This window comes from Tamandua tetradactyla, chromosome 10, assembly GCF_023851605.1.
Source record: "Tamandua tetradactyla isolate mTamTet1 chromosome 10, mTamTet1.pri, whole genome shotgun sequence".
Lineage (NCBI taxonomy): Eukaryota > Metazoa > Chordata > Mammalia > Pilosa > Myrmecophagidae > Tamandua > Tamandua tetradactyla.
In genome coordinates, this window is record NC_135336.1 from 58,529,603 (window position 1) to 58,648,355 (window position 118,753).

The window sequence follows — 118,753 nt, forward strand, 5'->3', positions numbered from 1 at the left end:
ACTACAGCACATAACTGAAAAAAAAGTTAAATTATTTAGAGAAAAGGTAAATTTTTTCCATCTGCTAAAATGATTGGATTTTTTGCATTAAGAATGTCATTCAAGTCTTCTAAAATGAGAACTTTGAGTTCACATTAAGCAACTCTACAATATTTAATCTTTTTTTAAACAATATCGTGAGATACATTTGTAAAACATCCAATTATCCAGATTGAGATAAAAGTAAATAAGAAACTCGAGAGGAACAAGAACACTATTATTTCCCATCTGCAAAGTACAGATATAATATCGCTAAGTAAAATAAAAACATTAGCTGGTTTCTAAGGCACACCATTAGCTATTACACCTAAAGTGGGATTTATTGTTGATGAATTGCATTAAACTTTCAGAACATTTGCCTCAAATTGGGTAGAAACAGGGAAGAAACACTTAAGAGGCAGTCTGCAGTCAAGACAGGTATTTTCAAACAAAATGTCTGTCTTCACACCTGAAATCACTTAGACATTACTGATGTAGAATTTGGAAGTTTCTGTATAGAAGATTTTTTAGGATGACGTATGGTGCTCAGTGCTTTAGAGGTAAACTCAGTTCTCTTTTGTTCAACAATGCCTCATTTCCACTACATAAACCTTGGTCTCCAGTTCCACTATCCAATGTCTGCTTTCCATTAAATCCTATTTCATTGGTACCACATAAACTGATTACATTACAAAAGGCCTCGAGATCACTTGGCTCAAATGTAATGGACGGTTTCTGTAATGCTCCAGGAGCAAGGGAACCCTCTCCAATAATTCTCAGGTTGATAAATTTGATTTTCCAGGTATTCTCCACAAAAGGGCAGCGGATGAGTCCAAAAATCTGCTCAAAAATTCCCAAACAAGTGTTCCCTCGGTGGACAGTCCCAGCAACTCCAACCATAACTAACCCATGGGGAGAAGAAGCACACTTCAATCCATGAGAATCTAGATTGGGGCTGAGAAAAAGAAATTCTTCTTTCACTAGTGACAGTAAACGAAGGCTCACAATTTCTGCTCCATGGTAGTCTATCACATTTTGTTCTGATGTATTGTAATAAAATCTAAGTTTGACATCATGCCAGAAGTGCTGTGGCCCCCATTCATCTTGAGGCGGTCCCAGAAAAGGATTCTGGGAATTAAGAAGTTCAAAGAACCAATGACAGAATTCTTCTCCTAATCGATGAAAATCAATTTTTTCAGCTTTTTTATCTTCTTTCTCCTGCTGATTAAAACAAAATATAAACAAAACCAAAGTTAGCTCTATTTTTATATCTAGCATATTTCATAACTAAGTTATTTAGGGAATTAAAACTGGGTGTTACCCCATTAAACTCATTATGCAGAGTAAAAACTTTTTTTCAGAAAAAGAAAAATAGTTTTAGAATTTCCCAGTGTAACAGATGAAAATTTCGTTAAGAAAGTAAGGTTTAACAAATTCTCTTAAAATATCAGCACTGACGGTCAAGAATGATTTATAGAACCATTTTCTCGATTGTGGCAATGATTTCACATATGCATATATCTGTCAAAACTCATCAAACTACACATTAAATGGGTGCTGTTTATTGCATATAAATTATACTTCAATAAAGCTGATAATAAATAAGCACTTCCACTGTCTCTAAATGATTCTCTAATGTTTTTGAAATAGATTATTTTTTATGACTGAGGTCAGCTTTATACTATTATTTCTTTCTTTTCAAAGGAAATGTTATTCCAAAATTATACTTGATAGGCTGGATCTTACTCATCCATAAAGTCCAAAGCACAATTCCTCACTGATTAACTGAGCATCTGCTAATGACTATACCAGGCATTGTGCTTGGTACTTCAAGTGCTATTTTCTGCTATTTTCATAAGCCTTTTGACAGAGATATTGTCACCATGCCCATTTTATAGATGAGGAAACCAAGCCTCAGAAGGGTCAAGTTACTTGCCTAGTCATATACTTAGTACATAGCAGATCCTAACTTGAAGCTACATCGATATGATTTCAAAGTCAACGCTATGCTCTTAAGTACATCAAGAATGAAAGTCCATTGAGGATCCTTTCCTACTGTGGAAGCAAAGCTCTCTTACTGTAAAAACCTCATTAATTGAAAGCCATGTGGTATGTAGTTTAAAAATCTGAAAATTACGGAATGGTGCATTCAATCAGCATTCAAGTATTCACTGAACATCTAAAATGTGCAGTGGAGACACAATGAAAAAAGAAAACAGCCAATGTCAACTACAGGAAATTACAATAGCATTTTTTCTAGTTAAAAGTCATAAGTAAAAATTGATAGCTTCTTTCATGGAATATTTACAGTTTTATACCAAAGAAATTATTAAAGATGAGAAAGTGTTCAAAATAGCATTCTTCTGAAGTGCAAAAAATTACAAAAAAATAGAGCCTAAATTAAAATTAAATTGATCCTGCAGATTATTTACACTTTCTAAAAATCCAACAGTCCTCATTTGACGAGAATGAGGAAAAACAAAAACATTTTACTTCCTCACATTCAACAGAATATTTTATATACATTATTAAATGTCAGAAGTATCTTGTATCTTAATACTTCACTACTGTTTCTTCTTTTAGAAGAATGCAAAAGAAAAGAAGTAAAGCTGTAATTATAAAACATCAGTAAAATACTATTTACCATGTTCCCTAGGACCTGGTATTATCTAATGAGTTTCACACAGAACAATGGTTCAGGATATAACTAAAAGATCTATTTACTTGTTGAAAGAGTTGAATATCTTCTGTCTTTGTAACTGACTCTGGTGATTCTTTCAATTTCAGTTTTGATTGCTTTTTCCAATAATCTTTTGCATACTGAATAAGATTGTGTTTTTCAGTAGCTGGAGGTATAATAACCCCTTGAGCTGCCAAGTACTTAAATATGACTTCTCGGTGGACTTTTTTACGCTTCAAAAGTTCTTCAACACTTTGACTGTAAACTAATATTGCATGAATGGCATCTAGAAGAAAATAGTGAAGATTAATAGAAAATCATGAGTCACTCATAAATACCTTAAAGGTCAGCAGAAACCTTGTCAAAGCTCAGCAGAAACGCTATCAAATAACATTTCTAAACTTCTATAACAGTACTTCTGCTTTTCCATGAGACAGTTATTTTAAAACACCAAGAGGTGGGCTGTCAAATTTTTTACAATTTCTTCATGCTTTAAATTTCCCTACCCGAAATTCCCTCTTCCTTTTACTTCTCCAAAGAAAATGAAATCTTAGAATTTTCTTTTAAAGAACCGTGTTTTAAGAAAAAATCTGAGCCAGAAAAATGATTCTTTCCTAATAAGGACAACAGGACCAAATTCACATAAACACCAAAAACTAAGTAAGATTACAATATTTTAGGTGTACAAGAAATTTCCTACAGATACTGAAAGTTGAGGATAAGTGAGGTGTCAACAATCACACTTCTATGATGTGGCAGAACCAGACTAGTATTCTCCTTTTTTTTTTTTTAAATGCTATATTAAACATAGACCAAAGAACATTTTTTAACACAAGTGAGGCATACAAAATGGCAATATACTCACCACCTGGCTTAAGACATAGGACATTACTAGTATTTTTGAGGTTTCCATTTCACCCCTTCCTCATGCTATTACACTTCTCACTCACTTTGCAGGTAGCTACTATTCTACGTGTTTCTCATTCCCTTATTTTTCTTCACTATTACACCATATAAATATCTAGTGCTAAACAATATATTTAGTTTACTATCTTTTGAATATTTTATAAATTGAATTCTTCAAGATCTAGTATGTTGCAATCAGCTTTTCACTTAATGCTATTTTTGAGATTTTTCTATGTGGATATATATAGCCCTGGTTACTTCATTTACACTGCTGCACAATAGCATCACATGAACATAGCACAATGTATTTATTCTTCTTTAACAAATCTTTTTCCTGTGTGTCCTATTAAAACACTTCCTTTGTAAGCTCTCAATCAAGACTTCCAGCGAATGGAGAGGAAAGAAGCATGAACATCACCTGAGAGCTTGTAAGAAATGCAGAATCTCCGGGTCCACCCCAAAACTACCAAATCAGAATCTGCAATTTATTAGGATCTTTAAAGGATTCATAGGCACAACTACAGTTAGCCTAGGAGTAAAGTAAGCAAATCTTCAACATTTGAAGAGAATGTCTAAATTGTTTTCCAAAGTGGTAGTTTTAATTGACATACTGCCTGCCAGCAGTTATCAAAGAGTTATTTCACCTGATCACCAACACATGAATTTTATACTTTTAATATTTTGTCAATCTGGTACATGGGAAAAGACACCCTGTGTGCTTTGGTTTCCTATTCCTGCTTTCTAAAAAGACTGAGCAGTTTTTTTGGCTATATTTTTCTTCTCTAAGAATGTCTCTTCAAATCATTTAAACATCTTTGCACAGGGAAGTTTGGTTTTTCTTTATTTACTTTTAGGTTCACTATAAAAGTATCTAGCATTTTTCTCTGTTACAATTTTAAATTCACTCACCATGATTGTGATTAGCATGTAAAAATACATAAATGCTGAAGAACCACTTCTAAAACTATTTACAGTCTAAATTGATAGCAATTTCTTTTAAATGCTCAACATTCAAGTTAAAAGTAGGAAAAAGTTTTGAAAGGCAGAATCTTTTGAAGGTACTTAAGTCATATACTAATACTGGAATTACTAAATTTTAAAGTAAAATTTAGCAATTTAAAAATAAAACTAGCCATGTGATACACAAAATGAAACATTTAAGCTTTTCTTCTACATTTTTATGACTTAACTCTTGGACTCTACCGGAATGCCTACTTAGTTCTATAGTAATGTATTTCTAGGGCATAAAATACTCTAAAAAAAATTTGGAACAAAAGGAGACATGGAATCAAACTGCTTGTTATTTTATTACAGAGCCTGTTTTACCAAGGAGTCTCCTGTATATCTCCTGAAGGAAAGGAAGTCTGAGCAACATCTGACACTTTTAAGCCAATCCAAAGGTGAACAGGGGAAAAACCCCTGAGTTTTCTGTAAATTTTCAAAAATGAATTAGCTAGAATCCTTAAAACAAGTGTTCGTCCATAACATTCAATAAATAAAACTTGGAAGCACCGTCGTCAGTACCACCTCCCAAAGACCCTGCACCGCGGCCCGCCCGAGTTGGCGTTGCATTGGCAGAACCCAAAATTTCCGAAGATTTCACCGGAATACAGTCGGGGTAAGAATGAGGCCTGGGGACTGGCGGCCGCCACCGACAGAAAGGTCCGACCCTACCTTGGCGGTCCTCAGGCTGCACCAGGCGGTTGGTGATAGTGTCGCATAGGGCCATGATCTCGTCGTTGTCCAGGAGGCCGAGCATATTGCGACAGCCCTCCATCTCTGGCTGGCTGAGCCCCGGCATCTCGACCTCAAAATAAGGGGAAGAGGAGGACGCCAATAACGTCGCCCCTCCAGCCCAGGAGGCCGGCGCCTAGGCAACACTCGCCGGAAGTGCCTTCTTTGGTGTTCGCTGCCGAAGGGCCTCCGGTATTCCAGACCCCTGGGCGGAAGTGATCGACAAAGAGGTCAGTAAGGGAACGCGGTACTCCGACTTGTCGTTCCGGGGTGGCCCGACAGACTTGACTGAGCGGATCCCACTAATCTCCTTTTTGGGGAAGCGCCGTGTTCATATCGAGAACATCTGCCTTTCGCAGGGACGCTGGCTTCAGAAAGAGGATGACTAAAGTCTTCAGGAGCTTCTCCTCTAAAATAGGGCCTTGGAAGGCTGCGCAGGTACCTGGAAAGAGAACGGCGATACAGACGCACGGCGAGCTCCCGTCATGCCCTGGGGCCGGCCAATGGAGGCAGCTCTCACCCGCCGGTGAGTCCAGCCCCCGGGAGTGCTTGAATATCCTCTGCGGCTACTTTTGAAGGGCGTGAGGCGTGGGGGTGGTAGTTTGATATTCTTAAATTACGTAGTGTTTAGTTTTTTTAAAAATATGTAATTAGTCTGCTTAATATTATACTATAAAAGTTTTTGTGTTTTTGTAAAGATAGTCATCTATCCTTGCCCACGCCTACCCAGCTGAAATTCCTCCCAGACACGCCGGCGTTGCGTTTTTCAGCATTTTCGCGGGTTTTGGCCTTCGGAGAGCCGGTATCGTGCGCAACTTAAGGTTAGGGGCTCGGGAAGCCAGGTTGCCGGGGTTTTCTCCTTCTTTTATTTATTATTACCACAGGTAAATGCTTACCTTTTAGTCCTTCAGTTTCCTATCTCGAAATGGATCTAACCTCATAAGGCTGTTGTGGGTCAGGGGTGGGGATGGGGGGTGGTGAAGGAACCGTGTTGCCTAGAAAGAGCTCAGTAATGTTATTATTGCTGTTAGTATGACAGCCCACATTCATGTGGGGGAAACAGTTATGCTCCGCTGGACCAAGCCCAGCTGAGGATTCAGACTTAGAAACATTGTCACTTGCCTTTATCTCCTTCATTTTAGTCATATTTTAGATTTAACATTTAATTAGGGTATTGATATTTAGTAGGTGAAATGTACATAACTACATATCCAGGTGAGCAAATTTAACATTTTGTATTTAACCAGCTAAATGCCAATCATAAAATATACTATAAATAAAGTCTTTTAGAAACACATCCAAAACATGGATAACCTAATTTGCCAGTGGATGTTATCTGAGGTGCCACTTACTCAACAGATACTATTTCACATTTTTCAGTAAGTATTCATGAGTGCCAACTGTGCTAGATATTGTACGTTCAAGCAAATGGCACAGACCCCTCCTTGAAGGAGTTTTTGTGTTCCAAGTAAATCAATGACAAGACAATGATAAGTGCTCATATATGCTGGTGTAGTACCACATGCAAGACATTCCCAACTTTGTCTTTCCTTCATTAATTCCCTTATTTTAAAAAGCTATATATTTTTATTAAACACCTACTACTTGCCAGGCACCGTTCTTTTTGCAGAGGATGGTCAAAAGACCCTGCGCTTTGGAGTGTGCATTCTACTGAGAGGAGACATGTGCTGGGAGATGCTCTGGAGAAAAATAAATCAGGAGTGGAATCCAGGAGATACTGCTGTCTTATACAGGTTCTCAGGAAAGGTTTCTCTTATAAGTGACGTTGAAGGAATGATATGAAGAAAGTTGTGAGAGAGTGAATCACTGAGGAAGAGTATTAAGGAAGAAGCAACAAAGTTGCAGTCCTGAGGAAAGAGGGATTGTGCTTGGCATGGAGGTAACAGACCAGCTAGCTAGAACAGCTTGAGCAAGAAGGGGGCAGTGAGCAATGAAGTTAGATTTGCAATCAAGACTGATCTGGAGCATGGTTTCTCAACCACAGCACTATGTCATTTTGAGCTAGATAATTCTTTGTTAAGGGGGCTGCTCCATGCATGTAGAATGTTCAAGAGCAGGCCTGGCTACCCACTAGATATTAGTAGCCCCTCCTCCCCCTAGTGGTAGCAATCAAACATGTCTCTGGACAAAGCCAAATTTCCCTGTAAGTGGGGAGGGAGGGGATTACCCCCATTGAGAACCACTGATTTAAATTGTGGGGTTTTTTTTTTTTTTTTTGTATCCTGTATGGTGGGAGTCACATTTCATTCTTTTTCCATATGACTATCTGGTTACTGCAGCACCTTTTGTTGAATTTTTTTTTTTTTTTTGCGGGGGTGGGGGGTTGGGGGGGAGAGGGAGTACATGGGCTACCCTTGCACCCCATAACCACTGATTTAAAGCATACATGCCCAAAAGTGCTAAGATGATAAAAATTTCTATATGTCAGATACGGCAACCATTAACTACATGTTACTGAGCACTAGTAGCTAGTGCTACTGAGGATCTGAATTTTTAATTTTACTTAAATTTTAAACACATTTAAATAGTTACACGTGGCTAGTGGTTTTTGTATTGTACAGGGCAGATCTAAACCCTTCTAGACCATTGCAAAGACTTTTGGCTTTTATCTTTTACCTCTTGGACTTACTCTCTCAGTCCTTGACTCTAGTCTAATCACATTGGTTCCCTTGCTTTTGTTCCTTGAACTTATCAAAGCCATTGCTCTTGATGTTCTGCCTGGCATATTTTCCCCTCAGGTATCTGAATAACTCTTTCCCTGACTTCATTCATGTCTCTGCTCGTCACCTTGTCATCTTATTTAAAATCACCAACAACAACCATGCCTGCCTATAAATGCCCTACACGTTTTACTTTTTCTCCATAGTGCTGATACTGTATATGTTGTTTGCCATCCCTCAATAGAATGTGAGCTCTGTGAAGGATTTGCTCTGCTTCTTTTTTATTGCCTGTTACTGAGCCTAGCACTTAGTGGGTAAACAATGATGAAAACTTTTCATGCAGTTTAGGATTTCACAGCTTTATTAAGCATGATTTGAGCAGCATCCCCTTCCAAAAGTAGAAGGAAGCTCCCTCAGAGGGTGGAAAGAAGTTCACGCGGGGCGAATGCAGAAGCCAGTGAAGAGATGTTCTGATTGGCTGACGTTAAGTTTCCATTTTACTTAGGGGTGTTCTTACAAAGTTGGGGAGCAGGTGATTGCTTAGGAATGAGGAAGGTAGCTGGTGATAGCTGATCGTCTGTATTTAAGTTTTGTTTTGTTTTCTAGTCAAGCCAGGCAAAAAGTAGGTTAGGCTTTTGGTTTGCTGGTGTGGAACTTAACATAGTGCCTCCATATTGGGCCTACTAGGTTTTGTGATAAATATTTGTTGAATAAATGAGTTGTAAAGCATGGGAGTATTTTTAAGATGACTTGTTTTAAACAGGATCACTTTAGCTGTTGGTTTGAAGGACATACTAAAGGATGGTAGTGGTGATGGGGGTGGGGGGCAAGAGTGGAAGCAGGGAGTCCAAGTAAATTACTGCAGTAATCCAAGTGAAAGATGTTGGCTTGATCTATGTTAACAGTTGAGAACATGATAAAGGGTCAGGAATAACTACAAATTTTTGGTTTGGGCAACTCAGGAGTATGGAGGTGCCATTTACTGAGAGGAGGAAGACTGGGAGAAGTAGGTTACAGGAGGGATATCAGGAGTTTAAAGCGTTGTGGAGAAAGTGTGATGCCCAAGGATTAAATCAAAGAGGGAGCATAGGGGAGGGAACAGAGTGAAGAATTACAAAGTAAAGGGAGCAGTCATGAAAACGGCATGGTATAAGACAGCATTGTATAAAACAGCACTGATGAGAACAACTGGGGTTTTAACTATGGCTAGAGTCAAAGACAGGATTGGAGCCACAACATGATGATAAATGTAGCAGCACTGTAATAGGAGGGCTCAGCACCACACCCTTCCAAGAACCTTCCAAGAACAGCTATTCCTCTTTAAGAGATAGGAAACCTAAACTCAGTCGGGTGTACCTAGTTGCTTAGGCTGCCAAACTGGGATTTTAATACAACTAATTGCCCCCCTCCCCCACTTTTTCCATTAAATCATGTTCTGATAGTTTCACTTATTGAATACTTTGTGAGCAAAATAGGGGAAAGTTCCCTAATGAGTGCCTAGGGTATTAGATCCTCTAAAATATTAATTTGCCCAAAAATAGTTATTTTAATACCTATTTAATAGGGGACTAAGCATTATGAAAGTTGCTACAATGAACAATGCATATATTTGGTCCCTTTCCTAAAGGGAATGCCCTTTAAACATCCTAGAAACTAAGAGTTTGAAGAGGCTCTCAATTTAAGGGTGAAGAGTTTTAGGAAAATCTTGTTGCTTTAGATCAGTGGTTATCAGAATCAACTGGAGGACTTGTTAGACAGCTCGGTCTCAGCCCACAGAGATTATTACTCAGAAAGTCTTGATTAGGGCCCAAATTTAGCATATTAAGTTCCCAGGTTAATACTGATTCTGCTGATCCATGGACCACAGTGTAAGAAATACTGCTAGTAGTGATTACCACTAGTGGATAATGAAACATCAACCAGAGATGTCTGTAGACTTCATCCTTTATTTCTGCGATCACTGCTCCTCAGAAAATCTGACCCTATTTGGATAATAGATGCTACATATGTATTGCATGGCTGAATGGAAACATGGTTTTAGCAGACATTTGATTTTTCTTAACGATTCAACCTCTTATTTATTAACTGAGTGACTTGTTATTTAATCTTTTTGAGCTTTGACCTCTAAAAAGTGCTATTCATATGTACCTTTGAGTTCTTAAAAAATGAGAGAGCACATAGAAAGTAGCTGGTATCCAGTAGTTTAGAAAAACAGAAATCATTTCTTCCCCACTGTGCTGCACTCATAAATATGGCGTGAACCTTTCTCCCATTTTTTAATTTTTGTTCCATGTACTATCAGACTGCCTCTATTTCAAATCTTGAAACTATTGTCCCTGTTGTCAGTTAATTCTTGAAGTCAATATGAATCTTATGCCATAAAAAGCAACTTAATTTGGTTATCTTGGAAGCATGCTTAATAATACTTGATTCCTTCCCAGAATTCCTCAGTTTCAGAAAAGGAAAATTTTAAATTTAGAGAACTCTAATAACTCTAAATACTTTAATACATTTATTGGTATGAATAAATTTAATAGCCTAAAATTGTAAGACCACACACCATAGGCTGAAAACTCTAGATCTCAGCTTTTTAATGCTTCAGTAACTTTCTCAGTGTTTATCAAAGCACCCAAAGAATGTCTATTCATTAATTTGCAGTGGTATTAGCATAAAAAGAGGTTCTGTTATCTACTGCAGCCCCCATATTTTTTTTCCATTTGCAGATTGTAGCAAATAGGGTAGGGGGTTTCCTTTATTAGTGAAACAGAAAAGTAGAAGCTCTCTGCCCAAGGACATCTTTGGCTAGGTTCTTAATTGACTTAGATATTTTCCCCATGGAAATGCTTTTATAGGAATTAATTTTCATAGTCATGTACATTCTAAATTTCAGTGTGTCTTCACAGCCTTTCTTTTTTCTTTCAATTCCTTGGGAGGCTCTTTACCTTTAAATCATGTTCTGATAGTTTCACTTATTGAATATTTTGTGAGCAAAATAGGGGAAAGTTCCCTAATGAATGCCTAGGGTATTAGATCCTCTAAAATATTCATTTGCCCCAAAGTAGTTATTTTAATACCTATTTAATAGGGGACTAAGCATTATGAAAGGTTGCTAGGAATTACCAACCAGAGAAATTCATCTGCTGTATAGTTCTTGGAGAATTTTGACATGTGTTCTGATCCACCTACTGTTTGCAGAAAGTCCTATTATCACAGATAACCACTTACCGGAAATGACGTTTGTAACCAGAATTTGATTATCTAGTATTTCTGTGTATGGACATTAAATAATGTTGAAAAATATCCATTTTGTATCTTTATATAAACTTTTAGTTTTCTTATTTTTTCTGTTCTTTGAAAAAGTCAATCGAAGATGAACTAAAATACACAATTCTCTTATAATAAGACATGACAGAAACTTCTTATCTAATATATACCTTAAGTAAGTCTAATTCCTTTTGAAAGCACTCTGCTACATAAAACTGAACACTTTATTACCAACAAGGACAATGTTTTATTGAACAAATCTATGTACAGTACAAAAATTTCTTGAAATGAAACACTATTGTTGATTTATTGCAGTTCAATGGCTCAGTTTTAATTTGTACTCTTATAAAATGCAAAGTAAAATAATTTAACTTTCAACAAGGAAGCACAAATTTTCTTTCTTGCTGAATCTGTAATATCTTTCACATATTAACAATTCCAAAATGCATATGCAGCATTTAGTCATTCTGAAAAGGTGGTTTACAGTACCAAATAAATTAAAAAATAAACACTGTCATCCCTTTAGGTTTTTCATCCATACAACAGCATTAAACTAAAATGAAAGGAGTACGCTGAACCTTTGATGTGATTTGGAAAAAAGCCCACAAGTTTAATATTATAAAGTATCTATTCAAATTATATAATTGTTGGATTTTAAAAAAATGAATATGGCTAAAGCCCAAAGTACCAGTGTCCTTGCCCACAGAGATGCTGCTTTACTACTTCCATAATGTCTGAGCAGCAGAAATTCAGATTTATTTCTTGACCTTACTGAAACATAGCAGAAAGATAATATTTAATTTTTGAAGGGAATTTTTATTTAAAAGCAGGTGTGAAACTTGTTCCATGTAAGATAAGCACATCCTTAAAATAGGAAGAGTATAAAAGAAGCAAAGAATAAGAGAATCAGAGCAATGAGAAGAAACCTTCCTTTTCTTCTGAAACCCAAATTAGAACTGCTGGAAGTTTTATGTACCCTATAAAAGCAAAATGATTTAGTTTGTGTTTGCTGAGACATATGATAGTAAAATGTACACATTTTTCCAAGAGATTATTTGAGAAATATATTAAAGAGGTTGAAACTGTGGTTAAATAAAATTTTATAAGACATTCTTTAGTTATGTATAAACCAATCTGATCTTTCAGAAACAGTTTTCTTCTCAACATAAAAGCAGAAATAAAACCTCAAATTAACCTTAGAAGACAAATTTAAAAAAGTAGAATATGTTTAAAAGCATCTTAGAATGAACTGCAGAATTAATGAAACTGTAACAATTTGTGGGTAGATTTATATTAATGGTTACAAACTTATTTTAAAAAAAGCAGAAATTATATTTTGGAAAAAAAACTTCACTGTCCAAATAAGTCAGTTTCCAAACAGACTTTTTATTACATGGTATACCTTTAGGTTGAATTGAAACACAACTCAATTATTACATTTTTAGTATCAAGAAGTATGGAAAACAACTTGTTTTGTTGTTCTTTACCCTAAAGAAAGCATTAAAATATCTGATTGAGTTTTTGTTTACGTATCTATTATTTAAATACAAATTCCACAGCCTAATATAGGCTACATAACAAAACAAACCAAAATTTGATTGGAATGGACTTCTGACCATCATTGCATAGTAGTGGTGTCCCATGATAAATAAACTAATAAAACTGAGAAATTTTGTTATGGAATTCCTAATTTAATCAAGCCTGACTACTACCTTAGAAGAAGTATCTCACTTCCTTAGTAGCCTTATTCAAGCAGCCTTAATATCCTAAACCTTATTAATACTAGGGTCTGATGAGATTATTTGCTTTGAACAAAAAATTAATCAGTTGGAATAACTGGAATATTTAGTTGATATTACATTAGTAGCTCCATTTTAAAGATTTGCTTTTGTATTTTTGTTCTTTTCATTCCCATTTAAGATTAACAAAGTATTAGGTAAAAGGAGGCATTTAAGCTCCTCTTTCTTGGACAAGTCGAAAACATCTAATTTGAGAGGGCATTTTAAAACACTGTTTTAGCGATTTACTGACAGATTAATATCTTCCTTGGGAAAATTAGCAGTCACCCAGGGAAATAATGCATCAGTATATCACTTATTGTGTTCTTGCCGTGCAAATCTGTGTGTAAATACTTCCGTTTACATATAAAATTACTATTCATACTAAACTCATAATTATCAAACAAAAAAGCATAAGTAGTTATGGCTTATTTTGTAGTTAACTCTCCTAAATGAATAAAACCAATCAATTCTTGACCTGATTCTTAGCTGATATAAATTTTTTAAAGCCAGTTATCTTTATAGGACTGAGCTTAGATAACTCACAATAACATCAAAAGGACCTTACTATGAATCATCAAGCAATGCCCTAATACTATTCTATATACAAACAGAAATATCCCAGTGTGCTTATACCATTATTCACATTGAAGAATTTGCAATTCAGTGTTTTCCTTCAACTATAAAGCCTTTAATGGTCTTAGATTTCCCCTATCTCTCCCTAAAGTATTGATGGTACTTTATTTAACTGACACTTATGCCTTTTAAATATAATTAATTTGTATCACAAAAAGTGGAAGGTTCTATCAAGAGCTTATTAGCAAAACATTGTTTTGTTTTGAATTTTAGTTTTCAATGCTGACATACCATTCACTGAACTTTGTTTGACCTGTCTAATCACCTGGAAACAAATTATAATCTTTAATGGGTAACGTCTCAGTTTCTAAATTATACCACATAACAGCAATGGTTCCTTAAACCACACCTGACCAGAAGGGAGGTCATAAGCTGATTATGCGTGAGAAGAAAAATCCTATTTGTAGAATACTTTAAAAGTTGTTTATCATACTTTAAAAAAAAAGGTGGGGTGGGGGGAGTGTTAAATCTTCCCTTTCTGTAAGGCCATAGGTGGTTTTTCTTTCTGTCTAGTCATCTAAACATGTTTCTCACTAAGCGGAACTGAACATGCTGCTATTAATCATATATTTTTTTTAAATGTGGTTTTCTGGATAACTGGTACTTTGGGAATTTTGTAATAACCATTTAAGAATCGAAAATAGCACATCTCCTCTGTGAGTGCATTCTAGAAAATGTGCTTTGTCCTTATCTTTTGTAATCCGAGACCACTGTAAAATTAAGGCCATCAGGGAAATAAAAAACTGATGAAGTATTTTCTTGTAGTGCTTTTTTCACACTACTGCTTGATAGATCTTTCTGAAACATTTTTATCAGGCACCTGTAAAATAGAACATGTTTGTTAATTAAAATAAACATAGATGTTCAACTGGAATTCCAAGTCAGATGTCTATTTAATTTATACCCTTCCTCATTCAAAGGATATTGACATTAGTAGCCTGACAAGCTCATCTATTGCTGATTATTTTCTTTTTAAAATTATTTCCTGCTTCTTTTCTACTTATGTGTTTGTAACAGAGGCAAAACTTCATTTTCCATCATAATTATTCTAGACTGTTTACCACTTGAAGTGGGGAATTAGAAAATATAAAAATAAAAAACACTTAATACAGTAGAAAGAATATGATCAAGAAATATGAAAGACCGTGTTCAAGTTCTGGCTTTCATAAGCTCATAGGTCTGTGCTTATGCAAATAACTTAGTTTTTGTGCATTCTAGTTCCCTGATCTATAAAACAGAAATAGTAATATCCCCTCATAATCATCGTAAGGATTAAAAGAAAAATTAAGGATTTGTTATATAAACGTTAATTTTTTAACTCTCAAAGATCTATTAGAGTTAATTCTATGGCATTTTCTATTTCTACAGATATATCTACTGAAAAGGAAGAAAACTTACTTTCATCATCTGAATCAAATCCAAAGAGTGTCTGACATTTCTTTTGTGCAAGGTGAGCTTCAAGTGCTTCTGCATTACAGTAGGTGGTCAGACATTTGCCACATCTTAATCTTTTCACTGATTTTTTACAAACATTATCTTGTTCAGAACAGGCATCTACTCTGTCAGTCAGAAATTTTCTGCGTTTTGGCATTCTAAGGTACTGTTCATCAAGGTAGCTGGGAGGCAATGGTCTGACATATGGCTTTGTTAAAATTAAGCCATATGAAGTGTGTTCACTTGTCAGATTTGGTTTGGAAGGTGCCTGAGATACTGGCAGGGTATTGTGTTCTTGTGGTACAACAATCGGTAAAATGGAACCATTTTCTGTCCTGGTTCTATTTGTATCAATTTTCAAAGCAGGATCTGATGAAACTAAAGGTCTCTGCTCTAGTTCACTGTGTCCGTTGACTAACTGATCACTAATACTACAATTTTCAGAATTTGGCTCTGTGTCAGGCATCTTTTGGTCTATCAAGCTTATATCTGAAACAGCATCATCAGAATGTTCATTTCCATTCTGAACTAAATTGTCTGTTTTCTTTTCCATATTTTCTATACACATCTTTGGTTTTGTAGAATCCTTCCTTGATATGTTAGAAGAAACTGGCAGACTAATAATCTGTTTCTCATTACTAGATGAGTTTTTTTCCTGATGATTAGAGTTTGAGTCTGTAAGAACATCCCAAAGAATTGCTTTACTTGGTTCTGCAGATGATTCGGGTGTTTTACTTAAATAGTGCTGCGCTTCATGCTCATAGAGCAGAGGGAGATCTTCAAAAAGCTCATGACATTCTGGAAAATTACACTGAGCTTGAAATATCCTATGACTTTTTGTATGCTGAGCAAGCTGGAAAGGCAGTTTAAATGACTCACTGCAATTAAAATGCAAACAAAAGTAAACATTTGGGTAGCTGTGTCTATTGAGGTGATCTATAAAATGTTGAGAATCTTCAAATTGCCTTTGACAAAATTCACATTTCCCTTTGCTCCACTTCATTACTGTTTGTCGCACATTTAAATCAGTTGGATGTACAGTCCTTGCATGTTTATTTAGAAATCCAATTCTTTTAAATATCCTAACACACCCAAGAGCAGGACACTTAAAGTTTCCTTCTTGATCTGTTGCGTATATGTCTTTTGCATGACACACAGATCCATTGATTTTATGAAGAATTGATGTTTCTTGATTCAAGTCATAATCATCTTCCTCATAGTTACCTTCTTCCTCCTCCTCATCGTCACATTCAGGTAAAGGCTCTGGGACATTATTTAAAGGAGTATTAGTACTGCCATTTTCAATAATGTTTTCAACATATTCTGGTGTATTAGTACTGCCATTTTCAATAATGTTTTCAACATATTCTGGTGTATTAGTACTGCCATTTTCAATAATGTTTTCAACATATTCTGGTGCATTTATAGGAATTTCAATGAATTGAACCACATGCTCAGCAATGATTTCTTTGTTGCTATCACTGGAAGCAGTAAGAGTCTCAACTTCTAAATCCTTATTATCAGAATTTCCATTTTCAAATGAAATGGAAGAATCAGAACAATTTATTTCTTCCAAAACAGGAATTTCCTGATCTTCCTGTTGAGCAGCAGCAATTTGTTGTCTCTGTATTTTCTTAACATGATTCTTTAAATGTTTCTGCATAAGTCCTCTGTTTCTAAATTTCCTACCACATATTACACATGAAAAACTACCTTTTTTCTGATGAGCCTGAGCATGCCTTACAATGTGGCCACCTAGAAATTCTTTGTTACATAGCACACAACGATGTCTTGGGACATTGTGATCTACTTTAGAAGGATTTAGACCTGTGAGGTTTTTCTTTGTATTAACTTGACCTTTAGACTGCACTCCAGATAGATCATCGAGATCAAACTCTCGAATGCTCTGATAAGTAAGAGAGTGGAGCCCTTCATCTAAACCTTGCTGTTCCATCTTTTTAAGATTACCTATAGAATTTTCCAGTGTACTTTCATTTAAAAATCCAACTGCTGATTTATCTCTCAGTAATGCTATACAGTTTTTCTTAATCATTACAAAGTTCCAAAATTCTGGATCAAAAAACAATCCCTTTTTCAAAATTGGAAGTAATTCAAAACGAACACGATTTTGAACACTACTTGTGCCTTCATTATATTCTTCATCTGGACATTTGTAAAGCCGTTCAACAGTGTGATAAGCTTCTAAGGAACGCTCTAGAAAAAATATTGAGAGTGCACAAATCCTGAGGATCTCCAAATCATTTGGCAAAAAATGTGCAATCGTTTTATAAATTAGACATTTAGTTTTGGGATCATCATGAAGGTCTAGTTGCAGAGCACAACCGCATATTTCAACACAAATTTGCAAGCCTTCTTCTTCAACCTATAGAAAGAAAATTATTACTACTAAATACCTTTTTAAAAAATGAAATTATTATACTAACGGGTTTATCTTTTTAAAATACAATTCTGAAATAAAAAGCTAAATAAACACAGCATTTCAAATGTGCAGTTTTCCTCAGCAGATACAATTATTAACTCCTCTTGAATATATAAAAACCATCATACAGAATATTTCACAGACTTATGGTGTTTAAAGACGGCAGTTTTTATATAGGTATCAATCTCATTCTCTGGCAGAAGGGTTAAATTATATTAAGCACATCAATGTTTCAATGTAAAAAAAATAATTATTTTTTTTTTTTAAAGAAGTGCTTATGGAAACTCCTTCACAAAGATGCACTAAATAATTTTACTTATTTATCCAAGTAAGAGCTGGTTTGAGGGGGGGAGTGTAGCCCTCATGAAGAAGGGTAATTGCAATCTTTCCAGGTCTAACAAGGTATCAAAATAATGAGTATAGTGGAAGTTGGCTGAAAATTATTCAGGCTTTGAAACTTTTATTGTCAATTGCATCAGCTTTTATTTGGGGAATATATTGTACATCCTTCTTAGTTCAAACTATAATGTCTCAAGTGGTTTGGAATAATTGAATGCTTGTTGGATAGGGAGGAGATACAATAGTAATCTGTTTTTAAAATATATATATATATATGTATCATACTACTTGCATATATATTATAGATTAGAGAGGAACCCTATCTTTCCAGCCATCCGTCCTCTTAGTCCATTGTCTTGTACAGCCATTCTTAACTATTTACAGTTCCATAGGGAGACCTTAACTTATACACATCATACACTCACTTTATCTAGTTGGTAAGTTGCTATTGATCTCCTCCTATACATTCTTTGACAGTCAATTCTACTGTGAAAGTTTTTTTCCTCATTCATTTTAGTCCCCACCCTGGGGTAGTTAAACACTCCCTATTCTTTCCACTGAGAATAACTTATTCCTGTCTCTAAAAAGTACTTACATATTATTTTATAACTATCTGTATATGTAGCACTACCCCCACGCCCTCCTATGATTCCTAAGTGACAGGGACAGTGTCTCATTTTCTGTTAGCAAACAACTTGGAACATAGCAAAGCTTTGAATAAATATTTGCAGAATAAATACTATCACATCTAGTCCATTGACTTATTTTCCCCTATAAATCAATCATCTCCAGCCTGGAATCTTTTTAGTGTTATTTATTTATTTATTTGGCATGGGCAGGCTCCAGGAAATGAACCCAGGTCTCTGGCATAGCAGGCAAGAATTCTGCCACTGAGCCACTTTGCACTGCCCCAGCCTGGAATATTTTTAGTTCTCATTATCTATTTTTCATGCTTGTCTAAATTTTCTATATATAGCAAATTCAGAATCCACAGATTCAAAACGAAATTCATTCTCTGTCTTGCTCCAGAATTCTATTTCTTGACTCATGAAATTATATGTACCAGCTGCCAAAGTTTAAAATTCTTAGAATCATCATAAAAGGCAACAGCTACTTCCTTACCTGAAATCCTTTAAAGATCCCAGGATATTTATGAGCAGAAATTCCAGCTTTTAGAGTAGCACTGAAGTCCCTTAAAGATCTACTAACCCCACCTATCCTCCACTCCAGTCTCCAGTAGTCTCATCTCCCACCCACTTCCCCAGTATTTCTCTGCTACTCTAATGCCACTGGGAAGTTGTGAGAAACAAATAATAAAGTCAAGCAAAAGTTTTCTCTAAACTACAAATGTGTTATCCTCATCCATCATTCAAAACCTAACTTAAAGTGTCTTCCACTGTGAAGCCTTCTCAGATATGGCAACTATGTCTCCTGAACTCAGCACTATAACTAGGCCTTTTTCACAACACCGAATGATCTATTCCATTAGATAAAAACATTTTTAATAGACAATTATGCATCATTTTTAATATTTATCTTTGCATTAGCTGTCTTACAATGTTTCTTAATTTGACCAGACATGTGAACATAAGCCCTATGATTCAGCTGAACCTCACTTATGTGGAAAACTTTGTACAACAACATCATCAACTTTCAGTGCAACTGAGCATCATGTAAAAAAGGAAAAATACAGATACATCTGTAGGTGATTCGGATGCATATCAAATGTTGAGAATTACTATTTTATAGCATAGTTTTGTGTTTACTCCCTATTTTTTGGTAGGAGGGAGAAGTTAACTTTGACAATGTATTTAAATGACATTTCATTATTTAATAATGATGCTGTTAATGCAGTTAGCAAAATAAACAGGATATAGAAAAAACAAACCTTTAGGTACAATGCTGATATGATCACTACATGGTCATATATCTAATAGGGATGTACTGAATGTGATAAATGTATAAATACCTAATAAAAAATTAAATATATTGTTAAGTTACTCACATAAATATTCAGTTAAGTAGAGCTACCCAAAGTGTTAGGTGGCTTTGTCTTCCTTGTCTTTGTATTCAAGGTTCCATTAATATTTGGGGGGGAAAGTTAAAAAGGTTTTATATAGTATATATTTTTATGTCTATGTAAGATGCATATATACAATTAAACTCACTTGAAAGGGGCCCAAGAAAAACTTAATTCAAGACTTTTAAAAAACAGCTACTGGGATTTTATAAATTATTTCAAATAAATACTTGAAAAACTTGTGCTTAAGTTTCAAAAAGCAAGACATTTAAAAAATCATGCCTCAGAAGTCATTGTTGCTTAGATATATATACATCCTTTGAAGTATACCGAAAGTTTACATGGGGGGTAGGGGAGAGGATGAAAAATATGAAGAATTTGGCCTTAAAATCCTTCTTCTCATCAATTTTATAATAAAATAAATTGGATAAATATATCCTATTTACCTCATCTTTAATGATTTTCATGAAAGGAAATATGACTCTCACATTAGTTGCTGTTCTTAAAAGTTGGTAGCATTGATCTACAAAAACTTGTTTTGAAGGATTAGACTTAAGCTGTAGTTTACTCCATATGAAAATCAACTCCCTGTAAATGAGAAAAAAAGAGAAATATCAAAAATACAGTTTATTCAAATAGACATTAGTTCCCTTTCTCTGGTTCTACAGTGCCCTGACTGGGACTTATATAAAGAGGATGTAAGTGGGTATTATATAAACCTTCAAGTTACTTCTGCTATCCAGCACAAGACTAACAGAAGTTAGGAGAAAAAGAGAGCAGAAGCTGTAATTTTGCAGAAGTAACAAATGAATTCCAATCACATGCTGATGTACTACATATCTCTACCTAGTATTTGATCAAAATGGAAATTTTAATCTCAATGTACCAATATTGATTTTATTTAAAAGCAAAACAAAACGAACTCTGGCTTTAATTAATTCTCACTTGCAAATTTAGAAACTATGTTGTAGAGTTTCTACAAAAGATGACATGGTTTGTATTTTTCATTTTCAGTATTAAGATACCACAAGTAGTAAAGATTAAAGAGTGTAGTTCTACAAAAATCTCTAGAATCTGAAATTTTATGTTTAAGATAATCTGTTCTACCACTAAGCTGTAATACCTGTAAACAAACTATGGACCATTTAAAGTATTTCATAGGTTCTTCATTTCTGGATGAGGTTATATTATATGAACAAATCTAGGACAATGGGTTTTGAGGCAAAGACAAATCATAAGATATAAGTGATCTATCTGGACATTGCATTTTAGCAAATTAGAATTCTTTAAAACGTCAAAAAAGTTAAGCAAAGCATTATACTCTAAATTTATTAACTGATGAAAATGATTTTTTTTTTAAAAAAAAAGAGTGATTTACTAAGTATGTACTCTGAGCCTAGCACATACAGGTATTAAAGGTAAGAAGAGCTTGATTACCAACATGACGGCACACATTTTGTCTACTTAGAAGGCAATATAGAAAGCACAAGACAGAAAATAACTACAAGTAACATATAAGAAGTAAAACGCAAACTCCACCTCCATTTCATTCTAGCTGTGTTTGTTCCTTAAATTTCACCTAAACCCCACCTTAACCCACTTAAAACTAATCATATTCTTGCAAAAATGAATTCCCTGTTTTTTCAATTAATAACTAACATTCCTCTAACTTGTTTGGTTCTAACCTGTTTATCTTTCACAGTCTTTCTACTTGTGTTATATTTTTGCTCACAGTCATTCTATCTTTTCTTAATGCTACTTTAGTTTAGGTCCTTTAAGTTTACAAATCTCCTTCTACAGCAGTTGTTAAACTTACATGCTTCCAGTGCCCCAGATCATTTCATTGAGTACAGTATGCTGTACATTATCAATAGCAACAAAAAACATGGGTTCTGGAGTCTGAAGGATCAGGATTTCAATCCTGGATATTCTTTTAGGTTGGTCTCCTCACTCCAGTTAATGTACTTCATTTGTTCTCACTTCTGTTTAGATCCCTCTGCTTGGAAAGTCTTTTGAAGTCCATATCAAGTACCTCTTCTTCATTAAAGCCTTACATGAATACCCTAAAGTGATACTTCAGAATAGATCTCATTGATTTCATGCCTGACGTAAACTAATGCCTTGCTTATAATGGCGCAGGTCCTGTTTTCCCAACTATTTATACACTATAAATCCCCTCCATGAAATTACTGTAAAGTGGAGGTGGTAGCAAGAACATGGGGTTGGGAATCAGAGGAACCTAAATTGGAGAGGCACTCCCCAGCTCACAGTGAGCCAGCTACCCTTCTCTCTGAACAGCCAGATTCACAGGGTCATGTCTCCTATGTGACTCCCCCATCCTCCTCTCTACCCTTTGCAGGACATTCACTGGATTGGGAAACTGTCCCCAGCCAGGCTTGTCAGAATCCTTAAAATATTCTCAACTCTAATCTGTGAAGTTTGGGATTGTTGGTGTTACTGCTAGTCTGCAGCAGAAAGATATTGAAGCCAACTGGCTAAAAAAAGAAACAGTGATTTTGAAAACACTCTTAACACCCTCAGTATCACTACTAGCAGTTATTTTGGAAGCCCCTGTCCTTCCTGTAATTCATGTGATACCCCAGTATCCCTACAAATGATTCTACCTTTTTTTCTAAACTAGTTAGACACAGGATGCTGTTGCTTGCAAACTGGCTAGTATAAACTCCAAATTCCATTTTATACTAGCTATTTGACTTTTATCTCTTTTATCCTGTTTTTTTTTATAAGTAAAGTGGGGATTATTCTTATGCAACATCTTAACAGTGAAAAGATAAGTGAAAGCACCTATGTGAAATATCTGGTATATACTGGGTATTTTAATAGTCACTAGTATCCTCCTAAATGCTGAAAGTAAGTAGAGGAAGCCTCTTGAGGAAATGAGTTTTGAGAATATCTCAAGAGAAACTGTAGACATGAAATAACATAAAAGATGGTGGTAAACATTCTAAATAAAAGGTATTATACAAACAAAGGAATGTGGATAGAAGAAGGGAACAGGTGAGCTGTGTTTAAGACATGGCATAACTCTTCAATAGGCTTCAAGAAAGAAAATGCTAGTTGGAAGTCATGGGAGAGATGTTCACTTAATATTATGCAAACAATTATTTAAAATAACAGGAAATTTCCAGGAAAATGGAGGCATAGGGAGGAAGCTGCAAAACCTACAACTCTCCCCAAAGCAGCCAGCAGACAACAGAAACTCTCCAATCAACTGTTCAGGGCTCCAGAGACCAGGACAGTTCTGTATAATATCCAGGGAAGTGTAGGATGAAGAGACTGAGAATCAGTGGTCAGAGACTCTGAATAATTCCATCTGCAGCTCCTGGTGCCCATCCCCTACCCTCAAGAGAAGCAACAACAGGTGGTTGGATCCCTGCCTGGAGGGCTGCTGGAGGCTGGACAGCAACGGGAGTCCTGTGGCCAAAGTTCAGAGGGAGATACAGGTCAATACTGAGTCAGATATTGGCTGCCAAATACAGACTGTGGGATCCTACAGTTCTAGGCCTTCCTTGTCAGACGCCAGTGGGGACTATTGTTTTTTACCACGTCAGAGGCCAAAATGGCATAGGGTCATAATTATAGGGCTCAGGGTAAAAGGTTGCCAAAGAACACTGTGCTGGGCAGGTGAGAAAGTGCAGCTTAGTGATGTAGAAGGGGAAAAAAATACTTTTTGAAGTCTTTTCTGACCTCTTCCAGGGTACTTTAGATCTGGTCTGTGCCCCCTCCATGATTTGGCCCGGTTTTGGATGGGAAATACTGATGAAACAACTGTCAAAGAAGAGCTTTAACATAAACCCAATCAACAACAAAATCCAAGACAAGAGAGAAACCAACCTTTAGTATAAATCCATATAATAAGATGCCCAGATACCAGCAAAAAATCATGAGCTAAACTAAGACTCAAAAATAATATGACCCAGACAAAGGAACAAATTTAAAAATCAGAGGATATACCGAATTTGGAACTAATCAAAGATGTTCAAACAGATCTCCTAAATCAATGCAAGGAGATGGCTAAAGAGGTAAAGGATATTAACATTGGGTGATATAAAGAATGTGAAAGCATACAAATAAAAATATCAGGTCTTATGGGGATGAAGGACACAATAGATGAAATTAAAAATACATTAAAGACACAACAGCAGCTTTGAAGAGGCAGGAAAAAGGATTAGCTAGCTAGAAGATAAAGCATCTGAATTCAAACAGACAAAACAGATAAAGCAAACACTAAAGATTTGAATGGTATCTCAGGGAAATGATTGATAATATGAAGCCCCCAAATATCTGTGTCACAGATGTCCCAGAAAGAGAAGAAGAGAGAAAAAGTACAGACAGAATATCTGAGGAAATAACAGCTGAAAAGTTGCCAGCTCTTATAATAAAGACATTAATATGCAGATCCAAGAAGCATAGTGGATTCCAAACAGAATAAATCCAAATAGACCCACTCCAAGACACAAACAAATCAGATTGTCAAATACCTAAGATAAAGAGAAACTTCTGAAAAAAGCAAGTTTCACCACATACAAGGGAAGCCAAATGAGACCAAGTGTCAATTTCTCATGAGAAATGATGGAGACAAGAAGGCAATGGTACAATATATTTAAAAATACTGAAAGAGAAAAATTGCAAGCCAAGATTACTTTATCCAGCAAAGCTGTCCTTCAAAAATGAAGAGGAGTTTAAAATATTCACAGATAAAAAAACTGAGAGAGTTCATTAACAAGAGACCTGTCCTGTAAGAAATACTAAAGGGAGTTCCGCATGCTGAAAAGACAGGAGAGGCCTGGAGGAGAGTACAGAAATGAAGATTATTAGTAAGAGTAACTGAAAGGATAAAAAGAAAAATAAGATATGGCAAATAAAACCCAAAGGATAAAATGGCTGTAGAAAGTACTGCCTTTACAGTAATAATATGTTAATGGGTTAACCACCTCAATCAAATGACACAGATTGGCAGAATGGGTAAAAAAAAAATATATGGTTCATCTATATGCACTTTACAGGAGACTCATTTTTAGTCCCTAAGATAAACAGGTTGAAAGTGAAAGACTGGAAAAAGATATTCTATGCAAGCAGTAACCAAAAAAATAAAAATACTGGGGTAACAACACTAATATCAGACAAAACAGACCTGAAATGCAAAACTGTTAGAAGAGAATAAGAAGGATATTATATATTAATAAAAGGAACAATTCACCAAGAAGAAGTAACAATAATAAATATCTATGCACATAAACAAGGTGCCCCAAAGTATATGAGACAAATACTGGCAAAAGTGAAAGGAGTAATAGACATCCCTACAGTAACAATGAGTGACTCAACACACCACTCTTATCAACAGATAGAACATCTGCACAGAGAATCAATAGGGAAACAGAGAACCCAAATAATATGATAAATGAACTAGAACTAACAGACATATGTAGAACATTGAACCACAAAACAGGATATACATTCTTCTCAAGTGCCCATGGATCATTCTTTAGGACAGACCACATGCTGACCCAAAACAGAGCTTAACAAATTTTAAAAGACTGAAATTAAACAAAGCACTTTTTCTAATCATAATGGAATGAAGCTGGAAATCAATAACAGCTGAAGAACTAGAATATACTAAGAACCACTGATTGTACACTTTAGATGGACTGTATGGTATGCAAATAAATTGTGCTAGAAAAAAAAATTTTTAAATAAAAGATTTTTTAAAATACTAGAAATTTATTTATTCTCCAGTTTGTTCCAAAATTATTTTTCTTAATACTTTTATTGTGCTCTTTATGCACATACAATCCATCCAAAGTATACAATCAATGCTTCACAATATCATCACATAGTTGTGTATTCATCACCATGATTACTTTTAGAACATTTGCATCACTCCAGAAAAAGAAAAAGAAAGAGTAAAACCATATATCCTATACCCCTTACCTCCCCATCAATGACCACTAGTATTGCAATCTACCCCAATTTTTTTATATCCCTTGTCCCCCATTCCTATAACTAATTTATTTTTTTATTTATCCATATCCCGGCAAAAATTAATTTGAGATGCTTTATAAACATTCTTTGGATACAGTATGATTTATTTTTTTTATTTTTTTTATTTTGGGCACAGAAAACTTATTTTTCCCTTTGTCTCTATTAAGTCAAGGGAAAATTCAGTAAACAAAATGTATATCCAAAAACCTAGTAAGTTTGCCAGGAGAGGGCTACCAATATGGATTTCAGTTTTGTAATAGGAAAAGGGGAAATCTTAGGGTATGGTTAAGAAGTTTCATTTCAAGTTGAATTTACAAAGTGGCCTCTCATGTTTTACTAACTGGGTTTGGCAGGTTAAAACAAAACACTGAAAATCAATGAAAGTCTTTTTTGAGAAGAAGGCAGTGTTTAGTGTTTCCTAAGCTGCTCAAGGCTAATACCATGAAATGGGTTGTGTTAAACAATGGGAATATTTTGCTCATGGTTTTGAGGACAGAAAAGTGTTGAAATCAAGGCATCATTAAGGTGATGCTTATTTCCTGAAGACAGGTTGCTGGTGATGGTTGACTCCTCTGTCAAATGTCAAGCCACATGGCAGCATTTGCTAGTCTGTCCCTTCTGTTCTGGGTTCAGCTTCTTGCCTACTGTGGCTTAACTCACTCATGTTAGAATTTCATTCTCTTATAAAAGACTCTAGTAATAGAATTAAGAACCATCATGAATGACGTGGTTCACACCTTAACTGAAGTAGCCTCAACAGTAGATCCTACTAACATAGGAATGAATTACATTTAAGAACATGTTTTTCTGGGGTACATTCATCTTCAAACCACCACACTCTACCGTATGGACCCCAGAAAAGATACATTCTTTCTACATTCAAAATACATTCATTCCATCACAATATCCCAAAAGCCTTAAGTCATTTCAGAAACTATGCTTAATACAAAGTCTCATCAAAGTCTCTCCTGAGACACAATTTCCCTCTGTGGACCCATGAAATCTAAAGAACAAGTTACTGCTTCCAATATACAATGGAGGGATAGACATAAGATAAACATTTCCATTCCCATAGAGAGAAAATGGAGAAAAACAAGTTATAGGTTTCAAACAATTCTGAAACCCTGCAGGGCAAATTCCATTATTTCAAGCCCTAAGAGTCATATAATGGAATTACATTTTGTCCTCTAAGTCTAATGAAGTGGCAGCCCCACCCCTTCCACCCTACATACATAGTGGCCATACTCTACAGGAACACTGGGCTGAAGGCTCCACCCTCTCCAAGCATTAGAGTGGCAGCCAGACTCTCCACAACCCCCATGGCAAAAGCTCCACCCCCTTAGAACACTGGGATGGCAGCATTCTTCCAGAACAATGGGGTGTAGGGAGCCCACCCTTCTAGGCACCCAGAAAGACTCACCCTTTTCACACATATGGATGGACCATTCTTTTGGTCCGAGATGTCATTGGTTCAGACTGCAGCCTCCATGATTCTGCCCTTGAAGTGATTTTTCCTTCAATCTGTACCTTTTTTTTACCTTTTATTCCAGACTGACAGTGGATCTGTTCATATAGATCTTGCAAAACACTTCTAAGTTTTGCACATAGTACACAGGGGCTCCAAACTGTCAGACAGTGGGACTTTCCACAGATCCTTCCTGGGTAACTGTATCTCCAGTCCTGACTTCTACTGAAACGGCTGACTGGTTCCAAATTCAATTAAGCCCTTAGATGGAGTACTATTCTCTGGGGTCTCAGTTTCCAGAAACTCAGAATTTTCTACAGTCTTGTCAGAGCATTGTAAGCCTTTTCTTTCAAGTGCTTCACAATTCTTCCACCCTCTAACCATTCCCCAAATCCAAAGCTATTTCAACATTTTTGGTATTTGCAATAGTAGCAGTCACTCTCCTGATACCAAAACCTGTTTCAGTTTTCTAGACTGTTCAAAACCAATACTGTCAAACGGGTTGGGGTTAAACAGTGGGAATATATTTGCTCATGGTTTTGAGGACAGAAAAATGTCCATATCAAAGCATCATCAAGGCGATGTTTTCTTCCTGAAGACTGGCTGCTGGTGATCCTTGGTTTTTCTGTCACATGGCAAGCCACATGGCAGCACCTACTGGTCTCTCCCTTCTCTTCTCGTTTCAGCTTCTTGCCTCCTATGGCTTTCTTTCTCTCATGTCTGAATTTCATTCTTTTATAAAGGACTAACAGTAACAGAATTAAGACCCACCTTGATGAGGTGTTTCACACCTTAACTAAAGTAGCCTCATCAGAACATCCTACTTACACTGGGTTTATATCCATAGGAATGGATAAGATTTAAGAATATGTTTTTCTGAGGTACATACAGCTTCAGACCACCACAGGCAGGCTTAACGAATTTTACATTCTCTTTTAGTCAAACAGGGTCTTTTAGAAAACAACACAGTTCATATCTAGTGTACAAACATGTTTTCCCAGGTAGCTAAGAAAGGTCTCTAGAGTTATCCAATCGTTGTGAATAGATTGTAAAAGAGTCTACTATGATCTGTACAACCAAGGTTTTTTCAAACCTGAACCATTTATAGTAAGTAATGTTTAATAGCAGAGGCTGTGCAGGCTGCCTGGGTTTTAACCCTGGCCTCCACCATTTATCAGTTGAAGGACCTGGGCATAATATAGCCCATCTACTCCCTATATATTGTTGGAGTAAATGAAATAATGCATGTATAAAACACAGAATAAAGGAATTCAGAAAATATTAGCAATTGCTATTACTATTATTATTATTTTTAGTAGCAGTAATGGTGAAAGAGAAATGGGGTTAGGAGCTTGCCCCACTGATTTGAAATGAAAAGCAAAACCCTACTTGTGGGAAAAGGTTCTGTTGCCAGAGAAGGATGATGAATGACCACTGGCTCATAGGGAAAGACCCATGATGGAACAGAGACCAAAGACCTTTGAAAAGAAGAAAATAATTCTGCTCTTCAAGTTATGGTGAATATCAGCTTTTAGAAGAAAAAGGACTCAAGGACATATAAATATAGAAGAAAGAAAGAAGAATAAGAGAGCAGGCCAAAAGAACCAGCATACTCAAAAAGGATAGGAAAAAAACAGGTTAAGGGCTCCTTCCTGGACAGGCAGCTAGAATAACACACCTAGTTTCTATTCATAGAAGATGGCTGTGGCCTGGAGCAGGAACATAGGCACTATTCTATTTTTAAGGTTCCCCTCTAAAGAGCAGAAATTGTCTGGCAAAGAAAAGAGAGTAAGAATAAAATACATTTTCTTGTGTAGTTTTATTTTCTACCAATTCCAGTTTACTTATAAGTATATAAAAATGAAAAAAACTAAACATGCTCTGTTTAAGTGCTGTAATATATAGCAAAGGGGCAGAAAACATTTCTCTATCTGTAGGAAAAGATCTACTATAATGCCACACTATAATCCCTTTCAGGAAAACTGCAGTATTAAAAAATGCTAATACTTTGAGAACTATTTAAAGTGTAAGCTGTACTATCACTTCCTAAATCCCTCCTCCAGTTGTAATTCCAATATCAGTGGTGGGTGTGCTTTTGAATAAAATGTAGCATTATCTAACTTAAACTATACTACCTTAGAAGACAAGTTTATTTTTTTCTAGACCCTACTCTACTAATAATTTGACTCTGAATCTGAAGATTTTAATCTATGAAACAAGAATAATGAATGAATTTATCTTTAAATCTTCCTTCCAAGTATGAGGCTATTATTTTCAATATCACTTTAAAATTCAAAAGCATTGATAGAGTGGGTCACGGTGGTTCAGCAGGCAAGAACGCTTGCCTGCCATGCCCGAGGACCCGGGTTCGATTCCCAGTGCCTGCCCATGTAAAAAAAAACAAAAAAACAAAAAAAGCACTGATAAAAAAATGTTTATAGCCCATTATTATTTCAGATTATGGTTGTCAATTAAAACCCAGTTTTCCCTTAAGACTTAATCCTTAAGAATTAATGGAGAAGACAGACAATAAAGACTGAAATGTATAATCTAGGCATGCCTAGATTATATAATGATAGTGACTAAATGTACAAATTTAAAATGTTTTTGCATGAGGAAGAACAAAGGAATGTCAATACTGTAGAGTGTTGAAAATAGATTGTAATTAATATTTCAAAACTTTAACTTATATGTGAACTAAAGAAAAAAATGTTTATTTGGTACAAAATTTATATTTTGACAAGTGCATTTCCTAATATAACTTATGTGCACAACTTAATTGAACACCGTAAGTACATGGAACCTTGAGTAGGGCATGAGATTTTATAGGTTTGTCCAGAGTGATGCCTCAATAAATCCAAGAGTGATTTGAACAGTGAGTAAAAAAGTATTTGCATGGAAAGTCCCCTTGAGGGAATGGTGTGAAAGGGGGAAAATTCAACTTCCCCAAGTGGAGAATTCCTGGTTTCCTCACAAGCAACAGGGACAACCAAAGCAATAGGTTGACCCCCCAATCTTGGGATTTGTTCATATGAAACTCAGCCCTGCAAAGGATAGGCTAAGCCTACTTAAAATTAGGCCTAAGAGTTACCCCAAGAGAACCTCTTTTGTTGCTAAGATGTGGCCTCTCTCAACACAACAAGCAAACTTGCTGCCCTACCCCCTCTCTACATGGGACATGACTCTTAGGGGTGTGGACCTTCCTGGCAACCTGGGACAGAAATCCTAGAATGAGCTGGGACTCAGCATCAAGGGATTGAGAAAACCTTCTCGACCAAAACGGGCAAGAGCAAAATGAGACAAATTTAAGTGTCAATGGCTGAGAAATTCTACACAGAGTCAGGAGATTATCCCGGAGGTTATTCTTACACATTAAATAGGTATCACCCTTTTTTAGTTAAGGTGTAATGGAGAGGCTGGAGGAAACTGCCTGAAAATGTAGAGCTGTGCTCCAATAGCCATGTTTCTTGAAGATGACTGTATAATGATATAGCTTTCGCAGTGTGACTGTGTGATTGTGAAAACCTTGTGTCTGATGCCCCTCATTTACCTTATTGACAGACGAGAAAACATATGGATTAAAAATATATAAATAGGGGGAACAAATGTTAAATTTAGTAGATTGAAATGCTAGTGATCAATGAAAGGGAAGGGTAAAGGGTATGGTACATATGAATTTTTTTCTGTTTTCTTTTTCTGAATTGATGCAGATGTTCTAAGAAATGATCATGATGATAAATATACAACTGTGTGATGATATTGTGAATTACTGATTATATATGTAGGATGGAATGATCATATCATAAGAATGTTTGTGTTTGTATGTTGGTATGTTTAATATGTAAAATAAATTTAAAAAAAAGAACTATGAGACAATAAATGTTTTCTGTTTAAGCCAAAAAAAAAGAATTAATGGAATGTCAGTGATAGGTGTTGTGTAATTATGTGTGTTGCTCATAATTTTACCTAACAGCACCTGAAGGGTAGATATTTAAAACTTTCTCATACCACTTTCTAAATTACATGGTTGCTTATAAACCTGCTGCTTCATATATCCTACCAACAATTATCTTATTTTTAAAAATATTTTAAAGAATTAACACTCTAAATTAAAAAAAATTAATTTCAAACAGTTGTTTCTTTATAATACGCACACCTTAAACATGTATACTAGTCAGATGGTACATGATCATTTTCCTTTTAGTATTTCTAGCTTCTAGAACCTACTATTGTTCCTTGCACAGTTAAAAAAAAATATATATATATATATATATAGTGACTATTGTTTTGTATAAATTTTAAAAAATATTTAAAGTTCACACTCTGCTAATCAATTCTTCTGGTTGCCCATCATACCACCTCAATTTTTGTATTAAGAACACTTACCAGATACAGTACATATCCCCATTCTGGAGCTGTGGAATAAGAAAGGATTCACAGAGTTGCAAAGCTAACATAGTCTTGCCTTCTTTTTCAGTGTTACAGATGATATCAATTCCACTCTTACAATCAGTTTGCAATAAATACTATAAAAGGAAAAGAAAAATCAGAAAAAGCTAGTCGCAATAAATGTTTAGAACAGACCCTCAGAAGGAAGTAATTAGATTTCTGGTTTGTTTACAAAAACAATGAATTGTATAGACATATTTTCATAGTTTCACAGTATAGCACCTATAGTTCATACTGACTCCTTTTAATCTCATTTAATGTCCCCAGCCTGTAGGTAAGTAGGGGAGATGGCCATATCAAGAAAAGATTAATTCTTCCATCTTAAAAAAAAAATTCAGAATAACAAACATGAGCATTTAATTTCTTAGCACTTTATTTAAAAGGCAAAAATCTCAAGTTTTTATCTGATTTCTCAGTCACACCAAAAGCTCAACAACAAATGTTAAGGGTACAATTTAATTTCTTCATTTGTTAAATTAGTTTATGTCTAATTCAACAAGAATTTAAAGAATAGCCCCCAAAAGAAAAAACCTAGATGGTAATGTAATCTTAAAACTTACAAGAATATTGTAAAAGGAATTTAAGAGCAAGAATGAATGATATTTTCTTTCATGTGAGGTTAAAATGGTATTAGGTAAAAACAGTCTCAAACAATACCTCCCGGAATAGTTGATCTTCTACAGGTGACATAAACAGACATGTGAAGAGTGCTTGATAGAAGTATAAATCTTTACTGATTTCTGGGTGATTTATACAAGACTTAATGAGAGCCATTGCTTCTGGTATGCGTTCACATGCAATTAGGTATCTGGCACGCAGTTCAAAGAATAGTGGATTTTCAGAACTTAAATATTTGTTCACTATATTAAAAAGAAAACAGACTATATTACTCTCAAGAAAAGATCCCCTCAAACTTTGCTGTTTGGAACTTTATCATTTATATGGTATCAGATTAGATTAGCTAATTATAATAATTAAATAAAATTTTCCTTAGTAAGAGTTTTTTGAAAAGAATATTCTGTTATATGGTTGGAAAAAGAAAATAAAAACTACATCAAAAAAGTGCTCAAGAAATATTTTATTTCTTATTATAAAAAGTCTAAGTCAAAAATAATAAAATGTTTTAAAAGCTGAATTTTTCTTCTACTTCCTTTCACTAGTATGTTAAAATGTTTTAAATAACATGGGGTCTGAAATTCCTTTCTAGTCTAAAATTGTATAGTTTGTCTTACTGCCGAGTATTTTCATTACTGTAAGATTAAAAGACTGAATCCTAATTTGTCATATTAAACCACTTAAATTCAGATTATAAAGAAAGTATATCAGAATTAATGAAAAGTTGAATCACAAAAGAAATATATTTTATTATTCTTCAGAAGAAAATTAAGTTTAAACAGTACCAAATAGGACTGCTTCATATGCTCATATAGCATTAAGAATTATTACTAATTAATACTTATTTTTACCAGTTTAAAAATATATAAACATCTTTACATAAGTTTATTTAGACCTAACAACAACCTTATGACAGGTATTATAATACTTATTTTATGGATCAAAAAACTGTCTCAGAGAGGTCAAATGACTTGCCCAAGGACACAGAATTAGTAAGTGGCAGAGCATGAATGGAATCTGTATTTTATGATTTTGAATCCAACAGTTTTATTAATTACTTGTATATGTTTATTAAGTAGCTTCTAAAATGTTTATAAGTGATATTTTATTTGGGATTAAACATTTGCCTAGCAATTCTGTTTGTATTATATGATAAGCAAACACTGCTTTATATATTTGCTATAGATAAACTTCAGCCTGGTTTTATCCTAATTATCACTAACTAGTCACCCATATTAATGAGGCTCTAGATTTTCCAAAGTGAACTATGCAAATGTAAATATGAAAGGAGTATTTTTTATTTTAATATGATTTTTAGCCTAATGGGCCACCAGCCTCAGGCCAACCCACTTTAACAAATTTGTTCTAACTCTTACTTAAGAAGCTAAAAGGTCCCCCAAAAGCCCAAGCTTTTCTTCTCGCCTATCCTCACTTCTTTTGAGTGTATCTTAGTGTAGCTCCTATCCCTTTGTGCTGCCAAATGGCCATTTTCCCAGTATCCTGATGGCTTATTACAGTCTGTCATCTTTGCCTCCATATATCTGGCTCTTTATAATTTTCCTCAGTAATTCAACTCTACTGCCTCAGTTCCAGGTTCTTCCCTTTTTACCTTCTTAATCCCTTTTAGAGACCCAGCCTCCCTTATGTCCTCTGGATACTCCATACAACTGCCATGTCTCTCAGCCTTCTTCTAGTCTTGTCCCAACTCTTTGCACTACTTCTGGTCCTATTTCTTTCTTCACCTTGTTTCATTTATGGTATAGTCCTCCAAACTTGTATCTGGTGCCTGCTTGCTCTGAAGCCCAGAATCACAGCCCTTCTCCACTCACATCTACTCACAGTTCACCTGTGGACAAATAAAAAGATCCTCACCTACAAACCACTCTCTTTGGTGTCAAGTGTCTCTCTCATCAGACCAAGGTATAAGTGGTTGTAGGACTGGGAGGTCTTAACTTTTCCCTCTGACTGTCTCACAACTGTATGTAAGCTCTCCCTGCGCTTTCAAATGTTCTCCACATTTTGGTGATCATCCACTACTACTGAGCTTTACCTTTTAAGTTTTGGTAGTTCTAAGTTGTTCTGGGACTCGGGAATAATATGGGAAACATTTTTAAAAAGAACTGCCTAGAAGCAGTTGGCGGAGCCTCCTCCAAGCAAAAGGAAATTTTGACCCCCTAGAGGCTACTATAGATCTGGGTTTGACAGTACATAATATCAAAGTATGGAGGTTGAAACTTCTATTAATGAATGAAGTTTGAAAATACTGTTCTAGATTAAATGGAATTAAAATGTATTTATTCATTCAATTAGTTACTCATTCACTCATGTATTCATCTTATGGTCATTCATTCATTCAACAGATAGAGTAAGTGCCTACCCTGAACCAGGCACTGGACTAAGTGTAGGATATGCAGCAGTGGTAACCAAAATTGAAGTATTCCCTCACATATCTAAGGGAGAATTCATGTGCTTTTATGAAAAGCAGGGTTTTTTGTTCTGTTTAAAAAGAAAAACATGGTCCTATTTCAGAGATGTGGAAAATATAATTGAAGTAACAAAATCAAACTCCCAATATGTAACATCTGGAAAGTATATGTGTTGACACTCTAAATTTCCATTAATTAGAAATAAACGTCCTTAATCTGACAGCAAAAAATCACTCTTCGGCCCAGTTAGTATAACAAATTAAACACACTTCATGTGAAAGTACATTACTCCATTATTCAGTATTATAAAATAAAATTTTAAAAAATCACTATTACTGCTCTAGTTAGAAAATGAAATTATATTTGCTTCTCAAAAATACTGGTTTTAATTTTGAATCTCCTGAAGTACCTATCTCCTGAGATGCTGGCTGGGCTTTAAGAAGAGCTTGCAACACTGGATCTTCCCATGGGCCACCATCTCTAATGATTCGAGTCACCAGTTCCAGATTCACATTTCCATATCTGCGGAGGTGATTCTGGCATTCCTAGGAGAGAAAAATCATTTTGGCTTTGTGAATTTAAAGGGGTTAAAAACTAAACTTGATCATCATTGTCAACAAAATGACTGATGGTCAGTGAGGCAGCTAGTAAGTTATGAAAGAGAACGGGTTACAATTGTAACCTAAGTAGGGCGTCAGAACCCTATTAGTACACAAATAGGCTTTAATGCCAAAGGTTACACAGTGTGGACATAACTGGATTTACAAAATCCCATCATATCAGGGATAAAGTGTAACCTAAGGGGGAAAAAAAACTTAAGGGATACATCATTTCTAGGAAAAGAACCAGGTTGCAAAAACAAACTTAAATGTTCAGTTAAATTTACACAAAGGCTCATAAAGTTCCTTTAACTACATCAGACAAGAGCCTGACAAGAAGAAGAGTGCAGTGACTCCTTGCTCAGTATACAGATTCTGGTCTTGGCAGGTAGACACAAGCTCCCCTGCCCTGATCCCAAATGTATAATCTTAGTTGTAGAAAAAGGACAGAGATGATAATTCTAGGTAGTCTTGGAATGAAGAAATGAAAAGCTGAAAAGATAAATCTAACCTATAACATGAACACTTTGCATAAGGTTTAAGAAAAACATATATTGGTAACTTGGGCAGTTGTGATAATTGGTCTATGCATCTTCTGGTTTATTTTTAAGATGTCTGAAGTGTTTTTAGAGAATCTGCTGTCTTAGAGTTGTGATTATAGTATGAAATAGGTTAACAGATTTGTAAACAGTTATCTAATATTTAGGAGAACTTGGTTTCCTGAATTTATAAGTCTGATTTATTAAATTTAGATATTCAAGAATTGTTTGGATTTCACTTTTTTGAGTTAGGTATTCATTTTTTAAATGTTAAGGGAATTTATTTGACAATTTTAAAAGATAAAAGATAATTGTACATTGATAGCCTAGTGAAGATATGAAGAGATTTCTTAAGTAAACACAAATTGTATAAGTTGAACTTGAAATCTTAAGGAAAAACTAGATTTTGAAATTGATAATCTTAAAAATGTGAATGTTAACTGAATATCAAAATACAAATAATTGCCAGAGTTTCGCTCTGTGCTTAAAAAATCCCTCAGCTATCACAAATATATAGCATTTATAAAGTAAAGCTTCAGGATAAAAAGTATTATCTTTATAACATTTTCCTTATCAAATGAATCAATGGACTACATATGCAAAGTGGGGGAATAAACAGTCTTTCATTAAATTTTCTTATTCTTCCATCATTTGAATGTCCCAGCTTAGACTACTAATAGTGATTACTATATGCCACTTTGTATTCCTTGTCAGAATTCATAATCTAAACAAGGAAGTTCTATTTGTTTTATAAAAGAACAAGGTGGTAGAAGAAATCAAATTTCAGAATAAAGAATGATTACGTCAAAAAATAGCCAAAGCATTACGAAAAGAAGTTTCTTCTAAAAGTTAATTAGGGGGTTCCCAAGCAAGCAAACAAAAACTCTATAAACAATGGGCAAGTTACTTAACCTCTCTGTGCTATTTCAGTTAACTCCTCTGGAAAATGAAAACTAACAACACCTAATTCATAGGATTGTTGTGAGGATAAAATAATATACCATATTATTAGAAAGTGCTTGAGACAGTGGTAGGCACATAGTAAGCACTCAATAAATGTTCACTATTATTCTAGTGTTTTTTTAAACATTTTGAATAAACATTTTATTTTAGGACACGCAATGCCTTAGCATAAAATTAATTTCTAAATATCCACATGTGAGAATGGTATAGCATTCATAACTATAAGGAATAAAGTTATTGATCAGCCATGATTTTTTAAATATATCTGGCACATACTAAGCATCTATTGGCAATACCTTCATTGTTGAAAATGGTCATCAACTTCAAACCTCAAGGTAAATAAACTCCAAAATTATTCTAAATATACATATTGCTGGCCCTAAAATTCAACTACTGTAAGATGACTTTTGGTCCAATCAAAGAAAAAATATGTATTTTCTTATCACTAGTGGGCCTAGGTCTGCCTAGATTCCATCTTTCTAGCTATCTAAGTATAGGTGAGGGACCAATCACATAGTTCACAAACTGAACTGGTGAACTTGGTCCTGGACTTAGGCCTGAGCCAGGATACAGTGAAGCAGGTCTACTGTCTATTTCCTAAACTTGGATGAAGATAAAGAACACATGGACCTCTCATTAAAAACTAAATTTCTGGGTCCAAATTCACACCCACTGAATCAGACTTTTTAGGGGAAAGCCCTGGTAATCTGTATATTTAACAACCCCTACAGGCAACTTTGGGTAACTTTATTGACTGCACCTCCCCTACTCCTAATAAGGGTCTATATTATAAATTATATACATGTACTCCTGTCAGTTCTCATATTAAAAATCAACTTCATTTTTCTAAGATAAAAACTGATTATAAATGGAAGTGCTAGTATTTTTTACATGTGCACTTCTTGGATCAAATATACCATATTTTGGAGACCACTGCTATGGGAAATAGATTTCATTCTGGGCTATTTTAAACAGCAGAGCATAAAAGAGAACAAATAGTTCAAAAAAGTGCCTTGGTTTCTCCTTCCCTAAATAATATGATGGTTTTTGTTTGGATGTTATTCAATTTAAAAGCCTCTAAAATGAATAAAGAAGCCCTTTCACTTCAGAATTCACAACTAATCTCTCCTCGAGTATATACATACAGTATTCTTTTAGGATGTTTACTTAAATGATGTTTAAAATTGGACTTGTATCTTAATCCTTTATTAAGTCATCAGTAAAGGATTATTGATACCCACTGCCTTGTGCTAAATATATCCCCTCAGATACTCGCCATCCAACCTTATGTCTTTTCCATAGGTGGAAAGGAAACAACCCCCTACCCCTCACTCTTCTTTCAGGACCCACTGTGGAGTGGGTTTAATGTTCTGCACCAGATGGAAAAACGTCTATTTCCTGAGCTGGTTCCCATTTTACGGAGGCCACTATATGTGTCTGTGAAGCTCTTCTGGCCATTTCACACAGGTTGATCTGAAACCTTCAGCAACTTCCAACAGTATGAATGTTTCAGTGCCTCAACCAGGTATTAGAGAGCTCTGTAATCAGCGCCTATCTAACTATTCTGACCTTGTTCACCTCCTGCACATCATGAATCTTTTTGCCTGCCTGGTCTCTTCCGTGTCTTTCAAACTCACCTTGTATTTTCCCACCTATGCCTTTTGTCATGTCATGCACTTTCTCCTAGAACTTCCTGTAAATCTATTTGAATCCTATCTTGCCTGTCCCACTTTCCCCAAGAAGCCTCCACTAGCTACCTCAATTCATAAGAAACACAGTTCTTTCTCTTGCAGTTTTGCAAATCTACTGCATTCTTCCGGTACTTATAAGAGGGTCCTGCACTACCAGTCATCTTAACTACTGATGTCTTACTTAACAGATAGTTGAGGACAAATAGAGGAAAACAATAGGTTGTTTTCCTTCAGAGCTAGGAAAGGAAAGGTGTTCCAGAGAAGATATATTCTCAGTAATAAAATAATTTATTTAATTAAAATAGGGTTTATGGAATCTGTGTCAAGATTTCAGAATAAAGTCATGCTGTACCACATCAAATTCTTTCAAAAGCAAGCTACTGCAGCAAGTAGAAGCAAAAATGTAAAAGGTCTTCGATGTAGTAAATTTTATAAAAACAAAGCCTTTAAAATACAGTAAATTTTTTACTATATTTTGAAATGAGATGAGAATGATCATGGTACTTTTATTATCACATTTTCACTGGTTATCTTATGGCAAAGCTCTGCAAAGAGTTGTAAAATGTAAAGTATCACAAATTTTTTCTTTTTAAAAAGGCAGTTATCCCAAACTTGCTATCCTTTTCTGTGATAAGTTTTTGAGGGGCATTTACCTAATGTTTTTAGGAAAAATAAAATTCTGTATCTGCTCATTTAAAGTAAAGGGCACAATGTAAAAATGAAAAAGTTATTGCTTTCCAAAGAAAGTCCTTATGGAAAAAATCATTTAAAATTAAGTTTGGAAGCACATCATTACATGACTGCTAATGCAAATAATAATAATGTGTCACCTATAATGCTCATATATTTTTTAAAAACTTCCTATTTAAAACTTTTTATAATGAGCATTCAATGAGTTTTGAATTGATTTTAAAAAAATGATTAGTATTCAAGGAAATGCTTTTTGGTCTCAGGAACAACAGAAACTCAGTACTGAAATTTCAACAATACCTTCTGCATAATTAGAAGGCAAAATTGAGTATTATAATTTAGAAAATTCTTCCATTTGGATCTACCAAAGGTATATTTTTCACCTATGACAGATATTAAAACCATGCATTAAAATAAACTGAACTTACATCCAGACTTTGAATCACTGTATGAAAGTGTTAAAAATTTTCAAAAATAAATAAGCATATTCAATCATACTGCTTTCAAAAATTCTTATGCTGCTAAAAACGTTACTTTTATCCTTTAAAAATGTATTTTATGTTTCATAATGTACATAATATTAGTACAGATTCATAAATAATAAATATATACATATTGGAGTTATGTTCTTAAACTTTTAAAATAAAATTGTATGGCATTAGATTAGAGGTCTGGTGACTCCTAGTCTAAGGTACTATTTGTTTTTATGTTTGTATCAGGGACAAATATAAAACTCATCTTCTTCCTCTAATGATCCTAATGTCATGTCAATTTTCTTTAACATCTCTTGATCTGCTTTATAGCTATTTCCATGGCTACCACTCTAATCTAGGCCTCCATCAGCTGTCACTTAGTTAAACAAATTAAAGTTTCTTCATCCCCGTTCCCTCCCTTTCCCCCAGTAAGTAAGTCTTCAAAGGCTTTCAAGTAACCATGCAGCCCTTAAAACAGTGATACAAATAAAATATTTCTTTAAACCTCTTCTTTTGTCATATACATTATGACACATACATGTTTATATCATTACATATAATAAATTCGGGAATATACACCATACTGGAAAGGATGCTGGGTTGGGAATAAGACTTAGGCCCCTTCATTCTGCTTCTGTAAATCTCAACTCAACTTCCGGAGAAGATGGCGGCTTAGTAAGACGCGCGGATCTTAGTTTCTCCTCCAGGACAGCTACTAGGGGAGTAGAAACGATACAGAACAAATCCCAAAGCCACGACAGAGATAAAAAAGACAGCGTACCCCATCCTGGAACGGCTGGCTGGCTGAGAGAACCCGCTCTGGTGAGATCACCGAGAGGCGCGGGCTTCACCGGGCGGGGCGGCAAGCGGCCGGAGTCACTCCCTTCCCCCTCCCCGGGCCGGCTAGGAGAATTGGACAGGCGGTCCCCTCAAACCGCGGCGGCTGGCGCCCACACCACGCGCGGCCCCCTGGACCAACTGAGAGATTTGGATCGGAAATCCCCAGGCCGCGGAGAACGGCGACGGGGGGGGCCCTTCCAAACCCGTGACCCCCGGGAACGTGCACTCTCCTGGGCGGGCCGCTGCGGCTGGCGCCCTCCCGCCAAGCTTGGCGCCCCGGGCCGACTAGGAAATTCGGACGGGCGCTTTCCCGGGCTGAGGCAGCCAGCGACCCTCCCTGCGTTCGGACCCCGGGCCGGCTGGCACTCTTCCAAGCCGCTTCGGCTAGCGAACCTCCCGGATGGCGAGAGTTTTCCAAAGTTAAAGGACCCCACAGCACCTTTTACTGGTCAGACCCGCAGACAAACGTGTGCCACAAGCGCCACCTACTGGGCAGGATAAGAAAAACAGAACCCAGAGATTTCACAGAAAAATCTTAAAACCTTGTTGGGTCCGACACCCAGGGAAATCTGACTAAATGCCCAGACGCCAGCAGCAAAAGATAACTGTCCACGCTCAGAAGATTGAGAATATGGCCCAGTCAAAGGAACAAACCAATAGTTCAAATGAGATACAAGAGCTGAGACAACTAATGCTGAATATATGAACAGAAATGGAAAACCTCTTCAAAAATGAAATCGATAAATTGAGGGAGGACATGAAGAGGACATGGGCTGAACATAAAGAAGAAATAGAAAAACTGAAAAAATAAATCACAGAACTTATGGAAGTGAAGGATAAAGTAGAAAAGATGGAAAAAACAATGGATACCTACAATGATAGATTTAAAGAGACAGAAGATAGAATTAGTGATTTGGAGGATGGAACATCTGAATTCCAAAAAGAAACAGAAACTATCGGGAAAAGAATGGAAAAATTTGAACAGGGTATCAGGGAACTCAAGGACAATATGAACCGCACAAATATACGTGTTGTGGGTGTCCCAGAAGGAGAAGAGAAGGGAAAAGGAGGAGAAAAACTAATGGAAGAAATTATCACTGAAAATTTCCCAACTCTTATGAAAGACCTAAAATTACAAATCCAAGAAGTGCAGCGCACCCCAAAGAGATTAGACCGAAATAGGCGTTCTCCAAGACACTTACTAGTTAGAATGTCAGAGGTCAAAGAGAAAGAGAGGATCTTGAAAGCAGCAGGAGAAAAACAATCCATCACATACAAGGGAAACCCAATAAGACTATGTGTAGATTTCTCAGCAGAAACCATGGAAGCTAGAAGACAGTGGGATGATATATTTAAATTACTAAAAGAGAAAAAATGCCAACCAAGACTCCTATATCCAGCAAAATTATCCTTCAAAAATGAGGGAGAAATTAAAACATTCTCAGTCAAAAAGTCACTGAGAGAATTTGTGACCAAGAGACCAGCTCTGCAAGAAATACTAAAGGGAGCACTAGAGTCAGATACAAAAACACAGAAGAGAGAGGTATGGAGAAGAGTGTAGAAAGAAGGAAAATCAGATATGATATATATAATACAAAAGGCAAAATGTTAGAGGAAAATATTATCCAAACAGTAATAACACTAAATGTCAATGGACTGAATTCCCCAATCAAAAGACATAGATTGGCAGAATGGATTAAAAAACAGGATCCTCTATATGCTGTCTACAGGAAACGCATCTTAGACCCAAAGATAAACAGAGGTTGAAAGTGAAAGGTTGGGAAAAGATATTTCATGCAAATAACAACCAGAAAAGAGCAGGAGTGGCTATACTAATATCCAACAAATTAGACTTCAAATGTAAAGCAGTTAAAAGAGACAAAGAAGGACACTATATACTAATAAAAGGAACAATTAAACACGAAGACATAACAATCATAAATATTTACGCACCGAACCGGAATGCCCCAAAATACATGAGGAATACACTGCAAACACTGAAAAGGGAAATAGACTCATATACCATAATAGTTGGAGACTTCAATTCACCACTCTCATCAATGGACAGAACATCTAGACAGAGGATCAATAAAGAAATAGAGAATCTGAATATTACTATAAATGAGCTAGACTTAACAGACATTTATAGGACATTACATCCCACAACAGCAGGATACACCTTTTTCTCAAGTGCTCATGGATCATTCTCAAAGATAGACCATATGCTGGGTCACAAATCAAATCTTAACAAATTTAAAAAGATTGAAATCATACACAACACTTTCTCGGATCATAAAGGAATGAAGTTGGAAATCAATAATAGGCGGAGTGCCAGAAAATTCACAAATACGTGGAGGCTCAACAACACACTCCTAAACAACGACTGGGTCAAAGAAGAAATTGCTAGAGAAATTAGCAAATACCTCGAGGCGAATGAAAATGAAAACACAACATATCAAAACTTATGGGACGCAGCAAAGGCAGTGCTAAGAGGGAAATTTATTGCCCTAAATGCCTATATCAGAAAAGAAGGAAAGGCAAAAATTCAGGAATTAACTATCCATTTGGAAGAACTGGAGAAAGAACAGCAAACTAATCCCAAAGCAAGCAAAAGGAAAGAAATAACAAAGATGAGAGCAGAAATAAATGAAATTGAAAACATGAAAACAATAGAGAAAATCAATAAGGCCAGAAGTTGGTTCTATGAGAAAATCAATAAGATTGATGGGCCCTTAGCAAGATTGACAAAAAGAAGAAGAGAGAGGATGCAAATAAATAAGATCAGAAATGGAAGAGGAGACATAACCACTGACCTCACAGAAATAAAGGAGGTAATAACAGGATACTATGAACAACTTTACGCTAATAAATACAACAATTTAGAGGAAATGGACGGGTTCCTGGAAAGACATGAACAACCAACTTTGACTCAAGAAGACATAGATGACCTCAACAAACCAATCACAAGTAAAGAAATTGAATCAGTCATTCAAAAGCTTCCTAAAAAGAAAAGTCCAGGACCAGATGGCTTCACATCTGAATTCTATCAAACATTCCAGAAAGAATTAGTACCAACTCTCCTCAAACTCTTCAAAAAAATCGAAGCGGAGGGAAAACTACCTAATTCATTCTATGAAGCCAACATCACCCTCATACCAAAACCAGGCAAAGATATTACAAAAATAGAAAACTACAGGCCAATCTCTCTAATGAATATAGATGCAAAAATCCTCAATAAAATTCTAGCAAATCGTATCCAACAACACATTAAAAGAATTATACATCATGACCAAGTAGGATTCATCCCAGGTATGCAAGGATGGTTCAACATAAGAAAATCAATTAATGTAATACACCATATCAACAAATCAAAGCAGAAAAATCACATGATCATCTCAATTGATGCAGAGAAGGCATTTGACAAGATTCAACATCCTTTCCTGTTGAAAACACTTCAAAAGATAGGAATACAAGGGAACTTCCTTAAAATGATAGAGGGAATATATGAAAAACCCACAGCTAATATCATCCTCAATGGGGAAAAATTGAAAACTTTCCCCCTAAGATCAGGAACAAGACAAGGATGTCCACTATCACCACTATTATTCAACACTGTGTTGGAGGTTCTAGCCAGAGCAATTAGACAAGAAAAAGAAATACAAGGCATCAAAATTGGAAAGGAAGAAGTAAAACTATCACTGTTTGCAGACGATATGATACTACACGTCGAAAACCCGGAAAAATCCACAACAAAACTACTAGAGCTAATAAATGAGTACAGCAAAGTAGCAGGTTACAAGATCAACATTCAAAAATCTGTAGCATTTCTATACACTAGCAATGAACAAGCGGAGGGGGAAATCAAGAAACGAATCCCATTTACAACTGCAACTAAAAGAATAAAATACCTAGGAATAAATTTAACTAAAGAGACAAAAAACCTATATAAAGAAAACTACAAAAAACTGCTAAAAGAAATCACAGAAGACCTAAATAGATGGAAGGGCATACCGTGTTCATGGATTGGAAGACTAAATATAGTTAAGATGTCAATCCTACCTAAATGATTTACAGATTCAATGCAATACCAATCAAAATCCCAACAACTTATTTTTCAGAAATAGAAAAACCAATAAGCAAATTTATCTGGAAGGGCAGGGTGCTCCGAATTGCTAAAAACATCTTGAGGAAAAAAAACAAAGCTGGAGGTCTTGCATTGCCTGATTTTAAGGCATATTATGAAGCCACAGTGGTCAAAACAGCATGGTATTGGCAAAAAGATAGATATATCGACCAATGGAATCGAATAGAGTGCTCAGATATAGACCTTCTCATCTATGGACATTTGATCTTTGATAAGGCAGTCAAGCCAACTCACCTGGGACAGAACAGTCTCTTCAACAAATGGTGCCTAGAGAACTGGATATCCATATGCAAAAGAATGAAAGAAGACCCATATCTCACACCCTACACAAAAGTTAACTCAAAATGGATCAAAGATCTAAACATTAGGTCTAAGACCATAAAACAGTTAGAGGAAAATGTAGGGAGATATCTTATGAATCTTACAATTGGAGGCAGTTTTATGGACCTTAAACCTAAAGCAAGAGCACTGAAGAAGGAAATAAATAAATGGGAACTCCTCAAAATTAAACACTTTTGTGCATCAAAGAACTTCATCAAGAAAGGAGAAAGACAGCCTACACAATGGGAATCAATATTTGGAAACGACATATCAGATAAAGGTCTAGTATCCAGAATTTATAAAGAGATTGTTCAACTCAACAACAAAAAGACAGCCAACCCAATTACAAAATGGGAAAAAGACTTGAATAGACACCTCTCAGAGGAGGACATACAAATGGCCAAAAGGCACATGAAGAGATGCTCAGTGTCCCTGGCCATTAGAGAAATGCAAATCAAAACCACAATGAGATATCATCTCACACCCACCAGAATGGCCATTATCAACAAAACAGAAAATGACAAGTGCTGGAGAGGATGCAGTGAAAGAGGCACACTTATCCACTGTTGGTGGGAATGTCAAATGGTGCAACCACTGTGGAAGGCAGTTTGGCGGTTCCTCAAAAAGCTGAATATAGAATTGCCATACGACCCAGCAATACCATTGCTGGGAATCTACTCAAAGGAATTAAGGGCAAAAACTCAAACAGACATTTGCACACCAATGTTTATAGCAGCGTTATTTACAATTGCAAAGAGATGGAAACAGCCAAAATGTCCATCAACAGACGAGTGGCTAAACAAGCTGTGGTATATACATACGATGGAATATTATGCAGCTTTAAGGCAGGATAAACTTATGAAGCATGTAATAACATGGATGGACCTAGAGAACATTATGCTGAGTGAGTCTAGCCAAAAACTAAAAGACAAATACTGTATGGTCTCAATGATGTGAATCGACACTCGAGAATAAACTTGGAATATGTCATTGGTAACAGAGTTCAGCAGGAGTTAGAAACAGGGTAAGATAATGGGTAATTGGAGCTGATGGGATACAGACTGTGCAATAGGACTAGATACAAAAACTCAAAAATGGACAGCACAATAACACCTAATTGTAAAGTGATCATGTTAAAACACTGAATGAAGCTGCATCCGAGCTATAGGTTTTTGTTTTGTTTTGTTTTGTTTTGTTCTTACTATTATTACTTTTATTTTTTTTCTCTATATTAACATTCTATATCTTTTTCGGTTATATTGCTAGTTCTTCTAAACCGATGCAAATGTACTAAGAAACGATGATCATGCATCTATGTGATGATGTTAAGACTAAGTGCATATGTAGAATGGTATGATTTCTAAAAAAAAAATGGACAGCACAATACTACCTAATTGTAATGTAATTATGTTAAAACACTGAATGAAGCTGCATCTGAGCTATAGTTGTGTTTTTTTTCCTATATATTTTTGTATTTTTTATTTTTATTTTTATTTTTTCTCTATATTATCATTTTATTTCTTTTTCTGATTACTTGCTATTTCTTTTTCTAAATCGATGCATATGTACTAAGAAATGATGATCATACATCTATGTGATGATATTAAGAATTACTGATTGCATATGTAGAATGGAATGATTTCTAAATGTTCTGTTAGTTAATTTTTTTTAATTAATAAAAAAAAAAAATCTCCTCAACTCTACTGGAGCTTATTTTTCTGATCTTTAAAATAAAGGAAATGGATTAAAAACTTTCTAAGGTGACTCCCAGTCTCAAAATTTTAAAACCATGAATGCCTAGCAAGTTATACATACCTTTGATTTTTTTAAATAACTAGAGCTCTATATATGTATATGACTCATTGGAGAGGCCCTTTTGGGGCCTTTTAAAAAACATACATATAAATAGTTGTTTCCTATTAATAAAACTGATTACATTTTCATCAATTTTATTTCAAGGGGAAGTCAATCATAACTACACTAAAATCATCAAATGGGAGCATAGTCAAATTTAAAATCAGCTGGTTGTTGCCATGCTAATGTAAGCATAACTCTACCATTAACACTAAACAAGTAATGGAAATAGTGAATAACATGGCCACCAGAGAAGCACTACTGTTAGAGTTCTAATCTGTTAGAACACAGGCCCTGACGCAGACTTAAGGTTTATGCAAGATATGAGCACAGGTTTTTCACATTCAAAAGTAGATATACAATTTTATTCAGTAAAAAAAACACTGAAGTCAATAAAGAAAACAGGTCACAGTTCTGGCTAATTCTACAAACTGGGAGTTAGTTAATCTCTAATACTTCTGAATGAATTAATCTGGTCCTCAATTTTATCATTTATTAAGAAATGAGATTAGATTTAGTGCTCTGTAAAGTTCTTTATAGTTTAAATTTTCTATGATGTTAATATTTTCATACACTGTTTCAAATACTAATATGCTAATAATTCTAGTCATTATGTATTAGGATTCCACTGACTCAGTTTTCAGTAAACAATTAATGTCTCAGTAACCCTGATGTGCTTTCAGAACTAGTTTCAAAGTGGTAATCCTAACACTGATTTTGAAGGCAATTACAATGACATGCCCGTGTTTGACGACAGTGGATTCCAAGATGCTCAGAAAAAGGGGACTTCTTTGTTTATGGTTGGACACTTAGTGTATTTAACGATCGACGCACAATACTTACCCTTTCTTGAGGTGACTGCTATTCTATGTGTTAGTTACTGGCTTTTCCTAAAATATGCAATTTACTGAATCTAACTGCCCTGTATTTTGGAGGCATGTTCTTGGCCCCTTGAACTTAACTGTCTCAAGTTTATCTATTATAAATTTTATGCTTGAAATAACTCTATCATTTATAGCTCCTTAGAGTAATCACACAAGTTCAACAGCTGAATCGAAGTGTCCATCTTTCTCAAAGAGAAGATTAAAAAAACACAAAGTGAAAATATTTCTGAAGTAGTGAGTCACAAAAATATACAAATGGAATAATATCAAAATTTACTCATTTCAAAGCAAGATTAACCTATGGAATACAATCCTTACAAAATATGATTTAAGAATCTGATACATTAATCCTTTTCATGCTCAATACATGGTATACTGTCAAGTATGTTTGTTTATGAACAGTGCAGTCTCTTCCCTTAACTTCTCTCAATTTCCCTTTTTCCTACACATTGTCAAAGTAGAATACACAAGTAAATACTTGTTGTGTTCAAACTATAAATACATGTATTGATGTTTGTCCCCCATCTCAGTGTATACAGTGATAACCAAAGGACTATTAGGTAAATATTTCCATCAACATGTTCAATTGCATTTTCTTTTTTTTAACATCCAGTAAGAATGATTCATCCTAAAAGGAATTTTTAAAAAGAGAGAAAAGGCTAGACATCAGATAGAAATGATTGTGGACTTACTCATCCTTCATTTGTGCTGGCAAAAATTTAATCAATATGAAAGGACTAAGACAACTAAGCGTTGGAGACACAGGGATGAAAGTCAGTCTCTGCCAGCCAGATGTAACAGTCTAGTAAAGAAACACTATTAAATCACAGATAGAATGTAGGTGTTGGGGTTAAGGGTTAGTGCTTTGATAATGATGGGAGAAAATCATATACAGTCCATATGGAGTTGAGCAAAGATAGCAGAGAACTTCTGTTTGAGGAGAAAATATGGTAATACAATGTTAAAACTGCTCCTCACAAAATGACTTGTTATGAAGCTGATGTGTTTGTTTTCTTTAAAAGTCTTATAGCCAGTACTACAGAGGTTATTTTGAATACCAAGACCAGAACCTTGCCAAATTAAATTTTGGGACATGTACTCTAAGTATTTTAGGGAGGGACCACAGTCAAGATTTTAAGAAGGTTTTAGGAGAAAGTTAACAATTCTAAATTTCTTCTTAGCTAAAAATAAAATCTGGTAGTTTGCTGGTTTGTGTGACTACACACGCTAAACTTCTTGGGAGAAAGCAACACTTGCCCCAGTGAAAGAGGGTGGGCATAACACTTAAATAAGACTCCTCTCTTTTGGATCTATTACTTGTGATTATTTTTTGCTCTTCTCCTACAATACTCTTGCAGATAGCCTTGGGCTCCCTCCTGTTTCAGAGGTAGTATCCCCCTACCTATTCGTACTCTCTTCCCCAGCTTACCCCAAAGAAGACCAAGACAGATTAAAAATTTGGTGGAGCGCCAGGGAAAGAAAGCTTAATGAAGGCCTACCTCTAGTTTGAACAGAAACTGTCTGTGACTTAAATATACAGACTGCACTTAGCTTTAATGTGCTTCACAGATACTGTTTTTTACAAATTGAATATTTATGGCAATCCTATGTCAAGTAAGTCTATCAGCACCATTCTTCCAACAGCATGTGCTCACTTTGTGTCATGTTTTTATTAAGGTATGCACATTGTTCTTCTTAGACATAATGCTATTTCACACTTAATAGACTACAGTATAGTTTAAACTATACTGTATATAACTTTTATATGCACTGGAAAAACAGAAAAATTGTGTGACTCGCTTTACTGGAGTAGTCTGGAACTGAACCCACAATCTCTCTGAGGTATGCCTGTAAAAAAGGGATGGAGATAAGGAGCTGTCTTTTAAGATCAAGGTAGAACTCATTAAAAAACTTGCAGACCTCTAGCAAGTAAGGCTTTTAGATTACTGTTTGGGACTTTGATCACTATCCCACGGTCTCTTTTTTTTAAATAAAAACTAGTTTGTAACATCTATTTCCCCTTAATTTATAAATAATATATGTTCTTGGTTAAAAAGACAAAAAGGTTATGAAAATAAAGATACAGACCTCTGAATCTGACCATATATTGGGCACTTATAAATCGGAAGTTTGAAAGACACTTAAAACTCAAAAGTGTCTAGAATGAAACTTTTTTCTTTGCTGTATCCTGCTCTTCCCCCTGCAATCACTACCCTAATGAATAGCATTACTTTAGGGAGTTACTTAAACTTAGATGTCCATAATCATACATAACTCTTCCCTATCTTCATCTCCATCCAATCAAGAGATTTTAGTAATCAGAGAATTTAGTTCCAGATTACAGTGTGTGCTTTTTTAAAAAAAAAACATGTTTTTTCTTTTTCCAGAATTGGTGCTGACATATATAGAATTTTCAGAATAACTATATTAACAACTGTTTACTAGTATTTACTTATTTCTACAACTCAATCCTATTTCTTTTATTCTGTTAACAACCCAACCTTATTCATAAGTGCTCTGATCATTTCTGAATCATCTGGGATACTTTTTGAGTATTTCTTTTCCTGATAAAAGACAAGTAATCGATTTGTTTAGCAAATATTTCGGCAAGCATTTCTCTTGCTCTCTCTCGTCAACTATAGAGTTTGGCTGCTATATTATCCAATCATAATTTTTTCCCTTAAAAAACTCCACAGACATTGTTTACATACTGGCATTTGTTACTGTGGAGGAAAAGTTCATCACCAGCCTGATTTTATTCTTCCCTTTGTGGGAATCCTGTTTGTTCTACATTGGCTTGCATTTGTAGAAACTTTTTTTTTCAATCCTCCAAATTGAAAACTGCTTTTAACTTGCTTTTTATTACTCTTACATGGTACCTATATTCTTCCTCATCTTAGAAGAACTGAACTGTCCCCTTATTTACTACACTATTATTTCTTCCTTTTATGTTGTTTTTCTTTAATTGCTTTAGGAGTTATTAGATCTATCTTTTTTTTCTCATTACTTATCTCTTTTTCTTATGGGTCAAAAAATAATTTCTGGAGCTTGTTGCCTTCACTGATTTGTTTTTTACTGGAGTTAATACATTATTAATTGCCTCCAATGCATTTTTTTTTTTTTTTTTTTGCATGGACAGACACCGGGAATCGAACCTGGGTCTCCGGCATGGCAGGTAAGAACTCTGCCTGTTGAGCCAACGTGGCCCGCTCCAATGCATTTTAAATTTAGTAGTTTTATATAAATACAATATGTTATCTCAATTCATTGTTTGGGGTTGTGCTTTCTCCACAATTTCACTTCCAGTTTCATGGAAGAAACCTTGAACTCAATCTCAACAAGAACATAACAAATGCTTTTTTTTCCTTTTTTTCCAACTATCTTATCTTTCCATGTAATTGTTGGTCATCTTACAATGTGGAAAAGAGTGCTATTATGTCAGAGGGTGAATAGAGCCCTGCTGAATCCTTCAAGCCCAAACAAACAGAAACGGGAAAAGTCTACATTTACTACAGTTTAACTGTTACATCAGTGGCCCATAAGGGAGTAAGAAGGATGGTGTAGTGGGAAATACCCACACCTTTTGACAAAACTTTCTTATTTCCACATTTAGTTTGGGTCATGTCCCCATACTCTAAATGGAAGAACTACTATCATGCAGAGGCACACTGGATTCCTGTTTCATGGACTTGGCTGCACACCTGATGCACATCTGAGAAGCACTAAAAAAGCATGTACTGGCCATTCACCAAATGTCCTATTATCTACTTCCTCCAGCCCTTGTTGTTATAAGATATTGGGAAGAGGGAGTGAAGTATTACTGGATATCACTGGAAAGTATCTCTCTCAAATACTTTCAAATACTTCCCAATTTTATCACATTCAGTCAATCAAGTATTGTCTGGCCCACCCATCAAGTCTATTTCATCACTGAGTACTTGGCATAAGAACCTCTTTCTAGTTTCTAGCATTCATAAAGAATTGTTTCCTCATTTTACATTGTTTTTGACATTTCCTGGAGAATCTAGATGACTTAATTGAATTAAAGGATATTGGGAAACCAGAATCTGAATTCAACTACAGGTTATAGCACAGTTCACCAAATGAACAGCTTAAAAACAGTACTGGGGCAGGTGCCTCATATAAGAAATATGTGTCACTTTCTTACATTGAAAGAAAAATGGTCAGAAGCCAAGGGCTAAGAAAGAAAGATTTTAGAATCTATGAATCGAACTTCTGGCTCTAGAATGAAGTCTCCTTTTGTAGCAAGGCAGAAGAAAAATTGTAGTCAGTGGATAAGAAGACTTAAAAAATTTCTACCTGAATGGCTTAGATTTTAAGGAGATCAGAAATTCATGGAATATATTTAAGAGCTTCTGTAAACACAGAAATCCAAGCAGTTTAACTCCCGAGCCTCCACCCTTTACTAGTAAGGTTTGTACTGCCTGCCTTAAAGAGTATTATTTGGCTAGGAATGATACCAAATATTTTTCTGATTTAGCTCTCACAATGACCCTGTGCAGCAGGTCAATTTTTGTCCAAAATGGATACTAAAATTATGTAACCTGCCTAAGATAATAACTAGTGAGTGGCAAACTGAGACACTCACAGCTGAAAATGAGGGGAAAAAGAAGGATGTGAACTCAAATCCATTCAAGAATGCTGGTCCCTTGCCACTCAAAGTGTAGTCCAGGGACCAGCACCATCAGCATTATGGGAATTTGTAAGAAATGCAAACTGTCAGGCCTCACCCCAGAACTACTGAATTATAATTTACATTTTAACAAGATGCCCAGGTGAATTTTATGTACGTTAAAGTATGAACAGCAATGTGTCTATGCTGCTTATGAAACAGGAGAAACAGCATCATCTTAAACTGGTTAAAGGTGAAATCTGTATGAAAGATGGATAGAAATAAACCACTTAGGGAAAGAGGTTTTCAAAACATGACATTGGGATTCTCATTAGATCATCAAAGGTCAGTCAAAATCTTGGAGCATTCCAAAGCCAAGCAAATACACGATTTCAGCGCGGTATATAGGATGGACTACACACTGGCCCTTCCTGGGTTCCCCAAGAGCAGAGATATGGGAAGTATCAAAAGCAGCAGTTAAACTAAATGGAGGAGGATTATCCAGGTAAAGCTGAAATAGGAACAAAAGGTGAAAATGTACCTATAAGGCAGAAGGTACAGGCTCAAAGAATTTTAAATGAGGAGGAAACCACAATAACAAAATGGCAGAAATAGATTAGAGATATTAAATTTAAAAAAAAAAAAAAAAGACAGAATCTGGCCACGATTACAGACATTCAGATTATAGAATAGGAAGTAGAAAAGGGTATAAAACCATCAGCTCTCCCTTGAGGAATTGGTTATTTTGATAACTGTAGGAAACCCTGTTTGCAAGAGAAAAAATAGATGTACCCTTCATAAATGTTATGTTTTCACACATTTACAAAGAAGACAAATACTGTCTCTCATATATTCCAAACACTTCAGTGATACCCTGACAGCACTCGACTGACATCTCTGTAAGGCATTCTTTGACCATCCTATTTAAAACTAAAATCTCCTTCCCCAAGTCCACCATGCTAGCACTCCCTATCTCTTTATTTTTCTTTGTAGCATTTGTCACTTTCTAAAATACTCTGATACAGTTTTGATTTCTGCCCCTACAAGTTCTATTATAGCAGGGTTTTTCTGTTTTGTTTACTATGGTTTTCACAGAGATTACTGTCTAGCACTTGTGGGGGTACACAATAAATATCTGCTGAGAAAAATTCAAGAATGAATTTCCAAGAACACAGGTGTCAAAGGGAAACTGGAATGGATAATTAGTAAGTTTCAAATACATGAATATAGACTTGAATTAGAATGTAAACTCCATGAGAATAAATATTTGCATTTCTTTTGCTGAACGTAAGAATGGATGAAGTGGAATGTTCAATATAATGTAATCTTACTGATTCTAAGATGCATACTTTTTCCCTATTTTTACACCTCTGTGATGAGAATGTATCTTATATTAAATGCCCTCTCTTAGAATTCATATTGGCTAGATGGTGATCATGATGTACTTGTCATTGTGCATGACATCAAAAGGAATAGCATGTAAACCTACAGAAAGTTATCTCAGTGGCTCAGAAGAAAACCCCAGAGATACAAGCCCTCTTAACCTTTGGGAACCAAATGTTAGTAGGAAGGGTGTGGGAAATTAAACTAATTTAGCAACAGTCTTGTAGCAGGAATTAAAAGTTGGCTAGTTCAGTATAACCATAAAACTAACTTAAAACCCAACATCAAAACTTTCATTTCTTTAATGAATTCTTTTAGGAACTGCTGTATCACCAATACTTATGATGGCATTAAAGACAAAATGATGTAGAGAAACAGACATCAATGACTGAGTGGAAAAGCAATTCCAAAGTGAAATTCTGAATGTGAAAAAATTTTAGATATACCTCAGCCAATTAATTTTGCTTATAATTTTCCTTTTTAATGTATACAAAAGAGTGAATATCTTAAAAATCTAATTGAGCCTAAAAACTCTTTCAATAAATATGAAATATAAATTCTGGGTGAGAGAAGCACTGCATAATATTTCTGTACTTTGCTGACCTCTTTCCTCAAGGTGGACAGCAATACTACTCCTGGTTAACTACAGTTGTTCTGTCATAGCCACAGGAATAAAAATGTTGTCTGAATACTTTACCCCTAGGAGAAGCTCAAGGAATACCTTACTTTACGTCACTGTAGAGAACAAGTGCAAGTAAGATAATACCAATGCATATTAGTAAGCCACAGTTCTAGGTATAGCTTACCATGTAAATGGTAAAAAGATCAAATGTTCTTGCATCTACAGGAGAGAAACTTTATCTTTGGCCATTCCTTTCTGGATTTACTCTTTTCTTTCATATTCCAGCTGCAACAAACATCTTCTGCCTCCTAGCTTGGGAAGGCTATTGAGAGATGAGAAAATCAGGATCTAGCCAAGGGAAAAAGTGGTATGGGACAGATAGCGTATTTCTACTCTAGATAAGAATCTTCTTTCACCAGGGCTAAGATCTATATGGGGTACTGGACCAAAGCCTACAGCAACAGAAAGTGAGTATTTGCCCAGAATGTGCTTAGGAATCTACGTAAGTGGTGGCAGCAGGCTCTGGTCAGGAAAATGTGGATTTGGGGTCCTGGCTATGAACTGCTTAGAAATGTGGCTAAAATTAATTTAAAGATTTTTTTTCTGCTAGTTTAATAGGCTCCTAAGCACTGTCACTTTAACAACCATAGTACTTACAAGCTATAAAAAACCAATACACTATTTTTAAGGAGAGACTAAAGATCTCTTTTAAATGTAGACAAAATGTAAAGTAGTAAACTGTTTTACCTGGAATGATCCAAGAATATCCTTTAAGGGCTCTTCATAAAACTCATCTCTTCCAAAGAACAGCAGCAACTCAAAGAAACTCCTAGAAAGAATAAGTGAATGATAACTTTCATTGCTTCTTTGAGTTTTTGCCCCCACTTAAAAGATTCTCAAGAGATAATACCTAAGGAAAGCAAGTAGGAAATATTTGATTTTTTTAAAAAACCTGTATGGCTCATTTAGGATTCATTCAGAAAATATTATGCTTTCAGCAAAAATTTAAAAGAAGCATTTATCTATAAGGAAAATACAAACAAATGCACTGCAGTTCTGGAACTACAGAGTGAAATAATTACACCAATATTCATGCCTACCAGAGTTCATAATGCACTAAAATTCAATGGTATATACAATGGCAAAGATTATTTCTGTGTCAGGGACAATCTAAATTGGACACATAATCCAGCCTCACCCTGTTACCATGAGACCCAAAGGAAAATCTAAAATCTAATATTCTTCATAAGAACACAGGGATGAATAAAATTGGCCAAAAATATCAGAAAGTTATAGAATCACCACAAAACCATCAGCTGACATTTATATGATGGCATATACAACCAACTATATGTAACAAATAACCATGGGTCCTCACACTCTAGCCTTACCTTGATTATCCCACTCATAATAAGACTGACCAAATTCAGTGGTTCTTCCTTTTAAATGAATTATTTGGAAAGTACTGTTACTAAATACTTTTTGTGCTTTTAATAATGCCGAAGTTCACAGAGGCAGAAATATAAATTATTTCCTAATCACAAGCATGGAAAGTTATAAAATTATTTAATATTATGTAGCAATAATAAAATGTAGCATAAATGTGAAGTTTTAATTAACCTAGCAGATACTCAGCCAGAAATACCTTAAGTTGTATTTTTATAAGCAATTTTGCCTTTAATTAAAATAAATCACTAAGACAAAATTTATATGTGAGCATAACTGTAAGAATATACAGTTTTAAAAAATACAGCACAAAAAAGATCTTTCTAAGCTTTAAGGACAGTAAATAGACCCCTAAAACTGATATTTTATTAATTCGACTACTTAAAAAGTTTTGAGTATCACTATGCTAAAACAACATAATACAAGTCAAAAGCATAATGGTACACTGAGAAAGAATTTTTGCTGATCTCCATAATTAAAAAGCTTCTACAAGTAATTAAAGAAAAAAAGTCAATGACAAAATAGAAAACTGGGTGAAAAGAGTATTTCACAGAAAGAATGCAAGTAGATTTTTTTTCAAATATGAAAAGATGCTCTACCTTACTCATAATTAATTAAATTGAAAATTATAAAAATGAAATACCATTTATCTTATCACATTTACAAAGATAAAAGGTTGAAGTATTCTCTGAAATCTGAATAGACACTAATATCTTGTTGGAGGGACTATAAACGGTATTATCTATTTCAACAGCAATATTATCAAAATTTAACATGTACATACCATTTGACCTAGCAATTCCACTAATAGAAAATTTTCCCACCAAATATACACACATAAGCTCAAAGACATATATATATATATATATAAGGATATGTATCACAGGGCCTGTCACAGCAAAAGACTAGAAGGAAGTATCCTAAATGTCCACCACAGGGACTGGCTACATTAATTACATCAATGAGATGTAATTCGAGTATTACTGGGAATACAGTACATTTATATGAATAGATAAAGGAAATTATTTCAACATATTAAGCAAAGAAAGATACACAGATATAGACATTGCACTATCATTTGTATAAAGGGTGAGAGGAGGTAGAGGGCACAGGCACACCATTGCATAAAGTTTGTATACTGTCACACTAACAAGAGGTATATCCCAACAAACTGGTAAAAGTGGCTGCTTCTTAAAAGGGAGCTAGGAACTAGAGGTCAGGGATAAAAAGGAGTTATTTTTCATTATTAACTCTTTTGCATTTATTTATTTTACTATCATCTGCCCCATCAAACATATCTTTGGTGTCTTCTCTATCCATATTTAAAAAGCACTGATTCACATCTATTTCATCTTTAACCTTCTTATAGATGCTTCTTAGTCTTGCTAATCTACCACCTGTTTGAAATCCATGTTCAACACGTCTAACATTATCTTCCTAAAATACCAAAGTGATTCCAGTATATACAGACTTCACAAAGTGCTGTTTGAACTACATATAGAGTAAAGACCTTCTGCTGACACACCTGTTATGTATGGATAAAACATCATTTTAAAAATTGTAACTGGTTGCCAATATTTTAAAACTGTGGTATTTCAGATTAAATCTAGATTTCTCTGTTGCTCTTGAAAAAACAGGAAATCTTTGTAATACAGGTCTTGCATTTTTGCATGGCAAAGTAAGCTGAGTGGCTACTGCCTTCAAATGGCGTGAATCCACTTCCTCCCATGTGCCACAGTCTCCATTCAACTTTATTTCTCTAACATATTGCCTGTTTGACTTATTATTTACATTCCCTCCCTTTTCTCTTTAGGTATTTAAGAACACTGAAGAGACAATCCAAATCCCTTTTCATGACATAAGAACCTTTATATATAGCTATATCCTATAATACAAATTCCATGCTCCAATCACAGCAAACATCTTCCGGTTTCCTAAAACTCTTCATGTTCTTTCTGGTCTTTGAATCTCCTGCTCCCTGAAGACCTACTTAACAGTTTCACCAAGGAACATGGCCTAAAAGCTCTCTTCCTTCTCTGCATACAATAGTAACTGATTCTTCTTCTGTACTATCACAGTATTATACTTTGCATGCATTTCTATTATAACATGTCAAAACATGGGGGAGTTAAGACTGCACTAGGCAAAAGAGGGTGATAATATTGACTGATAGAAAAAGTAACAGTATTGAAGGAGGAAAACATACAAAGTTGGTTAGCAGAAGTAAATTTTTCTATGATAATAAATTTAGAAATGAGTATTCACATCAACATGATTTGTAGAGAAGCAAACAAAATATGGAAGAGACCAAAGAATTACATGTTTGTATTATGTGCCCATGGAAGAGGGAGCTCCCACCCCAAAAGAGACTTGTGCATATCCCACTACCAGTAACCTCATAAACAAGTCCCAACTACATGATAATGATATTTAAATGAAAAAAACTACAGGCAAAATGAATAGAAAGTAAACAAAGCCAAAACATCATGGTCTAGTTTGTTCTCACTTAGTGGAAGGTTTAGGGAAGTCAACAAATATTTATGCAGTAAAGGAAAAAAGACTGAAATCACTAGGGGAATAACATGAATTATATGTAGAAATTTTAAACCGGTTCTATTTCCTCTTGACTAGTTGAAACCAGTATACAGGATCAACTAAATGTTTAGAGATCAAATTGACAAGGCCATCCTGTACTCATGGAAGAAAACTCTACAGAACGCAGGGTAAATGAGTGAAAAATAGGAAAAAGAGAAGAGCCAAAAATTTAAGTAGTAGTCTAAAGCAGGCTGGCAAGCTACTACTCACAGTTCAAATCCAACTCAACACCTGACTTGTAGAACCCAGAAAATAAGAATGATTTGCACATTTTTAAATGGTAAAATTTTTAAAAAAGAGTAATATTTCCAGTACATGAAAATTAGATGAAATTAAAATATCAGTGTCAATAAAGGATTATTGTAACACAGCCACACCCATTTGTTTACATATTGTGTATAGCTGCTTTCACAGAACAACAGCAGAACTGAACAGTTGCAACATAGACCTTATGGGCTGGCCTTTTACTAAAAGATTTGTGGACCACTTGATTAAATTTCAGCTCTACCACCTACTAGCTGTGTGACCCTGGGCAAGTTACTTAACATCTCTATGCCTTAGTTTATTTATTTACAAAATAGGAATAATAATAGTAGCTACTTTCTAGATTATCTGTGAGAATTAAATGCATTAATATATATAATAATATAGTCCTAACATAATTATTACTAGCACTGTCATCCATGTTTCATCAATATTGTAAGAGGAAATACAATCTGTTCAAAGATCTTTTCTCAGTTGTGCATGTCATTTTTTATAGAAATATAAGATACCAACTTTTCTTCACTTCAAGTATGAAGATTTTTTAAATATCCAACTAAATTAATCAGAAAGCCCCATTCCAGAATATTTACTTTATCATAGTATTTATACTGCTTTTTAATATGTTTAATGTAATATGTATACACTAATTGCTTCATAATAACCTTAGTCCAAATTTTGGGTTACCCACAGAACATTTACCTAAATTGAAATTTATTCTAGAATTACCTAAACAAAATGCTTTAAAAATAGTATCTCTTTTGAATTAAAAAAAATCATTTAATCATAATTATTTGTCTTTCATCAACTAGTATATTCCATATTAACTATACAAGTTAAATAGCCAGAGTACTGCTGTAATTCCTATTTATGAAACAAACTATATTCTTTAATTTGGATGCTTGGAATTCAGCCACATTTTCCAGTATATTACAAATAGTAATAAGGTCCCAGACTTCCTTAAAATACATAGACACACATACATGTATTGTTTGGTAGTTATAACCAAAATTACTACTCTATTTGGATCTTTATAAGGTATCAGAAATTTTCACACCAAAACACAAGAACATATATTTGTGCACTCACCTACCATAGAAAAAACTCGACTAAATTATGATACTTAACTATCCAAATAAAAGAAGCCCACTTACCAATTTAAGTCAAAGTAAATTAGGTATACTCTGTATGAATCAAATAATAATGGAACAGAATTTTATTAAGATAGGCAGTTTTCCTTACAATTGAAATGTAGTGAGATGGGTGGGAAAAGTATTGGTATAGCTCTCTGAACTCTCAGTCAAGGCAAAATCCAGCTATTTGTTTTTATATGGAGAGTCATTAAAGGTACCTACTCTGTATACTGTGGACAATACAATGTAAAATTTCTTTACTTTCATCAATCAGTGTACATAATGAGCAAAAAGAAGGAATCTATTCCTTCTTCAGTAGAAACATTTTACTGAAAAAACTATTCTGAAGATAAATGCATTGATATGCTTAAGTACATCAAAGTAAATGTTCTTTTTTCACATTAAGTAGCACTGAGTAGAAATTTCTGTATGATACCAAAGATTTGGAGTTAATGAATATTGAAGAAATTCTTAAAAATTGAGTATTTTAAATGAAGCATGTGTTGGGTAGAAAAAGAAAAAAAATCTACCTTGAAAATGCTTAACTGTAGTTTGTGATATAAATTCATTGATACCTATGTGGTCCCAAAATTCTTAAGCCAAGAATTTATTTACCTTAATATTGATCTGGGCTGGTAGTGTTCCCAAGCACTTAGCAAAAACAAATGCAAATCCTTTCTGAAGAGCCCACCTTCAAACCAGGCCTTAATCCCCACAAATTTTATTCCCCCAAAATTCAAATTCACAATGAAAACTAAAATAATAATAATAATAATAAAAACAGCACCATGAGCAACAGCCAACAGAAACAGTCCACCAGGACTTCATATATCAAAAATAAAACCCAGAATACAAAATTTGAGTATAACATAGTCCAAAGAATGAGAAAGCATTGAAAATATAAAGAGAAAGAAAGATACTATTAAAAATGATGAATAGGGTGGGCAATGGTGGCTCAGTGGCAGAGTTCTTGCCTGCCATGCTGGAGACCTGGGTTTGATTCCCAGTGCCTGCCCATGTAAAAAAAGAAAAAAATGACTAATAAGCTTCAAAAAACACCTAGAAATAAGAAAATCACTGAAGTTAAAAGTTAATGGATAGATAGATTTCATGACATATTAGAGACCACTGAAGAGAAAATTGGTGAACTAAAAGATGTGAAACAATTATCCAGAATGCAATAAAGAGAGACAAAGAAATGGAAAGTACAAGCAAAAGCTAAGACAGGGAATAGAGCATAACAAGTCTAACTGCAGTTTCAAAAGAAAAAGGAAATGGGGCAAAGACAACAACTGTTTAAGAAATGTATGCAATTAATAAATAAGATACCAATCCACTGATTCAGAGAGCCCAGATAATTGCAATCAGGAAAAATGAAGAGATCTATACCCTATTAATCAAAGTAAACTATAAAATACAAAAGCAGTATAACTACCCATCATCCACATGCTCCACGCAACTACCCACATATTGTCCACGTACCAGCCCCTGCACATCTGCACAACTCCCCCATCCACCTCCTGCTGTGTCCTACCTGTGTCCTCTACACCATACCCTGCTTCTGCACTCCAAGGCCTGCATGAGCTGCACCTCACCCCCATGGCCCCATTCCACAACTCCACAACCCCATGCCCCATACCCTACACTCACAGGCACCAGCATAGTGTCCCCATGTATATTCCTGAACCACAACACATCACTGCACTGTTGTACACCACCCCACGTCCTGCACCCTGCTTTACACCTATCATGCAAATACAAAGCTTTAGACTACTGAAGGAAATCAACCTCCAAGGTAGCCCTATCAAGATATGTATATGCCACAAAGGCAACAGAAGATCACTAACCATATGAAGATGCAGACAGATACAGCCCTGCCTATTAACCAAATTAAAACACCTGAGGAGACAGATTTTAGAACAATTAATTAAAGAAGTTCATTTAACTCTACTAAATAAAACCAGTGGGATGGCTAATGACATAAATGACATCAAGAAGATACTAGAAGAACATAAAGAGGAATTTGAAATAATAGAAAAATAGCAGATATCAGAGATAAGAGATGTTGTGGACCAAATCAAAAAGCAATGTATGAACAACCAGAAAAAAAAAAATCTTGATTATATAATAAGAAATGGGGAATTAAACTGGTGACTAATTTTACAATAGCCGTGGAATAATATCTTTGATATCATTTATCTAGCAAAATCTTTTTCAGAAAGAGGAGAGAATAAAGGCATTTTTAGACAAAGAACAAGTGTTTCCCACCAACAGACCTTCTTTTAAGAAAAGTCTACAGGGAATACTTCAGGTGAAAAAAAAGTAATTCAGCAAGAAAGATCTAAGATGCCAATTAGTAAATATGTAGGTTAAAAAAAACTGACAGCAGGATCAATAACAATAATCTCTTCTGGGCTTAAAAAAAATAGAATTAAAATACTTGACACCAATAACATAGAAATTGGAAGGGGAGGTTTTCTGCATTAGTATTCATTTCCTTGGACTGGAAGAATGTAAAGAGCATATAAAGTATACACTTCAGTTGAAGTTAAGAACTAAATACCCCCTAACTGATTTATAAATTTACACATAAAAAAAGTAACTTCAACTTTTTTCTAGAAATAGACTAGCTGATTACAAAGTTGAACATCTAGAAAAAACAAGAAACAGTAAGTAATGAAAACAAACTAGCTGAAATTAAAACATCTTGTAAGCTCTCTTTAATCAAACCAGGATACTGGCACATGGACATCTAATGAAACCAGACGGAAAAATTAAAAAGACAGATCGAACTGCATGGAGAAATTAAGTATATGACACAGACAGCATCTCAGATCAGTGGGGGTACGGATAGACATTTTCTTCATTTTTATTCAAAAATCAGAAGCAACAGAGAAATACTGAATCGTTTAAATTACATTTAAATTTCCACCTGGTTAAAAAACATTAAAAATATAACACCAAAAACAAAGCAAAAAAGATAAATAACAAAATATACATTTGCAAATTACATCACAGAAAAAGGCTAATATACCCAATTCATACAGTGTTTGAGAAAATTGAGAAGAAAAAGTCTCACTTATAGAAAAGTGGGTTTGAAATATAATGTAGTATCACTAATAAAGATACAAGAAAAGTTGTTTACCCTCATAATAAAAATTACAGCTGTGTGAATATGCATTTCTCATTTATTATATTAGCAGAATATAATAAAAAATGATGACAACAGAAAACTGTTGTGAATCCAGAAAATGGTACAAAGCCTTATGGAGGAGATTTTAGAAATATTTAGCAAAATTACATATATATATAATCCTTTGACCCAGATTCTAGGATTCGATCCCAGAAGTCTACTAACGAAAATATAAAAAGATGTATGTATTATACAAAAAGATGGATTAATTATAACACTGTTTGTAAGAGCAAAGGACTGGAAACAATCCAAGTATCTATCAAAAGAGGACAAGTTGAATAAACTATTCTACATCTACATAATAGAATGCTATGAGCTGTAAAATAAAACTGGAATATGTCAACATAGCACTATGGAGTGATCCCCAAGATATAATACTAAGTTAAACAAAAGCAGAGTGGAAAAAAATGTATAACTGCATCAAAAAAAAAAGGACAAGGGGTATGAATATATATATATTTGTATTTGCTTATAATCAAAATAGAAAGGACACACGAATATGCATGTTTCAGTCTGCTAAAGCTGGTGGAATGTATTATATCAGAAATTGATTAGCTTTTATAAAAAGGATTAAGTTACACGTTTATAGTTCTGAAGCCATAAAAATGTCCAAATTACGCATTAACAAAAGGATACTTTCACTCAAGAAAGGCCAGTCATGTCTGGGGCTTCCCTATCAGCTGGGAAGGCATGTGGCTGGTATCTCTTGGACCTTTGTTCCCAGATTGTGTGGCTTTCAACTTCTGATTCCAGTGGCTTTCTATTGCTGGCTCTCCAAGCATCTCCAATGTCTGTGTCTGGCGTGTGCTCTCTGTGTAGGCTCTTTCAAGGGCTCTAGTAGACTAAGTTAAGACCCACCATGAATGGGTGGGGCACATTTCCATGGAAACAATCTAATCAAAAGATCCCACTCCCAGCTGGGTGGGTCACATATTCATGGAAACAACCTAATTAAAAGATCTCACCCACAATAAGTCTGCACCCACAAGATTGGATTAAAAGAACATGGTTTTCTGGGATACAAAACAGTTTCAAAGCAGCACAATGCATTTATGTGTATATGTGTATATATATTTCATTCATACATATTTCACATATTTTTTTTCATTTATGCTTGTAGACAGCATATTGTTGGGGTTTGCTTTCATACACAATCGAAGAATTTGTCTTTTTAGTGGGCTTAGACCATTCATATTTGATGTAATTTTTGATATGGTTGGATTAAAACTTTATCATCTCAATAATTATTTTCTATTTGTTCTATCAGTCCATTGTTCCATCTGATATCGTCTACCTTCTTTTGGACTATTTTTAATTATTCCATTTTATCTCCATTTTGTCCTATTATTTCCCTTTCTGTAGTAAATGGTTTTAGTGGTTACCTAGGGTTTGCCTAGTGGTAAGCTACCTAGGGTTTATTTATGTATCTTTTATAAATCCCAGCTTACCTTCAAATAATCACATACTGCTTTAGGTATAATTTTAAAATATCTTTGCGACACTTTCATTATACATTTTACTTTTACATATTCTATAACTCAATAACATTTCACTACAATTTTTTATTTAGACCAGGAAGAAAATATAGTCCAATGAACTAGCCACCAGATTTTATAAAGTTTTATTAGAACATAGTCACATCCATTTATTTACATACTGTCCATGGCTACTTTTGCACTACAAGAGCAAAGTTGTTCTGACAGAGACTGTATGGTCCACAAGCCTAAAATACCTAGCCCTTTAAAAAAAATGTTAATAACTCCTGCTTCATATTGTTAATTATCTTTTACAGTGATTAAGAATAAGAAAATCAGAATTTTATATTTATCTTCATCTTTTTATCATTTCCCGCTTGCTTCATTTCTTTGGGCAGACCCAGATTTCTGTTTGGCATCATATATATGCTGCTTGAAAAACTACTTTTAACATTTTTCATAGTTCAGGTCTGCTGGGAATGAATTTTCTTAGTTTTTGTTTGCCTTAAAGCATCTTTATTTTTCCTTCTATTGAAGATATTTTTGTGAATTGATAACTTTTTTCTTTCCTTTTTAGTACTTAAAAGACGCCACTTCATTGCGTTCTAGCTTGTAGAGTTTCTGAGGAGAAGTCTGCTATATTTCTTACCTTTATTCTTCTTTATACGTGTTTTTCTCTGGTTGCCTTCGGGATTTTCAGAATATAAATGTATCTGGTACTAGGGATGTGTATGTGTATGAAAAAAAAGAGAGGAAAAGAATGAGGGAGAGGGAAATAGAGAAATTCTCTTTCCTGGTGCTGAGTTTTTTTGATCTGTGATCTTATCTCTTTCATTATTTTGAAAAATTCATTGCCATTATTTTATCAGGTATTTCTTCTGCCTTATTCTGTTTCGCTTCTTCTGGATTCTAATAATGTATGTTACACAGTTGTATTTTCCCACAGATTTTAAGGCTCTCATTCCTTCCTCAGCACTGCTGAGTCTACTGATTTGCCCAAAGGCATTATTCATCTGTGTATGTTTATTTTCACCATTTCCGTATGACTTTCTTAAAGCTTCCATCTCTCTGCTGAAGTCCCAGTCTGTTCAAGGAGGTTGCTCACCTTTTCCACCAGAGATTTTGTGTCTACCTGGCTCCACTTACTGCTTTGTCTCTTGATAGTGAACTGCTTTTCTTGCTTAACTGTGTGTCTCATAATTTTTGGTTAAAAGCTTTGACTTCATAATGTACAACAGTAACAACTGAAGTAAATAGTATTTACACCTGAAAACAGTCATGCCTCTCCTTCTACTAGACTTTTCCTGTGGGACATTTAAGTAAAATTAGTCAGGAAATAAGCTGTAATTGGGCTTTGTCATTGCTATCATGACCCTCAGTGTACTGCTGGCTTCATATTGCTCTACTGTTAACTTGTGTTCAGGGTGGAGGCTGGGCTGCCAAAAAATATTTTAGGATTTACAGACCACGCCTATATTTATGTCACATATTCTTTTTTTTTTTTTTTAAGTTACTTAATTCACTGTCTTATCAGAAAAACAAGTACTGAAATGAGACTGGCTGTTTACAAATTAAATTAATGGCTTATTTCTCAATAACAATTATCCTTTAAATCTCAAATGTCATTTCCTAACTTCCTTATTTTTATTTTATTGACCTTATGATGATTTGAAATTATCTTGTCTAATTATTACCTTATTACTACTAAACTGTTTTTATTAACAAGGATCTTCCAATTAATAATAAAATTAATTTAATAATAAAAAGTTGTACTTTTAATCTCCTCTTCGCTTACAGAAGACCCAAAACATCTGTTAAAATAATTAAGTCTGTGGTCCCAAAAGCCATTGCTTGATATATACCAATATCTTGGTATTACAGCATTATATTGTGTTCTCCTATAATTTAAACTGAAATGGAAATCTGTCGAAAGCCCAGGAGTCAGAAGTTGAGAGAACCAAGGACATGTTTTAGCCGAGGTGAGGCAAAACTCTCAGCCAAGTCCTCTGCATTCATCAGTGTTAACAGGGACTTCCTGCATAAGCATCTGTTTGAAGAAAGGGATTCAGTGCTTAAAATCAGGGAGGGGGGTGTTGGTAGAACCAGTGTTCAGTGGATTTCGGAGCAAAAACCTAAAATTACTGAACATTCTATTTATACTTCCCTATAAAAGTTAATGTGCTATATTATCAGTGTTTTTATAGTGTCACAACACAAATTTATTCTGCCTCAATATTAAAGCATCAAGCAATAATTTTTTTGGAAAGAATTTTAGGGATGAATGCAGTACTAAGGTCTAATACCAGAAAATCTTGACTTTAGCTATATAAAAAAAATTAAAACGTAAACCTCATAACTTTAGAATTTTTGGATTCAAAGATAGCTCTTTCCACTATGTTACCTATTACATTTACATTGATTTCTTTCTCTGTAGAGAGAGCATATAAAAACATTTGTGTTTACCCCATTCCAGGTTGCATTTTTTCTACAGTAGATTTAAAACCAGATTAGCAGTAATAGGCTTCCAGGATGCGGGCAGATGTCTGTTTGTCACAGACAATCTCTCTTGCAATCAACTCCTTCATTATTTCATTGGTACCACCACAGATTAACTTGGGCATCTACATACGTTTTGCAGTTGGGTATTCCCACATGTATCCACAACCTCCATGGAGCTGTACACAGTCATAGCTGCACTGTTTTGTAACTCAGATGCCCTTCACTCAAGACAGGCATCTGCTGGTCCCTTACTCCTGGGTTCCACTGCTTTCAGCTTAAGGAGGTTCCTCACTTTGCTTCTCCAGGGCTGGCTTTCATTTCTTGGCTTCCCTTGGCTCTCTCCAGGTTCTGGCTTGCTTAACATCTCATATCTGCAGCTCCAAACATCTCCAAACATCCGTGTGTCTGTTTTCCACGTATATGCATCTGTGTCTGCTCTGCTGTGAAGTTTCTGTCGTTTCTGTAGGCTCTGTCGTTTCTCACATATTCTTTTTTAAAACCACTTTGTTTTAAATATGCTATATGGTGGGGGTTACACTTCATTCTTTCTCCATGTGATTATCCCATTATTGTGGCAACATTTGTTGAAAAATTTTTGGGGGGGATGGGGGGGAGTGCACACCTCAGAAATCAAACAGGTCTCCTGCATGACAGATGAGAGAATTCTACCACCGAGCTACCCCTGCACCCCCTAAAAACATTTTTTTAAAGTTAAAACAAAACATTTTTACCTACAGGCCTATAAAAAAAGAACAGGCCATGGGCAGCACTTGGCTCCTGGGCCAAGTTTGGCAACCCCTTAAATAGAGGAAAGATTAAGCATAGTAACTAGAAAAAAGATATAGAAGACCCGGATCAAACTTTTATAGATGAAAAATACAATGTCTGAGATTAAGAAAACACTGGATAGGATTAATTGCAGAATAGTCACTGTGGAATATAAGATCTATAAATGCAAACAAAGTGAAACACAAAAAGAAAAAAAAGCATGAATAAAAAAATAAGAGTATCAGTAAGGCTGTAGGACAACTGGGGATTCCTTCAAGTAGAATCCCTGAAGGCAACATAATGGTGGTTTCTAAGAAAAACATTTTTTGAACAAATTTACCAAATCTGATAAAAATTATAAACCCATAGATCCAAAAAGCTTAAAAGGAATAAAATAGGAAGAAGAAAACTACATAAGGCACATTATAATCAAGTTGCTGAAAACCAGCAATAAATTTCAAAAGACACCAATAAGAAAACAGAAAGACAAGCCACAGACTGGGAAAAAGTGTTTACAAATTATATATCAGATAAAGGATGCTTATCCAGAACATGTAAAGAACTCTTACAATTCAATAAGGCAATCCAACAAGATTTAAAAATGGGCCTAAGATTTGATAGACATTCCACCAAACAAGATATACAGCAGCTGAGAAACAACAACATGAAAAGATGCTTATTATCAGTAGCACTGGGTAAACCCAAATTAAACTAAAATGAGATACCACCATGTAACCACCAGAATAGTTACATGGATCTCATTCTAATGATTGCTTTGTCTCTTGATGGCTGTTTTTTTCCTACTTTTGCGCATGTCTCAATTTTTTATTGAAAGCTGATTTCATAATGTATGACAGAAGCAACTTAAATAGTAGGCATGCCTTTTCTTCTGCTAGACTTCTGCGATTATGAAGAAGACAAATAATAACAAGCATTAGTGAAGACGTGGAGAAACTGGAACCTACACAGGTTGCTGGTTAGAATTTTATATGTTCATTCACTTTGGAACCAATATGGGAGTTTTATAAAAAGTCAAACATAAACTAAACATACACTATGATTCCACAGCTAGATATCTACAAGAAAAATGAAAATATTTGTCCACGTAAGACTTGTACACAAATGTTCATTGCCAAGAACAGGAAAAAAATCCAATATCCATCAACTACTGAATGCATAAAAATGTGGTATATCCATGCAATGTATTACTACTCAGTATAAAAAGGAACAAGTTACTGATACATGCTAGAACAAGTATGAGCCTCAAAAACAATATTCTAAGTGAAAACTGACATAGATAAAGGACTACATATTGTGTGACATTGTTTATATGAAATATCCATAAAAGGCAATTCTACAGAGATAGTAAGCAGATAAATGGTCATCTGGGACTGAGGATGATACTGTTAAGTGACTGCAAATGGAGCCTGAGTTTTTTGGGGTGATGAAATGTTGTGAAACTGGATTGTGGTATTTATTGCACAACTCTATAAATTTACTAAAATCATTGAATTATACACTTTTAATAGGTTCATTTAATGAGAAGTAAATTATACTTTAATGAAACTGTTAAAAAAATTTTATACAGATAACCAGCAAGGGGTTAGGAGTGGAGAGGTACAGATGAAACAAGATCAATGATATACTGATAATTGTTGAAGTTGAGTGATGGGTAATGGGAGTTCTTTATAGTATTACTTCTAGTTTTGGCATGCTTGAAAATTTTCATAATAAAATGTTAAAAATAAAACTATTGACAAAGGTGTGGTGAAACAAATATTCTCATAAATTGATGGTAGGAATGTAAATTGGTTCAACCCCTACAGAGGAAATTTGGCAATATCTACGAAAATAAGAAACCTCATACTCTTTGACCTAGTAATTCCATTCCTAGTATGCTTCTAGAATATACAAATATGCTTGCACATATTCCAAAAGCCACTCATCCATGGTCATTCACTAAAGAGTTATTGACAATAGCAAAAAAAATTGAAACAAACTAAATATCCATTATTAAGGGACTGATTAAATAAATTTTAGTACATCCACAGAGTGAAATACTCTAGCCATTTTAATGACTATTAAGTATGCTAATGAGAAAAGACATCCAAATGAAAAAAAGAAGGCACAAAACAGCCTGTATGGTACACTAGCATTTGTGTAAATGGGGAGAAAAAGTGAAATACAAAATTTTTTCTTGGATATGCATAAAATATTTCTGAAAGGAAACCCAAGAAAATAATTACATTGGCTGTTTATAGACAGTAAAACTAGAGGGCTGGAAACATAAGTATAGGGACACCTCATTTTATACTCATCATAGTTTCTAACTTTTGAATAATATGCATGAATTACCCAAAATTTGAATTAAAAAGAGGTAATCAAGAGAAAATCTGAAAGCCAGGAAAAAAGCATATTATAGACAAAAAAAGATAAAAATGACAGCAGACTTCTCATTGGAATGAATACAAGCAAAAAAAAAAACCATAAAAAACAGTAGATGGACAAAAACTGGCAAGCCACAATTCAATATCCAGTAAAAATACTTATTAAAAACAAAGGCCTTTGTTAGCTATGTTAAGATCCTACTATCTTGCTTCTTGTTAGGTTTGGCCAAAGGAACGGCACTGGTAGAAAACTGGAAGCCAGTAGGAAGAAAGAAATGAAGTTCATTCTTCCCTGTCCCTCTGCCTCAGGGTCCTGGTAAGCAGTAATTATGTCTCTTCCAAGGGGCCCCTCTCACACAGGTCAGTATTTACCTTCATCAAGCATCTCCAGTCTCTGCACTCCTCCATTTCTCTTTCCTATACCTAGGGTTAAGAGTAACTCCCAAAAGTTGCTTATCTCTGGGTTCACCAACCCCGGTCTACTATCTATTCTTTCAGATCTTCCAACACATTTTAAAGTGGTTATATGACTTCAATTTCCCCTATCAAATTATCTAGCATGGCCTCCATTCTCCTCTATTCTCCTCCATTCTCTCAGATCCTGACAGATACACCCTATATATCTTAATCAAAAGGGAAAGGAAAAAAAGAAAATGAATTTATTGATGATTCTATAAGCAAGAAATTGTTTTTTATCTCCTAAATCACAAAATTAGAGGGGAATTTTTTTTTAAAATTCATGGCTGAAGAAAACTAATAGGTTTTTACCAACATAAGTCATGTAAATATTTATTAAATATAAAAAATATAAATTTGTGTTAACACCTTAATCTCAGGAAGAATTTCTTATAAGATTTCTGTATAAGGAGGAATGAATAAAATCTTGTCAACTTTACAATTCCAGAAGCATTTCATGTATATTTTTTATCTTATTTTATTCCATAGTTAGGGATGAACAGTTAAATGTTGTGATCTAGTTCTATGAATCAAAACTACTAGTAGAAGGAAGGAAAAGTCAAAAGGTTCAGATTCACAGTTTTCCAGTGATCTGATTCAACGCAAGACATTCAAATATTTGAAAAATTCAAACATGTATTGACACCCCTGATAAAGATGACATACATCTTTTTCTACAGAATAATTAATCTTCCTAATAGCAATAAGACTATTGCTATTGATTTCTGAGAACTAGCTTGCAAAAGAAGAATGAAGTTGGAGAACTCAGACATTCTAAATTTAAAATTTATTATAAAACTACAGTCATCAAAACAGTGTGGTGCTGGCACATGGGCCTAAATAGAGACCAATGATATCAAATTGAAAATTGAAAATAAAGCTTCACATCTCGGCAAGATGTTAATTTTTGGCAAAGATACAATTTGTACCTTTGGCAATTTATTTTTAACAAAAATACAAATTCTACTCAATGGAAAAGGACTAGAGCCTTCAACAAATGGTGCTGGGAAAACTGAATATCCTTATGCAAATAAAGGAAGGTGGACCCACCCCTCCCACCATATAGAAAAATGAACTCAAAATGGATCAAAGACCAAAATATGAATACCCAAACTATTAAACTCTTAGGAAAAAAATATATAGATGCATATTCAGAACCTTGTGTTAGGCAAGAATTTCTTATACAAGACACCAATGAAAGAAAAAAGTAGATAAATGGGACTTTGTCAAAATTAGAAACAACTTTTGTTAATGAAAAGATAATATAGTGAGAGTAAAATGACAGTCCACATAATGGGAGAATGAATGTATTTGGAAACCACAGATGCAATAAGGGTTTAATATCCAGAGCATAAAAAGAAATCCTACAGCTCAACAACATAAAGGCAAACAATTTAAAAAAAAATAGGCAAAAGATATGAATAGACATTTTGCCAAAGATACAAAAGTATCCACAAAGCACATGAAAAGATGCTCAACATCATTAACCATCAGATTGTTCATTATTTGTATATAGGAACATTACTGAGTATATAGAACCACAATGAGATACCATTTCACATCCATTAGAATATTTACTGCTGAAAAACAGGTAATTAAAAAATATTGAAGAGGATGCGGAGAAATAGGAATGCTTGTTCACTGCGGTGGGAATATAAAATAGTGCAGCCTCTGAGGAAAACAGTTTGGTGGTTCCTCAGAAAGTTCTATATATAATTGCTATGTGGCCTGGCAATACCACATCTAGGTGTATACTGAAAATAATTGAAAGCAGGCATTCAAACTGATGTTTCCATGCCAATGGCGATAGTGACATTGTTTACAATTGCGAAAAGATGGAAGTAATCTAAGTGTCCATCAGCAGATGAATGGATAAACAAAATGTGGTATGTACAAACAATGGAATTTTATTCAGCCATAAAAATTTATGAGGTTCAGATACGTGCAACGTTTTGATTTGGAAAAAAAAAAAAAGCAATAAAACCAGAACCAGCTTTTAAATCTACTGCTTTCTCACTCTAATTTTTGTATATCCATACAGCCCAAAGGAATTTCCAACCTTTACTTCATTTAGTTATTTAAAAAAAATGAATAAATCCCATTTTTTTTATCCATACACATACAGCCCTCTAGATTCTGGCATATACTAATGTGGGTGGGAATAAGTTACCTCATCACCTGATCACTTTGCATCCTGCAAATACAAATATACCAGATTTAGAATACCGCTATCTTTGTCCGTAAAATGACTACAGTCTCAAGTACTTCATTTCAAAATTAACAAAAGGACAAAAAGATCAAAATTATAGGGAAAAAAGGGATGCTACTAATAATTAGAACCAAATGAAATGTGCAGTGTTTCTAAACATGGCCAGTATAAACAAATTTGTCTAATGCTGACTTTAGCTACAACTAATTCTGAAAATTTAAAAATAATCAGTTTAGGAAAAATCACAAAAAATAATCACAAAGGAAAATAAAGTAACATTGAGAGACTGTAGTAAAGAAATAAAAGTAAAACCATCAGTTGCCTCAAAAAAGATGATCATCTCTTCCTCAGAGAGTAGACAAAGAAATGTAAGGACAGACAGCCTAGATTTCTCTATCAAATAACTGAGGTTACCTGCCACAAATGATTAGTAAAGACAATAATGGATACAAAATTGAATGGATAAATGTTGGTCAATATATTTAAAGAGTTAAGAAGAGATCAGAGAAGCAAGTACTGATAGGGGCCTTGTGGCGCCTGAGCTCCTAACCACTTCAAACAACTGTCCTTTATAAAGAGACTTTCTGCTTTGATTGCCAAACTGTTACCTGAATTAGTTGAAGCCTAGACCTAAATTATAAATATGGTCAAACAAAATTTTGTTGTAATATAGTAGACTGAAGTTAGGTACAAATGCTGTTTACAATACAGTATCATTCTGAGATACTGAGCTATTTATATATAAGCTAAAACATAAGGTATTTATGTGACACCTGAGACTCAGAACTTGAGCACTGAAGCTATGAAAGTCAGCATTACCCCATTCAGTAACTCTTTTAAAAGTTGAAAAGGTGATCAGACTTCATCCAGAGATATGAATGAAGCTGATCTGGATAGAACTAAGGTAAATTAGAAAACTGGCTAAAGGATGATATGGCCCATATTTTAAAACTTCAACCTCTGTGTGAAACTAAAAGGAGAGATGTTTATTTGGTACAAAAATTTATATTTTGGGTAGCACATTATCTAATTTAACTTGTATAGTGAGTTTACTTAAACACCATAATTACATGGAATCTTGGATGGGGTGTGAGATCTTGGTGGTTTGTAGAGGTTAGGTTGATGTCTGGATATATCCCAGAGTAATGTGAGCAGAGAATAAAAAAATATTTGCAAAGTCATCTCGGGGGACTGGGGAGAAAGAAACTTCTACCATCTGAGTAATTCCTGATATTCTCACAAGCAGTGGAGACCACAGATTCAATAGGCTGAGACCTTAATCTTGGGGTTCGTGTCTATGAAGCTTATTCTTGCAAAGGAAAAGCTAAGTCTATTGATAATTATGCCTAAGAGTCATCCCAGAGAATCTCTTTTGTTGCTCAGATGTGGCCTCTCTCTCTAAGCCAACTCACTGCCCTCCCTACTACGAGGGACATGACTCCCAGTGATGTAAATCTCCTTAGCAATGTGGGACATGACTCTCAGGGTTGAGCCAGGACCTGGCATCACGGGAACGAAAAAGCCTTCTTGACCTAAAGGGAGAAGAAAGAAATAAGACAAAATAAAGGCTCAGTGGCTGAGAGATTTCAAACAGAGTCGAGAGGTTATCCTGGAAGGTTATTCTTATGCCCTATACAGATATCCCTTTTTAGTTTATGGTGTACTGGAGTGGCTAGAGAAAAGTACGGGAAACTGCTGAACTGTGTTCCAGTAACCTTGATTCTTGAAGAAGACTGTATAGCTTTTACAATTTGATTGTGGGATTGTGAAAACCTTGTGTCTGATGCTTATTTTATCCAGGGTATGGACAGATGAGTACGAAAAAAATAAGGATAAAAAATAAATAATAGGGGGAGATTAATAAAAATTAGGTAGGTTGAAATACTGTGGGTCAATGAGAGGGAGGGGTAAAGGGTATGGGACATATGAGTTCTTTTTTTCTTTTTATTTCTTTTTCTAGAGCGATGCAAATGCTCTAAAAGTGACCACAGTGAAGAATATACAACTATGTGTTGATATTCTGAGCCACTGATCGTATAATATGGTTGGACTGTATGTATGTGGGTATTTCTCAATAAAAATATTTTTAAAAATATACGGTATAAATTAGCAATAGAAAGGACCAGTGGTTTACCATTATATGACTGTCTAGCCACTCTAATTAGAGGCTAAAATATCCCCACTTAGCTCCATGAAAGACAAAGCCCTATGATCTTCTCTCCTAGGCAACTGGTATCAGGACATTTTCTTTTAATCTTGGCCACTGCACATGTTAAATCCTACTATCTGAACCAGTTCCTTCCTCCACTGATCATTATGAACCTAATGGTTGTCCCACCACTGATCTATGCCTGGACTACTGAAATCTGTGAACAGTATTTTCCCTTGGGCTAAAGGAGGCTGAGAATGCACCATTAAAGTGTGTTTTTATTTTATGTAAAATCAGTACTGTATTTTCTGCCTAAAGGTCTATTTAGTTTCAAGAGTGTCCAGCTTTATTCTGCCTGTGAAACTTAGAAATCAGTGTTTAACCAAACTAACATGAAAACAACAGGAAAAAGACCAGTGAAAATTTAATTAACTCAGACTTGGAAAAGTTCCCTAACTTCTTATATCTCAGTTTTCTGATCTATAAAAAGAAATAAACTTGAAGTCCTTTCTAATGCAAATAAATAAAGCAAAATCTTGATTTCATTCTTTAGAGTATAGCTTATAAAAAGAATAAGCACAGGTAAAGTTAGACAAAATTATAATTAATCAATTTAAGCCAGTTCTCTACCTGACTATTCATCTCCATAAAATTAGAAAAACATTAAGGTAAGAATAAAAAAAGAATCCTCGTTCACCAATATAGAACACTTTACAATAGTGTAGTTTTAAGTCCCCCAGCCTACTTAGAAGACAGATCTTCACCTATGTATAATTTGTAATATTGTATAGGATTTTCTGGAGGTGAACATGTATGCCAGACTATACTGCCAGTCAATATAGTAATGTATATTTTATATACATTATATGCATATTACTCATATAAGACTCAAAGAATTTTGTCTAAGACAGACTCTATATATAGAATCTTACCTTATAAATTAAATTTTAGTAACTTTTTTAGCTCACCTATATATTTTTAATACACCAAGTGAGTAAAAATTAAAAATATAAATCATAAATAAAATTCTATAAACAGATCCTAATTATACTGAAATCCACTAATATCCTAACTTCCTATCCAGGGGCCTTAGGCATTCTGCTCACTAGGAGGCTTTTTCACTCCTTTATCTAATTTATTTCTGTCATTCCTTCAGAGCATGGTTCAAGTTTTAACTCATTCAGCAAATTTTCCCTGACCTCCCAAACGAGGTCAAGTCCCCTGTTATGCTAACTGCATCCAGTTCTCTTATAATTGCAATCACATAATGGTGTAACTGCTTGTTTAATATCTCTTAGTTCTGTAAGTTCTTTGAGAACAAGGACTGATCTTATTTTCTACTTTAACCCTAGAATGTAGCACAGAGGCTTTACAGAAAGAATTAATAACTTAACATGGAATAAGTGTTAGAAGAATTTTTTGGCTTAAATACTTATTTATTTAAAGTCTGCTATAGACTTATTCTTTTAAGAAAAATGCCATGTTGCTATTTCTTCATTTTTTCCTGTTACTAAAAATACAATTAATTTTTCTGTAAAAGTAAATTCAAATAATGCAAAAAGATTCCCTTTAAAAAACCATTACTATTTAACATGCACTAAGATAACTTATTTTCCTTTTCCTGGTACTGTCCATCTTAAGAATTTGCTTCTGCTTTAACACATACTTTCCATGAGCAGTAGGTAAAACATCTAGCAAACAGTGGAATAGAAGTAAAAAAATGATCAACAGAAAAAGTAGTTTTAAAGCATCTTCACAATGCAACCCTAAAAGTAAGGATTGTAAAACACGTGTGCGCGCGCGCACAAACACACACACACAATCCCAACAGGTACTGAAAAACAATACTTTTTGCTTATAAATCATCTAATTCTTTTAATACTTATCTATTTTCCTCAAATATCAATAGAGAATAACCTGACTCTGTTTTGGTGTCCTGTTAAAAATAGTCTGTTGATTAGCGTGAATGGAAAAATTCCGAATAACTTCTTCATCTGCATTCCCCCAAAGTATTCAATTCTCTACCCTCCATTTTACAACTTGCACCTTTAACTTCTATATCTCTATACGATTCCTAATGGCAGGCGAACTTCCTCTCATCATATAAAGTAGAGGATTTTTTTAAACTGCTACCCATGACTTAAAAAAGTTTAACAAATTATTGAGAATATACTATATAAAGATAAATATATAAAAGCAACTACAATTTCAAAAAAATATTTATCCTCTGAGAACTACTTGCTATTTTCCATTGTCTTTTTTGTGCTTAATCACTGATTTCACAACCCACTATTGTTGTGTGTGCTGCATTTCAAGGGAAAATAAAAAGAAAACAGAAAACTCTGCAACTTCCTATGCTAGATTTCAATTACTACTCCTCTAACTGCTTGTTGTCCCCCAGATAATTTCCGAAATCTTTAATCCATTAATAACTCCTCTATATTTCTTATCACTAAATTTCTCTTTTACTTCTTTACTAAAATTTTAGTGGTCTCCTAGAAAGGGAAAAGGGGTAAGCAATATGTGCTCACTCGGAGCTCTTTAACCTGCACAATTTTTAAAAACAAGTAGTTTCAACTTCTTTCTGGCTTGATTTAAGATCCCTCTCTAACTACCATAGCCCTCAGTTGCTGTATTCTGGGAATGGCAGTAGAGTTTGCCAAGGTAAACTGAGGAATTAAAAAGGAAAGGAAAAGTGCTTGTACTGGAGTCATACGAATCTATATATCACAATCCCATTTAATTCTAGAACTAAAAGTAAAATTGTGGTTAAATATGGAAAATAAAAACTAAATAGTGAAGAAATGAAACGTTCTGAGAGAAGTTTTTAGAAGGATGCTTCTTCACAGGAAATAAAAACAGATTCTCAAATATAGCAATAAAAATATAATATTTTTTTAAGAAGTGAAGAGTACTTACAAAGCAAGGCTACTCAAAACATACTGTACGTGCTCACATTCATCTGGGAATGATGCACTGGCTGATGTAAAACAACAAAGTGCAGTCTGAAGCACCTGAAGCTGTGGCAAAGGGACCTGCCATCTTCCAGCATAATCTTCAACCACCTAATAGGGAGGCAATCCAAAATGTACATTACTATACAAAATGTTCCCAATATCCTCAAGTTTAAAAATATGGATAAAACTTATTAGATTAAGTAAAATATTAATTCATCATGAACACAAATAATTGAGGAAAAGGAAATTATTTATTATTTTCATGCTATACATTTGAAAACAAAATCAAATATCTACGGGAATGTGGAAAAAGTATAGTATTTGGATGATTGTGCTGTTTACTGACAAATCTTCACCAAATTTTTTAACAAATGACTTTCACCAACTTTGTCAAGACAACAATTATTAAATATTAAAATAGTTAAATGGTAGAATACAGTATAAAGATAATTAGAAAGGAATGAGCAACAAAACTGTTATTTTTTTATAAGACTGAACATTAAACATTCTGGCAATAAATGAGTATTAAGATACAGTGATATAATGCTCTAATTATGACATTTTAAATAGGAATATATAGTCAGTCTTGGCTTTGTCAGTTTAACTAATTTTATGAATTTGGACAAGTCGTTACATATTAACTTCACTGTAAAAATGGAAATAATAACCCTTATCTCTAAATCGGGATGATTTAGGAAAGCATTTTAGAACTATCAATTGCTATAAAAATGTTCATTATAATCTTTCATATGCAAAACTGCTGTATTAAAACAATGTATTATATTAACAAAATCCAACATAAAAAAGAGATATTGGAAAACCGTCCTCAAGCCAAATTTGACCAGATACCTGTTTTTGTACAATATGATCTAAGAATGGGTTTATATTTTTAAATGGTTGAAAAAAAAATCAAAAGAATAATACCTCATGATGTATGAAAATTATAAGAGATTCACATTTCAATGTCTATAAAGTTGTACTGGAACATAGCCAGCACTGTCTATGGCTGCTTTCCCACTAAAACAGAGTTGAGTAGTTATGACAGAGACCATATGGCTCACAAAGCCTAAATATTTAATATCTGCCCCTTTACAGAACAAGTGTGCTGATTCCTGATATAAATGCTGGGAAAATTAGAGCCAAATACAAAAGCCAAGAACATGCAGAGCTCAAAGGATTTCACACTAATCACTTCCTGTTGGGAGACAAGTTTCCATGGGTCTCTCACTTTTCCACAGTTTTTCAAAATAAGGCACTGATTGCCTTTATCTTTTCAAGGATATTTATAGGAAAAAGGCTTGGAAAAGAGAGATGATTTCTCCTCTGGAGCAGGGAACAGGTTAATTTACTCTCTAGTACAATAAAGACAATGTTTGCCTCTGGGGCAAAGATAAGACAGAACTGCTTGCAGTACATCTACATAAGACTGGGGTCCCTAGGCACAGAGCTTCTCAGCATCTACCCAGGCTGCTTCATGCCACCTATATGGGACTTGAGAAGCAAGTAGAACCAACATGAACACACAGCTCATACTGCTTGCTACGCTGTGAATAATAAGGTCCTTTGTCTCTGATCCAGGAGGCATGTGTCCTCTGCCAGCAAACGTGAAACCGTGGTATAAAAATTTGTTAGTTTGCAAGTAAGATAATATCTCAGATCCTACTAAGTTCTTGAGAATTTCAAGTTGTAATACCAGGTGCAAGACATATCCCTCCAATCTTTCTGGGAACATGCACAGATAAAAAAGAAAGCTAGAGGGGATTACGTCTGCAAACAAAATCAAATATCTATGGGAAGTAAAAATCAACTTTCCCTACTAACTAAGCTAACAGCAAGTAGAACAGACTTTGCAAACCACCTACAATCAAATTAGAAAGAATGTTAGATAATCAGTGACTTCCCTGGCTCTAAATTCTCACTATTGTCTTTGACCTTCTTTATGTTGCTTTTTGGCCACCCAAGACCACCCTGATGCTACATTAAAAAAAATAGGTATCTGATAACCTCACATTTTCCCTGTCCTTAATCCTGAATAGTCTGTACTAATCCATGTCTACTTATAACCTTATTCACTTCCTATATACCGTCTAGGTTTACCTTCTAGGAAGAGAGACTTTTTATTTTCTCAAGTTCTATACTAATAATTTCCCTCATTCACCAAGATTCCGCTAACACCCTACTTGGTCTAGCAGATCCCACACCTAACACAGTACCACTAAGTTTGCCCCAAACCCTCAAAGGGACACAGAACAAAATTATCTAGAATTCTGTTTTCCTAACTTGTTAAATGTCAACCCAAGCACTGCTAATTCATCAAAACACTATTTCTCTTACAAATAATTTTCCTAAAACATATAAAATTATCCATTACACTACACTGTTACTTTGAAATATTTCTCCTGTGTTCCGAGAGCTGTTATAAACACTCAGCTAATGACAGCTGATAACATGACATCATAATCTGAATGCTCTGAATGCTCAGGCCACAGTACAGTAAGTAACATGTCTTCTTCCACTTTCCTTATTTGTGGTAGGTTGAATTATGCACCCCAGGAAAAAAAAAAAGTTAACCTATTCTTGTGGGTGTGTGAACCCATTGTAAATAGGACCTTTGGAAGAATTTTTATTTTTTCAATTTGCGGCCACCCGAATCAGGATGGGTCTTAATCCTATTAATGGAGACCTTATAGAAAAAATCCTGGGAGAAGCAGCAAACCAGAAGTCAACAGAACCTGGAAGAGAAAGGAGAGGACATCACTATGTGATTGAAAGTCAAGGAACCCAAGGATTCAGCCAGGCAGAACATTTCTGCCCCTGGGGAGGAAGCAAGCCTTTTTTAGTCTCTCAAACAGTAGAGACAATAAATTCCCATTGTTTAAACCAATCCATTGTATGGTATTTGTCATAGCAACCAGGAAACTAAGACATTACTGTTTTTTTTGCATTTTTGGGGGGAGGGGGGTTTCTTCTAATAGGTAGTAGTTTTAACATAATGGTCAATGAATATGCTGAAACTTTAGCAAACAAAGAAATAGTATTTTCCTCATTTTAAAAAGCAACTCCAAACTAAAGTTCTAAATTCTTAAAGAAATTGGTCTAAGAAATAAGAGGATCAAGATTAATAGTAAATTGAGAATTGGTAAGAAAGCCTGTTTTCATTTGGACAGAGTTAATAAACACTACTGTAAGGAGAATTTACAGAAACTATGAATGCTATTAAAAGTACTTGTGACCAAAGTCAGAAGCATATCATGGCACTTTCCCTCTCACTCACATACACATACATTGCATACTATCATATCTTTACCAAAATAAATTAATATGAGAATGAGTACAGATGACCACTTTCACAATGTAGCCTTAATGTAAACCTGTTAAGTTTAAATTACATTCACTATTTAGGTACATTAAAATACATTTATTGTCCAAATGTATAAACGTAAGTGTAAACATTTTAGGAACCCCCAAAATATCATATAAAGTGATTAAATATGGTTATCTATTTCGTATCTGAGTTCCCCTCTTATCTAATATAAAAATGAAGGCTACCAAACATTAGTTTATCACTGAGCAAAGAACCCTCTTGATTTTAAACCCAGCTCATAACAGACTAGAAGATTAAACACAGTAAGTATCAAGCATGATCTTATTTCTATAAGCCGACTTTTTACCATTCCTGGGAGATCCTCCTCCTTGGAATCTCCCATTGTTACTACATTTCATTACTTTAAACACCTCACGGTTCACAAGCTGTTCACTAATGGTAATTTCATCAATTTGTTTACAGTAAATACACGACACTTTTTATATCTTATTAACAAACCAGAAAACATACAGCAATTACTTTCTATTCTAAGAGCTGCAAAGAATACTTTTCTTTGTTGAACATTCACCGATACAATCTAGTCAATGAAAAGTTTGCTTAAAATAACTAAAATAAATATTTTAAGAAACATGCTGGAAGAGAAAGAGAGCATTCATGGAAAAATGGTAAATTTTAACTAAGATCTGTAATTTAATTAATACAGATATTAATGTCCTCTTCTTGTTAACTGTACTTGATTATGTGAGATGTTAACATTAGGAAAGGCAGGATGCAGGATAAAAGAGAGCTCAATAATATTTTTGCAACTTTTCTATAAGTCTAAATGTAGTTGAATTCTTAAGTTTAAAATTAAAATTAAAACTAATCTGCTTCTACCTCCCCCGCCCCCCAAATTTCAACATTCATTTATTTTCTGGAGGCTACATTTACTTTCCCTACTTTATTACACAACTGCACCTTAAGACTTACCCTTGTCTGTGGGTATTTTTTAGAGTTAGATGGAAAAAATACGGCAGGTAGATTGGCAACACAGTGAGAAAAGTATAGGCTTTGGAATAAGACATAAGACAGACTTTGAATTCCAGCTGTCACTTTAACAGTGTAACCTTTGCAACCTTATTACACCCCTTAGCCTCAGTTTCTTGTAAAAATAAATTTAATATAACTTTCATCAAAGGCATATTAAAGAACGAAATAAGACATATATTAAAATATAGGATAATTCTTGATACATAACAAACGAGTTCACTCTAAGAAAACAGAATGATGAGATTAAGCTTGCTTAACTATTTCACTGCATCAGTATAGACTGGTAGTTGATTCCAAGTACGATTAGTCATAACAAATTTTACTTTCTTTCAGCAAGCAAATAAGCTACTCCCCCAAATGAAATCTACTTGAAAACTTAAGACTTTCAACTATTTAATTCAATACTCATTTGATAAATGAAGCATATCCTAGATACAGCGATATACATGATGTGGCCTGAGCAGTCTTTTTTTTCTTTTTTACAATTTTCCTTTGAAAATTAAGAAGATAAGGAAAACACTGTTCAAGAAAAAGAAAAGTCACTTGTTATTTTTACTTTTTGCATCAAGATATGTGAAGAAAATACTAAAAAATTAAAGTCATACAAAAAAATATCAAATGGTTTGGAAATAGATTCTAATTAGTTAAAAACTATTTAGGATTTCAATGAATATAATCGATATAGTGCCAAGCAACCTAAAACTCAGTTCTTTGGGTGGCTCAATAAAGCATACTGTTAGTCCAACTCACCACTGCTTAAGTTCATATTTCTACACCATTAAGGTCTTTAATAGGTTCTATGAATGCAACAAGACTAAAACTTTCTAAACTGGAAAACGGAGTAAGCATCTCTAAATGTTTAATATCCCGTAGGACTTTATACTAGTAAAGGGAATCTTCAAGATTATTTAGTTGAACCTAGCAACTAGAACAGGAATACCCATCACAATATCACTCAGGGTGAACCAATGTGAAGTGAGTGTTACTGATGGATAGTTCATCACTTCAAAAGACAATCTGCTTTACTTTTATAAAACTATTTACTAAGAAATTCTTCATTATGAAGAAATATCTCTTTATAAAATATCCATCCATCAGCTTAACTTTGAAGGTCTAAAACTGCATAAAAAAACATTCTAAACAGTCTCTCAAGTATTATAAAGTAGCTAGCATATATAAATCTTTATTATTTCTTCTCTATAGTTAATATCCTAGTCCTTTCAACCACTTCTCAATAGTTCCAATAATTTCACAATTCTCTTTCATGTTCTAGTTTGTCCAAGTTCCTGTTTAAAACAGTTTCAAGAATGGAACTTATGGCTCCAGGCAGACTCTAGTCAGAATCAGTGGAACCACAGACTCGCTGTTCTTAACTCTGGGCTTTTATTAATGCACCTTAAGGTCACTAGGTTTTACTGATCTTGAGTCAGCAAAAACTCTTTTTTCAAACAGATAGTTAGTTATTCAGCCAGTTCTCTACATTTGATAACTTTATGGTCAATTTTTTAAAGCATGACTGTACATTAATCCTTGCCTCTTTCCCTTCTTAGTTTCAGCCCCAACCTCCAGAAATGTGTTCCTAGCCAATACATCCATCAGCTTTCCCTTCTAGTATGGGTCACTCACTATAAATCTTCAAAGAGGGTTTTCCAGGTTATTATTCAAGTTGTTTAAAAATATATACATTCAAACACACAAAATTAATAGAGCCAAGTTCAGATCCTTCAGTTACATACTAAGGACCATTAATAGCCTTTTAGCAACAGTGTTCAACCAACCAATACTAAATTCCCACATTTCTCAATGCTGAAATCCACTTATGCTGAGTCTGTCAGAACCCCCATAATTTATTACAGTAATCTAGTTAAAATAAATAAAAAAACTTGAAAGGATAACTTGACTTAATGAACCCACAGTGATGCCTAACTACTGTAAACCATTTTAGTTAATAAACTATTAGTTTATTATAATTATAAAGTTAATAAACTATTCATTAATTTTGTTTCACTTTAAACTAATTTTAGTGTTCTACTGGTCCCATACAAGCCTCTAACTGAAAAACAGAATATTAGCCCATCTCTTCACTTCTGTTTCTTCATACATAACTTACTGTGGTTTGGAAACACATGTGCAAAATCTTATCCACCACAATCCCCATCTGCATTACCTAAGAGATTTAACTTAATTTAAAAGCCCCTATCAGCTTTCCCTAAATGGGGCTGTGATTTTTTTAACCACAGTTAATTTCCAATTTGAAAACGATTCACTTGCTAGAAAAGATAGGTGAAAAATTCACAACTGTTAATATAAAATAATGAGTATGCAAAGGAAGGAATAAAATTATATTATAGCAATTCATACCTTCCAAGAAGAAAGAAAGTATATAAAAGATCCTACTAAATTAATTTAAAATAAATTAATCAGACATACACAAAAGCCTGAAGCATAAAGAGCATCATGCCTGTTAATACAAGCATTTCAGAGTTAGCATGTTATCACAAAGCAATTTGGTCCATAAACCAGTTTTATACTCACAATATTCACCTGAAATCTATATAACATCTATACAAAATAAAAGAGCTATAGTGAGTCATGAAAGAAGGCAATGAAGTTTTAGTATAGACTATACAGAAATCACTCTATACTAAAAACCAACCTTGGTTTTTAGAGAGATGGTTTTCATTAGATACACTGTAAGTAACTTCACACCTAGATATTTATTAATATTTAATACTTATTGTGACTTCTTCAGTTTCTAAATTTTCATTAAACTGCATTCATTAGTTTGCACTCAAATAATGTATAGCATGTTTCATTTAAAGTTCCCTATTTAACACTTGAAAAAAGGAACTCATCTTAGTATATTTTTTCTGACATACACAAAAATGGAAGTTTATCATATGTAGATTTCAAGAATAAAATGAGGAGAAAATGGTTTTCCATATAACGTTAAGCCCATTACTTGTTTTTCTTTTTTTCTTCTTCTTTGTGTGGCCAAAAAACATTTTTTTATAAGTGCAATTTTCTTTGCAAGGGCAAAGAGCTGGAAAGCAGGCTGCTTACATTGGTGAGTGAAAGGTAGATGAGTAGGAGAGGGTAAAAACAGTGAAATAGTAGAGGGCTCCCCCATTTCCATTCTTCTATTTTTATCATCTTCTTAAATTCCTAACATTGTGAGTTTAGAGCAAATTTCTTCTCTTTCCTTCAACATTCTTGTTCATAAAATAAGAACTTTATATATACCCTCTCAAAAGTACCAGAGAGGACAAATTTCATCCTTCCCTAAAATTCCCTGACTTATGAAAGTGAAGTTACTTATACTAGTGAAAGTCAAAGTGAATGTACAGGTCTGGCTCTCAACTCCTTGTTTTCTGTATACACAGGATGTGAGGAAGGCCAAGGTGCTCGTTTGGCTGTTTAGGTGTATGCTTATAAACCCAACTTTCCTCTTAAGTAGGTCTAAAGAAGGTAAGCAGTAGGTTTATCTTAAAACCTATAAATAAACTTCAATCCCTGTCTCTTCTGTTAAATTTTTATTTGATTACAAACTCAATGAGGAGTGTAATATATTAAATGCTTTGCTTATAAACATTAAAAAGTGGTGCATGCTAGGGTAACTTCCTAGAAACCTACAAACTCCAGATGGGTCCCTGAACCAGATAAGTCCTGAAATGCAGAAGGGCCAGCTTCTCCAGAACATCAACTAGTTCCATCCCCCTATTCCATGTTATCAACAGTCCCTTCCAACATGAAAGTTAGAATGGGCATAGTCTAAATACTCCTAAAGAGTGGGAGAAAGATCAAAGGTGATGGTAGAGTTATAAAGAGAAGGTATATAAATGAGTATGACTGCCATATCATTATATTGATACTTCTTTTAGTCTCTAGTATCTTAGAGCAGTTAGAAGTAAAAACCTAAAATTGTGGAATTGTAACCCATACCAAACTCTGAAATCTGTTGCGATGTGCTTTGAAATTCATTGCTTTCTGGTACATATGTTAATTTTTAACAAAGAAGAAAAAAATCGATTGTGCTAAAAATTATATATATATATATTTCTTCTAGCCTTCAGTGGTCTGGAGCAGCTAGAAGGAAAAATCTGTGATGACAGAATGAAAAAAAAAGTGATGCATGGACAAAGGGACATGATGATGATACATACACAAAGTATATGAGAACAAAATTAATACATGGGTTGAACAAACCTCTTCACATGTGAATGTCTTAACTAGCACAAGCTAAGCAGAATTCTGCATCTAATTTCAGTTTAACCTGGTTACAAATGGTTTTACAGGTATAGGTGAGGCAATGATTATTTTATTGCCTTTTTAAAAAAATCTTTTAGTCATATAGTTTATCAGATATTAATAGATAGAAAATTGCTTGTTCCCCCTGCCCAGTTTCTCAGCAAGGACTATACAGGCCAGGGCCTTAAACTACAAACAGGTTAAGTTCTATATGGGTCAATGTGCTGGTTTGAAAGTATTATGTACCCCAGAAAAGCCATGTTTTAATCCTGATTCAATCCTATGGAGGCAGCAGATTCTTTTAATATTGATTCAATACTGTAAGTTGGAATCTTTTGATTAGATCATCTCCAGGGAGATATGACACGCTCAATTGTGAGTGTGATCTTTGATTAGATGGAGATGTGACTCCAAGCATCCAAGTGAGTCTTGATTAGATTACTAGAGTCTTAAAAGGGGGAACATTTTGGAGAAATGAAAGAACCTATAGAAACAACAGAAGCCTCAGAGCCAACACAGACAGCAGATGTAGACACTTGGAGAACCGTTACTTCAGAGAACAGAGACACAGATGTTTGGAGATGCTTGGAGCCCAGGAGATGTTGCCATGAGATGTCTACCTGGAGAGAGCCAAGGAAGCCAAGAGATGAAAGCCTGGAGAAGTAAAGCCAGGAACACCCACAGAAACAGAGGCTGAAAGCAACAAAGTCCAGGAGCAAGGGCCCAGCAAGTGCCAGCCACATGACTACCCAGCTGACAGAGGTGTTCCTGATCCATCAGCCTTTCTTGAGTGAAGGTAACCTCTTGTTGGTGCCTAAATTTGGACACTTTTACTTCCTTAGAACTGTAAACTTGTAACTTATGAAATTACCCTTTTAAAAGCCATTCCAGTTCTAGTATACTAAATTCTGAGAGCTTTCAAACTATCAGTCTTAGTCATGGTTCTAGACAGAAATAGAATTGACAGTATGTATATATGTGTGTGTGTTTTTGTGTGTAAATATTAAGTGATTTATCATAGGATTGGCTCATGTAACCATGGGAATGGGTACAACTGACCATAAGGCAGGCCAGAAGAAAGAAATGACAATGAAGTTGAATTCCACAGGACAAGCTGGCTGGCTGAAAACAGAACATCTTCTGACTTCTCAAATCCTCAGTTTCAGTTTCTGAGACCTCCAAATGATTGGATGAGACTCCTCTCACTACTGAGGGCAATCTTCTTCACTGTAGATGCAATCAACTGACTACAGATGTGCACACATATATGAAATACCTTCACAGTAACAATAAGGCCAGTGCATGCCTAACCAAACAACTGGACGCCATAATCCAGTCAATTTAACACATGAAATTAACTCTCACAAGGGCTAGAACACTGGTGTGTGAATGTTCAGCCTTGAAATTGCTAATACTAGCCCTAGATCAATTGACCTAAGGTCTAATTCTCTCAGTTTAGTTCTCAAAGAGCCAGGCCAAGGAGTTAGTGGAGAGGCTCTTGGATTTAGGTGATTTGTCCAAAGGTTCTAGAGTTCCTGTCATAATAGTGTCAAGAAACCTCTGGAATTGTTAAATACATAAATCCAATCAAAGCGGTATATTTCAGGATTCTATCTGAGTTCAACCAAAAAGGCCCAGTGGATTTTATCAAGTGAACAGGAAAGTAATAGTAAGGTTCCATATTACATAGAATCACTTTCTCAGGCGGGGGTAGAAAAAAAACTCATGGAATTATTACAAATCCAAAGGCCAAAGGAAAACTTAAAGCTCTGTGGCTCAAACAGTAACTCTAGGTACCAGATTTTCTCAGTCACAAGAAAATTTGTTTAAATAAAATAAAAAACAGATGATGTACTTACAAGCTGTATAACAGAGGCAGAGTTAAAGAAAAATACAAGGAGGCATGCTGATTAAGATAGAAGAGAGGGCCTTCCCTATGAAAAAGACTTTACCCTTAGAAACTAGACTAGTGAGATATGAAAAAATTAAAAGGAGATATGTGCCAGAACTATTTCTAAAGATGGAATTAAGAAAAAAAAAAAATGGATCTTATAGTTGCTACTAATTATAACATAAATGACAGGTGACTGATTATTAAGGCTACCTACCTGAGGAACAGAAGGTAATTGTGGGATAGAAATCTTAGAAGCGAGACTAGTGAAATATGAAAAAATAAAAGGGAGATATATATATATCAGAACTGTTTCTAAAGTTGGGATTAAGAAAATAAAAATGGGCATTAAACTTATTAATTATAATATAAATGGCAGGTGACTGATTATTAAGGTACCTACCTAAGGAACAGAAAACTGTGGGATAGAAATTTCGGAGTAAACCAAAATGGATATCCAACTACTGAAGATGCTCTTTTAAAGAAATAGAAGTCCAAAATAAGAATTAGTGAAAAACCACACACAGCTATAGAAAGTAACAAAAATTTGTACAGATTTGACAGGAAAAACAGCAGGGAAATTTTTTTTAAATACCTGAAGTATTTTCAAATGCATTTCATGTTAACAGTTATTACACATAGTGATGCATGGTGCCCCCAATGGACCATGCCCTAAGAACTTAGAGTTAGGCCTAAGAAAAGTAAATAAGGAAAGCAACAACAACAACAAAAAAACAAAATTAGAGTTCAATCTTGGATTTGACATTGGGTTGGTAGGATTTTCTTAAATCAGGGAGATTAGAGTAGGTAAAATCTGTTTAAATAATGAATGTTTTCTGAATTCAGAACTCCTTGACTTTCATCCCTAACATTATGGGCAACCCTAAGAAAGGATGACTAAAGAATATTAGAGGCTGGATTCAAAAGGAACAAGAAAGAAGAAGGAAGATAGAAGGAACCAATTAAGAAGAGGCTAAAATGTAAACAAAAATAGAAACAAAAAAAAGCTATGTCTGTCCAAAATAAGAACAATGGCAAAATACAACATTAGACTGGTATATTAGTCAAGATTCTCCAGGGAAACAGAACTGACAGAATATACATATATATGCTATGAGATTTATTATTGGAATTGGCTCATGTGACCATGGGGAATGGCAAGTCCAAATTCCATACGGCAGGCCACAAGTTGGGGACTTGTATAAAGGTTTCCAAGTATTCCCCAGGAGAAGCTGGCTCACTGAAATGGATATAAAATTTCTTTCTCACTGCTGAAACCATCAGTTCTCCCTTTAAGGCTGTCAAATGTTTGGATGAGATTTCTCTCATAGCTGAAAGCAGTATCTTTTATTAACTGTAGATGAAATAAGCCAAAGACACAGTCAACTGAATAATGATTTAAATCCCTGAAATATCCTCACAGTTAAAATCAGGCCAGTGCTTGTTTGACCAAACAACTAGACACCATAACCTAGCCAAGTTGACACATGAACTTAACCATCACAAAAAGCATATGCTATTATTACTAAACGGAATATGAATAAAAGGAATGCTCATGTTGTCACTGAAATAGAAAAAATTATGTAAGGTCTAACACACTTAAAAAGAGTAAAGAAAAAAATCTAGTGTAACAAATGTCAGCAAAGATACTGTCTTCACAGAACCTTAAGAGCACTGACTTCAGAAATATCAAAAGCACCTTTATTTCAGATATCTATTGACAGTTTTTATCTGAATAATTTAAATTCAGGGCACAGATGATTTTATGTTTAACAGGTCTAAGAATTTCAGGGAGCCCCTAGAGAACCTCTTTTGTTGCTCAGATGTGGCCTCTTTAAGCCAACTCAGCAGTTGAACTCACTGCCCTCCCCACCTACGTGGGACATGACTCCCAGGGTTTGCTGGGACCCAGCATCATGATCATGGGATTAAAAAAACATTCTTGACCAAAAATGGGAAGAGAGAAATGAGACAAAATAAAGTTTCCATGGCTAAGAGATTTTAAAGAGTTGAGAGGTTATCCTAGAGGTTGTTCTTATGCATTATAAAGATATCCCTTTTTAGTTTGTGGTGTATTGAAGCAGCTGGAAGTACCTAAAACTGTTGGGCTGTGTTCCAATAGCCTTGATTCTTGAAGATGACTGTGTAAAGATATAACTTTTACAGTGTGACTGTGTGATTGTAAAAACCTTAAGGCCAATATTTCTTTTATCCAGGATATGGACAGGTGAATAAAAAAGTATGGATAAAAAATAAATAATGGGGGGATAAGGGGTAATAAACTGGGTAAATGGAAATACTAGTGGTCAATGAGAGGGAGTGGTAAGGGGCATGGGATGTATGAGTTTTTAATTTCTTTTTCTGGAGTGATGCAAATGTTTTGTTTTTTTCTAAAATATTTTTATTGATGAACATACAAACACTAGCATTCTTACCATACATACATTCCATACATGCTATACAATCAGTGATTCACAATATCATCACACAGTTGTGTATTCATCACCATGCAAATGTTCTAAAAAATGATCATGGTGATGAATACACAATTATGTGATGATATTGTGAGTCACTGATTGTACATCTTGTATGGACTATATATGTGTGAAGATTTATCAATAAAATATATATTTTTTAAATGATACATCAAAGTGGACATGGCTGAATGATACACTGACTGAAAAGTAGATTGGCAAACAGTAGTGTACACATATGATTGAATATTGTGTTGCTACAAAAAAGAATGAAGTCATGAGCATGCAATGATGTGAATGAGCCTGTGGGACATTTGGTGAGGCAAAATAAGCCAGAAACAAAAATAAAAACAAAATATTTTATGATCTAATTTAGAAATACTTGTAAGGAAACTGGGACCTAGATTGTAAGCTCTTATAGCAGTCATGCTTAGTCCAGAGCAGTACTTGTTATTTCTGGATTTTGAGAGGCTATTTTATATAAGCATAACCTGGTATTTAGAGATAAAAATGAAGCTGATAAGGACGGGATTTAGATAATTGAGAAAAAAGGGGTAAGGAAGACACTGTCTGTATTTTAGAACTTCACCTACTCTTTGAAACCAAAGGAGGAAAGGTTTATTTTGTCCAGAACCTAAATTTTCTGTAGCACATAATCTAACTCAACCTGTCTGGATAGATCCTTTAAATAATCCAAACACAGGGAGCCCAGAATAACAATGAGAGCCTTTAATCCTGTATAGCTTAATGTAATGCCTGGACACATCCCCACAGTATCTTAAGCAGATAATCAAAACGTATTGGCAAAGTTCCTTAAGGGATGGGAGAAAATGTATGGAACTATTAAACTTTACCACCGGGGAAATCCCAGATACTGGGTCAAACATTAGGAAACGTTCAAATCAACAGGCCAAGCCCTTGATGTTGAGGCTTGCTCTAGTGAAGCTTATGTATGTAGCAGAGAAGCTCAGCCTACCTATTGTTATGCATAACAGTCATGTCGGGAGGGCATGCTCAGATGTGACCTCTTTATCTCTAAACCCAACTATGCAAGTAAAACCACTGCCCTCCCCCTTATGTGGGACATGACATCCAGGGATGAAGTCTTTCTGGTGATGTGGGAGATGACTCCCAGAGCCTGGCCCTGTCACTGTGGAATCAATAATGCCAACCTTACCAAAAGTGGGAAAAGAAGTGTAACAAATAAGGTATTAGTGGCTGAGAGAGATCAAATAGAGTCAAAAGGCTACTCTGGAGGTCCCTCTTACACAAGCTTCTGTTAGACACTGCTACCTATCATAACTTGCCTAACTCCAACCAGGACCATTCCAGCCAATCTAAAGAACACCTAGGGCATTATATAAGATTCTACAAAGGTTGCAACTACAGGGTAACTTTCCAGAAACCTACGGCCTCCAGATGGGTCCCTGGACCAGATAAGTCCTGAAATGCAGAGGGGCCAGCCTCTCCAGACCATTAACTAGTTCCATCCCCTTATTCCATATTATCAACAGTCCCTTCCAACATGAAAAAGTTAGAATGGGCATAGCCCAAATACCCCTAAAGAGTGGGAGAAAGATCAAAGGTGATGATGGAGTTATACAGAGGAGGGTGGGTATAACAAATGAGTATGATTACTGAATCATTATATTGATATTTCTTTTAGTCTCTAGTATCTTAGAGTAGTTAGAAGTAAAAACCTAAAATTGTGGAATTGTAACCCATACCAAATTCGGAATCTGTTCTACAACTAATTGTTGTGATGTACTTTGAAATTTATTGCTTTTCTGTCTATAATTATTTTAACAAAAAAGGGGAAAAAAGAGAAAGGAGTATAACAGAGAAGATGGGATTTAACAAATGAATATAACTACTGAATCATTATATTGATATTTGGTCTCCAGTGTCTTGGAGCAGCTAGAAGAAAAAATGAAAAATCATGCAACTGTAACCCATACCAAACTTTAAAATCTGTTGCATAACTAGTTGTTAAAATGTACTTGGAAATTTATTGCTTTTTTTGTATATATGTTATATTTCACAGTAAAAAATTACAAAAAAATAATACATCAAATAGAGCTCTTAAAACAATATGTGAATGCCTTAGAAAGAATGAATGAACATCTTTTTTAAGGTACAATTTTAAACAAATTTTCAGATATTTATATAATTCTAAGGTGTGCCTGAAGTATTAAAAAATGTGTTTTTTCACCACAATTAAAAAAGGAAAAAAAGAATTTCAGGGAGTTGCAAAAGCCAAGATAACAGAGAACTAAAAATCTGTCCTAACATAAGTTTAGGAAATAAAACATACAAAGACAGGGTCAGAGAACACAAGGACTATGGAGTCTGCAAGTCCATGCTTGGAACTTTATATACTACAAGTGATATGCTCTTTCCAAGAGACACAGAAACTCTGCTACCAGGCACAATCCAAACTTACTTCAGCAAAGATGTACCAGAAGAAATAAAAAGCTTTTATTATGAAGGAAATCTAAAGGAGGAAATGTTAAAATCTGATACCTGGGGATGTCATATGTAGAAATTTCTGTATTTTACCAATAGAAAGAAATTTGAAGTCTACTGTCAGAGAGGAGAAAGTATTCAGGAATAAGCTCCCCACTACTTTCCCATAATAAGGTAAAAATACAGTGGCACAATTAACCACCTAATGAGTTTTTCCAGTAAAATTTACAAGTCATGGACACTGGAAGCTGACACAACTGACTGGCACCCTGGTGAAACCAAAATTGACTTGGTATCCTTTTTTCTGTACAGCCATATTCCCTCATCCTTCTGTCAAAAGTAATGAATCAGTTGTACTATGTACTAAGTAGTGGAATTATTAATGTTTCTAAATTTAATGGGTATTACATAGGTGAGGTAATAAATATCTGCCCTCCTGATCTTCTAAATCATTTTAAAAAATAAGAAAAGATATTGGGGGTTAAATGATTCTCCTTTAGAGGTGCTAACAAAACTCTAACATTTCAGAGGAAGAAAGCTCAAGCTACTGGCCTGAAAAATCCCCAGCTCTAATCAAGGAGGCATGTGCAAGACCCATTGAATCTGATTTAGCAATATTCTGGGAAGTGAGGAATGGAGGTATTACCCTCCTTGAGCTCTGGACTTTAATTTCTTCTTGTCAACCTGACAATGGAGTCAAATATTCGATACATGATTATTTGTTGACAGTTGATCCCCTGTACCAAAGTTGCTTTAATCCATAAACTAAATCCTAAGAGGAAATTTTAACTTTAAAAACTATCATGGGTAAAATTAACTCTGAAACACAGAGGCAACCTCTGTTAAAAGCTTTACCCTTATAAGTACTGTAGTATTGTTAAAATGAGAAAAGAAATGATGATAAATTTTATCACCAATTACCTGAAAATACATTGTTCTTACACTGGGGTGAATATTCAGGATAAATAAAAATATCCATTGTGGCTAATTAATGATTCCTGCTTTTCCTTTTTTTTTTAATAATGCACAAATTCCTCCACGTGTAATAGAGCCAAAACTATACTGTTCATTTAGATCCCTTAACTGTTCCTTCCACCATCTATTAATACTACCACCATATTCCAAGATGTTTAGACCAGAAATCCAAAGTGCTTTGTCCCCACAGCCAACCAGATGCTAAATACCTGATTTTTATTTCATGAAATTTCTTGAAACTGTTTCCACCTCTCCATTTTCACTGCCACTACCCAGCCAGGCCCTCAATTATTCATTTCCTAAAATACACATAATATTTCAAGATTAATGATGACACATCTTTGCCTTTGACCTCTAAATCTTTCCCCAAAATTTAAATCCCTCAGCCACAATCTACACGAATACATTTTTCCAATCTCAGTATGACCACTACTTTTATGTATGCTTTTGTCCACTTGTTATCAAACTTTAGTATGCATCAGAATCACGTGGAAGGTTTATTTAAAAAACTGATCCCGTGTCCGAGGCCCAGAAGACAAAATCAAGAGGTAGACAGGAGCCAGATTATGAACTCTTATAGCCTAGCCTATGAACTCTGGCTTTGACTTTGACAGGTGTATTAGTTAGGGTTCTCTAGGGAAACAGAACCAACAGGGAACACTTGCAAATATAAAATTTATGAAAGTGTCTCACGTGACCGTAGGAACGCAGAGTCCAAAATCCACAGGGCAGGCTGCGAAGCCAATGACTCCAATGGATGGCCTGGATGAACTCCACAGGAGAGGCTCACCACCCAAAGCAGGAATGCAACCTGTCTCCTCTGAGTCCTCCTTAAAAGGCTTCCCATGATTGGATTTAGCATCACTAATTGCAGAAGACACTCCCCTTTGGCTGATTACAAATGGAATCAGCTGTGGATGTAGCTGACGTGCTCATGACCTAATCCTATGAAATGTCCTCATTGCAACAGACAGGCCAGCGCTTGCCCAATCAGATGAACAGGTACCACAACTTGGCCAAGTTGACACCTGTCCCTAACCATGACAATAGGAAAACATATATATATATATATATACACTTTTTTTTTAATTCATGGGCAGGAATCAGGAATTGAACCTGGGTCTCCTGCACGCAGGAGAGAACTCTGCCACTGAGCCACCACTGCCTGCCCTCTCATGTCTTTAAAAGGATCACTTTGCTGTGTGGAAAATAAACGGTAAGTGGAAAAGGCTAAAGTAGGGAGAGCAGAATAATCCCAGGGAAAAATGACTGTGGTCTGAACAATGGAAGTAGTTGAATATTCTTTCTCTCCTTTACTACATGATTCAGTTCCTTGAGGGCAGAGTTGTTGTTCTTTTGTTTTGTTTTTTACTCTTTCCTCTTTAAATACCCTATAATAATTAGAATAGTGCTTTTCACATATCACAGAATCAATTTTTTCTTGAAGAAGTATCATGTAAAAACTTTTATACTGTACTTTATATATTTAGATCCTAACAATAATTCAGTTGACTAAGTCACGGACTGCCTGACAGGTAACATATGCCGCACTTTATGAACACCAATGAAACTGAGTACTTCTGAGTTGCTGAAATAAATTTCAAAATATAAAAGAGAGAACAAAGATTCCTAAGATTAAGAATAAATTGAAGAGCAAAATGACTTGTTTTTTTTTTTAAGAAACTATAGATGATAATTTCTTTTTTTTTTTTTTCCTAATAAAATTAAGAGTTAAGAAAGGACCGCTTAATAGAAAAGAGATGCCAGGAAGAGAAGCAGAAATCGCATGTCTGTACGAAGTTTTATAATGAACACAGTAAATAGGAAATCAAAGTAATACATCAAGAAAGGACATTCTCACAACTCTATTATGCCTAATTTTTTATGCTGTTTTCCCTTTTGATTACAAGCTATATATATACACTCACTATAGCAAAATTTGGGTACTTTGTAAGAAATCACTTACTGCACTGCCTACACAGAACCACTATTAACATACTCTTACACTTCCTTTTTCTAGCTGTCCTGAGAATAGCTGCTTAACCTCTCTGAATCTCAGCTGCATCATTCATAAGATGAAGATAAAAACTGTACCTATTTCATAGGATTGTTGCAAAGAATAAATGAGAATCTAGGATAGTCACTGACTAACTTTTTCTTAAAGGGCCAAAAAGCCATTTATGGACCATAAATTCTGTCCCAAGTACACAGTAGCAGGAAAGAAACCATAAACAATATAGAAATGAGTGGGTGTGGCTCTATGCCAATAAAACTTTATTTGCAAAAACAGTCTGTGCTGCTTGAACCACAACGGCTTACAGCAAATGTTTATAACCTTTTAGGTGTTTGGACTATTGGTGGGTTGTATTTGTTTGGAAAATTTTGAAATTCTCTAGAGAATCTGAAAAAAATTTTTGATCCTGCCTACCAGGAAAATGTAGGGATACACAATGTTTTGCGAATAATTGCAGAGAATTCATAAACTTCATGGAGTATACTAATGTAATGGCTCCTATGGAGCAGCATCAAAAAATCTTATTTCTAGTGAAGTAGCACATTTGATTTTTCTTTATGGCCCTTATCCCCTCTAACCAGACATGAGCAGAATGGGAATGGATCATCTTAAATCCAAATTGTATAAGCCCTGTTACAAACAATTTTTTTCTACCGGATTTTTTGGCATTATCACTATATTGTACTTACCTAGGTTATTACATAGTCATTTTTTATGACTGAATGCTTTATTTTATGAATGGCATTTTCATATATTCAACTATCTGATGTTCTAGTTGCTTTACATTTTCATTTCTATAATTAACGCTATGGTGAATACTTCATGTTCAAATTTTACTTCCTCAGAAACGAAGGCAATAAGAAAAATTACCAAGTCAAAATGTCCAAAGTATGTTTAAGGTTCATAATATATCTTGCTAAATTGTGATCCAGAAAGGCAGTAGCAATTTTTACTCTAGGCAGCTGAAAATGAAATACCATCTTTATCACACCCTCACAAACAAGAAATACACATAAATTTTAATCTCTTGAGTTCTATGATATGAGATCTTTGGCAAGAGTTTTCAAAGCATGGTAAAAAATAATAAAATCCAAAAATGTGCATTTATTGTATTCTAGATTAGTAGTGTTTCCACATATTCAAAGTTCAGTCCAAATAATATGGAGAAACTGAAAATTTAAATTTTAATCACTTAAGATGAACATGTAAAACATATTCCTTACTCTTTCCTTCAAAAAATTAGGAAAGTAAACATAAAATAACTTATACTGGGTTTGTAATCATCCTAATTTTTGCATTTTGAGAATAACCACTATACTGAGCCACTGCTCCTGGGCGGAGTATAATCCAATCAGGTGAGTCTGGGGAAAATAAGAATGTTAAGCACTTCCAACTTCTCATAACTTAAGTCTGATTTTTCCCTTTCTCACATTCATGAACATCTCTAGTTTCTGCTGTTTATTTTTAAAATAATGTCCATTCCACTTCTACTGATCAGTTAATACTTCTTTGAAATACTACAGAATATGTAATGGATTGAATTGGGACCTTCAAAAAGATATGCTCAAATCCTAAGCCCCAGACTGGTGAATGTGACCTTATTTGGAAAGAGGGTATCTGAAGACATGAATACTTAAAATGAGGCCATAATGGATTACAGTGGGCCTAATCCAACAAGACAGTCTCCTTTTAAGGGGAGAATTGGACACGCTCAGACAAACACAGGGGAGAATAATAAGTGAGACAAAGATTAGAGCCCCAGGATTGCTGGCAAATCACCAGAAGCTAGAAAGAGGAAAGGGAGGATTCTCCCCTACAGATTGTGCACTTCTAGCCTATAGAACTGTAAAACAATAAATTTCTGTTGTTTTAAACCATCTTAACTTATGGTACATTGTTATGGCAGCCCAAGGAAATTAAGACAGTATATATCAAATACATATGCACAGATGATATAACAGAAACAAACACATATTCCTAGACACAATATAACGTAAAAGTGTATTGTATTGGTTAAGTGCACAGACTCTGAAATCAGACTGGCCAGGTTACAATCTGACAGTCAAATCATTTAATCCCTCTTGGTCCTAACCTATAAAATGAAGCTATAATGGCACACACCCACAGGGTAGTGAATTAAATGAGATAAAACAGGTAAAGGACATATCACAGTCTCTGACACATGGAGAACATTCAAAGACAGAATATATGATATGCATATACATATACATACAGTGAGTACTGCAATGAAATACATAAATATCCCAGATATTAAAAACACAACACACATTTAATAAATCATTGGCAACAGTAAATAGAGAGTATTTGGAACAATTCAACTTTTGGGTAACCAGTAAACTCTAGTTACAGAAATAGATATTAAAAATTGCATACATGTGGAAGGCAGTTTGGCGGTTCCTCAAAAAGCTGAATATAGAATTGCCATACGACCCAGCAATACCATTGCTGGGAATCTACTCAAAGGACTTAAGGGCAAAGACACAAACAGACATTTGCACACCAATGTTTATAGCAGCGTTATTTACAATTGCAAAGAGATGGAAACAGCCAAAATGTCCATCAACAGACGAGTGGCTAAACAAACTGTGGTATATACATACGATGGAATATTATGCAGCTTCAAGACAGGATAAACTTATGAAGCATGTAATAACATGGATGGACCTAGAGAACATTATGCTGAGTGAGTCTAGCCAAAAACTAAAAGACAAATACTGTACGGTACCAGGTACCAATGATGTGAATCGACATTCGAGAATAAACTTGGAATATGTCATTGGTAACAGAGTCCAGCAGGGGTTAGAAACAGGGTAAGATAATGGGTAATTGGAGCTGATGGGATACAGACTGTGCAGCAGGACTAGATACAAAAACTCAAAAATGGACAGCACAATAATACCTAATTGTAAAGTAATCATGTTAAAACACTAAATGAAGCTGCATCTGAGCTATAGGTTTTTGTTTTGTTTTTTTTTTTGTTACTATTATTATTACTTTTATTTTTTTCTCTATATTAACATTCTATATCTTTTTCTGTTGTGTTGCTAGTTCTTCTAAACCGATGCAAATGTACTAAGAAATGATGATCATGCATCTATGTGATGATGTTAAGAATTACTGATTGCATATGTAGAATGGTATGATTTCTAAATGTTGGGTTAATTTCTTTTTTTCCGTTAATTAATTTTAAAAAAATTGCATACATGTTTTATTGAGATATTATATATACACTTATTTTCATGGTACAGAGAGCAAAGCTGTGTGCACCTATCTCTAAATATCTACTGGTATAACCACTTTTCTTCCTTTCTCAAAATTAACTAACTAATCAATTACAGTATATCACCTAACCCTAATGAATAATTTCACCATGCCTTTACCTAAACAGAAAAGCACTATTGAACAAAGGTAAAGACTATGATCAGCAAACCCTAATGGTTTTGTAGGTTAATTCTGTCTTCCTCTCTAAGCAACTACCATTTACACCTCCATTCTCCTTAAACCTTTAACCATCCCCATACGTTCCAATAGATGAACTTTCCTCCTTCCCCAAATTTCCTAAATAAAGCAAGCCTTCCACTTATGCCTGGAATTTTGTCTTTCTTTTCTGTCAGGTATCTTACACTATAGATTATCCCTTCTTTCTTTTGTAGTTTCACCTTTTCCTTTCAAATCAGGTTTTAAGCATTTCCTACTCTTACCAAGAATTTTTTTTTAAAAATTCCCACCTTCAATCCACAATCCCTCTAGTTACCAACCATATCTTTCCTGCTTTTTGTCCAATCTTTTAGGATACTTACTGTCTCTATTTCTGTACCTCTCAGTTACCCTTCAGTAAGTAAGCTCCAGTCTGACTCTTGCACCCATTACTGCATCAAACAAGTATGTGAGAATGAATTATCAAAGATCTCCATATAAATTCAATGGTTGGATCTCAGCAGCTTTGAATGCTGGTTACTTCATTCTATCCTGAAATATTACCTTCCCTTGCCTTCTGTGACACAGTTCCCTGGTTTTCTCCAATCTCTTCAATCCTCAGTTTTCAGTGCAGGCCCATCCGTTCCACTGGACCATTTCATGCTGGGGTTCCTTATGCTTCAGTTCTAAGTTCTCTTCTCCTCCTACTCTGTACTCTCTGTGTGAGCTCATTCACACAAACAGCCTCAAATACAAGTAATGAGCTTTGACAACAAGACCTCCCTTCTGAGCTCTGGATTACATACCTTTAAGATCTCCTTGTATGAGGCAATATCACCACAAACCCAACATTTTCAAATTAAACCAAAGATTCTCAGCTGAGTTCAACTTTCCCAAGAATACAAAAATAGTCACACCTCCATTAGTCCCCATTTTATAATACTGAGTACTTTTTCTTCACAGTATTCCTCAAATTTATTACTGTACAGGAAAACAGGGACAATGCCTATTTGCCTATTACTGAATTGCCAGTATCTTATGTAACTGGTAAACTTCAGTGCTCCTATCAATTACTCTCTTTTTCTTACTGCCTAGATGGAGAGTACTACTACTTTGGAAAGTTAAAGGTATTCAATATTTGGTACCCAGTGTTAATATACTGGACTTTAGGAACATACATAACACATGACACAAGATGTACCTCCTCTTTTATTTATTTTGCCACCTGTAGTCCACCACAACTCTAGCAAGCTAACCCCGATTGGGTCTCTATGATAAGACCCAATCTCATACTAAATAAGGGATACTGCTCAAATAATAAGCCAACACTTCAGAGAAATAGACAGCTGAGGAATCAGCGCAATACTACATGAAAGCTAAAGGTTAGTGTAGCAGATTTACTAGATATTACAACACTTAAATACTCTTAAATATAGACCAGGCACTATTATAATTTTACAACATAATTAGAATTAACATTCAAATTATCTCAGATTTTTTTTTTTTTTAACATGTGCAGGCACTGGGAATCGAACCCAGATCCTCTGGCATCGCAGGCAAGCATTCCTGCCTGCTGAGCCACCGTGGCCCGCCCCAAATTATCTCAGATTTTAAATGGCCTAATATCCTTACCATTAATATTAAAATATATTTAAAATGGCATTTAATTGGCATTTCTTTTATTGATCACATTTTACCTTCTCAAATTACTCAGCAAACACATTTTACTATAGTTTTCTTAAATTTAATTTAAAACTATTTTTGGTTTAGTTTTTAATTTTTAAGGTATAATTACCACATTTTGGCAGTTAAATGAAAAAGATTCAGTGCTGATAATAACAGTACAACTAATTCCTTACTTCAGTTTGGTAGAACTGCAAAATGATGGCATCATTTAAAAACTTTAAAACAATGAACTCCATTTTAAAATATTTTCTTTCACCATTATATCTACAGAATTAAAAGTGAGAATATTTTTTCAAGCCAATATGAACAGTTATTTAGAAAGCAATAATGGACATACATCTAATGAAAGACTGTGAATAAAGAAGTTACTTAAATTTAAGAGCTCATTGGTTAACCTAAAATGACCTTCCTAAATTCAAGTAACCAATCAATTCTTTTTTAAAATGTCATTTCACATATTTTGGGAAACTAAGAGTAAATCACGTTCAAAGTTCATCAAACTCAAAATAATCGTGCATTTATGCATAGAAAATAAACAATTTGTGAGCTGGAGGAGAAAAAATAGATTTTAATTTCTTATACTTTTCCTCTGATTTTAAAAGTAGTAGGTCAAGAAAATTTTAAAAATAAACAGGTATAAAGAAAAGTAAATTAAAATTCAGCCATAAATTCCACTAGTAAGAAGTCATCCACTGTTATTCATCTGATATATTTCTTTTCAGTCGTTTTTATTTACAACAGTGAAATCATCTGTCTCTTGTACCTTTTCACTATTTATTATACCATCACATTTCCCATATAAATAAGTATTCTTCAAAACATGAATGCTGAGGGAAAACACAGGATTTCATTATATATAATAATTCCCCTAACATTGTCAATAGTTGTTTTATTGATGAATAAGTGCAATTTGACTGTGAGAGTTAACCTAAAACAGCATTAAAGAACATAAAAGCACTTAGCTCCCCAAATGCAGGTCTTCCATATCGAAGGCTCATTTTTGCTTTATTTTTCATAATTTTAATAAAGCTCATTTCTTTCTATACAACTTGCCTTTTATAAACACTGGAAGTGTCCCAAATGTGTCAAATTTTGAAAACTATTGTTAAAAAAAAGGGCTAAAACTTTTAAATTACAACTTAGAAATAATAATGATTTTGCCAAAAGGAAAAAATAAAATAAATCATTGCAATGAAATTATTTTTAACTCTGAATATTCACTACAGAAGAGATCAGGAAGATAGATACTCTTTCACAAGCAAATAAAGCACTGACAATTAGTTTCAATAACTTCCTTTTCATCATCTTTCATACATATTCTTTATTAAACTAGGAAACTAATTTCAGACTTCAAGATAAATGCAACAGATTGAACAATGCATTTACTTCTGCTCCCATTTGAAAACTACTAAAAACACCTTGGCTGCCTCTACAATATCCATTCTTATTTTCTGCCTTAATAAAAGAATCACAGGCATGTGCTTATCAGGAAAAAACATTTCCTAACATTCTTTTCACATGGGGATAGCTAACAAGACGAAAGTAGATGTCATTCTGTAGGATTAAGGGCAAGCTTTTGGGGGGTTTACCCCAGAGACAACCTGTTCCTGCCCCCTTGTAACTCAGATATGATGGCTGAAACTCCAGTAACTCTTTTGGATCACAAGGCAAACTCAAGCTTGGAAGACAAGGATGGCTGATGAGAAAGAATGAACAAATGATGATAAAACCACCACATTATCCCTACACTGTCTATTCAAAACACTTTACAAGACAGAAAAGTTAGCTTCTATCTTATTGAAGCCACTTACATTCTGGAATGTTTTGTATGACCTTTAAACTGTACATATAAAACATTGATAAAATTAAAAATAAATAATTACAATAAATAGCTAGAAATGGTAAAAATGTTTTATACACTAAGTACCTATTCATAAAACTACAAATATCATGTAGTCCACACCAAGACTAGGAGATGTGGACTATTTTTTCTTAAAACAAAATCAAACTTTTCTAAAGCAAGAAACATCAATGTGTGTTTTATAAAACATATTGCTGTTTATTGCTTCTTAGGCACCTATTATAGTGTTTAGTATGCAATAATTGTTTTAAAATTATTTCAGGATTATTAAATAATTTTTTGCCATTTTTAAGAGCATAGTAGGATCTCTCAACTTTGGCACTACTGATTTTGGACCATGACAATTTGTTGTGGGTGATGTCCTATGGATTATAACATGCTCTGTAGCATCCCTGGCCTTTACCAATTAGGTATCAGCATTGAAAATGCCTCCAGATATTGCCAAGTGTCCCCTACAGTGAAAAAATCTCCTCCAGTTGAGAACTCCTGGCACAGAGATAACGTAGTTGTTTTCCAAATCATTTAGTGCTTCACCAGGAACATGAGGCTTTTCTAGCAAATTAACAGAAATTTAGAATTGTTGAACATTCTAAATTTTCTCTAAAGTTAGGATACAAACTCTAAGCAATTTATAGATTAAATTATCTCTAATTTTCCTCTTAAACCCTGAGAATATTTCTCATAGTAGAAACAGAAATAACTTCTACTATTTATGCCCCTTTCTATGTGCTAAGTACAGTACTAGTACTTTATATTCATTCTCTAATTTTATACTCATAATATCCTCTTGGAATGGTAATTTAACCCACTGCAATAAGAAATAATTTAAAGTTCTATTTCAATTAAGATATCAAGTGTTTCCACAAATACTTATTTATCACTCACTAAATTCCTTCTCGTGCTAAACTAAGAAGAAACTCACCAAGATTGCAATCAATTTATTATATAAAAAAATTAAATATATTTAGTGGTAAAATAAGTTGAATTATTCCAGCTTTCAGGAACTGCAGAAACGTTCACTAACAGGTCGAAAAGACAATAATATTTTTTTTCTGAGGCATAATGAAAGAGTACTTTTTAAACTTTTTCATCCATGATTCCTTGACAATTTCCAGCAACTTTGTTTCCCATTCACCAGCTTCTCCTAATTTTCCCCATAATTAGGCCAAAGAAAAATCTGATTTATGTTTGAGGATTTATTGTAATTTTAGTATGCCTTTCAGTAGAAACTGAAAGCCAGGTTCAAACTTAATCATCCACCTACCAGAAATTAGCTGGATTACTTTTCAACTTCAACTATTTAATATGCATAATAAAATATACCTCAAGGTTTTGCTTCATGGATTAAATGACCCTAAGAGTTGGTAGGCCTTCAATAAAAGTTATTTCCCCGTTCCTTTCCTCCTGGAAGCAAAATTAAATATCAATTAAGGGCCAATTCTACTAAGGATGGTTGAGACTGCTAATAAAAGTCAAGGAAGAATGTGTTAGGGACAACTAGCCCAACATTATTGACACTATGTAACTTTTGGACAGCAGCACTTCAATGTTCCAAATCCATCTTTCAAAAACCAGCTGAAATCTTATTCTGTTAGCCTGAAATTTTATAATTACTGGTAATATTTCTCAAATAGAAAAGTATATCATCAAACACATGCACACTATATCACTTATTTATTGTCTTCTGTTTTACTTTTCTTTGTGGTAAAAGACATTAGAAGCTCTCTTGAAAAGATGTGCTTCTTCCTCTTTCCCTTCACCTACCTACCTAACTGCCAAGAAATTTTGATTCATATTTCCCTCACAAAAGGAGGAAAATAAATTTGAGCCATTCATCTCAACTCCACAAGACTGTGCGTATAATTCATACATTTAGTTAACAGTCACCTACCCAAGTGCATATTATGTACTTTATGGATTACTCACAATTAAAGTCATTTTTACTAATGAATGCAAGTTACTTCATATTACCTTCAGTAAATATTAGGAAAACAAATCTTAAAATTAAACTCTTTGACTGGAAATTATATTATATAATCCACTGCTCCCCTTATTGGCAAATAACACTGAGAATCACTGTAATAGAATTTTGATAATCAGTGAGTAAAACTCCACTTAATGCAAGTGATTTTTTATTCCAACTAAAAGCTTTAAGACAAAAAAGGAGTTCACAAAATCTGCTTGCAAGGTGGTACCAGGACAGGAACCTAAGAATAAATGTATTGGTAAACTAGAATATTATAAAATTTGTAATGAGGTTTCAGGTAAAAATTGGTAGCATGAAAGTATGTTAATACAACACCCATAATTAGGTGACATAAAATAGAAGTTTTTAAAGTGCTTCTTGCTTTCATATCCTTGTATATTAGGAGTATGGAAATGTATACATTATCAGTTTCATTTGCTCTTAAAAACTGATTTTAAGAAACAATAAGAATAGTTAAAAGTTCTGCAAAATTTTCTAGTCCTCAAATAAAATCTCAAATTCTACCTCAATTAAGTACTATCTGATCAATAAATGAACAAGGCTAGATGCAACCAAAAACAATTTGGTCATTAACGATATATAAATCAAAATAAAGAAAAAAGAAAAAATACTTTCTATCAATCAATATATTAAAAAGATCAATTGTAACCCAATCCTCAGTTTAAATTTCCTGTAGATACTGAGCCTACCGATAGTATAGTTTTTAGAAATGAAACATATAGTTAGCAAACAAGTGTTCTAAAGACACTGAACCTCTATATCTAGCAAATGCCATATACCAAAAATAAATATATTTTCAAGAAAGTCACTAAATACATGGCAATGCCAATGAAAACTGGCACTCCTTCCAGATCAAAACAATTTCCACCTTCAAACCAACTTTTCTTTGACACTGGAAAAAAAATTAAATCGAGACAAATTAAAGCATTAAAAACTTACCTGAAACTGGCAACTCCATGCTTTTTCTTTCAATGCTTGGAAGGGCATAAAATCAAATGCCAGTAAAATGTTCACTTCTTATTAACTTTAATTCCTACTTATTACCAGAATGAAATGAACAGCCAACTGATGCAAACCCTATGCATATTCACTCATTTAACTATTATCCCTATTTGACAGAGAAGAAACTCAGTCACAGCAAGGTTAATTAAAATGATCGAGATCACACAGTTAGGAAGTGGTGGAACCAGGATTTTGACCACGGTGCATCCAAGATAATAAATATAAAAAGCAGAGGTGGAAGGGATGAGAGGATGAAAAGCCGTGTTTAAAAATTTTTCCCACATGTTTGCAAAAGAGGGTTGTGTATGAAAACAAAACATTTAAACTATAAATGTAAATAGATATGTATGCAGTTTACACAAATTTTGCCTCCAGACAAGCACTCTGGTACAGCTATAATGCATTATTCAAACACTTTAAACCATAACAAATCGTAGAGGCAGTCGACTAAGTAAAGGAAATAATTTGCTGACAGTGTTTGGACATTATATTTCACAAGCTACATGAAATACACTGTAATTTAAAGGATAAAGGGAGGTGGAATTGTGTTCCGAGCAGCAACTTAAGAAAAACGACTTTCCTCTAAGAACAGTTAATTAAAAGAGAAAGTGTGTGTGTGTTGGGGAAATGGGTAAGAAAATAAAAGATGGCAATTACACTGCCTCAACACTTTCCTCCACCCCCAAAAAAGTAACTAAACTACTGTGGGTCAGCGCTAAAGCCAACTGGAGTCAAAGTGGCCCAGCGGGAAATTGAGACAGAATGACAGGAGACCCTAATAGAGGGGGAGGGGAGGCGATGACAGGAGAGGGGGCGGTAGAGCGATGGCATGCCTCCCATTCCCGAAAAAGAGAATGGGGGGCAAGGGGCGGAGAAGGGGAGACAGGAAATTTTACTAGGATTCAAAAGAAGGTGAGACAAACAGGGTAAGAAACACAAGAAAGGCGGGACCCTCGGGCAGGAAAGGTCTGTTCGGTGGTAAGGAAGGCTTGTCAGTACGGACCTTTCCTGCCAGCTGACCCTCCCACCCGTCCCTAACCTCCGACAAACCCTCACTTTCTCAGCAACTCTAAACCTGCGGGTCACCCCCACCCCCCACTCCAAGCCCGCTAGGTGGAGGGTGAGCTTCACCCTCACCCTCATGTTGGGGTGGAAAAGCAAGCACCCGACACGGCCCACCCTGGGGACACGAAGTCCCGAAGACGCAAGGAGGCCCAGAACTGGGGGTGACCAGACAGGGCGGCTGGAGGACGCCTCACCTGACAGAAGCGTCGGCAGTAATCCCGACTGCTGATCCCGCCGCCGCAGCCGCCGTCACCGCCGCCGCCAGCGCCGCCTCCGCCGTCGCCCGCAGCTTTAAGCCCCACAGGGCTAGGCGGAGACTCCACAATGGCCACGAGCTCCTCTCCGAGGCGTTCGGCCTCTTGGTCGCTCTCTTCCTCCGCCATGAGGCTCTCGCTGCCCAGCGCGTACCAACCCCTGCGCCGCCGCCGCCGCCGCCGCCGCCGCCGCCGTAGCTGCCTTGACTAACCTCCTCCTCCTCCTCCTCCTCCTCCTCCTCCTCTCCCTCCTCCCCCTCCTCCTCTTCTAGTTCCTCCCCCTTCTCTCCGCCTCAGCCGGACAGGGGCCTCTCGGCTGGGCTCTACTTCCGGCTCCGCCCACCCACGCCCCCAGTTGTCATTGGGCTATTTTAGCCGCCAGTCATGTTTATGCCCGCCCTCCTATGGCCATTGGTCAAACCAGCCGTCTGTTTGATAGGTTCACTGTCCGTTGGTCAATACTGCTCGGCGGTTGCTGGGGACCGCCTACTCGGCTCTGCCATAGGCGGTGCAGGAGGACGGGGCGCGGTAGGGGATACGGCGGCCGCCGCGGGGCTGGACCGAGGAACGGCGACGACGGCGGCGACGGCGACTGGATTTCTTCCTCCTTCACGCTCTTGTCCTTTTCTTCCTCCTTTCTTTTTCGGCTTGGTCTCGTCCACTTCCCCTAGCGGCGACCCAGATCCTACGGTACCGAGGAGGTGGGGGAGATTGAGGGTGGGCCCGGCCGTTGGTGCAGGCTGTGGGCCAGGGGCCTTCCGTCCTGAAACGGGAGTCGGGGGCGGGGCCGTGGCGCGGTTGTCGGCGGGAGGAAGAGGGAGGAGACGGAAGCCTGTCAGCGGCCGCCTCCGCCCGGAGCCTGCAACCTCCTCCCTTGAGAGCCGCCAACTCCGCTGCCGACTTCGCGGGCCCAGGGACCCGGCCCTGCCCAGCTAGCGGAGCCTGGGCAATGTAGGGCTCGCGTGCTGGGCTCGGCGCGGAAAGAGGGAGTTCAGACGCCCGGGAACGTGCCGCGCCTCGCCTTTCGCTCCCCGCCCCCCGAACCTTGGGCCCTGGGAAGCGCGAGGAGGTGCAGAAGGGGACAGACAACTGAGAAAGGGACAGGAGGAGATGGGGTGGGGATAGTGAGTTAAGCTTTGAGATATGGGTTTGTGATATGGAGTTACCTTAAGAGAGCGATTTTTGAGACACCTGCCGGGTGGCTGTTGTTGACATACTTGTTCATCTTTTCTTTCTCATCCTACCCCCATTTTTTTTCTTTCCATTTGATTTTCCTGTTTTACAGTAAAGGCATGACTTTCCGGCATCGCAGGGAAAATAGGGTGCAAGCCCAGAAACTATTTCCCCACCACCACTTGTTGAAAAACTGATTTGGAGGCATCTCCGAGTTTGAACAATCAGAAAGTGCCAGGATTTCAGGCGACTCTGGTTTTGCGCTGGAGATCCTTCACTACTAAGTGTCAATACGAAAAAACTGGAAACTAATCCGGTAAAACGTTTAAACTTGGAAACGTGAAATGAGTGTTTTATTTCTTTTTTTCTTTCTTTTTATTTAATCCAGTAAATGATTTCTCCTTCTCTTTTGCTATATAAATCCTGCTCTCAACTTTTTAACTTCGTTTGTTTTTTAAAAAATCTTTATTGAAAATATTTTTGTTCTTTGGAGCTGTAAACCTCAGCGTCTGTTGGGTCGGTTTATTGTCTCTGCAGTGGTACAGACCTTTTGAAAGTTACAAGACATTAGAGCATAGGTCTTTCACCTTAGTACAAGTGATTGAGCATTTTACGCTTCAGAGAATTATGTACTTGTTTATTGTTTTAAAGTTTGAAATTCAAATATTTAAAGACAGAAGAACTTTCAGATAGAAAGGAAGGTTTAGGTATTACTAGACAAATATTTAATGTTTTTCATAACTAGTTTAGAATCATTAATTATTCATTATTGGGACTTAATGCCATAGGAGTATAAAACACATACCTTTAAAGTACAAACATGTAATGATAGTTGATAATTCACTTAATTCTGGGCAAGAGTAATAGATGTCTTACTACCATTGTAAACCCTTGGCCTAACACAGGATTGGCACGTGAGAATGACATAAAATTTTTTTTAATGAAAGAAAGAAGTATGATTAAATCTGAGGTATCTGTGTGAATATTCAACTTTCATGTTATCCAGCTATTAATTTTCTAATATGGGTTTATGGAATACTCTGTTGTTTCTGATTAAACTTACAAAGCGTAGTTCTTTGAGCACACTTTAGAAGTTTTCTCTAACATATTTATACAGAATAGAATTTATCTTGAATTCCTTCAAATTAATTTTCATTTCTTAAATATAGTTTATCTTAAATGTTTATCACTTAGCCTAAAAGCATGGCGCCAGAGAAAACAAAGACTTACCAATACTGATTTGACCATTTGTCATTAACTGACATGTATTTATTATCTCAAGTTTTCAGTGCCCTAACAATATTATTTTGGCACTTAGTCCAGTTATAAAAGTTTGTTGTTAGGACAAATTGAGAAATTTATCAAGATGCTACTGAGTTAGATATTCGGACAAATTTGAAGATGTTCATATACTTATATGAGCAAGTTTTGATTGAGCATTTTCATATGCTGGGCACTATGTTGAGTTCTCAATTTTGTACTTACTGGTTAGTAAGTGAAATAAATGTTAACAAGTGTAATTATTAGTCTTTAATGAAAGAAAGAAGTAAAAAAGTGTTAGAGGAAAAGCACTTCGTATATCTTAAATATCACCTTTTGGAAAAGTTAGGAAAGTATACATGCCTTAAAAAATAACTTACTTTGACTCTATTTGTTGACTTGAAAATTTAATGCCGCTGTTGCTGCTGTTAATTGTATTTGCTCTTTGTTCTTTCTTAGTTTTTTTGTTGTTGTTGTTCTCAGAACAATTTAGAAATTCTCTTCATTTTCATAGAGAATTATACCAGTTTAGTGGCCCACCTGTTTGAATGTACTTTGTACACAATTCCCTACAATTTTGTTCTTAACCTCATTTGTCCCAGAATTGTGAAGGGACAGAAACTCTTTCAAACTTGAATGCATATCAAATTGGATAAGATTAACATAATTAATACCCCAAATGTTGGCTTTTGATTAGGTTTTCCCAAAAGATAGCAATATCTGGGATAATTTGAGTTCTTGTTTCATTGTTCTAATTTACTTGAATTACATGAAAATTAAGGAATGGACCTAGTTGTTATTTTAGTAACTTGTTCTGGTTTTGCCTTCCCTTAAATTTTCCAGTTAATTTATGACTTAATGGACACACATTCTGCTGATTTAATTTGTTTGAAGTCTTTAATCTTAGCTTTTTATACCTGCCTCACATTGTTAATTACTTCTGGAATTAACTGTCATAGTAATACTTGTCTTTGTTTCTTTTGTCTTCAAAGAGCCTTATTCAAAGTCAGAATGGAACGATTTGTAGTAACAGCACCACCTGCTCGAAACCGTTCTAAGACTGCTTTGTATGTGACTCCCCTGGATCGAGTCACTGAGTTTGGAGGTGAGCTGCATGAAGATGGAGGAAAACTCTTCTGCACTTCTTGCAATGTGGTTCTGAATCATGTTCGCAAGTCTGCCATCAGTGACCACCTCAAGTCCAAGACTCATACTAAGAGGAAGGCAGAATTTGAAGAGCAGAATGTGAGGAAGAAGCAGAGGCCCCTAACTGCATCTCTTCAGTGCAACAGTACTGCACAAACAGAGAAAGTCAGTGTTATCCAGGATTTTGTGAAAATGTGCCTGGAAGCCAACATCCCACTTGAGAAAGCTGATCACCCAGCAGTCCGTGCTTTCCTGTCTCGCCATGTGAAGAATGGAGGCTCCATACCTAAATCAGACCAGCTGAGAAGAGCATATCTGCCTGATGGATATGAGAATGAGAATCAGCTCCTCAACTCACAAGATTGTTGACAAGGAGGTTACCACCATTGTGATCGAGATAAATAATGTGGAGTATTAAAGTTATGTGTTGATTGTGTGGTTCATTTTTATATTTATTTCATTAAAATCATGTGATGCAGAATAGTTTTGCAATGTGTATATAGCCGGGAAAAAAAAAAAACCTCACTGCAAAACTTATTGTTAATTTTAGTCACCAACGGTATAAAGCAAAACTTAGGTTTAGAGTGTGCTAAGATACCTGAAACCAGATGGTTATCTTTAAAATTGATGGTTTTTCCCCCCAAAGTGTTTGTGCATGGAAGAACTGCCCTGCTTTTTTACCTGTTACCATATATGACTATTACTTCTGAGATTACTTAATTATTTGGATTGAAGACTAGCCTAGGAAATTGAAGCTGCTGCCAGGCAACACCACTCACAGTAACTTAAAGGAAATATTTCTGATTAGAGGATCCCCTTTAAAAAGCAAGGAGTAGGGGAAAACTTCTTTTATCTTCACATCTCTAACAGAAATGACTTTATTTTAAACTATGCTGTATTTGTGTATAATGTAGTTAACTATCCTTCAGTTCTTCACTTTATTTTTCCTCCTTTTTAAAGGCTTATTATATTTAGTAGCAGCTTCAAGCAACTGAAAGACTAAAATCTTTCTTTTAAGGTCAGTGCCAAAAACCATAGAGAATTTTGCAGTGACAAGATTTTAGTCTTTTATTGTAAACACAAATTTTTGAACCATAGCTTTTATTTCAGACATCTTGGGTTTGCATACTTTTTATATCTTGGTGTTGAAAGAATCCAAGATTTGCGTTTTAATTTAAACAGGTGAACATTTAATGTTTTGCGTTTCCTATTTTTAGATAATTAGTAATTGATTTTTGAGTGACAGATCAGATGATATGGAAATTGCTTTTTATACATTAATGTTTCCATATTAATTTATAAGAAGTTATTTAGGTGAATAGACTAGAAACAAGTTTACTTAATTTCACTTTTATCTGCTTTGCCTCCAGTGGTACAAAGTTTTTGAATATTGATGGTAAACTGAATCTTGAAATTCTGGCAAGATTTTTGTAGTAGAGACCTGGCAGTATCTGCATGACTTTTTGTTTGGAGGGGTTAAGAGGAGAGGAATAATCAGTTCTGTTAAAGATCAACCATGTTCAGGCAACGAACTATATCTGAACCTCACTATCCTATAAGATTATCAAAGCAGTTTAGACCAGTTAAGTCCTCTCCATCAGAGACCCAAATTATGTTTTTCGAAAAGTAAACAACTAAAAATGTGGAATAGAGCTTTTAAAAAGTCTTAAATTCTTTGAAAATATCCCAATTAAAAAATATTTATAAAATATATTTCTATTACAAAGCACTGACAAGTGATGCTTTATGTGACGTGGAGTTATCTTTGAGGTCATTTTACCATAAATCTTCATTTAAAAAAAAAAGCCAAAGTGATAGGAAAATAGATTTTATATTTTTCAGAAACAATGTTCCATGTCTAAGTTTCTTTCATAGATTGAAGTTCTTAGTTCAAGTTGTCAAAGTGGCTATCTTTTAGATTCTTTGGGGTTTCTTTTCCCTTTTAAAAGAAGCCTGCCACCCCCACCCCCCCAAAAAAGCACTTAACAAAATTTGAACTAGTTTTTTCTCATTCTGAGTTACATTAAAGTAGCACAATAAATGCCTAGAATATTGCTATCATTGATTTACATGAGGAGACCAGCAACAAAACCAAATGTACTTTGCTTTTACTTTCTCTAAAAAACATGCAGGCAACCATGTTTAATTAGATTTGTGTAAATGGTGCAAAATCTACAGACCTAGGAAAATAGTTGAATTTTGTAGTTTTTAGAATACAAAGTGAGATTAGATATACAATCATAATTTTAAAAATTACATGTGATTCAGCCCACCCCATACTGATTGGGTATTAATTTACACTAATGGCAAACAGGTTGTGACAACAGCTTTGAGTAGTCTTAAGCAATTAGCTGACTGGTGTTGCCGTAGAAAAACATCAATAGTTCACCTCTGAGTTTCTAGCAGTTATTACTGATTTGATGATCATTTAGGTCCCTATATCTTAATGTAGTTTTTCCAGGCTTCTAGTATTACCACATACACTGTATTTAGAGACATAGTCCACCCTCTGTTAGGATTATATCATGTCCTTAGAAGTCTTTTCCATTCGGTTGCAGGGGGTTAATATTAAATGTTTCTTTACTGATTATGAAACTTGTTCCTAAGACTGGTTAACTTTGCCTCATAGTAAAAAATATATAAGGCAGAATGATTGTTTTAGCCTTTTCAAATCAGTACAGATTCATGAAACTATGGTAGACATATGTTAGATATCAAATGGAAATGTCTAAGTCATGCTGCTTTGGAGGTATAGTGAACATTGTGTACAGAAACTTTCAACCTTAACTATATAGTGGTAGTGTGATGCTATATTATTGGAAAAATAGCAACTTTTTTTTCTATTTTATAAGTTGTATGCATAAATATAAGGTTTGTAATGTTTCATTTATAAACTACCTTCAACACATACCTGTTAATAGCGTTTTCTCAAAGTATGATAGTATGTCTTCCAAAACTTCACTATATCCTTACAGTAAGTAGTTCCTAGATTGTTGAAATGTTAAATTTTTTACTGATTTCTTGATTCTATGGGGCATAAAACAAGCTGAAAGGACATTGTAATCATTTCTTGACAGGGTGTAAATTTAGAAAGATTGTGTATGAGAGCCTATATAGTTAATTTATCCATTATCATCTTTGAGTAAGACTTAAAAAATAAATAAAAACCAATGTACTTCCAGGTGATGCATTTGGCCTGCTGAATTTTCAGGGACCAAAAAGTTTAAAGAAAATGTCTGCATTTTACAAGTGTAACAATTAAACTTGTGATTGTTCTGAAGTGTTACATGCTTAAAAACAATTCTTGTAACCGGTGGCAAGATTTCCACGCTGAAAATTCCATGTTAAAAATTTTACCTGAGAAAATTTGTATGTTAGTGGAATACACCTACAAACAAAATGTAAGTTGGCCCAAAACTAAAGCCACAAATATTTGTCATTTGGTGCTTAGTCTTTGTAAGGGTTCTTTATGGTTTGACTTGCCCTAACTGCCATTAGATGAGGACAGATCACCTTAAAACTTATTAATCTAATTCTACAATTTCATTGAAAATTCTATTAGTCTAAATTACTTTAGCTTCTGATTAAAATGTGAATAGTGAAGTGGCTCTCCTAAGCTTTGGTTTTCTCATCCCATACTATCATAGGTTTCTGAAGTTAATGCAATTCATATCTAGTGATATTCTACTTGTATCCAGAATACTGAAATAATTATTTACTATGTTCATTTTGTATTCCTGTGCTTATTTTTTTTGCTTACGCATGTATCCTTAGTATAAATGTGTCGCTTTTAAAGTTTTGTCTTTGTGACTTTTAGAAATAAATTTTTTAAAAATACTAGTTTCAGGAGTTTTTGAGCACATTTTTATTGTTTTATGAGTTAATAGCATTTTTTCAATTCCAAGAGATCAAGAGAATTTTGCTAATTTGAGTTTTGTTTTTCTATTATATCCCTTTTGTGGGAATATTATTAGCCCTTATGCCCAATGTAAAACCGTATATTCTGTGAAATCAGATCCACACCATGCCCTTTTTTTCAAAAATCCCTTATACAGGTTATAAGCTATATCAGTACCTTTAATTTGAAATACCTAATATTTCAGTTTTCTACTTTTTAAAACATTTTGAAAGACAAGGGCCTAATATGCATCTCAAGTTTCATTGAATTTTTAAAAGATTTGCTATCTTTTTATTGGTACTTAGGCAAAAAGCAAAGAAATTGTAAAATGTTTACCTTTGAATAGTTTTACATGGTTTTGAGGGAAAATATCTCCCCTATTTACTTTCATTTGGCAAAAAAAAATCCATTTATGAAGTAAATACTTTATTTTTCCTGGGATCATAATAGTAGAAAGGACCTTAAGATACCAGTCAACACTTCTGCTTCCAGTTTAAGATCTCCAAACCACCAAAACCTGTCTTCTCTTTTTCTAAAGAATCTCAAAAATACCACAACCTTTCTTGATTAACTGTAAACTTATTGAATGTATATGCTCTGGTTCTCATAAAGTTTTTTTTTCCTATGTGTAAATTGAGTGGTATTATGTACCTGAAATAAAGCATATCATGATGTAAGGATGCTCCCGAGGTCATACTAACTTAACACCAAGAAAGCTAAAACTAGGAAGTAGAATAGGACTTAAATATGGTGTAATGTGTTAGATATATATGGTATAACTTCTATATGATTACCCCTCCAATATGTTACTTGATTACAATTGTTTTATATGTATTTACAGTAAATGCTTCTTAGCTCTTTTAAAATTATTTACACCAAAATTCTCTGCTATAGCCATTAGGCAATTAATCTTAAATCCATCAGGTATATATTAATGTATCTGTTACATTAGTGTTTGTGTTTCTTAACCAGCATTGACAATGACGTTAATGTTACAAATATGTGATAAATTTAATTATTTTATTAAAGCTCTATTGATTGTCATACTACTTTATGAAAGAACATTCATAGATATGTGTTCAAATTATATTTTGTATATTTTGGCAGTCTTTTATTTGCTTTTGTAATCTTTTATAAGTTCATTGTTATCTTTGTAAAAATAATATATGCACATAGTTCAGAAAGCTCAACTAATACTAAATAATTTATATAGTAATCCCTACCTCACCATTCTCTATTCTTCAATCCTCCCCCTCCACCCAGACTTCCCCTCTTTAAACTCTTTTAGCTGTTTCTTCTGAAATGTGCTTCCATATTTCTAAAAAATATGCTTGTACTTGCATTTTATTTATCAATTTTAGACATGATACTTACAATTAAGATTTTGTTCTTTTCCATTATCGTCCCACACTTTCCTCACCATAGGATATTAATGTAGTTAAAACTTAATAGATTCATTTCCTGGTGCCTGCCCATGCAAGAAAAAAAAAAAAAGTAAAACTTGATAGAGGCCTCTCGCCTCTCACTTTCTTTGCAAGAGTGCCTGCATGTTTTCTCACATGCATTCTTAATAAATTTTCTACCTACTTTATGCTGTGTTGTGCCCTTGAATTATTTCTTGTGGCCTGACCAAAACCTAGGAAGCTGAATACAGCGATGTATTTTGACAAGCCAGCCAGGAGGAGGACTTCTCTTCAATAATCTGGACTAGTAAATCATGGCTATTGACCCAGAGGTTTGGCCACATGCTTTTGCTTTTTCTTCTTGCTTGGCTCATTGTTATTTTCGCCTAAGTCCTCAAGAAACTCGGTGTCTTTAAGAATCTGAGGAGTCTGATTTGGGTTCCCTGGCACATAAAGTTCGTCTATGCTGAATCTCTGGGTGCTCCCTCCTCACAGGTGACAGGAGCCCATATCCATGCTGTGAAGATCCAAGGACACTCAGAGCAGTGGGTGCTACTGCTCTTGAGACCTAACTGAGGGCTTCTCCCCATGTCAAATAAGAGTCCAATGGGAGACATATCAAGTCCTCTCCCATTTTCCTCTCTTTCTCCTCAGTTCTCCAAGACTTCCCCACACTCTCCTTTCCTCCTCCCTGGGACCACCACTTGATGCTCCATTGCCGAAGATTTCCTTTCCCTTCACACACTTCCTCCTGCAGATCTGTTCCTCTTTTCACCTCTTTAACGGGGATCCTCCCCTGCCTCCATGAACGTCTCCATCTCCCCTCTATATGGCTTTCAATGCCTTCTGAGACATTCTATCTTCTGTAACACAGAATTCTGGACTAAGAATTGTACCAAATAAAGTGTTGTCATTAACATTTTAGGGATTCTCCTTTGGTCTGTGTCATGGAAATTGAGTATTTTCCAATGGGAGTATCTCCCCTTCAGGCCTTGATCATTTAGTCTTTATTGAGACCCATTGCAGCCAAATATAAAGCTTTCCTTCTAGAGTACACTCGCTTATTAGCTCTCAGGAAACTTAAAGGACATAGGTATTCCTGAAAGCAATGTCCTAGACTTCTCTCAGGTGACACATGCACCCCCACTGTGAGAGCATAGGCTAGACATCTCCCAGGGAGGAACATCCTGGGTACACCTGATGATATGTCCAAGGGAACATGCCAGACGGCTTTACTCCCCACATTCCCAATAGATTGAGCTGGCAGAGAAGAAGGAGTCCTTGAGAGTATGGCCCTGGAATTCCGGGCAAGGCCCAGGAAGCCCCAGGAAACACGGATTCAGACATATCTAGACAACTTTAATCTATGTTCCTAAGAGATTGGGGCTGGTGGAGAGGGAAACACCCAGCTCTGATACACGTTGGGACACCACGTGGTCACATTAGCACTAGTGAGGCTCCTCTATTTCCATTTCTAGAGAATGTGAGAAATGCCAACAGTCAATATAAGCTAAAAGATGGGGACGCATAGTCCTCCAAAGGGACTCTCAATTATAATACCAGTCTGTAAAAGACAAGGAAAGTAGTCACAAATTCCCTATGCCTAGATGTTTCTGGCTGTCTATCAAGACAAGGAGCTGGAAGGACCTGTCACTTGTGTTATGCTCACGTTTCAATTTCCATTAGTGAAAAATAACTCCCTGATTGGAGCCTTTAAAACTTGTTGCAAGAAGACATGAGAAAATATACTACCAAGCCAGTTAATTATAATAAGTAATTGGAAGATTACTCAAGAGAAAGAGGAAAACCTGGCCCTGTTCCAGGGGAAGTTAGTAGAAGCTCTAAAGAAGTAAACTAATGTAAGCCCAGATTCCTGGGAAGGTCAGATTTTGCTGGGCTGCTATTTCACTGGCCAAGCTGCCCCTGACATTGGAAGATTCAGAAGCTCTCCATGGGCCCACAAACTCTCATTAATAACCTATTAGAAACTGCCTTTCCTGTCTTTAACAATTGGAGCAAGGCCAAGGAGAAGGAGAAGGCAATGAGAGGCAAGCAAAAGACCAAAGAACAATCTCAATTGCAGTTACTGTTAAAAGGACCACATAT

At 35.0% G+C, this 118,753-nt stretch overlaps 3 protein-coding genes and 1 long non-coding RNA gene across 11 annotated transcripts; 2 read left to right on the forward strand and 2 right to left on the reverse strand.

Annotated features, from left to right (window-relative positions):
• Nucleotides 1-317: 317 nt before the first annotated feature.
• Nucleotides 318-5,806, reverse strand: C10H3orf38 (chromosome 10 C3orf38 homolog). Of its 2 annotated transcripts, none has more exons than XM_077118691.1 (3): nt 5,279-5,806; nt 2,743-2,984; nt 318-1,236 (listed from the first exon to the last, which is right to left on the reverse strand). In XM_077118691.1, exons 1-3 carry the CDS (start codon nt 5,403-5,405, stop codon nt 565-567), a joined length of 1,041 nt encoding a protein of 346 aa, XP_076974806.1. In that variant the 5' UTR covers nt 5,406-5,806; the 3' UTR covers nt 318-564. The 2 variants fall into 2 exon arrangements, with proteins under 2 accessions (XP_076974806.1, XP_076974805.1); XM_077118690.1 differs by having other exon boundaries at nt 318-1,239; nt 5,279-5,805.
• On the forward strand, nt 5,345-51,148 carry LOC143648512 (uncharacterized). The gene is made up of 3 exons (XR_013158586.1): nt 5,345-5,864; nt 15,066-15,147; nt 51,026-51,148. It is a non-coding gene; the product is annotated as an uncharacterized LOC143648512 (long non-coding RNA).
• Nucleotides 11,462-107,941, reverse strand: ZNF654 (zinc finger protein 654). 4 transcript variants are annotated; one of them, XM_077118686.1, is made up of 9 exons: nt 107,708-107,941; nt 78,015-78,160; nt 55,272-55,353; nt 35,298-35,433; nt 32,505-32,707; nt 31,785-31,924; nt 20,377-20,518; nt 15,096-17,514; nt 11,462-14,517 (listed from the first exon to the last, which is right to left on the reverse strand). In XM_077118686.1, the coding sequence occupies exons 1-9, from the start codon at nt 107,894-107,896 to the stop codon at nt 14,510-14,512; spliced, it is 3,465 nt and encodes a 1,154-aa protein (XP_076974801.1). In that variant the 5' UTR covers nt 107,897-107,941; the 3' UTR covers nt 11,462-14,509. The 4 variants fall into 4 exon arrangements, with proteins under 4 accessions (XP_076974801.1, XP_076974800.1, XP_076974804.1 ...); XM_077118685.1 differs by lacking the exon at nt 11,462-14,517 and having other exon boundaries at nt 14,524-17,514; XM_077118689.1 differs by lacking the exons at nt 11,462-14,517; nt 35,298-35,433; nt 78,015-78,160; nt 107,708-107,941 and having other exon boundaries at nt 14,524-17,514; nt 55,272-55,351.
• A 321-nt stretch (nt 107,942-108,262) lies between these two features.
• Nucleotides 108,263-111,789, forward strand: CGGBP1 (CGG triplet repeat binding protein 1). Of its 4 annotated transcripts, none has more exons than XM_077118693.1 (3): nt 108,263-108,468; nt 109,053-109,256; nt 111,193-111,789. In XM_077118693.1, the coding sequence occupies exon 3, from the start codon at nt 111,212-111,214 to the stop codon at nt 111,713-111,715; it is 504 nt and encodes a 167-aa protein (XP_076974808.1). In that variant the 5' UTR covers nt 108,263-108,468; nt 109,053-109,256; nt 111,193-111,211; the 3' UTR covers nt 111,716-111,789. The 4 variants fall into 4 exon arrangements, with proteins under 4 accessions (XP_076974808.1, XP_076974807.1, XP_076974810.1 ...); XM_077118692.1 differs by having other exon boundaries at nt 108,263-108,457; XM_077118695.1 differs by lacking the exon at nt 108,263-108,468 and adding an exon at nt 108,582-108,718.
• The last annotated feature ends 6,964 nt before the right edge of the window (nt 111,790-118,753 follow it).

What these genes read in the sequence shown, in the direction of transcription:
- C10H3orf38 (XM_077118690.1), bottom strand. Translation starts at nt 5,405, where the DNA reads ATGCCGGGGCTCAGCCAGCCAGAGATGGAGGGCTGTCGCAATATGCTC. An exon ending in GCAGCCTGAGGACCGCCAAG is followed by an intron (nt 2,985 to 5,278) that starts GTAGGGTCGGAC and finishes ATTTTCTTCTAG; the next exon opens with ATGCCATTCATGCAATATTA. An exon ending in ATATTCAACTCTTTCAACAA is followed by an intron (nt 1,240 to 2,742) that starts GTAAATAGATCT and finishes TGTTTTAATCAG; the next exon opens with CAGGAGAAAGAAGATAAAAA.
- ZNF654 (XM_077118685.1), bottom strand. Translation starts at nt 107,896, where the DNA reads ATGGCGGAGGAAGAGAGCGACCAAGAGGCCGAACGCCTCGGAGAGGAG. An exon ending in AAGATCAACTATTCCGGGAG is followed by an intron (nt 31,925 to 32,504) that starts GTATTGTTTGAG and finishes TTCCTTTTATAG; the next exon opens with TATTTATTGCAAACTGATTG. An exon ending in GGGGATATGTACTGTATCTG is followed by an intron (nt 20,519 to 31,784) that starts GTAAGTGTTCTT and finishes TCTCATTTACAG; the next exon opens with GGAGTTGATTTTCATATGGA.
- CGGBP1 (XM_077118693.1), top strand. Translation starts at nt 111,212, where the DNA reads ATGGAACGATTTGTAGTAACAGCACCACCTGCTCGAAACCGTTCTAAG.